At 38.6% G+C, this 144,179-nt stretch overlaps 1 long non-coding RNA gene across 1 annotated transcript; it reads left to right on the top strand.

Annotated features, from left to right (window-relative positions):
* Window positions 1–59,627: 59,627 nt before the first annotated feature.
* Window positions 59,628–133,830, top strand: LOC134429919 (uncharacterized). The gene is made up of 3 exons (XR_010030684.1): window positions 59,628–59,704; window positions 107,721–107,785; window positions 133,803–133,830. It is a non-coding gene; the product is annotated as an uncharacterized LOC134429919 (long non-coding RNA).
* The last annotated feature ends 10,349 nt before the right edge of the window (window positions 133,831–144,179 follow it).

The raw sequence follows: 144,179 nt of genomic DNA, 5'->3' as shown, positions 1-144,179 counted from the left end.
GTATCTTACTACTTAGCCTGCCAAAGTGCACAACCAGAATGGATTATTTCCCTCCTCTTTATTTCTCCCTTAATGTAGAAAATACTTTTCTTTTTGTTTAAATAAATTCTAGGCATTTGATGTAGGTGTTTCTGTTGAACATGTTTGCTACAAAAGCTGCAGTACCTTTGGTTTAGTCATGTTATCCTAAACATTTTGTCTCCTGTATTTCCTGTGGTGCTGCTTTTCCCACTCTCTGCTCAGACTGATCCACAGTCAGTTCCTGCAGTGATTTTGCTCATGGTTCCTTTCTAAACTGCCATAATACCGCATTCCCAAGGCATCAATAAATCTGATGTATTTTGACTATTTATCTTGCAGGCAATAAATATCTGTTTACAAAGTGCGTTTCGTGAATTCACTCAAATTACATTTGGGCTGCTGCAATCTTGGAAAAAAAGAAGAGGCGTTAAAGGTTTGATGTGGGAGAACATTGCATTTAACTTCAGGGGAGAGCTAAACTTGTGATTCTGTCATCAGAGGTGAAACAGCAGAGCCCTATTTCTTGCTAACATTAAACCATTTATTCTTATTTACCTGTCATTTTTATTACAGGCATTCAGTCTGATGCTCATGACAAAAAAGTTCAGACATGCTTCAAAATGAATTTGTTGCATACCGAGTGTAGAAAACTGTACTTTATGGATAGTAGCTGGAGGTGACTTGTGGTTTACAACTGATTATAAATTATTTAAAGGGAAATATATATAATTGATATTCAGAGCTGATAGCATCAATATTTATTGGGACATACTCTCATCTCAGTTTTTTTTGTGGCTATAAGCATGAGGATTAACCCAGGCAGGTGGCACTTTGTACCTTGATGGGCCCAACAGCCCTTTGTTTACACTTGATCTGTCAATTATGCAAATATTTTTAGAAACAGTGTGAAGTTATAATTGGGAGTATACATTTTATAATATTGAGATGGCATGACAAAAAATAAATTCTTGCTTTCTAATGACATAGTATTTCCTCTAAGGAAAAAGGGTAGTTCCTTAAACAGGTAAATAAATATAAATAGGACTTAGTCAAGTGAATGACACATGAATGACAAATATATAAGAAGCCAAATTTCTAAACCTACATGAAGTCTCAGCATAAATTCATCCTTCTCTTGCATTCATCTCTAGCAGACAACATTGATATTCACAAGTATTCCTAAATCTAACCTGTTTTGATGCTTTTGTATCTACACCCTAATATTATTCTGGAAGATACCACAATTACCTTTTTTACTGTCTGCCCATCCTCAGCTGAGCAAGTGCAGCAGCTTGCTAAGGTGTACTTTGTCAAAGCTGTGAAAGGAAAAGTCAGTATTTGCAATGTGGGCCTGAGCTATGGCCCTTGTTCGTGCTCTGGGGGACCAGTGCAGAATGTTCCATTTTCCTGTTTTCCCCTGTTTTTTCTATGGTCATGAGAAGAGATTTTTGTGTTTGTTTTTTTTGGTTTTGCAGAGTACAAATTGCATTACTGCCTAATGTTAGATGTCTACTTTCCCTTAGACTTCATGGCAATAAGTAAATAAAAGCAAATAATTTTACTGCATAGCAACAAAACGAGTGTCCAGTGGCCTTCTGGACACCAAGCTCCCATGCAGCTCTGTTCACCAGGACTAATGAGATGTTCAGCTACTGAGATCAAAGTGGAAAAATGGGCTTTAGCCACTGTTCACAATGTCTCTGTTATCTCAGAAGTAAGAGGAGAGTTGGTATTTTAAGCCTGCAAAGTTTTTTATATTTACAAGTTTAAGGGAATGATATGTGATCAAAGACTGGGTAGTGTTGAAGTTATAGAAATTTGTGTTTAATATATAAAACAACATTCCTTCTGTTTAAACCTGAAATCTGAGCTTCAAGCAGAAACTAAATCAGAACTCGGGTAAGGTGCTGAATAGTTCATGTAGGGTGGTGCATGGTCCAGCTTGTGAACTTCTCTCCTGAGGCTACCTGAGTTAGGCAAATGCTTCCTTCCCTGCTGGATCATTCAGGTCCATGGTGCTGCCTGCATGCTGGCAAGATAAGACTAAGTGTGTCTGGAGGATGAGTGACACACCTCAGGTTACAAAGCAGAACTGGAGTGTTGAGAAAAGTAGGATGCCAAACAGATACTCGAGATACTGCTTAACAAAAAAATATCCTTACGATTCCTTGTTTCTGCCAGAAAACATGCACGATATTTTATCTGCAACTTGGTTGGTTTTTGTGTCTACCTAATGTCCTAACAAAGCAGGAGAATCATTCAGTGTGTGGTGATCCTTTTGCTTACAGTGCTGATTTTAAGTACTTTAGGTTTTGGCACTCCAGTGTGACAGGCATAGGCATCATCTGGCCTTTATAACATGATTATCGGGGTCACTGGAATTGATTTTAATGAACCACTGAGTGTCACTAGTCACTATGGAATGTTTTGAGAACATATGTGCAAGACAGGGATCTGGACAAATAATTTTGGAAGAAATTACCTGTAACCTCTAAATCCACTTAAATGTTGAAATGGAAAAAGCAACTGCTAGGTTGGTTGCTGCATTTCTGGTGCTGACCTCGGGAAGTTTAACATGTAACTACATTTAGGCTGTAATAAATTAGTCTGTTCTGTGTTTTCCAAGTTCCAGCACAATAATGGAATCCCATTATTTCAGAAGTTCTAATGCAGCAGCAATAAAAAGTAATAAATACCATAAGGGAATCTGCTAATTAAATAAAACATAGAACATCTGTGAATATCCAGATAGTGTTTTGGCCATATATATTTTCAAAAATTGATTATTACTGTTGGGGAAAATATATGACATAGAAAAAAAGGAAGGGAAGTAGTTTACAGAAAATGAACATAATACTGAGAACTGTTTGTACCTCTCCTGTGAGTTAGGTTCCAAACATATCAGATGAGATATGTTATTCCCTAGTCAGGTAACTCAGCAGTAACAGACCACAGAACACCCTCTTGGGCATATTTCTGACAAAGTAAATGGACCCTTCTAAACAGGTGCTTCAAGTATCCAGAAATGAGATTTTGGCACTTTTCCCCCATCATCAGACCTTCCTGCTCTGTAAGGTCTATGTGCCTTCCCAGGAGATGCAGATGTAACCAGGTATCACTTGTACCAGAGTGATATCAAGGATTATACCTTGCCCAGATTGACTGATATGTCACTGTCACAGAGAATGCTGTGATACATCATGCCAAGACAGACATGTGCTACATATCATGAAATCCACGAAAACCTGGCATTCAGTCAATATAGCGTCAATATTGCCTTGCCTCATGGTGTGCTTTATTTTTATTTTTTTTTTGAGCAAGAGGAAAAGAAGGGTGAAAGTAATACAAAATTTGAGCAGTCTCCTGTTATTTGGGTGAAGGAGAAATAAGATACTGTCTGAGGGTCTCTGTAAGCTGCCTCTGTTTGGGGGCCTTTCACTGAGGGCATATTCAGGAAAAACTGCCTCATAAAACTCTTAGGCAAATCATAGCTATAAATCATAGGCAGCAAAACAATTTCCCCCAAGCCAATGGCAAATCGTTGCTATATCTTGAGTGTAAATTACTAACAATCAGCAACACACCTAGGAAATGGAGCAAGTCTACAGTATATTTACGATTTATCAGAGCTGAATATACTTTTGACAGAATTTAAGATCTCCAGAAAAACATAAAGAAATAGGTTTGTCCCTTAGGTTGTACTTACCTACCTTTCCTGGGGACCTTCCTGCTAGTGCAGGAGCTGCTCAGTGCTACCTTTTTTATTGCTCATTCCCAAGTCTGAGGCAGTTTGGTTGTGTTTTTTTTTTTTCTTTCATCAAGAGATATAATCTGTTAGACAAGATAATTAAATGTGTATGGGCTAAATTCCGTTCTTATTTACAGAGTCTGCAGTAAATCTGAACTCACTCCAGTGACTGCAAGGGAGTAATTCCAGATTTATGTTATTATAAATGGGATCAGAATTTGACTTGTATAAATGAATATTAAAGAGGGAAAAGAACTGTTCATGTTCACACTCCTAGCCTCTGGCAAAGGCTAACTTAACTTCCTTAGCCTTCTTCATTGAATGTGGAGAGGTTCAGTAACCACTGCTCTTTAGGAAATGTTGAACCTGATTTTAGAGCTTCCAGAGAACCAATCATAATTATTAATTAATATTAGTATTTATTATAAATGTGTTACTGCCAAAAAAAGTCTAAAGTAATTCTGACTTTATCTCTGGTACTGCATTCAACTTTGGTAAAACTAAGGATCACTTCTGTGCTTCAAACACTTTTTCTCCTTCTTAAATTATACTTTCCTGTTAATATTGCTGTGAGAGGCACACTGGCAACCAGGTGATGGAGGTACAATTTATTATGCAAGAAGTCTGTATGTTTTTACAAATTAGAGCAGGAGGCTGCTCAAGGTTTCATGCCACTCTCTTGCCTTGTTGTTTCCATAAAAGTCCTGACTTAATTCTTACAGATTAGGCTTTCACTGGGATTGGGCAATTTTTGGATATACAACATGGCAGAATACTGAATTATTTAATACTTAATGTTATGTCTTCCCAATTTTTTTTCTTTACTGTAGTGGAGAGCAAGAAAATGAGTTTAACATGCATTTTTGGTAAACATTTTTCTGAAAGGTAATTTTTTTTTAAATACTTTGGTAAATCAGTCTCCACTCAACTACAACAAATAGCAAATGATTCATTTTGAGAACTGGGGATTGTGGTTGAAGATTTTTTTTCCTCCATCCTGTGATTGCAGGTGCATAAATCAAAATCACTTTCTCCACCCTATGCCCCCTTCCAGTGAACAAAACCCAGTTATTAGAAAGCAGGGAAGCCAGATTCATCCCAGTTAGCACTAAGTTTCAGAGAAAGATGGGTGTTTTTATAGAACTCAGATAGAAGTGGCTTCGTTATTTTGAAGAATTTTTTTTCTCACCTGAAAAAGAAGGGGTCCTGCAGTAGATACAGTCAGTGCCTTATTTGTTAGTTGTTATGTGCAGTGACTCCAAATTCAAATATTCCACCCCTTTTCAATTTGCAAATATAAAATAAGAAAGTAGGTAATACTGGATATTTTTGTTTTACTGTTTGCCATTATTTTTCTCAGAAGACTGCAGTCTTCTTTTGCGATAGTATGTGAAGATATAAATTAGGTGCCTTCCAAGTAAAACCATATTCTATGCAGTAAATCAGTAGCTGATTTGTTCAAAGGAAAAAAGACCTGAGATGCAACACGAGGAGAAAGGAGGTTCAGGTGTGTAATCCTGGCATTGTTTCAGGTAGGGAGGGGTGAGAACTTACCTTTCTAAGTGGTACTTCCTCCCTTGAGTTTTCATCTGTGAATTCCTTACTATGGGACTTCATGTACCTATGATTATTTTCTAGCACCTGCCCACCTCCCAGGTTTTTCTTCAGCTGTAGGTTTCCACAGTTTTGCCGTCGCAATAGACTTTTACCACTTAAGTGTGAGTAGCCTAAAAGTTAAACGATTTATCTGAACATTTACAAACTTCATTTGATCTTGAATAAAATGGACTTGTGTCAGTAGAAAGCCAAATTAGGGGGTTTTGGGTTTTTTGTTTGTTTGTTTGTTTGTGTTTTTTTTTTTTTTTTTTTTAATGAAGAACAAGCATGGTTTCTGTCTTGGTTTTTCTCTCTTCAAATAGTTTGATTAGTGCATTTTTAATATGGAAGTTTCTGAGAATGGCACAAACCAAACCATGAATAAAACCTGTAGGCTGACAGAATAACTTTCAAAATTAAATGTATTAATTTGTGGAGGAATATGTCCCTATCACATTGAAAGTGTCCTTGCTCACAGCCAAAAATATGTTCTGTAATATTTTTCTGGTAAGAGTAAGAAAGTAATCCTCTTTTTAAATCAAACCAAGATTGGTACTTTGTTGAAAGCTGTTAAGTGATTTAGAATATAAATTCCCCTATCCAAAAAAAAATACCTTATCAGGATCAAATTCCAATGTTTATTCTACTTGTCATTATCCATTAATGTATTCCCTTCTAGAAGCAGAACAGTGAACCCCTGATGTCACATAAGGCAGGAATACAGCCAGTAGTCATCTCAGACCTTTAATGTACTGTGTGAACATTGGAGAAGGTTTAGTGTATTTTTTAAAACCGCCTAATCATTTCCTAGCCAAGTAATAGACAAGGTGTGGTATATCTTATGTATTTTATATGAGCAAATAAATCAAGGAATTGGCAGGGGGGGGAAATTGTCTGTCAGGTCCAATGTACTTCTAAAATGTACCATTTAATTCTTATCTTTACTTGATTCCTCACTCTCCTTGGTAGGAATGTGATTTTTGGATAACCAATGCTAGAGCATCATTTTCAGTTTGTCAGTGCACACAAGAGATGACACTAGATATATTTAATTCTGAAGTTGTGGACTTGAGTCAGTCTGGTGCTATAGTCAGGTACCTCTGTGTTTGTTCTTTATTAATCTTGTTTTCAGTTTGATACGGAGCTTTTTTTGGTGTTTCACACATGTATTGCCAGAGTAGCAGGTATTTCTTTTAAAGCTCCATTTATGTAAAGTGCAACTGATGTAGTTTTCTTCAGATAAAAACTTGGAGTCCTGTAAGTGTGATTCTCTGTCATTTCAGACCATGAAATCAGTGCATCTTTGTGTGTCAGTCTTTTAAGATTTTAAGTCTTGGATATTTCCCATGCTTTATGTTGATTGAAATTCTATTCTCATAAATGTGGAACACCAGCAAATCTAAGTAGTGATGTACTAAACATTTGCATGGCAAATTATATTTGGTGACACCGGAACATTTTCAGAAAAATAAATACTAAAATCATCTATAGCTCCTCAGAAGTCCAGACATTTGCAAAACCCTTTACACAGCTGGCTCAGTGATACTGTACTTGTTTCTTCATAGCAAGAACATTTGGTGCAATAGCATTTCATTTGTTCCCTCTTCGGTAACAAGGCTGCTCTCCTTGAGGATGGCAGACCCCAGAGGAGAGATGAAAGAGGCTCTCAACAAAATAGCATTTTGGAAGTTGCCTTCACAATGCAAACTGTTCATTTGTGAAAAGTCAGGCACAGGTTACAAAATCAAATCGCTCTATAGTCTTCCAGAAATTCCTCAGTATCTAAATCCTGAATATCTGTTGCTGAAATGAGAGGTAGGACAACATTTGGTGTTCTTTTAGGTGCAAGAGCAGGGGCAACAAATGCCTCTCTCAAAGGCAAGGTTTTTTGAGGAGGTTGTTGGGAAGGACACACGCTGACCTCTAACAAACATTTTCGCATCACAAGTTCTTGTATGTTCCCTTGGATGAACAGAGCAGACGGGAGGAGTATTATGCTGAATCAAACATTTCACGTTATCCATCTACTCAAATATACTTACTCCAAGGCTATGCAGCTAGCAAGGCCATTTCTATGGACCCTACAGGAATTTTTCTGCTTTCTTTTTTATCAGGTGCTCATAACCAAGGATAAAAGGTGATGATTCCAGATGACAGTTTGAATTTGCAGCTTTTGGAAAGGAATCAAGTACAAGGAAACCTCCCTCATTTGTCCCTGCCCACTCCCATTTTTAAAAATTTGCTTATTTTTCCTTGGCTTTTTTGGTTGCTTGGGTTCTTTTGCTGATGGCTTACGGCTTATTGTTGGTTTTAGTTTTTGGTGGTTTGTTGCCTTTTTTTGTGGTGGTTCTTGTTTTTGTTGTTGTTTTGGGCTTTTTTGGTGAGTGTTATTTGGAGTTGCCCGTGGGGTTAATTTCTTGGCTGTTCTGTCAAATGCTAGCTTCTAGTACAGATATTTGTGTATATATGAACAACTGTTTTTTAATAACCTGCCAAGAAGCTATAATCTTCCATTGCAATCCCTCGGGATTTAATTAGAATGGTTTTCCACAGCCTGACATGTTTATGGGGCATAGGTAAAGAGACAGTTCATAAAGCTGTCAATTTTCTGAGAAATTAAAGAAAAATTGGGCTGCTTAGTGCCTTGGCAATTCCATGCTGCTGATACTAGCATTGCAAACAATGAAATCAAAGGCAGTGTAACAAGATACTGATGCATTAGAGATGGGGAGGGTTTAAAATTATATACAAAGGCATTTGTCAATTTGAATTTGAATGCATAAGAGGAGAAATATGGAAAACAAAATATGAACTCCAGTAGCTGCACAGGTTTAAACAGTGCAAAGCTGAACAATGGTGTCTTCATTGCTTTAACAGTAGCTGTAACTTTCCTGGGGCAAGGAATGAAAACTGTGAAAGGAAGTAAGTCTGGACTATGAAAACCCTTCCTACAGATTTCTGTGTTCTTTGCTGAATGCAGTCTCAGGAAGCTTGTTCATATAACAAAAGGATCTGAGCAGTTCTTAGAGGTACAGTTCACAGTATGTTCTCATAGCTGATGAGGTCTCTTTGAGACTGTTATGAACTTGGCCATTGAAAACAACCCAACTGCTAAATTCTGTCCTTTTTAGTAACTTTTCAATCAAACTATTAGGGTGTATCTGCATCCAGCCACCCTCTTTAACGTAAAATAGCAACTATTCCCCCTTCTTCATGGCTCTCATATATGATTGTTTGTTAAAAAGGAATTAGAGTTGCCATCTCTGTCTGTCCTGCAAATTCCCTGTAACTTCACCATAGAGTTAAATTGGTATTAAGAGCAGTGAGCAATGGGAGTTTGGAACACGGTTTCAGTGGCAGGATGAGGTGTTGTTGAGGAAGCTCTGTAGTTGAGTTGGCATTTAAACAGAATTTAATTAGGATAGTTCATATCTGTGTTTGGTATCAAGCCTGAACTTCTATAAGACACTTTAATATGACTGAATATAAGGTCTGATACCTGTTTCATCTTTGCTGTTCAATTGGAATAGCTTTGTCTAAGTTCTGGGAATTACATTTTAGGAATAAATATGGACAGGCTGTGGAGTGTTCAAAAGAAGGCTATCAGGTAGAGCACAAAATAAAAGGATCATGGTGTAGAACTCACCAAGTAAAACCTTTTTAAAATGGTGTTTCTCTTGCTTTCCATAAAAAGAAATTTGCAGAGACAGAAAGCAGTTTTCTTATGTATCAAGGACTCATCTCCAGGTCCAGCAAAGTCATGACAGAAAACAGTTTGTTCATTTATCAACAAAAATGACTGACATTAGGAAGGACTTCTAGCTGTAACTAAGCTAATCCCTGGAATGACAGGTTACACAGTCTTTGCCAGTGGAGACTTTTAAAGAGGTTGGACAAAGTCTTGTTTGTATCTTCTACCTGCTGTAGTGCAAAACAGAGACCTGTTCCAATTCTGGTGTTTTGCATTGCACTTTCTGAGGATTGGTGCATGGGCAATGTCCCAAAACAATAAATTGTCACATCTTCAGTAAATCAAGAATCACTGCATAGCAGTTACTGTGCTCTGCTACCACAGATGAAGCACTTGAAAACCCAGGTGTTGCAAAAGAGGTGTTTAAGAGCCAGTAAGGGAATTAAATACATTTGTTTTCTCCAGATCTTGGACTTTGTTTGAAGGTGCTCAGGTATAAAGAGTGCAAAGCTGAATCGTAGTTCTGTTCAGGTCATATGGACTAGGCTCCATATTTCTCCTCAAAGTAAGCAGAGGAGTGTGACATTTCAGACTCGTGGTGCCTTGGCCTACTGTTACCTTGTGTCCTCTCTCTTTATCTCTGTGCACATCTTCATCTGTTACACCCTGGCAAGACAGGTGAGTGCCTTTTGTGTCTGGAGTTTGTTCATACAATGCAATGCAGTGTGTAATGCAATGAGACCCTGCACTGCAGTCTCCAGGCACCATTTCAGTGGCAACCACCATCAATGATGTCAGCATTTACTGTGGATTCATCTGTTTAATTTTACTATGCTATTTCTCAAGCCACGTTGTTTCCTTTTCATTTTGTCCTACTCTGTGTCTCTATGGTTTTGCTCTCATTTACTTCTCTTCATTAATATTCCTATTCCTTTTTTTTAATTTATTTTCCTTCCTGCCCAAGTTTCTTCTCTGTCCAGCTTTTTAATTTATAGTCATTACTCCTATAAAATATATTGTAGGAGCCAGCAGACACAGAGTTTGTGTGATGTGCCTCCTATAACCATAAAACACCTTAGGGAGAATACTTTCTCAGCCCAAAACATCATATTTTTCCTTCTTGCAAGATTATTTAACTTCCTGTCTTTTTCTCATTTCTTTTTAGATTCCTACCATACTTACTAGGCTGGTGGTTTTTTGGTTTTTTTTTTTTTTTTTTTCAAGCAACTATAAAATAAAAGTCACTAAGCCATTGGATCTAGGGTCTTTTTTATATATGTTTCTACAGGTACATGATAAAAAAGGGAAAATAAAACTTTATGAGCAGAGACACTGAAAAAGAAAGGGATGGAAGTCAAGGAGAGTCTGTGCTATAGGTCAGCAAAGAACACAGAGATTGAGTGCAGATCAAAGAAAGTTAAAAATTATTTGACAGCATTTGATTTAGAACAGCCATGCTGAGAAGTCTCCTGTAATAATTTATCCTACCTTTCAGTCACAGATTGCTGAGCTGTCTTGAAAGAATTCAGAGACTGTGGAATGCAGCCACTCTTTTCATTTATGATTTGAGAAGATGGGAAGCAATGTAATGTGTCAATGTGAGATCAAGATGTCACCCTCCATCAGGATGGCTCTCAATGATTTTCTGTAAAAGGCTGTGAACTGAATATTCATGAAAAAGAAGGAGTTTACCCTATGATTTATGAGGCTGGTTGAAGAAAGCTTATAATAATACCTCAGCATGTAGAATTGTACCTCCTCCTGAGTTTATTTCATTTTGTAGAAGCTCTCTCACATCATGACTGCTTTTGCTGTGGTGGGGAGGTACAATAAAAATGGAGTGCAACAGGCTGTGCTTAAGGTTAGTGTGATTCAGGACCTGGTGTGTTCTGTGTGTTAGAGACTTGCTTCTCATCTGAAGTGTATGTTAGAACTCTGACATTCCATTGAGTACAACCCTGTTCCTCCTGGATTGGGTGCCATAATTCATTGCAGAGGCAAAGAATATAAATCATAAATGAATGCATAGAAGAAGACAAGCTAAAATGGCACTCATCAAGATTGAACTCTTCTGTCTCAACTACAAGAATGTTTTAGGAAAATTTTACTGGGATCCTAAAAAATTTTAATGGGAACTTCTGCTTTTAGTTATGCAGGGCTGCCTTGACCTGTAGCATCTACTGCAGTGCAATGTCCCTGCTGGTGCAACCCCTGCTGAATTCATGTGTACATCCTCTAAATTCATGAGGCCGGTTTAAAACTGAGAAAAGTTCATTCAGTGTTCTGAGATTTGGGACTTGCAGAATTACACCCAATGGTACATGTTTATGAGGCAAAGCAATAACAAGGTGTGTCATCAAAAAGAGTAAAGTAGAATACCCAAATGTGCTGGAGCTGTTCCTACTCTCACCACACTTGGTGGTGGCCACCAGCCAAACAACAGTAACTACACAGAGAGTGAACTGGGGAGTGTATTTTTCTGACAGTAAATGCCTAATAATAATAATAATAATAATGTTATTATTAATAATAAATGCTCTGAATTGTTCTATGACAATTCCACTTTGGTTTAGACAACAGTCAAATTAGGGTTGCTGTTTTCACTGATGAACATGGCCTGATTCGCAGTGGAACATAATTCAAGTATAGAGGGTTTCTGCTGCTTATCACAGAAAATCATATAAAATATGCCATGGCACACCTTTAACATTTTCTTCTATTTCTATAATGTTCCTTTATAAGGAAAACTACCTGTAGGAATTTAATTCATGAGCACAAATTAGATGCCAATAATATATTTTAAGGGATGTAATTTAGTTTTTAGCTAGAACTCGCAGAAGCTTCATCTAGAAAAAAACCCATGCATTTAAAACAAGTAAGTAAACAAACACAATAATGCTGACTACTCACGCCTGGCCAACACATTTCTTCTGGGAGAAAGAAGTCTGAGTTATAAGTTTCCAGAAAAGGTTGAATAATGTCAACTTCTGGTCTTACTTTTTTTTCAGTGTGGATGGTGTTTAGCACATCTTCAAGCAGATAAATGAAGGTATGAAAGCAACTTTTAGGTACACACAGTATGCTGGCACTTCTACCATATTGTAAAAGGAAAATAAATTATAGTAAGAACCATGGCAAGAGGTGTTTTCTGTAATTATGCTGCTATTTCATGACTAGATGACCACTATCTGTATAAGAGACTCCTTGAACAGTGAGCTCAAATATACAGGTCTGCGTCATCCACATCTATTTTTATTCAGCTGTATCTCATCCTCAGTCTCTGGTTAAAGCTTTCAAAGGACTTCATTAGCATTTTTCTAATACTTATTCCATTCCATTTTGAGACTATATGTAATTCATTATTACCACATACCACTTGAAATTCTGTCTTGCTTTTTATTAGAGTTTTTTGTCTGTTTACTGCTTACAACATCCTGTGTCTTACTTTTGGGTCTTCTTCCCTTGCAAGTGCCTGTCCGCGTTGTTTCAATGAAGTCCCACTTTAAAACTTTACTGAATTTTGTGAAATTTAAGCAATAAATATGTCTGAGCTGCTCACTCTTTTACTATATGTATGATCCACTCTCACTTACTCTAACTGGATGCCTACTGCACAGGTAAGTTTAATTTCTTACTGCAAGAAGAAATCTGGAATGATTGGGTAGCCTATGACCAGTCATGGTGGTTTTCACTAAGGTCAGCTGGTAAAGAACTTTATTTAAAGAACTTTTTCATGGCAACCAGCAGTAAGGGTCTAAACAATGTGGTTTTAATCATTCTTTGGAAGGAGTGGTAATCTTTAATGATGTCAGACCATGAAAACTGAGATTCCTGTCAGGAAAATGAAGAAACTGAAGCTTATTTTTTAATCTAGGAGCCACAGATTTCAGTGGGACTTAAAGTATGTTAGTTTCAGCAGAAATACAAGATTTTCAATAGGCTTGTATAAGCCTGTCTGAGCTATCCCCACTTTTGTTTCTTTGAATTAAGATTACTTTGATTAAAATGTTCATATTAAATTCAGCACCTCACTGAAATTTTTTCTAGCTTTGTGGAAAAGTCTTTTGAGGCTTTTACTATACGATGTTTCCACTATTTCTATTTGAAATCAGAGTACAGGTAAAGTGTGTATTTCCAAGATTATTAGAGTAAATGCTGTAACACTGCAGCACTAGATCAAAGGATTCACCAGTTACAATGTAAATTTTACCATCCTCGCTTTAAATGTGACTTCAAATGCAATATCAATCACTGATGCTTGTGGCTTTGTGCTTTCTAAATTGCTGTCTTGAAAGATCTACTTAACATCTAATTACCAACAGTTTGCATTAAGGTTTGCAACAAGGAAACAAGGCCTTGCTTTAGCCTGTTAATGCGGGGTTCACTTCAGTTCACTGTCTTCTGTAGACCTGATGTAAGATGATATTCCTTTGACACCTTTAATTGTACAGTGAAGAATGTGGGTGTTTCTTTTTTTTATTCAGAGATAGATTTGAGCAGCACTTCAGGGAAGTTGTTTAAGTTCCTTATGAATACATGTAAATCGTGATTATTTTAGTATGGGTTCAGTCTATGCAGTAAAGACAGAGTTCTGTGTTTCAGTGCAATTTTCCAAATACTGCATTTTGAGGTGTGACTTATGATCCCTGGTTTATGTATTTTTTTTTCCCCACAGATTCTGTGTCCATAGCACAGGCAGCTAGTGAAGTGGGAATTCCAGTTTCCCAGATAAACAGAAATCTTAGAATCATAGAATTACAGAAGGTTTTGGATTGGAAGATCATCTAGGTACAATACCCCCATGCAATGACCTTCTACTAGACCAGGGAGGGGCTCAGAGCCCTGTTCTCCCTGCCTTGATGGGCCCTGAAATATAGGATATGACTGTATTTTTATTTATATCTGTATTTACACACCTGTTTCCAAATTCAGAATGAAGCTATCCTCTTGAATGATACAGATAATTAACTCCCTATAATCTGTATTACTTGTCCTAGAATTGCTAGAACTACAAGTGGACATCTGTGTCTTTTGCATTATGTGAGTTGAGCTCTGCTCTGCTTTTTAGAGAGTATTTTTGAAATGGAAGGTTTTGAAATTACCGATTATTTGCTTATTATTTTTGGTTTCATTTTTCCAAGCCATGGTTGCCTTGACTTTCCCAATTGGTGTTTCTCTGATTTTGCCTCCCCCAAAAATCTGGTTGTGATCTAACTGAAGTGATCTGCAAGTGTGTTTTCTTATGCCAGGCACTACGTGCAAAGTCCAGCAGACATGAAATTCAGAGATCTGCTGTAGTCACTGTCACTGTGGTGTGCTGTCTTGCACAGAATGTTGGCTTCTTGGGCTGCTCCCATAAATCCCAATGAGAAGGAGACATTGAAGGAGAAGTCATAGCCCCAATGGCAGTTACCTATGCCCTCTAAGTGGGCCATAGGAAGCCAGTCCTGGGTGTCACCCTCCCCTTCCTTTGACATCTTTTTCAAATGGGGACTTGATACTCTGACTTCACACAGCATTGACGCTCACCTTTGCTGTGCACCTTCCAATTCCATTACTGTTTAAATAATTTTTGTCACAAACTCTTTCTAATGACGTAATTGCTTCCAGCAAGATACAAATTACCTTGCCACTGTTTTGGCTCGCACTGTCATTGTGGAACCAGTGGAATCTCAGGTTCTGACCCTGTGTGTACTCCTAAAGTTGTCTTTTGATGGTTTTAGACCAATACATCTGTCAGTCTCAGATGCAAAATACAGGCATTTTCCATGTGATTTTTTTTCCTCAGGGTCACCTGCACAATACATGGTTCACACATTCAGCACTTTTAGGGAAAAGCTGGTACTAAGTAAGAAAGGTCAGAAGTGGGACAATTTCTGTTTTCCTAAAAACTGGATCATATTTGCTCTGCAGAAGGTTGCACAAGCTTGTAAGCAGCCACCCAAGGCTCAGAAACTGAGATAATTTGGGGATTTTTAAATGTCCTGTCCAGCTGCATGCAGCAGGGAAGCACCATTTCACCTGCTGCACATACATGTAGCTACCAGGAGCTCAAAGGAGAGAGGGCAATTTTATGCTCAGCACTTGGCTGTGGCTCGAATGGTGGTGGCATGCCAACAGTCACAGCAGGCCATGGGACTCTCAGATGAGGAAAGGATTTCAAGATCTAAAGCTGAAAGTTCGGTGTATTTGTGAAGGGGAATGCAATCAAAGGGTACATTTTTTTCAGTGCATCAGAGGAAGGGGCTCTAAACACCCTCTCCCGAGGAATTCAGCTGCATATCAGTGAAGGTAAAGTGGATATAAGAAAAATGCCATGTGTATGGAGAGCATTAGGAAAGGTCATATATTTCAAGAAAGAATATTGTTTACAAGGAGTGTTAATAGGTTTCAAGGGAAATGTTAATTTTTTTTCCTGGCTGAAATAGCTACTGTAAGTTTTTAATGGTTAATCATTCATTCTTGAATTTTTATATTAAGCATTTCATATTACTTTATTGACTTAACTTTTATGCTCTTCTTCATTTTGACAGTAAAGAATGACCAGGCAATACTCTTTGAAAATTGGAGACCATTTGCAGCTGCTCTCTGCTGAGGAAAGTGAATAATAGGGTGCCCTCAAGGAATTTCAAAGGTATCACTCAACAGAAACTTTTGTGTCTGAAGAAAACTAGATCATTTTATCATGGTAGGCATACTGATATGTTTGCTTTAATAAAATGCCATATTTCTGCCTTTAATCTCTTGTCAACCAGCTATTAAAACCCCAAAGTGTATGCGTGCAGCACATGTAAACACTTGTAGTTTCGAGTTTGTCACACAACATGCAAACAAAGCCTGTAATTTTTGTTTAGTGAGCAATCTGTAATAAACTTACTGAGTAATGGCAGTAAGGCTCTTTTTCTCACCCCTTTCTCAAGCCAACAAATCAATTTGGTTTAATTCAATAATCCACGCAATTTTTAAAAAGCATTATCTAAATCCTGCGGAGTCCTCCGAAGTGGCCAGATGATGAAATAATGACAACTGTTTTCCATGTAAATACTGAGGAGCACCTGAAATAATAGCAGTGTTGGAAGATTACTTATGAGAACTGACATTATGTGCCTCAAGCCCCCGGAATTTTGCACCTGCACTGAACGGTTCCCCTTGTCTTTCAGCATGGCAATTCTGTGCTGTTAACTCACTCATCATTTCTTGCCTGTTAAGGCAAGGCTTGAATCTGTGCCCACAGAAACTTGCTTTGGGAGCAAAAGACGTTGTTTGTGACCCAGGTCTTGTGGTCCTTGCATCATGTTAATTCAGAAATTCCTCAACATTTTTGTGGATAAGGATACCTTAGTGAGTTTGAGAATCATTTCAAATAATAGTAGAAGACTAAAAGATAGTATTTCCTGAACAATAACCAATAAATATCTTGATAACAGTTATACTGTTTATGCAATAGATTAAAAAAATAATTACATTAACAGATATCTATATCCTTTCTGTCAATCCCTGTGTGCTCAAGCATTTCAGAAGGTGGTATACATAAAAGAAGCCTGTTTGTTGATAAAAGACTGATCCAAAAATGCAATTACAAAGATTGATAAAAAACTATGCATTTCAGATTGTCAGCAGTCATATATCACATCAGTGAACCACAGGTATTGGGAAGTATTGGTGGTTTAGAGGGAAGAACAGAACCTCACACGCTGTGGCTGCACGTGCTTGTGTCTGTGGGACAGACCCAGCACCTGTATGGGAACAAATTGGGAGTGAAGATTGCATTTCCTTGAGCTCAGTGGAAAGGAGCCATAGTTGCTCTAAGCCAGTAGCAACACTGTCAATGCCTGTTTGTACCCATCCTTTTCCCCATTACATTAACTCTTGTTGGCGTTTCTTTCAATAGAATGGTGTTAAACTTTCTTATTTCTACTTCTGGGTAAGTGTTTCAGTACCACTGCTAAGTTCCATGCCCTTTCTTTATCTCTTGTGTTTTATTTAAGATAGAGTTTATCATAATGAAGTTAGTGTTAGAAGTAAAGAAATGTAAAAATTTCAAAATTTACTATTTCATTGTTGATATTCCATAAATGGAACTTGTAGTAGTTTTCATGTAGGTATGTGGTCAAGAGAAATATACCTTCATACAGCTGTGCAAATTGCTTTCCTTTTTTTGTTGCAGTGTTCTAGATTTTCCTTTATTTTTCACTGGAGTAGCTACTTATACATGTGTGAAACTAAGAATTTTTTTTTCTTTCAGAGAAAGTAAATATTCCTTTTCTGTATTGAATTTCAAATACATGGTGTCCTAGGTTTTTTGGGTCCTTTTAAACATCCTATTCATCTTTATTTTTGGCTAGCTCGCATAATTTAGCACAGTTTCCAACCTCTCCATTACCTTACTTTATCCTGTCATGTGTTTTCTTTGTTTAGTTTGTTGGACCCATGTTCTGCTTCTTCCTAAACTGTAAACTGGTAACTAGTTTCTAAATCATAGGAAGATGTTCCTGTAATCTATTTTTCTCACTGAACTTTTTCTTTAGGTGTGATACTTCTCCAAACATTTTCTATTTAATAAAAAAAAAAAAAATAAAAATTGACCCTGCTGACCAATCCAATGCATTGAAAACTCATAGGCTTACATCATGGAATTTATGTTCAACTGCCTGTTTTATAGATCTTCCTGGGATTTTTTGTCAACCTGTTAACTGAGTTATTCTCATATCCAGGATTGCCACTAGCACTTTTTCATTCACATTTCATATTAAAAAAATATTGATAAAATGATTAGTATAAGTTAACCGTTGCCCAATAAGGACTAATAAATTATTGAACAGATCAATGCTGTGTATAATCATAGCTTGGTACCTTGCTTATTTTTACTATGCTAACTGCCAAGTATTTTTTAATCTTTTCTAAGGTATTAGTATCTTCTACCACATTCTTGCTAGTTACCTGAACAATTGTAATTCACTTAAGAGCATTTGCTTAGATTTAGAGCTGGGTATGTGGACATCTTGAGACCAATCCTGAAGTTGGAATCTCTCTCTCAACATTTGGTTCAATGTTGGCTATTTCTGATTTATGATTTAAATTATTTTTTTCTCCCCCATTGTTTCCTGTTGTGGCATAACCTTTTACAACATTTCCATACTGATAAATTGTGGATCCCCCACTCCTGTGATGTGTCTGCAAGGGTCCTGGCTCTTGTAGTCTGGTACATCTTTTTAGTCCCTGATTTTTGTGGTCTTCAGCATTAAATGTTTTTGCCTGAGTCTGATGGCCTCTGATGGAAATTTTATGAAGATTGTGTCTGTAAGGTTTGCAGTGTTCTTCAGCTCCCCCAGGAAGTTATAGGATAATCCTTCCGCTAGGATGTTTGCTGGAAAAGGCTTTTTTGTAGTAGTAGAAGGCTCTTGCAATGTCAAAACAAAGAAATGCTACCATTAAATGTTGGAACAGGGTGGGCTGTTTGATCAAGATGTCCTCTTGCTTTCTTGTGTTGTCTTACACTTAGTTTTTATGCTAGTTATTTATCTTAACCAGTAGACTTGGTGGTGTTTCTGGGTCCTGAGACAAGATGTGTGTTTCAGACAATGTTCTGTATCTTTTCAAAGTCTGAATATGATTCAGTATGCAGTCATTAGGTTTCTTTCACTGATATGCCATGAGTGTGAATAGATGGGATTACTGTTTAACATTGAAAAGTGAAAAAGGGAAGCTGTGGTGTACAATTATGAATTAATCAGGAAATTATTATTGTGCTGTAACACAAGTGTAGTCTGTTACAACCATTAAGTTTCTCTACTGAATTTATTGCTGACAATTTTCTTTGTGTAGTCTGGATTTACTACTTACAAAATATGATTGCAGGAAGAAACTGTGCTTCTTTTCTGCATTTTGTAATGGGATTTTTTGTCAATTCATTTGAGTGTGACAGGAGGTCTGACAGACAACTGATGAACCATAGCAGTTCTTGAGAAAGAGTGTAGGATGCTGCCTTAAAAAACTGACTTTTATACATGTGAACATAATTTTTCAACATTCTAAAAGCATGCATCAAATGTGTCTTGAATTACATATTTTTAGGATGGAGCTGTAAGAAAAATTAGTTTCATGGTTATTCTTAGCTTAGACTTTTTTTTTTCTTTACAGATAACAAAACGTAAATTGTTTAAAGCCTTCTTGTGTGCATGTGTCTGGTTCAGAGTACAGTAGCTTAGCCCAGATCAGGCAAAATAGAAAATGGAAATTTTCTTTGCATGAAGTTCTGGCCATGATAACACTGGGCATTTGTTAGCAGTAATTTGAGTCTTGGTCTTCACTGCGGTCCTTCAGAGTATTCAGGGATGTCCAATATCATCTCCCTCACGTGTTTGTCTTGGGGATGTGAAGCTAGGCAGGCATTGTGCACACTTCCTGGGACATGTGGAAGGCCAGCCTCCTATTTCTGCACAAGAGAGCTCCTGTAATAAAGGAGTACCTACAATACTAGATTTGTGTGGGAGTCTTTTTGTTTGAGTTCTTTTTTATCATAATCTTTGGCAAGGCAAATGTGGTTCTTTTCTCAAGAGATGCTCTTACACTAAAGAAAGCACAGTTTGTGTCCTTTGCTTGCTTTGGGTCACCTCAACAGGGCAGGCAAAATTTTATGCAAGTAAAAATGCACAAAGTGTTCTGTGCTAATCTGTATGGCACACTGGAAGAACAGGATCAGCTCCTCAGTCTGCCATCATCTTTTCATGCATATTTGGGAAAAATGCGTGTCTGCTTCCTCTACAATCTGTAAACAGTTTAGGACAAATCTTTATCTAGGACAGAGTGCAATGAAGCCCAGATTTTAGCTTTGTCCTCTGGAAACTATTTTCAAAATGGCTTTGTGGCATCTCTCTAGACCCACATTTCAGTGCCAAGAGTTAAAGATAAAAATGAATGTTGTGGTCTCATTTTAGTCCTGTTTCTATCCAGGCTCATCTAACACATGACTCTATTTGGAAAGCAAGGACTTCTGTGGTCAGAACAGAGCTGGACTGTTTTTGGGAAGTATGTACAGAATTACAAAAGCTAAACCTGCTATTTTCTTCTTGCTCAAACTGAAAACATAAACATAAAAGACTCAAGCTACTTGTGAGGCACCATGGTCATGCTTTTTGATGGAGAATAAATGTCCTTCAATCTGATTAGATAAGGTAGCCTTTGTTCCTCTTGATGAAATAGTAGTGGAATGCAGGAGTCCAGGAAGGGACTGAAATCTTACGGTGTTAGAAGGTGCACAATCTGTAATTAAATTGGGGTTTGTATATGTCAGGTGCCTGCAAACCTGGTGCTCATGGGGTGACAACAAAGCTGAGCTGTTTGGCAGCAAAAGCAGCAATCGTGGCAAATCAACAGTATAAACACTGTTACACCCCATAGCAGGGTTTCCATTTTTCCCCAGTTCAGAGACCTCCTTCTGTAAAAACCTTTCTGGTATTCCTGCAGAGCAGAGATTTACCATGCAGGGTGAAGCAGAGCAGAGAGACAGAGCTGTGTGTGATCAGTGTGCTGAAACTCCTCCCTGTGCACACATGCAGTCGTCCCAAGGAACCCTCAGCACCTGCTCTGCTGAGAGTTGGTTTTTATGGGATCACCTTGAAGCTGCCCTTGAAGAGTAGAGTAATTCTCTCTGCTGGTTTGCATGTCAAATTGGTGGTTTGCATGTCAAGTAACGAAGCGTAAATTCTCATGTAGGTGGAAGTATTCTAGACAGAGTAAGGCTTTGGAAAAACCAAAACATGGGAGGTTTCTGTCTGATGTGAAGTGTTCTGAGTGTTCTAATATGCTCAATGCTTTCAAAGATTCATGAAATCAACAGCCAGACAAAAAATCCACTCTCAGAATGAAAATTCTATGTATGGTAGATGCTAGATGGTTCTGATAGGATCTACCTCCAACTCCTATTTCACTTGGGCTTTTTGTTTGCAGAGACTGGCAGGATGAGTTGACTGGGTTTTTTTCTGATGGCCCTGTTAATACTTTTCACTAACAAGGAAAGGGGAAGGGAATAATTCTCTGCAATAATATTGACTTCTTATGTGATCTTGGGTAAGTCACTGGACTATTGTGTGCTCAGGTTCCTCAAGAAGAGAACAATATTATTTCTGTGGCTTGCACAGGTGTTATGACTGTTGCTGTGAATAAAGGATATTTTGTTTTTCATGGCTTGAACCAGCACAGAATGTTTTCAGTTCTCTCTTAAAAAAAAAAAAAAAGGAAGAATGTTTCTAATCAGTCAAAGTTCATTGGCCAGCATATATTGAATTGTTCCATCATTCTGTATAAATGTGAGGTTTGAGGTTTTTGATTTTTTTCTTTGTTTATTTTTAAATATTTAATTTTTTTTAAGTCATAGGTGAATTTTTAAATGAAAACTGTCCTTCTGGGAAAACCAATTCTCTCTAGAAAATATTGAAGCAGAATGTTTTTTACATTTCAGACAGTGAAGTCTTTAGCATTTCTGAAATAGCTCTGTCAGGAAAAAACCTCCAGCTACTCTTTGACATGTTCAATTACTTCCTGTTCCAACCCCCATATTTTTTTTCAGCCAAACTGTGTGTGAGTTTATTGTAACAGTAAAATTCTTTGAAAGATGAACTTGCAAACCAAGGTGCATAAAAGAAAGCTGAGGTGACTTTAAAGAATCTTTGCAGCCTTGGATTCCAGTCTGATTTACAGATATTTGTGGTTTTGTGTCTTCTCTCCTGGGGCTTCCAAGGAATTAAAAGAGTGACAAAATTTCTTCCTTGTTAAATTCCAGTACTGAAACATTTTTCTAGAGTTCTGGCATTGGCAAAAGTTATTATTCCAGTGTTTATTTAGGGCACCTCAGAAGGCAACTGTTGAGCCCTTTTCTGTAATGTTTGACTGTGGCTTTGCAGAGACTGCCAGTTCTGTCCCATAGTGAATGTCACCATCTGGGCACAGCCCCATTCCCCAGCAGTGTCTGTGCCACCAGCTCTTCTAAATGCTTTGATTTGGAGTCACAGTTAGACTGTAGTCAGCTATTTAAGCAAAATTTCCCCTCTTCTTGATCAAAGCATGAATACTAATAACAGCTAGTAGTTTGCCTGATAAGAATGTCTTAGTGCTTGCATGATTTTCTAGATGCCTTGGAGACAGCTTTTCTAAATTTCAAGTGCAATTTTTTATGTAGAAGTAAGCTCACTTACTTCATCAGGTCCTACAAAATCCAAACACCAAAACCTCATTCAGAAATTCATAGCTTGTCTACCCTTTTTCTTCCCATAAAGGGACTGAAGAAATATTTCTTTTATGTTAACTAGCTATCTGCTGAAACTTGTTATAACAAGACAGAAAGAAAACTTCCCTTGCACTCCTGTGACTGCACATTTATTACCACACTACCGTTTGTAAATAGGAAAAAAAATCCCAGATTGCTTAAAACATAATTATGAATGTAACAAAGCAAGGCAAGAACAGCATCCAAAGAATTCATGTTTGAAGTCACAGATAATCCTGTAATTGCTACTTCTTGGTAAAATTCTGAGTATGTGAGAGGGAGCCTTTATTTTTAAAATGGCACATACACATCAAAGACATTTTCCTTGTCTTTCATACAGCTTTCCTTCAAGTAAAGAAACACCCACACAGAAAAGGAAAAAGAAGTTCTGTTGTGCTCACAAGTGTGTTAGTTTCTGCTCTAAGTAAATGCTGGTTTTTGGCAGCCTACAGATGGAAATGTGTTTAACCCTACGAAGGTGAATTGCTGCTACAGCAAGGACTGGAAGTGGATGTCAGCACAAGGGCATTATTATCTGCTTTTTTTGTGACTGGCTCTTTGCTGAAGGGTTTTGGACTAGCCATTGCCAAGCTTAGAGCATCCTCAGTTGCTGATCTTCATAAAAGCATCGTGCAAGGAAAATTTGCCTTAGTGGGGATGAAAAAATATTGCAGGTTTCAGCATTAAAACTGGAATCCTGACTCCTACATGCACGGAGGCTGCTAGCAGAGCTGTCTGGTCGGCTTTCCTAAGAGTAGTGACCTCACTGTTTTGAGGTAGAAGATGTCAAGAATCTGCTGCAAGGATTTTTCTCCCACTGTGATTAGCTAGGACTTGAACATCACTTGTATCAAAACTAGTGTCTTAGAAATTAAGCACCCCATTTTAATAGAAATCTGTTTACCAACACTCACACATAATAGAAGATAGCCTATATATTTGATTTTTTATCCTCCTATAGTCCTATACTCCTGTATAATGCAGGGTATGCAACTGCATTTTTATCTCCACAAAATTTTACAAAACATTTATAAGTGTTCGGTTTATTGGAATTTCCCTGGGACTTTTATTGAAGGTATTGGCAGGAGAGGGTGGAAATTTGGTGTGTCCTGAGTCATGATTGTGCTTACTTGTACCTTATGTTAACTCCTATGTGATGGGCTAACCCAGGTGGCCATAGAGCTGCTATATCACTCCCCTCCTCAGCTGGACAGGCAGAGAAAATATAGCAAAAGGCTCCTGGATTGAGATAAGGGCAGGGAGAGAGCACTCACCAATTACCATCACAGGCAAAACAAACTCCATCTAGGGAAAATTAGTTTTATTTATTGCCAATCAAGGTGAAAGTTAGTTTAATTTATTGTTAAACAAGTCCTAATAGGATAATGAGAATTAAACACTAAATCTTAAAAACATCTTCCCCTACCCTTCCCTGCTTTCCAGGTTCGGCTTCACTCCAAAATTCTCTACCTCCTCCCCACAGTGGTGTAGAGGGATGTGGAACTGAGGCTGTGATCAGTTTATCACACATCCCTACCACTTCTTCCTCCACAGTGAGAGGGCTCCTCACATTCCTCCCTGGCTCTGGTGTGGGATCCTCCCCATTGGACACAGTTCTCCATGAACTTCTGCAAGGTGAGTCCTTCTCACAGGCTGCAGTTCTTCATCAGCTGCCCCACCCTGGGTCCCTTCTATGGGGTGCAATCCTTCAGGAACAGCCTGCGCCAGTGTGGATCTCTACGAGGTCACAAGCCCTGCCAGCAAACCTGCTCCCCTCTCCACAGGGCTGAAGATCCTGCCAGGAGCCTTCTCCAGCATGTGCTTCCATGGGGTCACAGCCTCCTTTGTGCACATCCAACTGGTCCTCTGTGGACTGCAGGTGGATCTCTGCTCCACCGTGAATCTCTCAGGGCAGCAGCAGGGGAATCTCTGCTCTGGCATCTGGAGCACATCTCCCCTTCCTCCTTCACTGACCTTGGTGTCTGCAGGGCTGTTTCTCTGACATGTTCTCACTCCTCTCTCCAGCTGCAATTGCTCTTGTGTGACAACTTTTTCTCCTCAAACATATTATCCCAAAATTGCAACCACTGTTGCTCAGCCTTGGTCAGCAATGGGTCTGTCTTGGATCTGGCTGGCAATGGCTTCGTCAGACGTGGGGGAAGCTCCTGGCAGCTTCTCTCAGAAATCACTCCTGGAGCTCTGCTGCTACCAAAACCTGGCCCCAAAAATCCAAAGCAAGAAGTCATTGCAGTCTCTGCTAAAGAGCTTTTTCTGAATTCCTGACAAAGGTCCATCAGAACTGTGCTAGTGACCTCCTTTCTTGCAGTTCATGTTGAATATAAATATTTTGAATACTGATATTTTTTTCTTCTACTGACCACTTTCTTTTATCTTGAAACTGTAAGACTGTTTCAGTGAGGGTTGCCTCTTGTTTGGTGTGTGTCATCACATAACTGGCTTGGTGTCCCTTCCTACTACTAAAGTACAGGTGGTTTTAATCCCAAAGGTAGTGCCCATTTAACTTTGAAAGGCATCTGTGTTTTTTGCCTGTGCTGAGCACAGATACCAGCACTTTGTGGCCTTGAAGGAGTTATTCTCCTGTTTTCCAACTGGTGCTAAAAACCACAGAGCTCTTATGGAGCGTTGGGATATAGGTGAAGAGTTTGGTCAGTTGTCTCCCTGACTGGATAAAACATGTTTCCAGACTATCTTTTCATTAATCTTTTTCAGAGAAGAGGGAAAAATAAGTTCCCTATGGGCAGGTTTGGAGATGCCCCTTCTGGTTCTCCTGCAGCACCACCAAGTGATTGGAAGTAAGAGCTGCTCAGACGTGATGGAGACAATGGAGCTGAACCTCTCCTAGAAAAATCACAGGCCACAGGGAACTGCAAAACCTTCAAGGACAGTAAGTAACTAAATAAACCCAGCTGATTTTGTATATCTGATCTGGGTATAAGGACACTATGTTAGGGTACTTAAAGGCAAGCAATATAACTGGCATATCCTGTTAAAATCAAGAGGCATTTTATCATTGGTTTCTAATGGCAGTGGCACTTAGCCAGAGCTGGGGGCTACAGAACAGGATCCTACTAAGCAGTGTATCAGAAGACCAACATTTATTAGTGATAGTTTTCTTGTGCTTATAAACCTTGTTGCCAACAACAAGGTTTGTTGCCTTGTTCCCAAACTGGAGTTCTTTGCACAGCATTTCTGCAACTCTTTTTTCCCAAGCTTTTCAGGCTGTCATGTGTGCCATGAGAGTGCACTGCTGGGTAGACAGCAAAAACCTCTTCCAAGGACAAATGTGTTCTTGTGAAAAATTGAATGTGACCCTGTGCTTCAAACACACAGTCCTGTTGTCATAGATATCATCATGAGGAAAATGCAGGGATTTAGAAAGAGAACAGAGGGAAATATTTATTTTGCTGTAAAAAGTGACCTTGGAAATGTGCATATCAATTAAGCAGCATCTGCCAAGAAGTTTTTCTACAAATAGAAAACTAAAGAGCTTGCATAAAAGTACTTTTGTCTTTCTGAAAGAAATGGCTGGATGCCCACATGAATACTGTATCTTCACCAAAAATGTGTATTTTTAAAAATCTCTTATCAGATATACTGGGATGAAATTAGTCTTGAGAAAAAATGCTATTGAGAGCCAAAGGAAATTGGAAATAAGAAACTCCACAGTCACAAATGCCAGTTTAGTTCTTTTCACATGAGCCTGCTGAGAAAGAACAGAACTCTTGTGCCTCTTAAATGTTTTAGTAACTCTTCCAATATCCAGCTCTGAGAGAAACAGGCTGTGGGCATTCACTGCATGTCAAGTGCAAGAGAGAGACAAAGGGTCTGCAGGATCAGAGCTCATTCTGGATAAACTAACCCAGAGCTTAGGCAACCATAGCCCTGCCTCTTGACAGAATGAGCTTATATGTACTGAATAATTAGGTGCACTTACCTGCAGTGGTTTGGTTTTGCATGCTTTTTTGTCACACCTCTGTTAAGCTTTCTGAGAGAAATAAATTTCAGGAATTTTGTTCTCAAGAGTTATAAAAGGAGGGGAATGGGACAGATAGTCTTGAGACTGGTGGGTGACCCTGGGAAAGGGAAAAGGGAGGGAGAGAGATTGAAGTGAATTGTGATGTTTCAGTTGGATTACGTGATTTTTGGTCTATCCATTTTAAGCAAAGCAAATGATTACTAAAGGCCAAACTGTATTGTAAATTACACAACAAGAAAGTGTTAGCTTTACATACATAGCTTCTTTTTTTAACTTTTTTTTCCCCTTTGAATACGTTGCTCTTAATCTGTTTCTCGGGAAAGGAGGAGGAAATAGGCCCCTTTAATTAAACCTCTACTTGAGCTAACATTGTCTCAATTCTGACAGATGCTAACTACTTATCCTTGAACCTGTGATTGCTGAGCACAGGTTGATGGCTTGTGACCACAGCACACAATTTGATAGATTAAACTCTGTCAATCACACCAGTAACTAGGCCAAAAAATTCCACCTTATTTTCACACACAGAGCTTTGCCTAATTTCTTTTTATGTGAAGGACCTGTGAAAGCTGGAAGACATGTTGGATGGACTCTGTTGATTTTCCTAGTATTTCAGTTTTAGCCTCAATATCCTGGAAAAAACAACTCTATGTCAATAGTTTCAGTCCATTCTTATTTTTAAAACTGAAATCTTCTTTACTGAGCAGAATTAATCATAAGCTGCCTTGTGCTTGTAGTTGATAACTGTTCCTGTAACATTCTCCAAATATGTACCTGATCAGATTAAAGATCTGGCAAAAAATTAGTTCTGCATCTAAATGGTTTTTTGAATGCTTCCAGGGATGGTGATTCCACCACTTCCCTTGGCAGTCTGTCCCAATGCCTGACAACCCTTCCAGTAAAGAAATTTTTCCTAATATTCGAGCTAAACTCCTGCTGATTCAACTTCAGGCCATTTCCTCCCATCCTATCACTTGTAACTTAGGAGAAGACTCTGACTCTCACCTGGCTACACCTTCCTTTCAGGTTGCTGTAGAGACCAATAAGTTTCCCCCTGAGCCTCCTTTTCTCCAGGCTAAACATCCCCAGCTTCTTCAGCCACTCCTCATTGGACTTGCTCTCCAGACCCTTTACCATCTTTGTTGCCCTTCTCTGGACGTGCTCCAGCACTTCAACGTCTTTGTTGTAGAGAGGGGCCCAAAACTGAGTATATGATTTGAAATGCAGCCTTACAAGTGCCAAGTCCAGAGGGAAAATCCCTGCCCTGGCCCTTCTGGCTGCACAGTTTCTGATGGTGGATGGCAGTTTGACTCTCTCCAAGCATACACTTTTAGAGCCATAGGTAATTCCTTGATTCCCTGGAATGCAGATTTGCAAACTCTGGTCTCTTCCCACAGCCTGAGGGAGTCTTTGTTGGTGCAAGCAGTTCTTTGTTGGAGCTGGTAGCATTATGGTGGCATTATAAACCAATGATCAGCAAAGAAAAATTTTATTTGCCTCATTTCCCAAGAGGAAAAACCACAGTTAAAGGCTAAAAATGTGTCAATACTTTATGACACCTAAATCTGCATCATTTTACAAATAACTTATTGCAAATGGAAGAAGGTTTCTTTGCTGTAACAGAAAAGGAGTGGAATGAGATGAAGTTTTCTATGAAGATAACTGAGCCATGAAAGTTAGAGCATTTGCATGGCAATGGCTTACATACAGTGCAGGTACTATTGTGCAGCAAAAATTGGTGCTACCTGGCTTTGTCTGCCAAGTCCAGCAGCTTCCTGGTTTGCAAGTTGCACTGGTTGAAGTACCCAGTTTGTTTGCTACTTGCTTGCTTTTTCAAGTAGAGTTTCAGGTTTGCAAGCAAACAGAAAAACCCTTTTCTTTTTTGCTCCTTTTCTTCATGCTGGGCATTTTTCTGTCAAGGTGTCCTAGCTGGGTGATAAGAAAGCCAGTAGGAATACTATGCATTTAATTGCATTTAATGAGGCATGAGAGAGCATGCAGGAAGAGCTTTAGCTGACCTTTGTGTGTAGGACATAGTTAAATATGGATGTCACCTTCTCAAAAACAAAGGAAGCCAAGACAAAATACTTCTGCCCCTGAGTCCTGGTCATTAGCTCAAAACATGTGAGTTTGGCTGAGAAAACTAAGAGGGGTTTTGGGGATTCTAGATGGATGTCAATGGCCTTTATGAGGAGTGGGAAAAGATCTTTGTGACATTGACACTCATTCCTATCTCACAGGTCTTGTTATGATTAGGCAATTCATTTAATACAAATAAGCTGTGGAATGGCTTACAGAGTAAATTTGACTTGAGTTCCTAAATTCATTGGAAACCAGGTAGCATGAGTTACTTTTCTAACCTCATGTTGTAATTTTCAGCAAATTTTGTTCAAGCAACTAATTTACTAATAAAGCTAGGAAAATGCTTGATTCTGTAAACAGAATTCAGTTTTTGCCTGTAGAACTTCTGCTTTTATTTCAAAATCCATGTTCTTACAAGCCCCTCTTCCTCACTCCTCATTTTAGAATTGTTTGGAAGTGTTTCCATGTGTGGTGTGGTAGAGTGTGTTTGGCAGAAAACTAGATAGCTAAATTCCTGGCCATTCTGTCTATTCATCTTCCAAGACAGGATGATTTCTTACCACAGAATGCTGCTGTGTCTCCTCATGTTTTAGAAAATGACCCATATGATAGCATGAATATCTCCAGTCTAGCTCAACTGACTGGTGCAAGTCCTACTAAAAATTTGATTACACCAGCATAGACTACCTGGTGAGCAGTGCATGTTTACCACTTTCCTGGGATATTTTTCTGCTGCTATTGTTGTACCACAATCCCTCTACAGACATTTAGGTACATTTCCATCATGGTGCTGCAGTCAAAACAGTAACCACAACTTAGTTCAGTGCTTAAATCTGTCTCTATCTCCTGTCTTCCTGTTTCCATTTCGATGTGCTTTAGTATGTGAGGTTAAAATAAAAATCTTTCTGGAATAGATGGCAAATAATTGGCTTCAGCTTTTCTCCTCTTCCCTTTCCCCATTCAACCCACCTGGGCCTATGTTTATTGAACTCCATACATTGTCAAGACAGTATTTGTAAATGGAATTTAACTGTAGGTGAGCAGTACAAATGTAATAATATTACACAACTCTTGTTTAATTTTGAAAGCTCCATCCTCTGCAACAGCGCTTATAATGGACGGTTCAAGCTGAATTATCCATTATTGCTCCCAAAGTTTACAATTAAACTATCGATCAAAGCTGGCAGAAAATTCTCAAGCAGCCTGGGTGTGTACCAGGCTTGTTTTAGATGCAGGCTGAGGGAGAGAAAGCCAGAAGCAGCCTTCAGCTAATCCTCTTAGTGCTAACTGTCCTGGATGCAGCAGTGATTATGTATCGTGCTTATACAGTTTTAATAGTGCAGGTCCTATGCAATTTGCGACCTCTATTTCTGCCTGGAAAGATTGGAGCTTAACAGGTTTGGATCCACAGGGAACCAGCTTCGGCTTTTAGGCTTCTTCAGACACTGCAGAATGCATCTTTTCTGGGGAATTCCACAATAAAATGACTGTTATTTATCATTACAAACCTCTTTATCATTTAGTCAATAAAAGGCCTCTCTCTCTCACTTTTTTTTTTTCCATGGTGTGCTCAGAGTCAGAAATCTGTATTAGTCTCCCCTGGCCTGAAGGCAAGAGATGTCAAATGCTAAATCATGATCTGCCCTGGCTTTCTGGCTAAATTGTGTATGAAGGCCTGAGGCAAAAAGGTGCACATGCTCATTATTTGAAACAGAATGATTTTTTCCCCTTTCTTTCCTTTTTTTAAAAAAACATATTGAGACATATATGGTAACACACATACAGTAAGCTTCTGAAAAGTATCAAACCTGAAACAAACCAGCCAGAGCTAAACAGCTCAAATATATATGCTTGCAGATTGGGAAATAGGAAAGGGATTGTCAAGGAAAATCAGATGATCTTCCCCTTTTGAACTTTTTGTTAGTGGTGAAGAAAAAAGTGTTAGGAGTTGACAGCAAGGTGACAGATGTTGTATATAATGCATCTGGTGAATTCACCCTTCTTTTTTTGGAGGTGGGAGAAGAAGTTTGAAATGAATCTTAGTTTGATATTGGTCAGGAAACCCTTATGGAAACATATTTTAAAACCTATGATTGTTTTGCAAACTGTTTTGTGTGTTTTTTCATCTACTTATTTGTTTGCAGTTTGTGATAGATGACCTTCCTTACAGGGCATTTTTATTACCTCAGGTTGACAAAGAGACTTTTATGAAGAGGTTTTAGGACAGTCATCCCTTGGGCAAATTGTTGTGTGAACATATTTGCATATATTTGCCAAAGTCCTTCAATTCTGTAAGTAGTCTCTGAGGGATGTATATGCATACCAAAATGTAGGTGGAAAACATATTTAAAGGGTCATGCTTGTCTGTGAAGCAAATTTAAATTTGTTATTTATTTATTTTGACACTAGGGAAATGTTCAAAATTGTTGTTTTCCAGTATTTGTTCAGCAGAAGGTGACAAAGAGCTTCTATAAAAGCGTATAAAACTTCACTATTTTCACAATGTGGACTGGAGTGAAACCTGGGGAGCTCCTCTGGAGAACCTAAACAATGTGTGTATTATTGTTAGTGCTCAATATTTTCTGTGTTCAACAAAACATTCTACATATTTATGCTGACCACCTGCTCTCAGTGTGAGCATGAAAGCAACCACACCTTGGAGAAGAAAAAAGGGCTCATATGTAACAGGGATATTCTGTTCAGCCAGCAAAATTTTTGACATTGCAATTTTAATTTATATTCTAAAAGATAATTTATTCAAGTGCTTCATTGCTAGTTACAAATGATGGGAATGAGCTGAGGCTGCTTGAATTCAGATATTCTATTTCTGAAGGGTTCGGGGAAATTATATGATTGGATCAAAGTTTTCAGGGAAGACTCCTCAATGGGATCACATGTCACTAGTTGACACCTCCACCTAAAAAGCAAACTCTGTGAGCTCAATGTCTTTTGAGCCATTCAATTTCCAGTTCTCAGTGGAGGGCTTTAGTTTTAGATATATCTTAAATACAAATTGGTTTGGTTTAAAATGTCACTGATTTATTAGAACTGTTCTAATATGCAATTTTTTAGTTATCACTGAAATGGTCTGCATTGTCAGTGTGATTTTTCCCAATTTAAAATAATGCATTTTGAGAGCCCTTATATCCTGGTCTTTGTAGTCAGATAAAAAATGAGACTGCTCTGTACACATCACTGGTTCTGTATTTCTTCCAGAGAAAATGATGTCCTCTTGAAATTACTTGAGCTCTTCCCCAGCTGTCATAAATATGAAAGTGAAATTAAGAAGAGGACTAACATAGTCCCTGCTAGTTTGTAAAGCTCAATTAAAACCATCTTTAGGAATTTGACATGCAGAAATCATGCCTGACATTGATCAGAACATAAGCAAGTGAAATTAGTTGATGTTTTTATGTTTGTCATATTAAAAACAAAACCAAAATCAACAGACCAATATAAAACAGACATTCCACACATGAACTTTTCAGCAGTTTCACTTTTTCCTTCAGGTCGTGGTAGAGCTTACTAGAAAAGAAAAATCCTTATTAAGCACAACACTTCAGAAAAAATAAGGGTCTCATACAAGTTTTAACAGAATCTGCTTGCTTCTTCTATTTAAGCATGAAACAGTTCTGTGTTCCTTCCTTCTGCATGTGATCTTCCATATTTTGTAAAATTTCCCTTCTCTGCTGCCTTTTTGTTTCCAAGATATCATATGCTCCTTTTCTACACACATCCCAAATTCCTCAGTGGAATTCTTCTGGAACATCATGGAAATGCAGAATTTAAGAATTACACCTAAATTTTATTGCAGAATTCTCATGGTTCTTCACTTTGCTTGATTTATTTGCTTCTATTTTTTTCTGTTATTTTTCTTTAAAACTGAATCCAGTGGGACTATATATTAGTGCAAGATGTCCTAATATGTTTTGCACTGTGGTTGTCTCTCAAAATAACTCCACTGAAAGCATAACAGTTTCACCAAAAAAAAAAGTGGTGAATTAGACCCATAAGTTGTTTATTTGTTACACAGGAGCAGAAAATACTTGGGACTGACAGACTTAATTGTTGCCTCCTTTCAACTTAATCACCGTGCCTAACTTGCTTTAAAAGCATTTTTAAATTTACTAACAGAGGAAAAAATAGTAGTGCACTTCCAAGATGAGACCTTATATTGACACCCTTTGTCACACCTGTGGGATTTTATGCCTAGTTAGAAATCACAAAAATTAGATTTGTAATGTAAAACCTAAACAGCACAGACGTGTATCTGTAAGAAGTGAGAATCACAATTATATAGTCTGAACTCTCTAAGTGATTCTGAAGTCATATATTTCATTAGAAAGTACAATTATAATTGTTTTCTCCTTTTTTTTCCCTTTACCTTGGCAATGTGCAGGAAGATAATCTCACTGTCTGTGTCCTCCAAACTGAAGCTGCTTTCAAGAAAAGGCATACTTCAATGAATGAGACTGTTTACATACTTTTAATGATGTGTTTGTTTTAATTTAGTTGTAAGATCATTCTTCTGTAGGATCCATCTGAATCTTATCCCCCAGCTATATCCAGGCTTCCTGTTTTAAGGTCATTCCTAATACAGAAAATTGTCATTATATTGGATATAAATACAAGAAGGGATTTTAAAATGTTCATGAGCTTAGTATAGGTTTTCTTATTTCAGAAGTTAGCTTCTGTGTACTTCCCATGAGGGATCTGTGGATAAAATTTTATTTAATATCCTTATACAACTCAGAGAAATAGCTGGAGTAAAACAAAATATGTCAACAATTCTTTCTCTTTTCTCATGGATTTTCTTTGCTCATCTGAAAAATAGATTTATTTTAACTTCTTAATTTATAGTTCCTGTAGCATGTGCATGTTAAAGTCCCATATATGAAATGAATAAAGAAACTTCACTCTGTCTTTTAGTTTAGCAAAACTCCATTAGTTGCAAATTGAAGCAGCATTTCTGTGGGAACATTTTGAGATTTTATTTTTTAACCATAGTCTCTGCAACATTTGATACCACCCTGTTAGTTCCATGATTGGGATACTCAGGACTTGAATCAGTCAGGTGCTAAATGTCCATCATGGTTGTCCTGTCAGACATGGCTGTGTTTGCATGGCTGATCACACTCCAGACCCTCGGCATTCTTGATTTGTGGGAGCATGCTGGAATCTAGATGCAAGCTGAGCTTTAGAGCAGTGTGAGCTTGGGAAACGGGACAGACCTGGGTGCACAGCACGTTGCATCACGTTGCACAGATGACAGCCTGAGAACTGTGTACATCACCTTGCAAAATGTCAGTGATCAATCTGGCTTTGCTTATCATTCTCTAACTGTAATTTAAAGCCACTTGCTCTGGTGGAGTTCTGCTTGCCTCCACTTGTGCCATCTACTCTAAACCAGGAATCAAGATAACAAAGCCTTAGCATGTTGTAAGGACAGCAGAAGGCTTGGAGGGTGGGAATCAGGCTTGGTTTGTCCTTCAAAGGGCTGTGGAAACTTCTTTGTCTCAGTCTGAGAAGGGGAGAGGCCTGACTGGTGGGAAGAAGGGAGAAGGAAAAGCTGGTAAGCTGGTTTGGTACCAGGACAGGACGCAACAGGGAGGCTTTATTTATTTTTTTTTTTTTTTGGTAGTGTGGGTGTAGTTTGTCCTTTCAGTTCTTCATGTTCCATCTTTTATTTTCATAATCCTAAATTATATGTTGTCTGAGACTGGTGCTTTTTCTTTCCTTTATTTCTAAAGCACACAGCAAGCATGGCCATTCTCTCTGTTGAAGCCTGCCAGGTACTGCTGGATTACACAGGGCGAGCAGCAGAAAGAAGAATGGACAGTTATTGACACCGTGTTTATAGGGCCACTGGCAGACTTGCATCCTGCCACTTGGGTACTGGAATTGGATTTTAAAATCAAACATTATTTTCTGTAAGGAAACATTTATTTTCAGAGTCCTTGGCACACAATGGCCTGAATACTGCAGTCATAATTCTGGCAAAACTCCCAACAGACGTCTAAGTTACTTATTACTTGATTCAGGTCTGCAGGACTCTGCTTTTCAGTACAAACACGTCATATGTCGGTGGCCTAATTCCTAGAAGTTCTGAGCAGACCCACTGTATGTTGGCAACAAAGGGAATGGAGAGAAAGAGACAGCTTGAAATGTAGTTAATGAAATTATTCATGTTGCTTTTATAATTACATTTATAACTGCATCATCATAATGCGATGTGTTGATTAGTATCCGGAGCAGTTCATATAATTAAACCGAGCATAGGGAATTAGCAGAGTTAGAGAAACACCATGGTGCTCTTTCTGGCACAGTTCTGTTCACAGCTGATTGAGAGGTGACCACAGTGTGAGAACTGATGGAGAGGCAGTGGTTCCCTTCCTTTGCTTGCCTCTTGTGTCTGTAAAGGGAATTTGCCACTGCAGCATTGGTGTGGAGGCTGTTTGGGACTGGCATTACCTGGGTGCCTGATCTCGCAGCCAGAAACCTCCCATACATCTGCTCCTTTTCCACACATGTCTGCAAAGTTTGCCATGAGATGCTGCCAAAGATTTGCATCCAGCAGCAAACTGCATTTGGAATGCACTGTAATATTTGGTCTATCAAAGTTTTACATGTGAGCAACAACCCCGCGTCACTAAAAAGGGGAAAGCAGTGCATTGTCTCTGGTCTAGACTTCAGCGCTTCAGCTCTCTCCGCGAGCAAGTTTTAAGTTTTCTTTTGTCAAGTGCCAAGTTACAGTTGAGTTGGGAAATGCTAGCAGGGCTGTATAGCATGTATAAAGGACTTTGAATGTGGAGCTTAAATAGTTGCAGTCATTGTAGAGTATTGACAAATATTGGGTGGGAACAATATTTATGTTCAATGAAGTTCCATGACAAAGACAAGAATCACAAGAGTCTCTGCTAGTCCTGCCAAAAAAGCAGTTTCTGCTAGGGAAAAGAAGTGGAAATATATCTTTAGGCTGGAGATTAGAAGAGGAGATCTGGTTTTGGAGATTTTCTTGTTTGTATATTCTGAGACCATTGACTCAGTAACTTATCCACTAATGGGTAGTACCAGATGATTCACAGCCATAAGATCCAATGGCATGTTGTTTAGCAAAGAACAAGGAAAAAGACACAATCTAAAGGCTTATTTTTTCTTTCTAATGCTTCCCATCTTGCCATATTATTTACAATCTCCTTTCAGATGTATTGTAAGGTAGTTGCAGTGTACAAAACGTTTTTATGGTGTTGGAGAGAGTTCATAGAATTGGGGCAAACTAATCAAGCATCTAATCTACATTTTATGTGAGTGCTTGAAAATAGTTCACAAATATAATAACTGTCTTGTAATAATCCTCATAGATTTTGATTAAAAAATATGTTTGAAGGCACTTTGTATATGCATGTTAGCTGTTTCCTGGCTGTATTCTGAACCACACTGAGATTGCAGTGTCAAAGTCTTGACACCTCCATGATTTAGGTTCAACTTTTTGAACTCATGGCTGTTTCAATTTTCTGATGTTCACGGTAAATTTGCATTCCTTTTCTGGAATATTCCTTCATATTCTCATTCGGAAAATGTCTGCTATGTAATATTTATAACACAAGCAGAGACACTTGTGCTAGTCTGCCAGCTTTATTACACTGACTTGACCCTCTCATTGCTAGATGTCAGTGTAAAAGTATACTAACTATTACACTTTATTGCATCAACAAAGACAAAGATAATAAATTAATATTTTGACTGAGTTGTCTCTACATTTATGGGAAGATCTACTCTACAGTCTGTATACTTCACTTCAAAAATGCATCTGTATTAATCTGTGGTAATGGCACAGAATAAAATTTATTCTACAATTTTGAGAAACTATGGTTTAATTAAATTGATCTACTGTGTGCTTGAAGGTAGCATGTATGAAATTTATATATAGAGTACACTGTAAGATTCAGTTGTTATCATTAAAAGAATATTATTGCGTAAGATAAATGTGATCCACTTATGTCTTTGATTTCTTCTAGTATCATTTTTCTTTCAAAAATGAAATCTGTTATTTTGAGGGAATCTTTCCTACTGTTTAGCAGATTAATGATCATCATGACATTATCGGTTCTGCATGCAGTATATAACTTTTGTATGGATTCCTGTAGTAATATTGTACATCACTGGTGACTGACAGTAACAAGTCATCCACCTAAATTTGCAGCCTGATTCCAGATATCTTACCTGACAGCATTCTAATTTCTAAGTGCTCATTTTTCATCTAAATTACTTTTTCTCCATACAGATCTTTGCAAAAGACTACGAACAACACAATCTCTGCCACTTACAGGATATCATCTTCTCATACTTTAAGCTTTTTTTTTTTCCTGGGCTACTTGCAACATTGGCAGTTTTTCACATTTAGCTGGAATGCTTTCTAAGAGGATGGTACACACCATCTCAAAAATATGTTTTTGTTTGGGTGTTCTTTTGGGTGGGTTAGGATGGGGATTTTTGGGTTTTTTTTTAGGGGGTGGTGATGAAACTGGATCAGAAGTTTCTTGAAAAGTTTTAAAATGAAGTTTTTAAAAAGTTTTAAAATAAAGTTATGATAAAAAGTTTTTTAGGTGATTTTCCTATAGACTTTAAGAAAAATAAATTGTGTTTAGTACTATAAAAAGCACTTAGTGCTCTGGTAGGTAAGAAAAGATTGTGAGGAAATTAAATATTGTTGAACTTTTATGAGAGATCTCCAGAGTGAAAGCAAATTTTGCATAGTTTGCTTCCTCTGTCTGTAGAAGTTACTTCCAATGTGTCAAATGTGAGATCTGTGGTGGTCCTGCTCACTGAAGTGAATGGAAAGTTTAGTTCAAAGCGTCCCTGGACAATTTTCAGTCTTTTCTGTTTTTGCTGAATTCAAAGACAGCAAGTCCCATGTAGGGCTGTGGTCCAACAGGGTGGGCTGTGCCTGTCTTCTCAGTTGTACTGGCAAATAACACTAATTTGGAATGTTCATATGGAAATTCCAAGTAATTAATTATTACAAATAATTTAAAAATATCAGGAGGCTGAATCAAATTGGTTTTTGAATTATTGTTTTTTTCAAATTATAATAATAAAAAACATTTTAAGTATGGGATTTTTATTGAGTGTCATGGTAACTATGAGTGTGATTTTTCTTCTCTGTGGTTTTATCTCCAGATATCCAGATTTCTTCAAGTCATATTGTTTTTTGCTGCTAACATCCACTCATCACTCACTTCATTAACGTGTTGAATATCTGCCTCTTTTTAAAATCCCTTTATTTTATTTGTGTTAATTTGTGTATTTTTTCCTGTGCCTTCTGAATTTATTTTCCTCCTCTTGTCCTAAACTGGTCCCTTTTTTGCTGTGCAGTTGTCTTACATCTTAATTCTGCTTTGTTACAGTATTCCAGCTTCAGTATTCAGTTCAGCTTTCTTTTATTTTTTTTTTCCCCTCTGTCATTGTTCTGCATCTGTAAAAGTTGGTAGGTATTCCAGGGTTCACTGCTAGAAAATTTTTAGATACCTTTGTGTAATTTAAGTCATAAGATCAGTCAGCTTTTACTGCTTACGCCTTGTTTTCCTGTGTGGCTGTTGCTCATATGTGGCTCTAACTGAGTTTATTCTTATGTCTTGCCTGCAAATCTTCAGGGATTATTTTCTTTTCCTGATTCTATTCTATTTAGATAGACAGTGTACTATATAGTAGCAAATAAGAAAGAAAAAGGGGGAAAAGAAAAGGTATTTCTATTTCTTTCCTATTATCAGAGGTAAATGGAATCAAATCTTAAATCTTAAGGCTTTGCCGTCCACCTACGTCTTGCATACTTTTTATACATGTCTACATTTTCTTCATGCCTAGGAAGGTCTTAAATATGTAGGTTTCTGTAATTTTCCCACTGTCCCATGTAGCTGAGAGCTATATTGCTAAGCTTTCTTCATGGCTGCTAGTTCAGAATTTAAATTTGGATACTGTAACTGTAGCAGTATTTTGTGGCTTTGCCATTAGCTTCTCATTTTTATAGATGGGAATCCTAAATGCTGTGTGTGATGCAAAAAGATATGATTTGCCATTTTGGTTCCTGTCTTAAATCCATTCAGCTTCTAAGTCTTTGTGAACAGCTTCATGGAGGTAAAGATTGGGATTATGAGTCATAAAAATGCCATTTTATTTTCTGTATATATATTGTGGGTGAGGAAGAACCAAAGTAATGTTTATAAAAGAACACCCTGGGAAAAGTTATATTGATTTTATCTAGCCTACCCATGCTTTTTCATTTTTAATCTTAGTACTTTCTCTGCTAGACATGAATTTTTCCTCTTTTAGTGTTTTCAGTAGCTTAAATTTACTCACCTTTGGTCACACCAATGATGGTTGCCACAACTGCTCTCTTAGGTTCCTGGAGCTCCATGAAGATACTCACTGTCATACTTATGAAGGGGAAGAATAGAAAAATCAATTTCACTTAGATGGCAACTGGAAAAAATACATTTTTTACCTGCATTCTACTTTCAGGGTGTTTTATTCAGCCTGCTTTTCTAAAGGTAGTGCTGTTTGAGTTTTGTGATTCTCTTTAGAGTCCACTTCATACTTGCAATATTAGTAATTTCTTTAGAATCCACTTCATGCTTGCAATATTAGTAATTTCTTTCCATTAAGTTTTTTTTTTTCGTTTTTAATATTTTCTGAAAAAAGAAGTAAAAGCAATGTTGGGTATGTGCCATGACAGTAAATGTTTTCTGGGGTGTGGATGTCTTTATTTAAAAGGTCACTTAGAAATCTCATTTAAACAGCACTAAGCTGTAGACTCGATCATGAGGATTCTGGATTTCCATGGCTTCGGGTTTTAAGATTGTTTAAGACTGAAGTGTGAAATGGAGTAAATCCATTCCCAATATGCAAGAGCCATGTCCTGCTTTCCTCTCCCGGTGGGTTCACAGAACAATTATATTCAGGAAAAGTAAAATACAAGAGTGCAAAGGTAGATGAAGCACATGAAGTTAGTCCATCAGTTTCTCAGTGAGAGGCTTTGTCACTGACAGAAGTCAGGCTTCAAGGACTCTGCAGCTGAGATAAGAAACTCTTCCTTTTCCCCCTTATAACCTACTTCCTTTACCTATGTGCAATGTGTGAGTGAGAGAAATAAGAAGGGAGAAGAAAGATTTTTCTAAATGTCAGCTACCAGGAAAGGAAATGAAACATGAGTTATCTATATGTTTTTGGGAAAAGGAATTTTACTGTATATAATGAGTATATATATATTTATATAACTATATTAAAAAGTTAGATGCTAGCAATAATTGATGAGCACATCTAAGACTGTGATTTTTCAACATCAGATCTGTCATGACTGAAACTATCCTTCTGCTTTCTCTGTGAATATAAAAACCTGGAAAATGGAAAAGATTATGTAGTTATAATACATTGCATTCAAAGACATTTTGATTTCTGACTATATTTTCTCTAAATTCTTTTTTTGCCTAGTGTTCAAGGGTGCGTGATTGTCTAAGAAAAGCATAAACATCATCTAAGCTGTTGATTTGAGTATTAAGCACATTTTTTTGTGCTAAGACTTGGATGGGTGTTTTTCAATTATCTTTCTTATGCAAAGGAGTTGCTACTCTTAAGCACTGGGGTTCTCCTTGTAGCAACTCTCCACTCTCAAATTTTGGCTAGTTAGTCCTCCAAAAACATGTGTACATAATGATGTGCAGGGAAAAAAAGGCCAGGGCATTATGGTTTTAGCTGAATGTGCTGTATAAACCAACTTTACCCCAGCAGTCACACATGGTCTGATCCACTAGAATATTACATTTAGAATATTTATTCATTGGGTAGAAGCTCAAATCTCTAATTAGTAGAAAGAGATTTTTGCGCAAAATATTTTTTGTAATTTAAATATAGGCTCTCAAGCTCTTTTTGGGGTTACAAGATTCCAGCCCAACAGTGTTGTGTGGCATCACCCTGGAACATTAAACAAAAGCTGGAGCTAACTAGCACAGCTCCTCAATCTATAGTTGATGTTGTTTTGCTGTTTATACACAGAACACCAGGTCTCTGGATAATGAGGATGTTGGACAGATGATAGCTTGATTATCCTGCTGCTGTGCTTTTGCTGGGAACTGATGAATCCTTCACACTTTTTACTATCTCAGGCCAATGGTACTGGGGAGGATGAGAAAATATCATAAAGATGACATGTTTGCTGTCCTGTTCCCTGATGGGGCTCCAATGTATTACCTGGATCTAATTATCTCATCTCCAGTTGACAGAGAGGCTTCCATGGCATGCTTTCCATCACTGGGAGCCTCCGCCAAGCTTCCAGTGGGCTGTCTAATAGCTTGATATATTTTTGGACCTCCTGCTCATTGGATGAACAAGCTGAAGTAAATCATGTGTTGACCTCAAAGCATTTATAAACTGTAGAACATTATATTCTCATCAGAGCCATAGGGGCAGTAAACTATAGTTTCTCTGCTGTGAAACATGGTTTTGGTTATGCACTGTGTTACTAGGGTTGTACTTAAACAATAATATATCATTTGTGGCACATGTCGCCTTCTTTATTGAAAGGCAAAACAAAGAGTTGAGGACAAAAATCATTACTACTTTAGCAATTTTTCACAAAATGCTTTTGTTTTGTACTTGACACACAGATGGGACATTGTACTGTAGTGTAAATGATGTACAGCAGCATGACAAATTTCATTTCCTTTATAAAACGAGAATAAGAATAGTGGATGAATTTGGGGAAATGGTGTTAACTTTTTTTTGGTTAGTGTTAAAAAATAAATTAAATAGGGGAATAAATAAAAAAAATAATAATAAAAAAAAGAGTTCGATTCCAAGGGAAAATTCCTCTTGGAAACTATTTGAGTCCTTTAATTGTCTTGGCAGATATTGATCAAAGAGCTTAAATGAAAATATTGAAAACAATAAACTCACTTGTTTTGAATCACTGTAATAGTGATAATCCACGAGCAAGGAAGAAATTCACACAAGGTGTTAACGCTATGCCACAGCTGGACTAAGCAAACAACAGCAGATCAGTTCTGAGGAAAGTAAACTGTATTCTCAGTACTGCTTTCAATCATGGACTCTTTGGTGCTTCAGCCATGTTAAGGAAATATAAATGCTGCTTCTCAATCTTCTTGCTTCAATTTAAGTCTGCATCACCGGGGTGTATTACTGTGTGATACATCACACTGTGAAAGGGGTCTAGTTCTGGGGAAGAGTTTTGAATTTGTTTGTGTTCACATGGCATAACTTTGCCTTTTCCTTTTATGGTGGATTTCAGGGAAACATGACCAAAGTCTTTACTATGTTTCCAACCAGCAAATTTTACTTAACATTTCCTTGTTATTAATCTTCAATAAGAAAACAAGAATTGAATGGCTGTAACATGAGAATGTTCCAACCCATGCACAAGCACCAGGATCCCGTATTGTGAAGTGTTGTGCACACATGAAATGGAGCTCAAATTAATGAGAAAATTTCCACTCCTTTCCCAAAACTTTGTGTGAAAGTGTTTTATCTCAGTCCTGTTTCAGGCACAGTTGGAAACCAGTCCCATGGTTCTAAAATACAACACAATTATTTTTCTCTGTTTCAGCAGGTGCTAAGTTTTGCCATTTTCACAATAGCCAAAGCTAAGGAAATTTTAAGCTATTTGGCTTTGTGACCGCCAAAATCCTCAGTCTGGACTGCCATATCTAGATTGTAAACAATTAAAAGTTGGAGGTTTTTCACATCTACCAGTCTGGGGATGGTGTCTTGGAAAGATAATGTCTGTCTGCAAAGTATGGGTCTGAACACGAGCTGTCCTTTGAAGTCCTCTTTCCTTTCTACTACCAAAGTTTAGAAATATTACAAATTTCTTTGAAGCAGGTGAGGAAAAGATATCCATAGTAGATAAGTGGAAAAAAAAAAAAAACACTAGGAAATTTTTCTGTGAGCAATGAGCTTATGAAATCTGTGGTTAGGTCCTGTGTGGACTTTCTCATAGTGAATAGTGAGGTTTGCTAATGATGCCATCTTTTTTTTTATCTTAGTCAAGGCACTGTTTTTGTCTTTTTCCTGACAGATTTGTTTTGGAATTAACGTGCAGTATTCCAAGTCTTAGAGACTCAGACATACACACACAAAGGAAGAATTATATATGTGTGATTTCCCCACTCTAAAAGAATGTATTTTGTTTGTACAACTAGAACCAGAGACTGCAGAGACTTGCTTTATCTTTTCCCCAATGTTGCTGTGTTAGAAACTATGGGCACAAAGCTGGAATAAAATCATGGTGCCTGTCTGCTTTCCCTGTAAATTCCCATCACAAGTCCAGTATGATGCCATTTATTTTGTCTACAATTTTAGGTATGGGCTGTAATGAATTGCACTATTTTTCTTATTTTGTGGTTAAGAGAATTTCTTTCTTTTATCCCCTCCTGTCTGTCTCTACTTATGTCATAAGAACTTCAGCCTTATCCTCAGCTGGTCTAAGTTGACACAGGTTTGCCTATATTTGCATTAACAGTGCTGCAGTTATTTACACAAACTAAGGATATGGCCATGTGTATGGGATCAGCATGAGTCTAGGAAATGAGAGCCAACTTGCAAGGAAGTATCCAGGACAGAGGACTTGTCTTGAAGTAAATAATTGGCCCTGATAATAGAATTGTTTTTCTCCAAATGGTCTCCATTAGAGAGTATGTTCAATAAAGTTGCTGGATTTATTTTTACCAAGGTTTATTGAGGTATTTTGCTAGCATGTGGTCTGCAGGTTCTCCCAGGGCAGCAAGGTATGTAATCACCCCTGCAGCCTGACCTTGGCCTGTGTTTGGTCCCTCAAAGCCTAGGGAAAAGTGGGATATATGAAATGGGAGCACAACAGTCATCACACATCTGGAATTTAGTCATAGTCTAGGCAGACCATGTTCACAACCCTAGTCATAGCTGGATTTGATATTTTAATTGCCCTTGTCTAGGATATACACTTAGAAATCCTTCCTTACATACTGGGCAATTCTACCTTGAATATAGAAGATTGGTTCAGTTGGTTTGTACGAAACATGATTTTTCAGCATTTGCCTAGCTGAACACTGCTTAATATATCCTTTGTCAAAAGCAGCTTCCTGGGTGTCTTATGTGTGTATCCATAGCACCTTCTTCTCTGGCAAGATGGAAGATATCTGCCAAAAAGAAATCTCAGAAAGATGAACTTACCTCTCTGCTGTTGTTGGCAGAAGCTGTGAAAAGACATCCTGAAAATCTAGAGAGACTTTTGGGTTAATTGTTCTGTATTCTGCTAACTTTCTGTGGGTAGAGCCTTTTGGCCAACTTATGTGAACATCTAAACTAAATGGGATCAGTCCTTTCGTTAACTGGGCCTCAGAATTTCTCGCCCAAACTTTCTCTTGTTAATGTGCTGTGTGATTTTGGGTGTTTTTGGTGGTGTTCATCCTTTTCTGACAGAGAATTTCAGTAATGGAAATCTGAGACAAAGAAAAGTTATATTTTCTTTTACTGTACAGTTGACAGCAGTTGGAGTGGCTGTAATCACCTACATTAGCTGCTAAAATGCCTATTGAGGGTTTCATTTAGAAAGGGAATTCTGGCAATAGTGCTGAGAAGGTGAGATCCCAAGGAGCCCAAAGGATAGTGAAGAAGTTAGTAGTAATTATATTTTGGACCTGGAGAAAGAGAAGGCATCAGGTAAAAGAATCTATTTCACATAAGCCATATTTCTTTCTGTAGAGAGATGGAACACACTGAGATCAAGCCCTGTGATAACCATGAACTGCCAGCTGTGGCCAAATCCCTTTGAATTACAACCTGCCATTGCTTGTTGCATGGTGATGCTTGGATAATAATTTAAAGAAAACAAGACTTAATTTGTTTTCTTTTTGACATACAGCTGCAAGTCTAGGACAGGCTCTACTGCATAGGACAGGCTAATAATAATCAACCATGCTCCAGACATGATTACAGAGCAGTGAACTTCAAGCTGGCCTAGCTTCAAAGTGAGCAGTGTGTCAAGAGTGAGGTACATCTTTGCTTTCAATGACCGGAAAATGTGTCTGGAAATTTCATACTCTGGGCCTCTGTGCCATGCCCTACCCCTCTTCCCCACTGATCAATCACCTCAGGTCAGCCATCTGCTACATCTTGACCTGGTGGGTAAAGATGAAAATCAGGTGTGAGCTAATATCATTCTGCAATGAAAAGATGGAGATAACTTGAAAATCAGGTGAACTGAGATTTAGATTTTAAAGGTCAAAGGATTCTGAATGTCTTTTCATTCCCTGTGCTGTATTGCAAATACTCTTGAATAGAGAGGCAAATAATATGTAAAGCTGGGGCTGTGCTCCCTGCTTTCCTATAAAAGCAATAGGTACACTTACAATTTCAGTAATTTAACCTCTGGATTACTTCATCTGTGTTTGTTCATTGCTCTATGAGTACTGATGTTGTCAAAGATAAAGATGTTGTTGCTAAGGAAAGAATCCTTGTCACTACCTGCTGTTCACAGTACAAATATGATGTAGAGGGAAAAGCATATCAGGTTGCCCTGTAGAAAGCTTGGGAGGAGTGCCACTCCTTTCCAGGTGAGAGAATCAGATCATGGACATCTTAAATCCAGTAGCAATTTTACTAAGTTATGTTGTTCTAGGATTGGGGCTGAAGTGATGTGTTCCTCTAGTTCCTGTGAAGCCTGTAACAATGCACAACTCTAATCTATTATGAGAGCTTATTTCAAAAATTAAAGCATAATGAAACATACCCTTACATTTTCCAACTGCGCCTCAGATAAAATTAATTTTAAGTCAAAGTGAGCAGATGTGTATCACGATGTCATGAAAATCATTATGCAATAACTTTTGTTTTTAAACTGCTATTAAGTTTTCTATCATGTGTGAACTTTTTTCCCTCTGTTTCTTGACTTTCATTTGCAATGTCTCTTTAGGCTACCAGCATTTGGAACAATTTATATCTTCTGTAGATATAAAAGGCAGACTGTTATCTACAGGCACACCATAGGTACAACTGTATCTAGAAATGCCTGCTGAGGTGATGACTGGTAAAAATTTGGGTTCATTTAAGTTAAGAATCGCCAACCTCTGCCCTATGGAGCTGGAATTGATGAATCCAGAAGGGAAGGAAGGTAATAAGATAAGAAGAAGGAAGCAGTAGCAGGAGAGTGTCAGCTTGTGCCATGGATCCAGTCCAGCCACATGGATGCATGGGAGTGAACTGCCATGTGTGCCCGCACCTCATATCTCAGCCCTCGGGGTAGACAGCAGGAGGATTCTGGTCAATCTTAACTGCCTAGTCACAGTCCATCAGGTTAGCTGTAAAAACTTCTGTTTCAATTAAATATAAACTCATTGTATTTTCACACAACAGTTAGTAAAATAAAACTCATTAGGAATATAGTGCTTAGACTCAAGCGATTTATATTTTTTTGACTATCACAGTGAAAACCACATTTCCTTTAATCAGCATCTGCTCTGTGTTAGGTTGCCTATAAAATGTGGTACATTGTTGACAATAGGGAAAGATGAAAACAAACAAACAGGAAAACTACAAAAGACATGGTATAAGCATCAAAGTGCACTAATCCCTCCCTTTCCTTGGCATATGAAAAATTATTTTATTCTTGACCCTAAACAATTTAACTTTCTTTCAAATTTTGATTTTGGACAACAAGGGTGAACGAGTAATGGAAACAAAGTAGGGAATTTCATGTAAAGTGAAAAATGAAATACGGAGACAAAAAAGAGGAGATGATAACACACCAGTCTGAATAAATTAAACGTTTTAATTTTTTTTAATGAAATCAGCTCCATCATTTTGGAATTGATTATACAAAACAGTTTACGGGGACGGAAGTACTGATATTTCCGTGTAGTTTCTTCTTGGACAAATATTAGCATTTCTGTAGGAACTTAAGGATTTAATGTGAAGAACTGTATGAGAAAGCTGTGAGTGTACAGTGTGAAAAAGAGGAAATAATAGGCACTGTGTGGGATTTTTTCCTATCTAAATATGTAACTATTGTTTATTATTCAGTAAATATTAAATTTAGAGATGAAAATTGTGTAGATGACTGATTTCGACAATGGGCTAAATGCAAATGACCGTGAGTCTATTGTATTTAGGCAGTAAGCTGCTGAATACCTGGGGTGAATTAAGGGAGGTGACTTCCTTAATCATTAAACTAGTCCTTGAATATGGAGGACAATCACATCATCTCTAATCCCATTCATAAACACCTCATGGTCCAAAGTTAAAATCATTGTGATTTTGTTCCCCTCTATTCCCATTAGGAAATATTTCACTGCTCTGATGGTTAGAAATCCTCCTGTAATTTCCAGCATAACTATGGCTGGTTTATACCTATTTGTTTTGTGTCAGCACTGTCCTTCAATGTAAATAGCTTTCTTCCTCCCTGCTGCTTACCCCCTGATACATTTATAGACAACAATCATGGCACCTCTTAGCCTTTGTTCTGCTCCGTTAAATATGCAGTGCACTGTTGGGCTCCTCTAATAAAATAGGTGTTCCTTTCCTTCAATTGTTTCTATTCAGTACCTACTCTTTAAAGTAATCAATCTTAAACATGTTTGACCCCAATGGGGCTTCGTGGTCTGTCTGAGTCCCCCTGCACAAATCCTTAAACAGGGGCTGTTGATTTTTTTTTCTGCTTCTGGAAATACTGAACCTGAACTGGGACAATACCCACAGTTTTCAAGGACCCGGTGCTGACCAGTGGTCATCCTGGTCACTGCAACTGTTTCTTTCTACTTCTTCATCTCCTCTACCTGATGATCCCATAGTTTATGGGAAGAATCATCATCAGTATTTCTTGAAGGAAGGCAAGCTTGTATTTCCTGTTGTAAGTTCAACATCGAAGTAAGAGGCCCAGCCTGGTGCCCAGGTTCCTCTCTTAGGATGGGGTGACTTGACTCTGCAGATGTCCACTGCATTCCCTTCTGTGTTGGCTGGGCAGCCAAACTTTGAGGTGTCTGTCAGTAAGGCAGGGCACACTGCTGCCATTTGAGATGGTATCACATTTACACTGGTCTCCAGTACCAGACAGGCTTCTCTCTCTTGTGTGGCTGCCTCTTCTGTGACAACCTCTGCCTCCGCACTGTGTTATCAGCAGATTCATTAACATTTTCCTAATTGCTCATCACTAAAGTTATTCCAGCTGCTGAAGGTTTGGCATGAAATACAGATGTAGAATTTCAACCCTAAAGCCTTGAGTTGAAAAAAGTTCCAACTGATAAAAGAAGTGCTGCAAAATAATAGACTTTATGAAAAAGAGCCTTCTATCGGTAGGTCTTTATTTTGACGATGCCTCTGCTAATCCCACAAAAATCCCACAAAAATCTCACACATACCACAGGCAAAAATAATTTTTGAAAATAAGAATTAGGAGCTACTTCATTACTTCATCTATTTTATTTTTCCTATGTTAAATCCAAATGGACTATATCAGACTTTTTGGACTATGCCTATGGGAACAGCGGAGGCCTCAGGATGTGGAAAACCAATCTACTATACTTAGTAAATTTGTTTAAAATGTTTATTAGGGTTTTTTGTAAAGTAAATGTTGTCTATTAAAACTAAGGTATTCAAATTGTATAATGTGAAGTAAGAGACAAGAATAAAAAGTTTCAAGCCGTAGGAGAAAAATGCCCCTTTAATTTACCATTGCTTTATTCTACTGTATTTATTCCAAACTGTTTAAATTATAATTAATTATTGCTGTAATTAAATATTGTACATATTTTCAGGGGCTAAAAATCAGGTAGCAGAGGATGTTTCTTAATTTTGCATGACCACTTGTGGCAGTGTGTGCCAGAGGACTGTATCTGTGTTAGGATCCTACTTCTTCTCACTACAATTTCTGTCTGGGTAGTAATGCTACTTTGATGGGACATTTTATTTTATTTACTATAAGGAACATAGGAAAGTGTTTGGGAGCTCCTAAGAGCAGTCTCAGAAGTGGTTGTAAATGCTGTGCAAATGCTCACCTGTATAGTTCACACCTCCCTGTGTGTATGAGGAGTAGGAATGCTCCCAGGCCTGCCCACAACTCTTGCTCTGGTATGCCTGGTGGCATGCGAGGGCTTGTCCCCTCGTCACATCTCAGGCCCTGCCCTACCTGCATGTTCTCTGTACAAACAGCAAATCCAACCTGAAACAGGGCATTGCTTTGAGTGGAGCTGGGGTCAGATGCCTTCCAGAAGTCCCTCACAGACCAAAGTATATAAATCTATATAATTGATTATTGCTGCATTTCTTTTACCTTCCTCTGAAGCACCTTGGTGCTGTTTACTAAGGCAGAATATTGGACTAAATGGGTTTGAAATATCATCCATCCTGGCAAGTCTTGTATTTTCATGTGCAAACAGGATTTATTAGAAACTCAATACGTATCGAATGTAGGTCTTCAGGGATCTCTTATTTACTTTGGGCAGGTAAATATTGAATTGTTGTGAATGGTATTTGACTCCATTTTGCAACATAAAGCAGAGGAGGTTAATAGAACAAAGAAAAGAAATCAACACCAGCAGTAAATGGTAACACACATTACTGTATATCCCCTTTGGACATTGCATGTTTTGCATAGCTATACAGAGCAAACTTCTTAGTATCACAGGCCTCAGAGAGGTAGCAGGATGGGGAGGGTGCTCTTGTAATCTTGTCAGACTTGTTTGTGAGTTCCTTTCCCATGCCAGTTATTTCAGCTATGTTTCTTGTCTTTTTGGAAAAAGTCAGTTAACATGGCCTATATTTTTTTATAATTGGTTACAGGCCAGATGCCAGATGAAATCCTGGTAGTTGCAACTTTTCATGGCCAATGTAAAATGTCACTGGGAAGCTGAGGCACTTTGCAGGTTTTGCCGCATCCACTCCAACATAAGGAGCAGGGAAGAATGGGAATTTAAGGGGTGTTAAGGATTGCAGCTGTGCCACACCGTGGCGGGAGCCAGGGGACCCAAGGATTTATCCTGGTGCTGCAGTGAGGTGTCTTTTTCACCCACTGGAGATACATTAATGACACTCTCATGGGAACATCAGTGATTCTGTGTAGGAAAGGTTGGCTGAAGCAGGATCCAAAAGATAGATGTTCTCAAAATGTTATGATTTCTTTATGATAGTTTTTCTTAAAAATTTATCCACAACTTTTGGGGATTTCCCAAAGGGAAAGGAAGGCTGAAGTTTCACTCCCCCTTACACAAGTTTTAATAAGTGTCCTAGTGTCCTATGTGAAATAAATATCTTTTTGAGATTGACTGTTATTGTTGGTAATATCATTAAAGGACTAAAACAGCTTCCTGCAAACACTGTTCAATAAATACTTCCATTCTATTTCAATATAATACATGCTTCAGTTGCTGAAGATTTTAAGTTTTTCTTGCATCTAAAGTAGAGAAAATGGAAATACTTGGACACAGTGAGAAGTGTTCTTTCTACAAGTCTGTAAATCAGTAGAAATTGGTATAGGAAGAATTCCAACTCGCATTGTTCTTTCAGACCTTGCGATTTGCAAGCAAGTCCACACAAATATTACTATCCCATGCAATAAGTAAGATTATTTAAGCAGAAACTATTGCTGATGAGATAAATAATGGTCTAAATGAAACTATACGTATCAGTTGACCTGAAGGTTTTTTTATCTAGTCCTTTTTTTTCCTAGAGAACACTACTCATTTAAAAATATCCACAGGAAAGAAATATTTGTTTTTACTGATTAAAATGTGCAGGCTGTCTTTTTAGCCTCCCTGCCAGTGTCATTCTTTGCTCTCTCATCACAACACAAAGAGACTCTGTTATTTACCCTGGGAAACAGGTGACTGAACTTATAAAAATCACTACAGGACAAGATGTATTGAGGCCTGGCACAGAATGACAAATTCTGGCGGGGTTTGCCAAGAAGAGACATATTGATTTTTAAATGATTAATAAGGAGAATATAATTGTATTTCATTAAGATGGATGGGATTTCATTTAGTCTGTCTTCTCCTTTTCCACTTCAGATGCGAAAGGAAATCAAGTTATCATCAGTGGCACCTTGTGTTAGCCTGCCATGGAAACGAGGTCATTGATTGAGTAAAAGAAGTTTCTGAGAGGCTAGCCTGGTCTTTAATGGAGTTACTCGCATAGGTAATGTGGCAAAGATAACAGCACTTTGTTTCTCTCATTATTTTGAGAACAACCAAGACAATATTGATAACATCTCTGTTATGGGTTTTGATGCTTTTCAAGTTGCATATTTTCTCAAGTAAATAGATTTGGATGTACAAATACCCAGGATTTATAATTTTTTTATTTTGAAGTCATTTGAAGACATTCTACTATCTAAGACTGTGAAATTTATAGGCTGAAAAAGGGAGGCAATCAAAATCCTATAATCTGTATGTCTTGTAATTCTTATCAAGACAATTGTGATCTTAATCATAAGTATGCAATTAACTTTTCAGTGGATTTTAATGTATTTTAGGACTGTGGTAAAATCAAACTTTTTCTTCCACTGCCACCTGAAATTGAGGGGTCTGTGAAATTTTTAAGCAATAGCTTAACAAATAGAAGGGAATTTCCTCTCCTGTTATCCAGCACATGTGCCCAGGATGCTAACTCATGTTACTTCTGACTGGCTGTTGATTTTACTTTTCCAGAAGTTTTTATTCTAGTTGTTGGGATTATCCAACTGCTCACATGGCAGTGGCCTTACTGCCTCTGAGGATGGTGTGTTAAGTAAAGTGGTTTTCATTGCATGGCCAGTTTCTGTGTCCAAGCACATCAGTCGTTTTTGGGTCATCAATTACATTGATTACATTGCAGTTTTCACCAGAAGCTCCAGATAAAATATTGAAAATAATTTAGTGATGGGTGAGACCGAATGATAGGTATTAGGTATTAATTAATGAAAGATGAAAGAGTGTAGCAGTTAAGGAATTAATAGGAACTGGAAGGAAGAACACATAAAGGTGATAATCGTGTTCATACAAAGAATGCCTGCTCTTTTAAAGTTACAAATATATTAGAGTGCAACACAAAAATTACATATTATTTTGTATGCAGTTGAAGACATGACAGACGTCAGTCTACTACTGCAGTTAGAGGAAGCTGGGTTTTCAGTTCAACAACATGAAAGTAGGTGAAGATGGAGGGGTGAAAACATGCATGATTAATTAAAAACTGATAAACCAAAAAGCTAGTTTTGTATTGAACAGGTGGAGAACAGATTTTCACGTATCATAGATGAATTAATTACAGTGAAGTCAGAGTGACTACTCATGCATTCAGACACTGTAAATTGTAGTTTAAAACTACAGTTGACAATATACAGCATGTTATCAAGCCCATTTTCCAGGGAAGAATGCTGAGACGATGAAGTGGAGTGGATTATATTCTGAGGCAGGTTAGGAAGGATCCATGAGTTTGTTCCTTGAGCTAGATATTAATTTACTGTAAGAATTTACACAAAATGTTTAGAAGTCGTGATAAGATGGTGATGTTGGTATTTAGTTACATGTTCCTTGTGAGAATTAAACAAGGTTTTCCGTGCAGTTTCCTGTAAGAGTCAGTTACTCCCTGTAATGTGGAGGCACAAAAATATGTATGTATACATAGCTGATAATAGAGCTGGAGGGGCACTTCTTTTTTGTATAAGCTAGGATTCTTGCTTCCATGGAGGCTGAGGAGACCAGTTCTCAGGATATGCAAATAAGGGGAAAAAGTAGGAATGTGGGGTGTAAAAGGCAGACCACAAGTGTTTTCTATACTTATTTTGATATTGGTTTCAAAACAAAGTAGGAAAACCGTTTTAATGGAGTTCTTTGCTACCGTTGGGAGAGATTCCACAGTCATCTTGTTCTACCACTTCAAGTATTTACTGTCTGTGAAACCACAGTTTCAAAGCTTGGCAAAATTACCTTACCCATCTGAGCTTGTGTAGATTCCTCCAGATTGCTTGGTGGGGCTGTGCAGCCCAGGCCTATGCAACAGAAACTGTTTTGGATACGTGCAGCTGTAAAATGACCTCTATTGCATTTTGGAGCACAAACACTCTCAGCCTCCCACCCCTGCACTGCTACCAAAGTACCTAGGAGATCACTTTGCTGATATACAATGCACTATGATTCTCTGATAGGAATTTGCTAACTGATAAGGGAAGATGCATATACATTTTTAGAGTAGTACAGAATATCCTAATTCACTCAGGCATCACTTATCCCGACAGGTTCCTAATGAAACACCAAAAAAGGAACAAATCATGGCAGCCAGGAAAAGGAATGAGAATGTGGTTTTGATCCTGGAGATGGACTGTGGTGACTGCAGCGGAAATTTTCTAACAAGTATGTCCTCCAAAAGTAAAATGTGGGTTAAAAATCCCTTAAATTTGGGGTTATATTTGAAAGTGTCTCATTTAAAGCAGAAATACTACTAACAAAGTGGCGTTTATGATGTGCTGAGGTTTGTATCTGGTTACTGTGTGAATCAGGAAAAGTCCTGGAATCTTTGACTTCTGTCTTTGGGATTAATAGCTATGATGAGGCAGTGAGGATAATTTCTCATTTCTCATTGCATAAATTTGTTGTAGATTTGAAAGACTTTAAATTCAAAGAAAGGATGGAATAATTTTGAAGACTGAAACCTTTCAGTGGTATGGGAAAAAACATGTAAGACCTGGCTTTGCTAAGGACATGCTCTCTGGTTTAGTCTCAGTTTTTGGGATGTTCGGCATTTCATCTTTGACGATATTAATCTTTTTCTCAGAAAGATCTTATACTGTTCTATCTTAAATGTATGGACCCTCTCTGTATAAAAATTGTTTGACTGTGTTTTGAATCCAGAGCAGTGTTGATCATCTCTTAATCTTTTTTCTTATTTGGTTAAATTATTTGTTCTAGCTTTTCTTCTTTTCCTTTCTTCTTATGAAGTCTACAAATATGCATTCAGGTCTTCTCTGTTTTGTTTTGAGAGGCTTTGGAAATGTCTGAGATGATTTCTCATCGACTCTAACATCAAAATCAAAGGGATGAAGAAATTAGATATTTAACAAAGTCTTCATTTGTTCTGTAAAGTTAATTAGTCACTCTTGACCGTCAGATTAGATTAAAATTAAATATGGGTCAATTAACACTTGTTACTTTTGTTAGCTTCATTTCTGACCAGTCACGCTGAAATTATCACTGAAAGCCACAAGTTTATTTAAGTGGAAATTAAGATGCAGGATTAGCTTTCTCATTTTTACTAAAATACTACTGTTTTGTTTTGTTTTGTTTTGTTTTTTTCCTTCAGAGCTTAAATCTGTTAATCTTTTTTATTTTGGTCCAGTGATATATTTAAATATGAGGCAGAAATTTAGTGCCAGAGAAGACTCACACCTTTTAAATATGTATGAATAGATTGTTTCCCAAGAACTTCTTAACTTTAGTGGTTAATAAACTCCCCTGACCAAACTTCACTGTTTACACGAATCACATACATTAGCACTTTAGATTGTACTCCAACAATTTTCAAGTTTTGGAACTAAATCTTGCTCTTGGTCCTTTACCCTGAGTCAACCTTGTGCTGCATCTTAACAGAAGAAGATTGTATCCTTGATTTTTGCTTGTAACCAACAAGTTAGAGCCTTACCTTCTTTCTGGGTGTCCAGCAGATCTGCTCACTTACTGTACAGTGCCTTTACACCAAGCAAACTTCTCAGGACTGCAGTTTTCCTCCCTCATATTTCTGCCAAGCTAAAATTCAGGGTAAGGTCTCCTTTCACTTTATCAGGAAAACAGTGTGCAAAATCAAACATTTGCCAATTTGATTACCACTTTCCCTGTTTTTCCCTTCTGAGCTTGCGGGATGTTGCCATTATTGCCCTGGTTATCATGGATCCCCACTAATTAAAACATGCTTTCGACTTGTTAATATAATTTAAAACCAAACAAACTGAAGACAAACCAAACAAACCCACTGTTTCAGGTTAGAAATTATTTTCAGTGTTGGTATTACATTTTTTTCTTTGAATGTTGCTCTGCTTTCCCCACCATTTTTTCCATTCTTTCCTTTCAGTCCATAATTTATTTTTATTGGTTACAGTAAGACTGCCGGCTTTTCTACAGCTGAGCACAGCTGCTAATGTTTTGCTATTGATTCCACATGTTAGCTCAAAAGTGTATAATAATCTGTTTTAATCGTTGCCTTTGGCTTTTCCTCTTCCCACTCTGAGAAGTGCCCTCTGCCTCCGGCCTGGCATGGCCATAACCAGAAACTGATCCTAATTACATCAAACCACTCTCTGCCAAAATGCCCAAATATCCGTAACGTGTTTGAATAACAACTGTTGGGAGACATAACTCCATCCAGCTCCCTGGAAAATGCTTCAAATTATCAACTGTAGATGTGCTGACAGAAAGAAAATCTTGCGGGCATGGTAGGAGGCTAAGCTACCTCTGGCCCGAAAGGGAATACCTCAGCAGTACAAATGTAATGCTATTTAAGTCCCCCCCTGCTTCAAATCCCTGCAGCTCTGAGGAAGCTCCAAATTATAACAGGGCTCCTAAGGGAACGGCACATAATCAGCCCTACTGAAAACATGTTGAATAGCGCTAAATAAATCCCAGGTCTAATTATGTTACTGAGGCTGCACGGGGACTGCGCATCTGGAAGTGCCCCCACCAAGCCCTGTGGTAGCTGCAGAGTGAAGCACAGCCAGCTCCTCCAGTGAGTGTGGTAGCTCAGCAGCCATCTCCAGGAAGGAGCTGTGAGAGTCCCCTCACAGTGCAGGAGTAGCCCACATTAAATCACTGCTTATTTAACCTGTCAAACTCCTCTTTGTTGGTCTAGGGCCGTCTGCCGGGGCTGGTGTGAGGAGCAGAGCTGTGGCGTTGGGTGGGAATGGCTCATCTGCCTTCTGCTCTTTGCTCCCCAAAACAAAGCCTGTCCTCTCCCAGGCACTTGGTGCACAGAAATCATAGAAGCAACTTGGGGTTTTGTCTGCAAATAAAGAGGGTGGTGTGTTGTTGGTGCAAGCAAGAGCTTTGCCACTGGTTTCTCTGGGGCTATTTCAACTGCATTGGCTCATGCACCAGCAAGCACTGGGAGAATTTGCTCAAAAGGCTCAGCACCTTGCACACTTTTCTGTAGGAAATGACTGCTTTTTTTTTTAACCTCAGGAAATGTGGTTCCTCATCCTAATATGAGTGGCACCTTTCTAAGAAGCCCTTGCAGCTACTGTCATGACTTTAAGTTGCAAACACGTACCTGGAGTAGACCTCACTATTGGTAGCTACAGACTACAGGGCAGGTGTGAAAATAAAGCCTCTTGTTTAGGATCCTGGATTTTCTTATGCTACTCTATTTTTCATCAGTGATTCTGAAGACAAATGTCAGTGTACATGTATCACCAAGAGGTAGAAAAAGCTATTTACAACTATTTTCATTACTCTCTTTATATTTTTCTTATTTTCTGCTTCTGTTATTTGATTAGTTGGCTGTCAGAAAGGAAGATGACATGCTAATTACTTTTGTAATTGTTATACCAGTATAGTGCTGGTAGTCAATATTACTGTGGTCTGCAGTCAGATTTCTGCATTGCTACATATTATTATGCATCAGTGATTCTTGATGATATATGAAGTGAATATTACTAGGCTTTCCAACTTCCTAAGGAGTCCTGGAAGCACCCTGAGAATCTGAGTGCTAATTATAGAGACCACAGAGATGAATTCTTTCCTCTTTGCTGCATTGGAAAACACTAGAAATGTGGAAATTTAGGATGGTCAATAGTAGCTCTGTTTAGTGTTTAGAAGAACTTGTAGAGAATATTTTGTATTGCTAAAACATAGGGAAAAAAAGGAAATTTAAATTTCTCTGTTCTATGGGATACATATAGCTATTCTTTGATAAAATGCTCCTTTAATGTTATGCATATGAAATCAGGTCTTTCCTTTGAAGTCAGAAGGAAAAAGTAAGGAATTAAATTTCCTGTTCTTTGATTCCCGCCAAATTTAGATAATTTATCTTAGAACTTTATTAAAAAGAGGATTTTATTTTCTCAGGTTGTCTCTTTCCACGTGCATGTTTTTTTTTGTGGCTCATTGCATATAAATATATTCTGTTTCTGTTCTCCAATCTGCAATTCTACCCCCAGTATTAAGACTACTTTAATTTTTGTTTCACAACATCAGACCTTAGCAAGACTTCATAGGTAAATTTCTATTAGAAAATAACTCAGATGCCTTTCCTACTTCTCTTGAAGTGACCACAGATTGACAAAAGCTGCAAGATTTGCATTCTGTACTCTCAAAAAAATGTTGCACTGCAGAAAATGCAGATTTTCTTTCATCTGTGGAGGGCTGGTACCATATCATGTTTTTCTCTCCTTGCAGCAGTTTTTGGGCACAAATGGAAAAATCAAGCTGGACCTTTTGAGTCTCACCTCCCTTGAACTTCACTCTAGTCCAGTGATACCTGCAGCACCTTTGGCACCAATATTTTTTGCAGTGCTGTTTGAACTGTGTGCCCAACTAAACAAAAAAACTGCTGAGTCCCCAGAAATGAAATTTCCGAGTGGAAATCTCTGAGGCCTTCAAAATTTCTCCTGTGTCTGCTTTTACTGATGAAAGCTCTGTAGATGACTGTGGCACAGTGGTGCACCGAGACCCCCAAGAAATTCGGAGGTGCTCTGGAATAGTCACTGCTTAAATACCCAGTGAGAAGGAGAGTGGCGCAGGGGGTAACATCCAAATCTTTCACCAGGAAGAGCCACAGTACAAGCAGGTATTGCAATGCTCTTAAGCCTTTCAAACAAGGGGTGGGAAGTGTTTGGGGGCTGTAAGTGCTGGCCTTTCCTGCTCCTTGCTTCTGCCCTGTGTCACAGCTAAATGGAGCCGAGGGAAAACCACAGAACTGCATTGGCAGATTGGCCCCTCAGGAACTCTGAATGAGACAATGAAACTGTTCTCCTCCTTCAGCTCAGTCCTGCATGGGCTCTTTATCTCCCCAGGCTTCTAAAGGGCTGGTGTGTTGGCATGCTGTACTCTCTCTCCCCTGACATTCAAAAAGAGTAAGGGGATGCTGACAAGGCCCAAGGAACCCTGAGGTAAGCCAAGGCACTTGAGCCCAGCATGGAGAGGGGAGAAATGTGGGTAAATCCAGATCTACCTAACTTGTGGAAGAGTTAGGAGGTGTCAGATGAAGCCAGAGTAGCCATTTCAGAAAAAAAAAAAAAAAACAAAAACAGTGTGCACAAAGGACCCAGCAATGCACTGAAACTACCTGCTACCGTGTGATTGGAATCAAATATTAGCACAGGTTCAATAGCTGAATAACTTTATGGATAAAAAAGTGTGGTGGTTATGGCAGACACATTTGTTGAATTCAACATCTCCCAGTTAAAAGCTGGGAAAGCATTTTGTAAAATTACCTTTATATACAGCTTTTCCTGTTACCTGATCCTTTCATCCCCCTTTGGCATTGTCAGACACAGGACACTGGGCTAAACAGACCCATGGTCTGATCCAGTCTGGTTGCTCTTAGGTGTTACTGTGCTTTCCTACAAATATGTCACATCACAGAAGGCCCACAGGGTATCTGTGGAGTTGCTTAGAGGAGAAACCAACATAGTTTCTTTTCAAAACTGATCTGCTTATAGTGTGGCTTGTGCCATAAAGTAGTTTCTTTCCCAGGCTAACAACTTCTTATCATTTGCAATGCTCTTGCCAGGGCCCAGGCTCTCAGGAAGGGCCTCATGCTGCTATCCACTTTGTTAAACAGAAGTTGATTTTATATTTAGTGGTGCATGGAGTGTACAGATGAAACAAATCACTCCTATAGACTCAGCAAGATGAATAGGTCCTGTTCAAAACTAGCAAGGAAGGCTGAATGCAAGATTAATATGTAGTCCCAAGTTATGCTTCCCACAACTTTTATTGATTATTTGGTAAGTAAAAAAAATCACACAATTCCTTATATAATTCAAACTAAAATTCTTGTGTAATCATTCTTAGAAAATAATTTGTCTGTGAGGAGAGCTTTTTTGACTGGTTACTCTTTGAGGGGTAAGAGATTTAAAAGCATCCTGTCATCATTTTAGTATTGTTTGTCAACAAATTCTCAAAATAAGCACAGAATTCACAAATAGAAGAATTGTGCTGCCTAGAGGCTTCTCCATGCTGGAAGGTTGTCCCAGGCAATAGGAAAGGCCTGTGATCTATTGGTTTCTTCTACTTCTAACTTTGATTTGTAACTATGAACTGGTGACTCTTACTGTGAGACAGTAAACATCTCAGTTCTGAGAATGTGGTGGAGAACTGGCATCAAGAAGTGTTCCAAAGTTCAGGGGCTGGACGAGGTATAGACTGCAAGCATGTACTGTGTTGTGTGAAGCTTTGATGTTTGAATGTTGTCCTGTGTTGTTTCCTCAGCTGCTTTGTAAATGACCTTGTTGAAGAAATGTACTTTCTGGGTTAGGGAAGCTTCTTTCTCTTAAAAATCTTGCAGTAGCAGTAAATTGTGCAATTTACACAGAACAGAGAATTGCAATGTCTTCTTTTCATTCCCAGTCAATAGGTAGTGCAATTATCATTCATTTGCTGTCCTAATTATGTTTTTAAATTAATATGAGTGCTTTCAAAATCATCAATGCCTGGCTGCAGAAGGGAAATTCTGACCAAAATATGAATCTATAGCATGTCATCTAGAGGATGTGAAAAATTATATCCTATAAGGTCCAATGCTTTATATTGATCTTACAGAAGAGGCAAATCTCATGGGTCAAAGTTGAAGTGATATGGACAAGAAAAATCAATAATAATTTTAAAAATAGACATTTTTTCCTTTTCTTTTACTAATTCATGAAAAAAAGCACCATAAGACTTGCACATTATTGATGTTTTACAGATTACTACTGTTTTTTTTAAATTAATTATGTTTTGGAGAATATTTTGTGCCAGCATCCCGTTGGCAAAAAAGTATTTTCAAAGCTGAAATCAAATATTCCTATCCTAATAGATCTGGCTTCTGTTGTGGCATGGCTAGTAGAAGAGTTTTTGGTACCTTGAACACATAAAAAATTACAGCTTTCCTTCTTTCTTCAGTAACAGTCAGAATTGCCTGTGACAGGATAAAAGGACCTCTGACATTCTGTGATGAATCTCACTGGCTGTTTTCTGACTCTGATATTCCTGTCTCCCCAGGCCTTTTCCCATGTCCTCTGAAGGGAAAACCAGGAGGTAATGGGTACCTGTGCTCCAGCTGACTCATTTTCAGTCTGATGTAACCATCCACACTGCCATGGTGAGTAAAATTAGCTGATTAAATTGCCCAAATATTTTCTTTTCTGCTGCTGCTCCTGAGACTGCAAGCATAGTGGGCCAGGTAGGCTGTTGGACATGCTAGCCCTTTAAGCAGCAGCCTCCAGAACTTCTCTGAAATTATGTCTGTGCAAAATGATTTTTGGTGCCACAGATCTCTCTATATTTTCTGACTGCTTGTGCTAACTCATATTTGACAAATCTTAGTCTTTTTAGATGCAGAAAGGTCTAGATTTTTATTTGTTTTGTGCAAATAAAATCAGATCCTCTGGGCTGGAATTTTTTGAAAGCTTTCTGTCACTGAACCAATGGTAGCAGATTTAGAGTAAAGCTGATTGCTTGTGAAACCTTGCAGTCACTGAGGCCCTTGATCAGGGGGCTAGCCACAGGGGATGGGAGAGGAGGCATACTGTCCTATCTGCCCTTAAACAGAGTCAAAATCTAGGAGAAATCTCCTTGGTTGAAAGTATTCCAGAGCTTCACTGACTCCTGGAGGCTGGTTTGGATTTGATCTAGCATTATTTCAAGTTTCGACAGGAAAATTTCATGCAGCTTTACCCTCTTACCCACTCTTTGCCAGCACACAGAAATTTACCCGAGAGCTGCTTAGCTGTTTTCTTACTCTCTTAGGAAAATCAAGCTATTGTGGAGTTTAGCCATGTACAAATACTCCACCTCTACCAATAAAGAGGTCCCTCTGTAGTGTTTTCCATGGCACCCACTCATCAGTGTCCACCTTCTTGAATGCCTGTGTGCTGGCATGATCACATTAGTGTTTTTGTTGATGACTAAAATGGAGGCTAGTGTTCTGCAGCACATGCCAGAAATAAATTTATCTTGGCAGGCCCCCTGGTGACAGCTTATCCATTAAAAAAAATAAAATAAAGTTAGAAACCAGATTTGAATTATTTTGTGGAAGTGTTCAGGAAAATGCTTCATATCCATGTTCCTTCTTTCAGTAAATACTCCCAGTATTTTGCTCCTTCCTACGTCTTGCGTTGTGGCCTCTTTGTTAAAGAGAATGAAAATCAACCTTAAGTAATAACAACATTTAACAGCAGTTTAGTTAAAATCCTCAAAATACTGTACTGAATAGACCACTGTGGGGGGTGACAACCATCAGGAGCGGTTTTGGCTCCTCCTATGAGCCTATTGGAAAAATCATGCCTTGTACCTTTGCACAGGAAAACTGGAGACCATGTGCATTGGGGCTGGGAACAGGGTAGGAACATCCCACACACCTAATTGTAGTCTTTAATATTGCACAATGGTTATCAACCATTAAAAAAACAATTGAACATTAATCACACATTCTCCCTTGTCCTTGACTTGCTGTGTTAAAAATCATGATCGTTAAAGTGCTTATTTGAATGATTCCATAATATAGGAGACACTTAGTCCAGGAATGTCCTTTCCCAGGGACAGCAGACATCTCTTTGGGTGAAGGGTTACACCAGTGTATCCAGTGGCAGAATCCAGCTAAGAGTATATGGAATCGTAGAATCCTTCAGTTTGGAAAAGAAATTTGAGTCAACCAATAGCCCAGAACTACCAAGTGCACCACTAGACTGTGTTCCTGAGTGTCACATCCACTCATTTTTTTAACACTTCCAGGAATAATAATTACACCACTTCTCTGAGGAGCCTGTTCCAGTACCTGACAACCCTTTCAGTGAAAAAATTTTTCCTAAAATCCAGTCTAAATCCCACCTCCCCCTCTGCCCCCAGTTCAATTTGAAGCTATTTCCTCTTGTTATCACTTTTAACTTGGGAGAGGAAACCAACCTGGCAACACCCTCCTTTCAGGCACTTTTAGAGAAGAATAAGGTCCCTCTTGAGCCTCCTTTCTCCAGGCTAAACATCCCCAGCTCCCCCAGCTGCTCCTCACAGGACTTGTGCTCCAGATCCTTCACCAGCTTTGTTCCCTTCTCTGGACATGGTCCTCAATGCGTGTCTTGCTGTGAGGGACCCAGAACTGAACAGAGGATTCGAGGTGTGGCCTCACCAGTGCAAGTACAGGGGCAAAACCCCCGTCCTGGTCCTGCTGGGCACACTGCTGGTGATACAGGCCAGGATGTCACTGTCCATTGCCCTGGGCACACGCTGGCTCATGCCCATCCACTGTCAACCTGCACCCCCATGTCTTTTCCTGCTGGGCACTTGCCAGCTGCTCTTCCCCAGGCCTGTAGCATTTAAAAAGTGCAGTGGGAGGTGGATGGAAGGAGTGTAACGGAGCAGATTGAAATGGAGAAAGAAAAACAATAGGTACAAATTTCTACCAGTTTCCTCAGGCATCCATAGCAGCTGCTTAATGATACATGTATCATTATATCTTGGAGTAGTTGGAGGGCAGAAGCAGACTTGATTACACTACAGACAATTGTTTCACAATAATTCTGGACCATTTTTCATTAGCTGTCTCCCCTCACAGCAAAACAAGGGATAATTTTTTTCCTAAAAAATCTTATACCTCTAGAAGGTTGTCCAACAGTTAAAGATTTTTAATAATTCATCATGCGAAACATCTTGAACTAAATACTAAATTTCCCAGCAATAACCACAAAAGATGAATGAAAGGAGCTGAGGTTAACTTGCTCTGATAGAAACAAAAGGGTAAATAAAAAGAACAATGCTATCGCTTTTCCATGATTTATCAGTACATTTTTATTACACCCTCTGCTTTGACAAGTTTTGTCACTCAGTCTGTTGAGGCAAACCAGTTCATTCCAAGGAAGCTGATTAAGTAACTGATTAAAACAAAGCAGCAGATTTGTCTGCCTGTAATCATTTACCATGACACAAGCATTAGGTGGCAGCCCATATTGGTGAGTGCAGCTGCTGACATTACCTTTCACAAAAGCTAAGGGCTTTTGGTTTTGATCACCTGTCCTAGACCAGCAGGCCCCAAGGAGACATGATGTAGTAATGCGACCAACAACTTCTATGGCAATTACTTTGTTCTCTTCCTTTTGAACCACCTTTAAAAATAAATGTTTCATTCATAGTCTCATTCATAGTAACATTTATGTGTGGTACTCCTGACTTCATTAGATGGACTGAATATATCCAGCTAGGAGCAAGGAGCAATTTGTAGGAAGAGAAGCCTTGGTAATTCTTCTAGGTCTGCTTCCCAAGACACACACTCTGATTGCTCCACCTTGGCTTTCCATGGGTAAAGCAGGTGATGGTGGCAGTATGCATAATTTTCAATTTGCTCCTAAAACTTGTTTTGGGAGCCTGAGGATGCAGCTGGATTGCTAGGATTTACCAAAGCATATTGAAGAAGTGAAACTAAAGGAACTGAGAGTGAGAGACTCAAACCAATATCTGTGGTTTTCAATATGAGATAAGGGCTCTATCTGGCTATCTAGCTACCTGCCATGGAGTGTGATTAGCCACAACAGGCTCTTCCTGTGACATGTTTTGAGTATGGCTGTGATTGATTTAGTGCTAGCTGCCTGCCTTTTTAAAATGCCTCAACTCTGGAAGTCAAAGCAAGAGGCCATTGCTGTTCAGGATCTCAGTGTCCTCACAGGCAATGTGTCCAGGAATTCTATTTCCAAAATCTGGTCTTGTGAGCAAAATGATGTGAAGCAGCTATTGCAAATGGCAAAAATTATAAATTTTTATTCTCTGTCTGCAAGAAGAAAATACATTTTTCTTTCCTCAAAGGATCACAAATTTTCAAATTACAGGAAAAAATCTAGTCTTTAGATACTGAGTCCTTAAAATACTGAAATGAAACTATATGTACAAAATGCAATCACATTGCCTACTTCATCTTGGTAATCAACAAAATAAAAACTACTTCTGAATATAAGGCCACTGGAATTTGGATGTGCTTCTTAAAACTGTTGGTTTAGCAATTGATTCTGAGATCAAATGTGTTCTGAAATGCTGGGTCCTGCACTGGTCACTGCATTGAGACCCAGACACTTCTCTAATTTTACTCAATTCATCATTGCCTTGTTTGAAGATTGCAATTTTGGTAGGTTTTCAGAGGAAAAGAGGATAGCAGCTAACTACAGAACACAGCAAACTGCAAAACATCCCACTGTGTTCACTTTTACACTGCCCTAGCAATTGATGCTGTTTCTTCTCTTGCCCTGTGAGTTACAGCTTTAGTAAAGCGTTGCCAGATTCAAGTCAGGAGGCCTCTGCTGGCACTGCAGAATGACAATTCTTATCTGTTTTCTATAGCCTGACATTTTCAGTAAGGCCTAGAAGGTTTGGTTAATAGGGTTTGCCAAAAGGGAGCTACAATATAAAATGTTGAAATATGGAAGGAGAGCATAGCAGAGAACCCGTGTCATGTTAAATGTTACCAAAGCAATTTTTAGGCGACTAATTATTCACAATAGGTAACTAAACTGTAAATCTCTATTACAAGTGGGGGACTGAATGTGAGTTTCCTTGGAAGGCAGATCTGAAGTCTGATCCTTTAATAGCTAATGCATAAGGAAAAGGGTAGATGTGCCAGAGGCTCTGGAAGATGAGAGGTCAAAGGATGAATGGACAATAACTCCTGGATTCATTCCCTCTGCAAGTCCTAAAAAGACATATTTGCATTATAAAATGCCTGATAGACTTTTTTTTAATAGTCTGATATTGAAAGAATTCTGATGTAATAATTCTTTATGACTATTGATAACTAGAAAAAGGATGAAGGGACAGATATCTAAAGAGGAGCTTCTATATATGCTTAGGCATTGCTAAGCTGTATTTTCAAAGAACAGTGATAATCAGGTACTTCCTAAAATTTCATGTCCTGCCTTTTGGGTGCAAAGTCCCTTCTAGGATGGCAATTGCACTTGCTAATGTCCCTGTGAAATGCTGTGCCCTATTACCTGAAATAGCACATAGTGGGTAATCTGTGTCCTGAGGCAGTATTTGTTCTTGTCCTTTCTATTATGAGGCATTTTGTGAGAGGAGTGGAAAGGTAGTGGACAGCACCTGTGACAAGAGGCTTTCTGACATATTCTTCTGTGGTGGTTCATACAACATTTCTGATTTCTCTTCTCTAGATGCTCCTCAGCCTTATGGATCCCTTTGGATGTTTTTATTTATTACTAAGTAGTTTTTAATAAGTAGACAGTGCATGGTGACTGAAACAGTAAGTCTGACTATAGTTTCCTGTATTACCTCTGCTCTGCCTCTTTATTATTGCTTCTGCAATAAATTGCATTTGCCCTGTAAATATATGAAGACTTGCCAACACAAGACAACTGCTGTGCAACTGAAAGCGTGTTCTTAAGTAATAGAGGTGTAACTATACTACAGGTTGTATGAACTCTGCTTTCTGGTTTGAAGGGTATCATCCAGCTCATTATTAAAGCATACTTAAAGATGCTCTTGTTTTTTATGGAAGAGTTAAAAGGCAAAATTGTTCAGGAAGGTAATTTCCTTCTTTGTGTCTTTCTGCAGCTCTAACAGTTCAAAAATGAAGTAAGGTTGTCTCTGGCAAGGCATATGCTCATAAATGGGTCTCTAAATCTTGGAGTTGTTGGGTATTAATGAGGAATGTTGATGTCCCAAGTAACTGCAATAGACATGACTTAAATGTGGACAGGATGAAAGAGAGATGTATTTCTTCTGCTCACAAATAAATATGCAATTTTTTAAGGTCTTACCATGTTGCAGAAAGATTGCAAATTCCATTATTCCTTGCCATAAACATGAAAATGTTCTTTTTGCTTTTTTTCTATTGATAGCCAGCAGTGATCTGTATGACTGGTAAAAAACAAACCCAGCACTTTTGACTAGGCAGTGACCATGGTGACACTCTGTATTATGATGGTGGAAGGTCCTGCTACCTACAAATGCATTTGTCTAGTTGATGAATTCTGTGGACTTCAAGCAATAGAGCACAATTCCAGTTTCCTGGCCCTGGGATTATTCTGTGCCTCAGGACTTCATAGGTTTGGAGTATTTTCAAGTACTCTGCTGTGACAGGCAGGATGATTCTCTCTGTGCTACTCCTGAGTATTTTGGACATAACTGCAGCAGGCTAGTTATAGCTAATGTGCAGTAACTCTGTGCAGAGCAGCCTTTTTCCCTGTCCTCGAAAGCACAGTGATGAACTCTGCATGCATTAGACAGTCATTGCACTTGCACAGCAAAGTGGATATTTCTGGAGCTGACTTGTTTATTATGCACCTCTTATTATGACTTGTGAATCCTAACACATCAAATTTATTGGCTTCACTGTGCATCTAAATTAGGACTATTCATGTCCACAGAGTCATGAACAGAAACACAATAGCTCTGGTTCAGGGGAGTCTGTCTTGTATCTGTATTTAGAGAGCAGCAAGTGGATTGTTACATCAAGGAATGAACTATCAAGGAGCTGCAGAGAGGAAGTGTGAACTGCTTTACTAGTGAAGTAACTCTGTACACAGAAATGCTCCTAATTATTAAGCTGTTTGCACTCTCATGCTGCAGATGATTGTTGGGTTTATTCTAGGAAATCTCTGATCTGGTGAGCCTTTAGATCAGCCTCATAACTTCAATATCTTTTTTTAGTAAGGTTGCTTATTTTTTACCTGCAGCAAAACTACTATGGATATCTGTCATATATGAACAGTTATTATGCATAAGCGTGTGTTTAATTCTTTCTGTGCACTTAATTTTCATTTATTAGAGTGATATAATTTTATGTGTATTAATTTTAATTTAAAAGAGTGGCAGTCAAATTGCACAGGACAGTATAGCAATAGGGAGTACAACAAAATAAGTACAAAAGCAGAAACAAAATTTCTTGAGTTTGAGTAAGACGTGATTTGCTATGCAATGCAGCAGTTCCATCAGAGTTGCAGGACAAGGGAGTGCTTCGTATGTAGTCTGCAATAGGTGGTTGCCACAGCAATAAAATATGAAGAGACGTGTGAGGATCTCACTGAGCACTTGGGAAATCTGTCTGATGCGCTAACACAGCCAGCCATTGATACCTTGATCTGTGTTAGTTCTCATATCTGTATTGCTCCATTTGGGAGGCAAATTCAATTTCACTATTAAAGGATTCATACATATTATTATGCAGAGAGAAACTGGTACTTGATGGGGAGGATGAAAATGGGAGTTCCTAGCTAATTTTTTTCTAATATTTTAAGGCTTTGAGGCCAGACAAAAGGTGTCTTTTACACTGGATTTCAGCCTGTAAATGTGAATGCAGTAAGAATTCTGGTCATACTATGGGCTATGTTATCTGAAAAAAAATTTAAAAATAAATTAAAAATATGAAAATTTCCAGGAATTTATGGATGTAAGGGATATTTTTTTGCCTTTTTTTTTTTTTTTTTTTTTTTTAGAGCTTTGAATTTATAACTGAGTTAAGGCAGCTCTCTTGCACAAGTGATTTTCAAGTGAAAACTATTTTGTTTGAGAGCTTTGGACCAGCTCAATTCTTGAACGTTAATATAAAATTGGTTTCTTTTTACCCAATTGACTTGATTCTATAAGAACTGCTGCAGTTTGATTATCATGTAACTCTTACTAAGTGTTCAAGAAACCGGTGCATCTTCTTTTTAAGATAGTGTATTTTCTGGAAGATTTTTTCAAAAGAAAAGGTGCCTGGTGGTGCAACTTTTTTTATTTGTTTGTTTTATTTGTGCAATCTTTGCATTGACTAATGCTTGCATAAACTCCATCTGTACTATCTTTTTTTTTTTTGTTGAGGAGCCCTCAGTCAAGCACCAGGTCCCAGCAGTGATAAGGTGTTAAATAGGCTGTGGATGAAAAAAACTCAAAATGTTTCCAGTGAATTTCCTTGCTTTCGTTCTAGATACTCATTCAAGAGCCTGTTAGCAATTTACTCAGCAGTCTACACATATGCATTAAAAGTGACTTCCTTCCCTGTAAAAATGTCACAGAATAGTGAAATAAAGTGTCTGAGAAAGCTGTCTGTAGTCATAGAGTTGTGGTGGAGTTGACTCACACCAGAAATGTCACAGGACCTGCACGAGGGAGGTGGAGCCACTGGGGTGCTGCTGAATTCTTTCTGGTATAAAGTACCAACATTAAAATGAGATTTTCCTAAACAGGTGCTTCCTCTTCTTCCTCCAGAAGAGGTTCTAAAGCACACTGTTGGCTTTTGAACCAGGACCTACTAACATGTTTTGGATATGTCCTTTTAATATAGGGAGTTATTAAAATGTAGGATTATAAATTGCTATGCTAGATGTTATTATCTATATTAAATGATTTTTTGTACTTTAGAAAGAAAATTTATGCACAATTGCCGCTGCTATCTCTTGTGCAAACCCTCAGCTACAGCAAATAACTGTTTTACTACAGAATTATGTATTTCAGTGGATAGTTAAAGTTCATTCATTGAAACGTGCTTATGATATAAACATACAGAATGACTGAAATGGAGGGAAGAGCATTCTGGGTTGCTTGGGTTCTTTTTCTTTATTTATGCTCACGCTATAATTTTTAGTGTATTTAGTTGCAGAAACAGTAACCTAGTATTAACATAAACTTTGCCTGACACTAGGAGCAAAGGGCAGAAGATTTTTACAAGCCATTTACATTTCTTTTCCAAAAATGACTCAATAGTTTTCATTCTCTAGGAAGAAATTGGTTTTTTCCCCTAAATAAGCCATCACATTCGAAGTTGATTTGTTCCAAGGAAGGGAGCTGAAATTAGTTACTGACATGCAATAACTCATTTCTTATTTTACCAACAGTAATTAAATTGCCTGGAACTGTTGTCATTTAACAGCTTATTAATTGACTAATGTGCATTACTTGCATGCAGGCTATAGGTAAAATCCAAGGATTAAGAAAGGAAGAAAGAAGGAGAAAAAAAACCTCACTGCTTTTTGTGGTCATCATAGATGAATGATTAATTTATTTCTTAACAGAGTGTCATTTTTGCAAACACTAATAGGTTAGATTTTAAAGATGCAATTTTGTCAACGATAGTCCTAAAGAAGGAAATGGTAGTCAACTAGTAATTCTTTGGAGAGGAGAAAAATTAATAATTGGTTCTGCTTTATGAAGGTTGTATAACACTTTCTTCCTTAAAAACCAATGATTTCTGCTTGGATCAGTATTTACATTATAAAATTCCTTCCTCTAATCCTATGATTGGCCAAATGTTCTGAAATTTTCCTCCTTTTGTTCCACTAACATGCAAAGAAACTTTGTCACATGCATCAGGGAGTCTCAGCCTAATAGAACTACACACAAAAGTGGTTTTAGGCAAGTTCAGCAGCTTTGATTGTGTCCAGTCAAATATGATACATTCCAGTGCTACATTAGTGGCCTATGTGGGGGGAAAAAAATCAATGAGGTCAACATCTAGGTCCCAGCTGAGAATAATCCATTTCATAAAAATAAACTGAAAAGTTCTCAGTCATCCCAGTAAACTCTAATTTATAGTGTTGGAGCCTCCTAACAGAGTCGATGACTGTGTGAATAGACAGGGAAACATAGGTCAAGTTTTTAAAGGAAGAAATGTGAGATGGCCTTTTCTGAATTACCCACCCATCAGGAGACTTATAACAATAGTGTCCTTCTAGGAAACTGGAAATAATCAATTAGTAGATGCGGGGAGGGAAGTGAATTAATTATGTGAGCTGCCTACATGAGAGAGCAACATGGAAATTCAGTCCAATGAAGTAGCAGAGACACTGATGAAAAAAACCCCCAAAATATGGAAGTCATTGTATAGGGCTACTCAGAGGATGAAGGGGAGTGGAATAACTCCAGGACACAAGGCTGAAGAGACAATCCATATTATTCAGCTTATACACCATGGCTGGGGGTTGTTTGCCCAAATGCAGGAATCAATAGTGCCCATATCTCCATCTGCTTGGCTTTGCAGGTCTGTGATAAAAATCAGGCAGTTCTTAGTACTGTTTTTCCTCTTTCAAGGCACAGCAGGTGACCTGTAAGCACTCTGCCAGTGCTTCCTTTTCTGCATTGAGTGGGAAGGGAGTCTGTACCAGCAGGTGGGATGTAGGGACTTCCACTGTGGATCTGTGAAGTGGGAGAAGATTAATCCCATGTGGAAATACTTGCCTGTCACATCTGGGGACTTGGCCACGTTCTTGGTTCTTAATTGTCACTGAACCTGCACCAGACCCAAAATATGGTGCTGGTTTTAGGGTCACCATCATTCCTGTTGTTCAAAAGCAGGCCAGGAGTAAAGTGAAGGCTTTGCATTTCTGTGATCATGGTGCAGAGAGAAGGAAAAAACACTGAGCATGCAGTCAGACCCCCTGGAATTCGTTAGGCTGTCTTTCAAAGTGTAACTTCATGTAAGTCCATAACATGCTTGTTTTTATTTCAATAAAACAGTAATTTTGACAATAACTAAGTATGTCTGGCAGAATAGATGGGAAGGCTATGAAACTATTAATAACATTTGGACACCTCCTGCACTGTTTTAATGCATCACAAGTTAGCACAGTATTGATTCAGTATCAAAGTTCTGAGAAACAAGCCTCTTACCAATATCTAGGATCCGATGTTGTAATTGAACTAGAAAATGTTAGATTTCCAGCATTACTGCTGAGAATTCTTCCCAATAAATGTGTGTTTTCCACTGGGGCTGAAATCACTGCAAGTGTTAGTTTTAATTTTTTTCCTTTTTGTATTTTTTCTCATCATACAGGTTCCCTTTCTCCCCACTGTGTGTAAAATAAACATAATGGGGCCAACTCTTGCATTTTACTACCTTGACTTGTGGGAACATCCTTTCACATACTTAGGCTAGGTAATTAAATCTTTTGTGGAAGGATTAAACTTTGTAGAAAGGAAAATGGATGGAATTAGAAAATACTATGTAGACAAAGAGACACGGTAGGAATCATGGGGAAGAGAAACCTTTGTCACTGTGTGAGGAAAGAGGAGGAAAGAAAAAGAGAGCCATTGTTATGACACTGAAGCACAAGGAAGAATCAAGACTTATTACTTAAAGAAGAAATGAAATAGTGTGAAGGAAGGAAGCGAGAAGAATGTCTGTGTGTGTAATGTCTGTAATGAGTGGGTGCTGCTATATCAAAAATGGATGGTACACCAGTTTCCATTATATGTGCCTCCTTATTTCAGCATGTCCCTCAGATTTGCATATTGCTTTTGTCCAGCATCTTACGTCTACCTCCAGAGTTTGTCAGTAAAACTGAAGAAATGCAGAATACACCTTTTCTATTTCCAAAGCTCATTTTGATTTTTCTTCTTAGGTCTAGGATCACATTGGTCTAGTTTCTTTCAGGATCATAAACGTAAGACAAAATGTTGAATTTTTGTTTACTATCCTTGTCTTTGTTAAATGGCAGTGGTTGTTAATTTTTGCAGTGCACCTGCACCTACAGAAGAGTGTCATTCTTTCTTTCCTGGTAAGTGGCCTCAAGTACAACATCCTGCAAGGTAAAAAGCCTACTTTTGTTGGACAGCAGAAGATAAAGCTATGTAGAAGGGGTAAGAGGAAGGAAATTGAGAGTTAAGAATGTCATTGCCACTGCAGTAACACCTCATGTTAAGTTACATCAGTTAATTTATCCAAAGGATCTAAAAACTACATTTTTTTCTTCTAGTCTGTGAATTACCAATGCTGAGCATGGAATGGAGGCATTTGCCTCCCTGGTGGCTTTTCAAAGTGCCTGGATTTTCCTTATCAGAAGCTATGCTGCTTTTCTTGAGAGTATATTCTGTGTGAAAAGATATGCTGAGTGCAGAAAATCTTATTTCTGGTAGCAAGCCAACAGTTCTTCTTCTTATCCCTATGTGGTTCAGGACATAGTTAATGCCAAGTGGCTGAAAAGCCACAGCTATAAATAACTTGCTGGTTACATGTATTTTGTTCTTAGATCATTTTTCCATAGCTAATTATGTATAACAAAAATAACCTGTCAATTGTAGATAGCCTAGAAGTTATTTATCCTTTTTCTTAATCATCCTAAATGGCTTCTTACCAAGAATAAAGTATACCAGCAAACTACAAGTGGCAAAATCTGAACTGTAAGTACCTGTGCTCTACTTTAGAATACAAGTTTAGCATTTAAAATGGAAGTGACACTGGCTTCACATCATTGCACACATCAAAATTTCAAAATCTGAAGAATTTTTGAACCTCCTATGACTTCTAAACAAGTACAGTCCAAAAAGCATTTAATCTTTCTGACTGATTGGGTTATAGAAGAAAAAAGCAACGTCAGTGGTTCAAGTCTGGTAAAATTTTGTTCTGGACCAAATGTATCAAAAAGATACAGAAATTATGAATTGTCTGGATCAAAAGTAGTTCCCAAGGCCATCTGGCATATCATCAGGCTCTGTGGTTCTCCATAATGCTGTAGAGTTAATCTACTGTCTCATTAGAGTAGCTGACAAATCTCATTGAAAAGTACTGCAAATCTGTATATCTCTCAGCTGTAGGAGCACAAGGGCAAGTACAGACAAATCTTTCAAGAAGATACCTTAGAAAGGATGCCAACCTCCTGACAAAAACATTAAAATAAGATTTATGTTTTGGTGGTTATGGTTAATGTCACAGAAATTTATGCTAAAGCTAACTTCTCATGCTGGTGTATGCACTTTTGCGCTGTCACACCAGTCAGCTTGAGTGTCTGTGCATTCCCATTCCAGATTGAAACAGCTTTTAGATAAATGGAGAAACATAACCTGGAATTTTCTAGTTGCAGATCTGAATGTCTTGCTCTTCCAACTGCAGAAAATCTATTCTAAAATACTTTTGCAATTTTACATTAAATTTGGCCAAACAGCAGTAATTACTTGACTCTAGCTATGCTTGCTTCTCATTTCTCATCTATTTGTGAGACATAATGCCAGTCCAGTTGCAGTATCCTGGTAGAAGTACCTGTGCATGAGAATTTATGCTTGTAGCTGTTGTTCCTGTAGTGACATAGTTCCCTGTGTCCAAATCATCCTTATTACCCCAGACAATGCCAGACATTTGTCTGCATGTGCCATTGTTGCTGGGACAGGGCTCCTGTCATTTCAGGAATGGTCTGATGTGTCGTTGCTCCAATTCAAAATGAGGGTCTGTAGATTATTTAGTGCACAAGTTTTAGTTGCCAGCATGTGAAACTCACATGTTCACAAACCAGCAAAGGGAAGAAAAGAGAGCACATAACATGGGATTCAGAAATAATTCATGATGATTTAGTTTAATTTGAGTTACTATAACCCTAAAGCTCCATTAAAACCTAAAATGAGTGCTATTTCCTCCTGAGAGCAGAAAACAATCTGCTAACTTTTGCCAAGATGAGAGCTATTATGGTGTACAGCATGAATGGATATAAATTACAAAGTTTATATTTGCTGTTTTTCCTAATGTTAACTTTGACTGGCACGTCAAATTAAAAGCAAGAGGGAAAGAAAAGGAAAAACTTGGATCAGATTAAGAAACATGTAAAGAAGTGTAATTTCTAGCTACAAAACACAAGACCTTCACACTTCAAACAACCCAAACAGGTTTTCTTTTAATGATTAGGTTTCACTTTTTTCCCCTTTTTACTAAGGATTCATAGAGAACTACAGTAGTATTTGGAAGCAATTCAGTAAGCTGGGTATCTCCCTTTTTCACAATTCTAGTAACACTGGGGATGTTTTAGGTTTCCTACTGTTATTGTTTGGTGCAAGGAATGCAGGAAAATTAAAAGTAGGTTGAGAATTCCTGATTGAAACCAATGTAAAACATCAAAGAAAATTTTATATCAGAGGACATGGCACTGAAACTGTCATGAACACTCTTTTAATGGCACTTGCAGCCTTTTGCAGGTAAACAAATAGGAAGTTGCTTTCCATTAAGGAAGACAGATGCTGCAGAGAGTTTGCATCTCCCCCGAGCAGCTGCTTTATCTAAGATCCAAATAGGTCATTTAAGCCCTGATCCCAGAATGAGAGCTATTGGGTCAAAATGTGCCTATCCAGGGACTAAGTCATGACCTGATAAAAGTAAAAACTGGGATTTTTATATATACTTAAAGCATGTCTTCAGACCATGAATATTTCAGAAGAATATTTTTCCTGCCTCACTCTTTATATTTGATACAAAGAGCTTCAACTTTCGCTCATTTTAACTCAGCTGATTTTTGCTCCCATAATTCAGTTCTTTTTTTCATTCAGATAGTTTAATTTACCCACTCTTTTATACACAGAGCTACTGTGTTTATGGATAACAAAATGTTTTTCTATATGTCAAATGAGCTTTTAAAAAGTATTATACTCTGCAGGCATGCAGGGGATGATGTTTAAACATAGCTTTCTCTTGCCTAGGCTTCCAGACGATTGAATTTTGAATCTCCTATGCGGTCAAAAAATTGATTATGGACCATTTTGGATAGGATTTGGAACATAACTCTATCGTTATCTATTGATGTGCATTACCAGAAGCATCATAAAGCAACTGGATCCAGGATGTCTTTTTAAGGAGATTATTGGATAGGGAATGGGCTAAAATTTCCAGCTTCCTGTGAATATTTTGAGCAGGGAAGGATATTGCAGCACAAGTCTTCTGGAATATTACCTTCATCCTCTTACAGAAGCTAAACCCCTCACCAACATGCAGTAGTCTTGGGATCTTTTGGTGATTGCTGTGACCCCAAGAAATGTTAAAAGTCTCTTTTCCCAGCCCGAGCACTTGAAGAATGAGTCGGAGCTCTTCAGTTCTTGGTCTCAAGGTTGTTTATTGTATCTTATCTATAAAAAAATTTCTCCTGCCCTGCTGAAGTCCATCCAGCAGGTCAGTTCCAGGCACACTGCCTGCCCCTGGGGTGGTGTTATATCTTTATACTAAAAACTACATTTACAATTACTTTCCAATACCTATCACCTATGTTAGACAGTGAGCTTCTACTCTAAGCCAATCTAAAAGTGCCACCATCACAGCAGAAGATTGAGGCCAAGAAGAAGAAGGAGAAAGGCTGGACATGCCCAGATCCCTCCATCTTGCCTCCTGAACCTCCATTCTAGAAACCCCAAAATTTATTTTTCTACCCCATGATAACTTCACTATTACTCTCTTTAAACTGTTGTGACTTATTATATAAGGTTGGTAATTTGCTCCATGGGTCATAATCAAACCCACAGGTGTTTTGGGCTCCGTGCCAGGGCTTCTGAGCCCCCTGGCAGGGATCTTGGCCGTCCTGGACAGCCAGAGGGATGTCCTGGGTTCCCACACAGTAGGAAAAGCAACAACTGCCCAAGAAGCAAGGGGCAGTCAGGGATGGATGGCAGGGACAGGCTGAAGGATCACCTCCCTCTGCTAGCAGGATGATGTGTGTGGTAAGGAGAGTGGAGAGACTGCCCATCCCACTGCTCTGTATTCCCCCATCCCACATGCCTTCTCTGCCACCGAGACTTGCACCAAAGCTTTTGGCTACAGTTGACAAGCCACAGTTAATGGCATCTCAGATGCCAGCAGGAGTGAAAATATGCTTTCTCCACACAATGAGCTTTTTAAGATGTCTCAGAGTTGTTCAGTAGTGGAATTAAGAAAAGCCTAGATTGAAGTGGTAATTTTTCCTGTTTTCCTTCTCCTGCATTGTCACTTGTATTTTAACCCTTTTCTTATTGAAGAAAGTGTGAATTTATAGTCCTTACAGCTTTGGTCTTTCCCTTTTCATACTTAAAAGAATCAACTTCTAATGTTCTCTGTGAGTCTAAAACATTTCCCAAGTCTGTTAATTTCCTTAGTGTTTTATTTACAGTTACAAAGTCATCAGTCTCAATTCTATCACTGTTTTTGGCTTTCTCACTTTTCCTTTATAGTTTCAAGTTCACTCTTTTATTGCTGAAAAACCCTAGTACTTTTATTCCTGTTCTAAATCTCACTGCTTCCAAATCCCTAGGGTTCCAAGCCAATATGTTTGGTAATGACTTCATAAAAAGGAAAAGGAAACAAAGCCAATTTGTGTTTTCCATTGTTGTGATAAATGCATATCTGAACTTCAGCTGGTCTTGGCTTCAAAAAATGAAGTAACCAACTTTGCTGGGTGCCACTATAGTCTGAAGAACAAACATAGTTTCCTTTGCTCATTTTTTTGTGCTCAGGTGACTTATCCTCCACTAATCCATTTGAAAGCAAAAGTAAGAGATGCAGCCATAAAATTGAAACAGAGGATTACTGTAATAATGAAATTAGAATAAGGTCCAGGCATTTGAACATAAGATTAATGTCATTTTATAGCAGGCACTGCATAAAATCCCACAAAGAAAAGCCATGCCCCTAAAGAGAGCGCAGAGGTACAGATGACTAAAAAGCCTTTGAAAATAACTATCATAAATTCAGGTTTTGAGGAAATCAACATTTTCTCTGGAAGACACCAAATATTATCAGGATTTTCTGTCAAGGGATATTTTGTTCACATGCATTGTGGGGTAAACCCTCAGTAAAAGGTACCAATATCCCTGAATTTTTGTGGGATACTTTTTTCTTTCCAGCAGTCTCTTGAAGTGAATGTATGCTTCATAAGAGAGGTGATTGCAAAGGCTTTCCCAGCTTCCCCTTTCTTCTTATCTTACTTTGGAGTTTAAAAAATGGGATCAGGTTTTGTTTTCTTAAGAGTTCTTGTATATTCATACCCGTGCTAAGGCAAACTGAACAGAATACACATGTGTAACCATGAAACTGAAAAAACCCTCAAGCAAAACAGCTAAACTTCAGCACCACCACCACCCTTACAGCACCTGCTCAGGGCCAAGTTTTCTGTACTAGGATTCTCCAACCCACTGTGAGTAAAACTCCTTATCTGGACGCATTGGTTTTGGGGCAATGCTCCCAGTGACCCCTTTAAAATCAGGGCAAATTTAGTGGTGAGTGTGTGCTGCTGTAGCCCCATGAGCAGTGGGAAATCTGGCTGACACAGAGCAGGGTTCTGTATCTCTGCCTTGCCATGCAGCCACGCAAAAGTGACATTAATACAGATGTGCTTAAGTAATAGTATAATACAAGTGTCCTCAGAGGATGAATTGTACTGAGAACCAGTGCACTGATCCTAAATTGTGCACTAAATTGGAGGCTTAAAAATGAGGAAGCTAGTAAAAAAGATGTTAAGGTGAAAAGTGAGGAAATTAAAGTGTTGCAGCTCAGCATGGGGGCTACTTAAACATCCCATAAAATGAGTAATAAATTACTACCCCTAGGAGGGAAAAAAAAAAAAAAGAGCAAGTCAAAGAGTAGGCTTGCAAATTAATAGGTATAGGTAAAGGAAAAATTCTGGAAAATCGGAGCGTGTCTCTGTACCGGAAGGGAAGATCTCGGCTTATGAAGAGGATTATAATTAATGGCAGGTAAATATGAGACAGAAATATGGGGATACTAAAAGGCATTTTGCAAAGCAAACAGCCGAAAGCATATAAGCAAATAACAAAGAATTGGTTTAAATCTACAAAGAGCAGGAAGCCTTCTAAAGCAGACAGAGCCAGAGTCAGCTAAAGGACAAAGCACTGGGAGAGGGGGCAGAGGAGGAAGCAGCTGTGTGGTAGCTCTCCTGGCTGCTTCTCCTGGCCATGCTCTTTCCTGACCTGCTGTCCCCTGCTCTGAATAGCTCCTTTTCTTGCCACAGGCCTTCTCAAGGTTTAGAATGTCTGTCTTTCCTATTTTTCTTTGGTCTGTGGACTTTGCTCTATCACTGGGCACAGTCTATGTCTTGTGTTTCCAACTGTGCCCTGGAGAAAGGGATATTTCCCCAAGATTATTTAAGTCTAGAAGCATTTTGAAAATGGGATGCCTGTAAAATCCCAGACCCAAAAGATCCTTAGGGAATTTAATCTCTATAAATGTTTTGTCAACAGTTTCTTTTACCTCTTTTGTGGCTTATATCGCAATGATTGAAATGTGGGACCATATGGTATAACATAAGATATTAAAATGATAAAGAATACACAAAGCATCCTTGCAACAGCTTTGTGCATCTGTTTCAGCATCTTGGCTAAATTCCAACATGGGTTATTAGATTCCTAAATTCCCTACTCTTTAATTGTCTCTGTGATGATGTTGAAATGTTTCTATTCTAGTGTCCTGTGCATCTGTGCCTCAGTTTCCCAGCTGTACTGGCCTCTGATTAAAGAGCTGATTTAGGATTAACCCTTGAGCCCAACTGCTAAATCTTGCTGTGCCAAAACAGTCCTTGAGAACAAATTAATGTTTTCAGCTACTCTTCTGGGTTGCTAGTATTCTGCTGGTGTCTTTGGAGGGCTGAAGTGGGTATTTCTCTCACGTTTTTGAAGTGTCATGAACAGGGCACTTGAAGGGTAAGACACTTTGACAGTGCCCCATGTCTTAAGTAATGTGCTGCTAGTACCTCATTCTTCACTAAGCACACTTTTATATGGTGAGCATCCACCAAATTCTAGTATTGGGAATAATCTATGAAATGTAGAGGGGAAACTATTTTAAAATAATGTAATTTTATAGCATGCAGCCTAATATTGTTCTAGTTTGTTCTCTGAATATTTTGGGAGTGTTTTGTTTTTAATAAATAGAATGCTGTCTTTAAGTACTTTTCTTTGCCTTAAGCTCTTAAGATATTATTCAGGCACCGAGAGTAATGGAAAATCACTAGTTGACAAAGAAACCTGATTTTTAGATGAGGTAACCACTTTATTTTGTAGGGTTTTATTCTATATTACACTATATTTAACAATAGACATAGATCTGGGGATGAATGAAGGGAAGTAGTTGGTTAGTAAAAATGATGATAGATTTCCTTGTGTAGTCAAGAAAATGACATAAAGAACCTTTTCCTTTTGTACAGGAGAAAAAATAAGCTGTGGTTTTGAAATGTAGCTTAAGGGAATGGCTGGTAAAAAAAGTGCTGAAAAAAGTTAGGAACATGTGCCAACAGTAACTGCCTGTGTTTGTTTTGGTTTTGGTTAAAAAGTCAGTTTAAATTGGAAAAGTGTAATTGAGGATTTTGATAGTGAATGAAACTGAACCTTCAGAATTTCCACAGGTTTTGAGAAAAGTGGGCTTTTTTATTTTAAAGCATGTGTTTTAATGGTTTGAAATAATATGTCTAATAATGCCTATGTATATATATGTGTGTGTCTGCATACATGGTATCCAGAGAAGGTGAGAGTAGGAGGAAAAGAACTTCCAATAATTTGGTAGTCATATAAAAACAAACATTAATCAGAGTAGGTCAAAACTTCATAACAGGAAATGTAGAGAGCCAAATCATACTCCCTGTGCACCATTCAAATCCGTAACTGCACTGTGCTGTGGGGAGTCCTGGGGGCAAAGGATCTTCCCACCCAGATGTTCCACAGCTGCAGCAGGGCAGGCAGAGTAGGCTGCTTCACTGAGGAAAGCACTGTCATGTGGGGAAAGTGTTTGGCTGAGATCTGTAAAACTGTGGAAGGAAAACACTCAGGTTGGCTAACCAGCCTTCAAACCACGGTGACTTGGAAATTTCCAGGCTTTTTATTTTTACTATTATTTTATTATAGTAATGTTTTTTTGCTCTCTTGTGGGGAAAAGAAATCAGAGCTGTAAGAGGCTAGTCAGGAGATAAGGTCACTAAGCAGGATTTCAGCTCCTTCATTTTTCAGAAGGTAAACTTTTCAGAGTTGGTAATATTATCCCAAATACTTTTACTTTTTTTTCCTAAAGAGACATGACTTACTATAGAACTGGAGGCCAGACATCACATTTTTATTTGTATCTAACCCATCCCTGAATCAGGAGTGCTTGATATTAAGTCACTGTTCCATCAGACAATCATATCAGAGAAAACATTTCGTTGTGGATGCACTATGCACTTTTAATGGAAATGTTTACCTAATGCACACGATGTTGTGCTACTGAATAGTTATGTCTTTTCTCTTATCTCCTGTGTTACTTCTAATGTAGACCAGAAACCAAATATCCACGTTGGAAATGTATCTTTTTAGTTTATACAAACCACATTGGTGTAACAAAGCTTAAAATAACTGCTGTTAAAGGGGAAAAAAAATTATGGGGTGAATTTTATTTCCTTGGCTTCTATTTCTCATGCATTGATGATTATGACTGTTAAAAATCCACAGCAGTATTTCTTCTGTTTATTGAATTTATGGGCTTGAAATCCCTCATAGAGCGGATCAGTTCTGAGCTCTAGGAAACCTTGATGGAGGGGAGAAAAATAATAGTGAAAATATGAGTGACAGAGGAAATAGGTGACAGAAGAGTATCATAGAGAAGAAATCGAATTCTATCAGAATTATGTTTCTGATAGGCATTGGACCTCATGTTTCATCTCTTGTGCTGCTTTTTTGACATGTCTCTCTTGCCCACATAGACGCAAATTTGTTATCTCCTATACGCTGTGTGGACCACAGTGTGCTCAGCCTTTTGGGAGCATCTCAGCCAGCAATACTTGGGTCTGCTCCAACAGAAATTGTCAAATTGCCTCTCTGTTCATAGCCTGAGTACATCCCATGCTCAGTGATGCCAGACTCTGGAAAAACAGTGTCTTGTCTTGGGCAAGTCTGTGCTGAATCAGTGAGGCTTCAGAAACCTTCAGGTATCTAAATTGGGGTTGGACTCCCCAAAATAGAAACCATCCTGCAGGTCATCATCCAGTGGCTGTTATCCATCCTCTGTCCTGTTGGGCCACGGATCCTCAGTGTCTTGAAAACTCACACTGCTTCCACTCGAGTCAAGAGGGTTGGCTGTGAAGCAAATTAAACACTTCAAATAATTTTTCATACTTCTTATCACCTGCTCACTTTGTTCACTAGCTCTTTCACACCATAGCAGCCAGTGAACTTTTCCAAATTATGACCTTCCTTCCTCTTTTCTGTCCCCTCCCCCTGTTATGCTTTTCATGATATACTATGGCTAAGAACAGCCAGACCTATGTGAGGAAGAAGAATGTGAATGAAACCCTGCAGAAGGAGATCCAGGTGATCGTGCACCTTGTTAGAAACAACCATCACTTTTGACACTTTTTGCTGGCATATTACATGATCCACATGGAACACACCAAAAATTGAAAGTTTATGATATTTACCTGCTCTTTCCAAGCTCACAATCTATGGGCACTGTAACTACGAGTATGAGGATCCTTGTGGGAAGCCAGAGTCAAATGGTCAAATATTCATAAATAAGCAGTTTTCTCAATGCTGCTAATGCTTTTCTGCTGATCTCAAAACCATTTTTCAACCTTATACTGAAAAAAAAAAGAAGTTCTGATAATTTATGTTACCCAGATGTTTTAAAATTCAACAGCTTTCACTACCCATAAATTTAATAGCATTAAACACCTGCTGGCTCAGAGAAGCAGTTCTTGCCAAGAAGAAAAGCAGGAGCAGAGAGATACACTACTAATGTGCTCTCTTTCTTATTGTCAGAGTAAGGCTCTGGGCTGGAACCCAGCACAGCATTACCCCATGCAGAGAAAGTTTTTCTGCCTCTGTGCTTCAGAGTAGAGGATTCATAACATTTCTAGCCTGCCAAATAATTAAAAAAAAATAGGGGAAAAGAAAGGTAAGTTCAGAAAGTTTTGTAAGGAGACTTGTGTTAGGCACTGGTTGAAACTCAAAAAAAGGCTGATTATTGAAAACTGTGGAGAAAACTATAATGAAACATTAAAGCCTGGTGGCTCTTGGGACTAGGAAAGGAGCACAGGTCTGTGACAGTCAATGGCACTTCCATCAGTATGGGACCCACACCTGGAATATCAGAGGAATGTGATGCATCAGACTGCAACAAACAGGCATCGTGGTGGTGGATAAGCTTCAAAGGACAGGTTTTAAAATCTGTGGAGAAACTCATGAAGGGAAGGCTGAAAAGAAACAGGAAATACTTGAACAATTGAATGAGGTGGGAAGTCATTTAAGAGTACAGTTTTGGAAGGAATGCCAATGCACTAAAAGCAGAGCAGAGGAAAACAATGAGGAGAGAGAGCTTTAACAGGCTTGGCTGAATGTAGCACATAGAAGTTGTCAGTATTGTTCTTGCAAATATAATCTTTAGCATCATATCACCAGGTTAACAAGCCTTGTAATTCTTTATTAACAAGCATTTGAATGGATTCTTTATTTATAGAATAGTTGCTGAAAGAGAAGAGCATAAACAATGTTTCAGAGAGAAACGAGTGTTACCAGATTGCTGTGGGTGAGTTGCTAATAAAGAAGTGGAGGAGAAGGACTCTGCTTTATATGATGGACTTTGGATGCTGGCAGCAGGGAAGTGGAGCATAAAAAAATTTTCTAGGTGTTCCTGTGGTATTTTGGAATAATTGGCTAGGAATCAGGCCACGTTTGCAAGATGGCATTAGTAAATAAATGGAATGGAAATGTCCAAAGTTGGAGTTCTGACAGAACAATGAACTGTGTCCTGTTTGACTTCCATGAGACTGCACCAGTGAAAAAAACCTATGTGTTTCAGGCACTGTGAGCACCTTGGAATGTGGACTATGAGCACCACGTTCTCTCAGTGGAGAGCAGTGTACAGATCCAAGTGACTGCTTGGCTCACACCTCAGTCCTTGCAGGAGGACTGAACTGAAGCAGCGCTGCTTTTAGGAGCAGCTGATTGACAAATCAGTGAGACCCACACACTTCAAAACAAGTAATTTGTGTGAATTAATTTTTCCAGTGTAGCTTATGATGGACCTGTGCCTGTATGTGGTATCATAGTTTGATTTTTGAGAAGGAATAGACTTAAGGCTTTTGTTCAAGAAACATCTCCAGATGGAATCTACAATAATAATGTTTCACAAATAGGAGGCAGTTTATGTTTCACTTTTGGAGCAAACCAATAATGTACCTCTGACTCCAAAGGGAAATATATTGTTAATCAAAAAATTGTCTTCATCCTCTCTTTCTATTTAAGGCAGTCTTTGCTGCCAGTTTATCATGAACACATAAAGGTCTAATGCAGTACAGATTAGACTGAATAAAACTGAGAGAGCAGCAACAACTCCAGATGTTCATTAGTGGAGTGGCTATTGTAAAAAGCCACAGAGGAACTTCATCCTTTCTGTTCCCTCAAAGATTTCCAGCCATTAAATAATTATCAAGAGAGTCATATCAGCAGATTCTGTTGTGTTTTATAAAACCTTTCCTTTTGAACACTGCATGCTTAGTTCACCACTGGCATCAGATAAAGAGTTCCATTGCAGGTGTCCCTACTCATGTTGGAGCTGAATTCAGCCCTCCCTACTTGTGCATACCTACTGCAAAGGGCACTCAGGTGCAATGACAGATGGGGTCTTAAAACTTTATTGCCCTGTGTCTAGAAGCATAAGTAATAGTCAGTTTTGCATTGCTCTAACATTTTTTAAAGTAAATTGGACTTTTTTATTATATTTCATTCTTGCCTTTTTAATAAAGTGCAGCAGGCATACTTACAGGGTTAGATTTTCAATATAAAGAAAGGTATTTTTTTACTCCAATCAAGATGCTTAATTTCTGCTATTGCAGTGAGCTGCCTCCTACCATCCAGTGTTGTGCCCTATGCAATAGAGAAATGCCTCATCTACTAAGAGGGAAACAAAGTGTTGAGCTTGTTCTGAATTTCAGAATAGCTTTAGATAGAGCTAAATAAGAGGCTGAACACTTTTATTTAATTTGTTTCCATTTTGTTTCTTTTTTTTATTTGTGTGTGAATGGTGGGATGTTTAGAATGTTTTTACCACCTTAAAAAGAGGAATGGTCCTCTGAGTCACCTAAAGACCCCTACTTGTTCCCTTTTTCCAGGTCTGTTGCACTTTTTCTCTTCCTGCACCACTATCTGTTTTTTGCTTTAAAGTACTAACCTTGCCCTTATTTTTTGCATAATTTCTTACATTTCATTTGTACAAAGAAAAGGTCTTTTTTTTTACTGTAAGAAATTTAGACACAGTTTCTTACAGAGAACCAAGATGTGCTCTGTTGTCTTGATCAACAGAGCATTTAACTTTAAGGATACAAATAATAACATTAACCTTAGTACCAAGCACATGAAAGTAGATTAGCTGCTATGAAAGTTCACTCACTTTGGTTGTCATTTCCTTTCCATTTTCAAAATTGCCATTTTCTGTTTAAAGTCAGTGAAGCTGTTAGTTGTAAAGCCATGACACAAAAAAATCTTCTTACTAGTTGAATATACAGTCCTGAAATAGGATATCTTCTAGAAATGGAAAGAATTAGTGTTTTATTCTCATTCCTTTAAAGCAATAGCTTCTCAAAGCAGCCTTAAATATATATATATATATATATATACACACATATACATATAGGTAGAGAGAGAAATCCCTAGAAAAAAATACAGCATTTTCATAACTTTCCATGTCCAAATGAAATAATGCTCCATATTGTTAGAGCTGTTCCTAAATACTCTTTTCTAAAACAAAGACCAGTCAGGTAGTGAGAGAACAGAATGCTATTTTCAACTTTTATGACTTCATGAATCTATGCCTCTTATTGGCTTAAAATTGAACTAAATACCACAAAACCGTCCCCTGCCTTTCCTTTTCAATCCGAAGACCCACAGTTTCTTGCCAGACTACTTTTTAGGAACTATGCATGATGCTTTCTAATGTTTGATTCAGAAGGGTTTTGAACACAGTCTAAAACTTGATCTTCTGTTACAAAACCCCCAACTGTTACTTTTTTTGTTCATTGTGTTAAAAATACGTGGTACAGAGGGCACAACCTTTCCTCAGTCTTTGTTGTCACAGGTGATGACAACAAATGATGATTTGGTCGTTTGAGGCCAAATTCAGTCCTTGATTACAATGAGAGATGGGAGAATGTGCCCTTAGGGAGAAAAGTGTTTTGGATCTCTCAAAAGTTGTTGATTAGCCTTCTCTTTCTTTGGGTATATTAAAACCCAAGACTTTTCAGCTAAGATAGGAAGCCAGACAAAATGCATTGAGCCATATCCTTACATGATTTCACTCAAAACAGTTGTACAGAAGCATATTTGTGATGGTGGAAGAGTGAGCCATACAAGTGCTATTCTTGACAAGTTCCTGGATCTGTCAGGGCAGATCAATTCCATACTTCCCACAGTGTAGTGAAATTAGAGTCCTCACAACAAAATATATACCTGTGAATGTACAGACATGAAGCTTAATCAATAACTGCATTATTGTAAATAATTTCCTAATTAGGTATATACATTTAGGCCCACATGTAGTTGGGAACTTCATGGAACTGATCCCTGGTTTCAAGACTTGTGGCACCAAAACATAATTTAATGCCAAGTAGAATTCTCAAATTAGTTGTTATTTTTATACTTTCACTTCCTTTGTTTTGCAGCCTGAAAACCACAGATTATTTGCACTTAACCCAATGTTAAGCCCATTTAGTTCTAGGCCCATCATTAAGCTTTTGGGCAGCACCAGCTCCAGTGGAATCCAAAACCTCAAGTTAACTGTTTTCTCTGTACAGTTCCTGGCAAAAGGAGGGCTCATACAAAGGGCAGAATAATTGCAAAAGGAGGGAGAACTGCAGCTAACCAGGACAAAATTCTCAATGAAGAAGTGGCTTTAACTCCTATTACTTCTCAGAGCTGAGCTTTCAGCATTGTCTCCATGGGACCCATGGACTGGCACTCTTTCCTTAGGGCAGGGGCCCAAAAGAGTTTCTTTTAAAGGGCTGGGCCAGGTTAACTTTCATAAAGCATTCCCAGCAGGTGGAATGTGCCTTTTGTAAATTAGCCTTGTGATTAATGTTCTCATCCAGGTACAAAGGCTCTTTAATCTGCTATTCTCAAAGGAGGTCTGAAAGCACATCTCCCATGTGGACACCTTAAATCCCAGGCTGTGAGGTAAAACAGCTTGACCATTCAGGTGGAGGAGTGGCACACTGCAACTGGACAAAAATCAGGGGTCTGGCTCATGAATAATAAGCTATGAGACACATGCTCATTTATCTTGCATCTTTGTTTGCCAGAATGTTGATGTGTGTCCTTGATATCTGCTCTCAGAGCCGCTTACATGTATTATATTAAACTATAACCAAATAAATAGCAAAAATAATTTTGAGAGTGACATATACCTTGTTTCAGTGACTCCACAGAGGAAAATCCGGTAGGTCTTTTCAGAGTTTGGGAATGCTGATAATCATGACTGACTTTAGAGGAAACTGTGGGCACGTTACACTTTCAGAACCAGAAAACTGTGTTTCATGTTGCCATAGTAAAGGTACAATACTGGCATATTTGCAAAAATACTTGATCCAAGGAGCTGATGTGTCCTTCCTGGTGGAAGGCAGGGTCTCCAAATAAAAGGATTTGGAATTAACAAGAGAAAGTCAGAGTATTTCCAGGCTTGGTGCCCCTAAGTAAAGGTTCTTGCCTTTTGAGCTAAAGCCAAAACTTTAATGACAGAAATCTGGAGAGATCACATGCACTTTTGTCCAGTCCACAGGATTTGTGAAGCTGACTAAGTGATTATTTAGAAAAGATTATTTTCCCCTTTTTTTTGATCATCTTGTTTGTCTGGATGATTTATCCTCCTGTCCTCCTTACACTGTCTACACTTTAATCTGTTTCTAGTTTATGGGAACTATAAAAAGTCTTTTATACTGAGAGATTTACTTTATTTGAATGCAAATTAAAACTATTATCTTTCAGTTACAGGCCAAAGATTGCAAAATAATGCTTGTTTATATCTTGAAAAACTAATCTCCCCCCCTGTAATGCCATGTAAATTGTTCAGTTAAAGTAGAAATGTACAGTTAATTTTTGCCAATCATTTATATGTTTTATATGCTAATTTGCTGAAGTAGATAACAAGATGTAGAGGAGTTAGATTAGAATGATATGAAACTACAATATACTTTGTTGCTGCTGACTCTCTATAATTGCAGTCTTAGGCTCAACCTCCTCATGGAGATCCCACTGAAAGCAAAGAAACCATGGCAGTATATGTCTGGTTCATATTTTTAAAGTTATTGGTTAGGAAAATGTGAAATGCAATTCACAAAAGGTCTACAAAGAGAGGGAGAAGAGGAAGAACACATTATCTTTAGACAAATATGATAACACAAATGATATTTTGAGATTAAATAAAGAAATAAATGCATTTCCCACACACTGACCCTGCTCTCTCTATGAGAAACGTTGGGTAGCACAATCAGGTCCTTTTGTATGGCGAGAATCAAATGACCCAGCAGCTGAGCATGAAGTGTGCTCGTGTAAGGGGAGTGTTTGCTCATTCACACATTCAGAAATTAATGGAGGCTCAAGGCCATGCCAGTAACTCTGGCTTGATTTAATTCTTAAAGGCTGATCAGACCAATCAGTGCTGGAAGAAAAGACATCCTTAAAGGTCAGACACCTCCAAATCACATCCCTTTTCTGTTTTACCAGTATTGTTACTAGCTGAAATGGAACATTTTTGAAGCTGTGAGAGCAGCTCTCTTTAGGCAGTGAAAGCCACTTTTGATTGCCAGCATTCCGGTTGTGGCTTTGGTGCTGTCTGCTTGCCAAGAGAGTAGTTAGGTCAGCTGGGGAAGAAAGAATTGTCACACTGATAACTGATAACACAGCCAATATTCACTGCCTTCTGTCTAAGAGATTTTCCTTCAGCTGCAATTCTTCATTTCTATTAAAGGGTGACGTTTCATAATCCTGAAATCCTTCCAGAAACCAGAGTAAAAACCACTACTGGTTTCTTTTCAAAAACTCTCAGTCACAATATGAAGCCTGGGATCTTCAGTTAGCACAGAACGTGTCAGTTTCTGCAACATAAAAATCAGTTCACGGTTTTGTCTGCATTTGGTAAATATATTTGTGGGATATTATGTTGTTGCTGAAGAACACAAATCACAGTCTTTGGAACTAAAAGAGAAATTATTATTAAGTCTTATTATTAATTTATATTATTAAGTCTTATTATTAAGTCTCTGGTTTTCTTTTCTCCTGGTCCCAACCAGTTTTCCTTAAGTCAATCAAAAATATTTTACATGAAAGTATGTGTGATTTTCCTCTGTAGAAAAAAAGCAATGAAAATATACATAATACAGTTGTAGTTTCTCAATGCCAATTGCAAGACAGGGAAATCTCTTTCAGGTAATTATTTTTTTTAGTTGGAAGTTTTTTGTTAAAAAAAAAAAGTTTTCAAAACCAAAATTTACAAGAAAAGAAAAGTCAGTCTCCCTGAGAGTTTTAGAAAATTCTAGCAAGAAATTCAAACTTCCATTTGGAAATAAAGTGTATAGACTTGAAGTGTTTCTTAAATAAATTATTTGAACTTTAAAATACCTGTATTTATGTTCAGTATAAATGTTGATTCTGGATTAATAAAAAATATTACAACTTGGAAGGAATCTTCTGCATGTGAACTGATTGACTCTCTGGAAAAAAGTTCTAGGATGCATCCAGTAAAATTTCTCTTAAAAGAATTGTGATTTGTAGACTGTTTCTGCTGGAGCTTTTCTTGATCATTGCTTTATATAAACTGACTTGATTCCTAAATAACTTGAATAGATAAGAAGGGGACCAGGGAATACAGATACCATCTTTAAATACTGTTTCTACTAGTGTTATAAGAAGTGGCTTGGTTAATTTTGACTGATATACTTTTATGCTCTGTTTTGAAATATTTTAATTTGAAGCTTGAACTGTGAAATAACAGGGCCAGAGGAATTTCCCTTTTGGTTTTTACTGCTTCCAAAATTAAATCATGTGGGTAAAGATCTTAAACCCTGGCGCCAATATGTGGCTTTACTAATAGTGTCTATGTGATCGTGTCATTCCTGAGAAAGCCATGTTTCCAATAAAAAGGAAATGTCAACCTTGAGTATGTTTTATTAAATCTCTTTTTGTCTTCTCTTCAAGTTCAGCTTAAGCTGGCCACTTCCTTTGTCTGGTTTATTTTTATTAGAAATGGGCAGATTCATTAACTGTGCAACTTGGTGGTCACGCAGTGACTGGATATGTCCAATAATGGGTAATAGCTGTATTTTTCATTGGGAGACCAATGTTTGCTTTGGAGATCGCCTGGGGAGCAGATGTAATCTGAGACGGCACCATGTTTACCTCTTGTTGCACTGATAAGCCGAGCATGTTTGAAACCAGTGAGAAAGAAAAACAAACCTTTGAGGAGAAGGAACCTGCAAGCACTCTCTGCACCCCAGCCGGTGTCCCTGGGCTCCAGTCAGAAGCTGCAGCAGCAGGGCTGCACACGTGCATGTGAAATGCAAGCACACGCATGCACATGCACGTTTGTGTGTCATGGCACAGTCACGTCCTGAGCCTGCCTCTCCAGCTGATCCCGTCAGTCACTTTTGTGCTGGGAGGGTGACCAAACACTGGCACAGGTTGCCCAGAGAAGCTCCATGCTTGGAGTTACTCAAAAGCAATTTGGACGTGGTCCTGAGGAACCAGCTCCAGAAGGCTCTGCTTTGAGCAGGTGGCTTGGACTGTGTGACCTCCAGAGGTCCCTTCCAACCTCAGCCAGTCTGAGATTCTGTGATTTTATGTGTATCTGAGCTATTTGATGAACTGCTTGTCAACTGATGCAAGTCAGCACCAAAGCTACTGATCAATGTCTTTCTGCTCATCAGAAAATTTTCTTGATTTACAAAGTTTCATGCAATGGGTTTAATTTTATTTCTTTTTCTCCTGTTAGTGCCATATTTCTTGTCTTTCCAACAGTTTCCACTTTCTATATGGATATTAACAGGTAATCAAGGCCATTTTAAGAAGTAGTTGCGTAATTAACTCAGAAAACAATCTGAGGAACATAACAGAAGTATTTGAGTATTACACACAGTAATAACATTAATATTAAAATAATAAGATTCTTGTCTCCTCATGGTGTTTTCAGCATTATTTTTCTTGTCAAAATGACTTAATTTCACATTGCAGTTTGCATGTATGCAATAAGGTAAACGAGGAAGTGGAACAAACAACATTTCATATTGCCCATTTTCCAAAGCTGTCTCGTTACTCTTTATTTCTTTTGCCAAGCACTTTTGCCATGGCAGCAGAATAAAACATTTATCCAAGATTTACACAGTTGCCAACATGTGTACTCCAGTTCAGTCTTACTTGGTAGAAATTGCTGTGGATGTGGACTCTGGGAGGCATTGCCCTCTTCTGTGGGTTACTTTATGGCTCCCAATGATTATTCAGTGGCCAGTGTACTTCTTTGACATGGTTCTAGCAGGCACTGGTCTTATTTAACATGTCATGGGTGGACTGGGAAGGAGTGCCTTGTCACTAGGGCTGTTCGAAGTCTACAGGGTTGGCTTGTGTAATGGCTTGTGAAATGAAATGTGCTTTCGGTAATTGGTAAAAAGACACATTTTCCAGGAGGTAAACTCTTCCCAACAATTACCAGCTTCTACCTCTGCAAGGTAGAGTGGGGAGAAAGGGGAAAGGCCAGGTCTAAGGACAGACTGAATGATCCTCAGTTACAGACAGGTAAAGAAAACTCTGTGAAGGACGAGCCTGTCACTGATCCCCCTGTGGCACTGTGTGTGTTTTCAGATTGTCCCCAGGAACAGAGATCCCCAGCTGGGCAGGAGATAGCTGAGGGCTTTCTTGAGCAAATAGAAGCTTTTACTGAATAAACACCATGTCACTTGTCACAGTAATTAGCAGATGTTGAGGCTACTCTGCAATAAATCGAGTGTGTACTGCATTCAGGTGGAGAGCATGTCACAAACCTGAGCTTTTAAACTAGCATTGCCTGCAAGTGGGATCTGGATTTGCTATAGGAATTGTGCTCTACTGGATGCTGGATTGGCTGTCTTGTGGCAAAATCTCTGCTGCTAAGGAACTGGATACCCCTGTACTGTTTTCCAGTGGCAAGCCCCCTCCTTTTTGACAGTTTTTTACAGCTAAAAATAAAGGCTGCAATTGGGTGAAAAATGGATATTGTAACTCAAGCTGCTTCTTAGGAATTTTTTCAGAGCTGATGCTTTTAGATTGGCCAATTTCCCAGACACAACATGAGGATTCAGGCTGGACCACCAGATGGAAGAGAGAGGTGGGAGAGGAAAGATATTTCTACAGTGGGGACATTATTTTCACTATAGGAAACAAAGATGTGATCTAGTTACAAGCACAGTGTGTTTGTATGGCTGTTCCTACCCTGCCTGCCTAAAGTGGGGGAAACACTTCTCTGCTTAAAAGCAAGGAAACAGAGTTCCTCCTGTCATCTTCAGCGACAGAGCTGGTGTCAAGTGCCATGGTTCTCACTAGCTGGGTCTATTCTATTCTGTGCAGGCTCTGGGGATGAGCTCCTGAATGATCAATTTTCTAGCCAGTAATATTGCATTGCTGTCTATAATGTCCTGGTCTTTTGGCTGGAAGTCAGGAGCTGGCAGATAGGGCTCCTACCTGACTTCCCAGCTGGTGACTCCACTATTGCCTGCAGTTTTGTCAGAGGAGAGAGGTCTTGTACTGGCAGTGAACGGGGAGAGTTGTTTAAAAGAGGAAAGGGCCTGGCAGAGGCATTGGTGTTACCAGTCATGCTGTTTTCAGGAAGACTTTGCCCATTTTGGCACAGCTAGCTTTACTCATGGAATCTGTTACATAAAGGGGGGCCTCACCATCATGACAGCAAACCAGCACGCTCCAAATTGTCATGGGAAATGATGGGAAAGGATGGAGAGCTTTGGGAGTGTGTCTGCTAGACTAGCAGTGAACAAGCAACTCCTACACAATATGATGTATCATGCATATGCTTGTCTTCTCACCATCCTCTGGTGCGGGAATTGCCTGGGAAAAGTTTTACAGGAAGGATGTGGTGGATTGCTTTCATGTGTCACAGTACTTACCCTTTCACACCTCCAATCTGTGGGACTGCAGACTGTTGAGTAATGGGATTCCTCTTCCCATTTCTTTAGAGTAAAAGATGAATGTTTAAGGCAATGTTCAGATAAAGGTTTTATTCTGAAGTCACCTGAATCCCTCTGTCTACTCTGTTGCTCTTGGGAGCACACTGTACACTCTTGCTGGGATCTAGATGCTGTTTAATAATTTTGTAGCTTTTCTTTTCTAAGGACACTCTTTAGACAAGGAATGAATCACTTCATGTTGAATGAAGTGATTCATATTGAATGTTGAATCACTTCATGTCATTGAAAATGAAATCATTGCCACATTTAGGTTTGGAAACAACAGATGAAATAATTTCAGAAAAAAAAAAAAAGACTGAGATGAAGCAGAGCAGGTGATGATTGTAATAATTATGGTATTTGATTAAATGCACAGTACATCACACTATTAAAAAGCAAATGTGCTTTTTTACAGCTAAATTTTTGTCAGTTTCAAATTAAAGCCAAGGTAGATTTCTGGCCTGACTTACACCCCATGTAATTTCATTAAATGTGGAATGATTCCATGGCATGTAACTTGGCACTGAAGTTAGTTTTCAGTGTGTGGTTTTATAGTTCAGGTGCAAAATGCTGCTCTGGCTCACTTGTATCTAAAGGTTATTACACCTTGGACTGTACTTCTTTGTTTCAAAATTTAGTAGATCAGCTGAACTCTTAATTTTCTCAATTCCCCTCTGCTCTCTCCCCTTTATTGAAAACTGGTTTGTTAAAAAAGTACTGATTGTTTACCCAGAATGTGGGCTAAGATCAGTTGAATATTTTAGAATATTAAATCAGACAAATGAATCATATTTGAAAATTGGCTCTTTGACCATATTTGACCAGCCTTCTTTTTCCAATATGCAGATCAATAATCAGAATGTAGTAGCTACCATTTGTGCAATGACAGTAGGAGGGCAAGAGAAAGAAAATTCTTTTTTTGTTTTGTTGTTCTTTCTCTGTGCAAAACACAGTGACAAAATACTCTAAATAAAACTGATAAATTTTCTGGCTCTGCAGGTATCCTATAATTAGGAAATGTAATTTCTTAGTGAATTTCTTGGTGTCTAACAAAACACACTTAGCAATGAATTCTTACACATGAGAATGTTTTGTTCCAAAGCACCATCACTGCACTTCATACACACATTGAATCAAGTACTGCTAGATCTGCAGTGTATCTCAGTGTAACAGGTTATTTTGGGCTGTTATGGTATTTGTTATTAAGATTGTTCTTGCCTCTGAGGTTTGGAGTCAGGAGAACCTTCAAGGCTCCTACTGTGCTACGAATGATTCTCTATTATGCTCTCCTCTTGTGTTTCTCTAAAAGGTTGCTGATACATTACTAGAAGAGATGCCCACCTTGTACATCTCTTGCGGTACATAATGCTTAGCAGTCAGTTTTGAGATGTACAGTTAAAGTAATAAAGCAGTTGCCTGTTTTCAATTAGTTTTTAAATATCAGGTGACCTCAACCAGCTTTCTGTCCTAACAATCTGCCAAATATAATTTTAAGCTTAACTAAACAATTAAGAAGTTTTTACAGGGCTGTATGAAGAACTGGCACCTTTGGATTTCAAAATTCTCTCTGAGGAAAAAGGATGAACAGGTGAGCACAGCAGGGCAGATTGTGACCTGACTGTTGTGTTGTACTCTTCAAATCAGTATATAAACATGGAAGAAATATCTGCAAAAAATGGTCAATCACTTGCCCATGAAATTTTTTCAATGCTGCTTTCCGGAACTTGGTCCCTCAACAGCTAAAGTCTTTGGGAATGTTTATTAGTTTTTGCAGGGAGAAGATCAGGATGATGAAATAAAGCTTTAGGATAAGCAGCCTTCTTTAACTTCTAAGAAGGTCTAGGAGTGCTAGTTTCACTTTTAAGTTGTTATGCAGAAAGAAAGAAAATCTGAAGGCCTGAGATGGTCCTCAAATAGATGGCCCCATTGACAGCACCTCAAATTGTCTACCTATCCTGCAGATGGCCGAAAATTCCCTTTCTTATGGAATTTCCATTACTTTGGACTTCTAGTTACATTGGAAGTGTTAAGTGCTTGCCTCTTCTGAGCCTGCCACTCTGTTTTCCAGCTGCAACTAGGGAAGAGATGGGCTACCTAAAAGGAAGCAATATGAGCCCTGCTTTTCAAGTTTGATATTTAGTTAATTCTGGCTCTACTAAGGTAAAATTTTTGTTTGAAGCTTTTTCTATAGCTAGGCTTCTCATAAAACCACTGTTCCTCTTTGTAAGCCTTCACACCTCTAAACCTTCAGCTAACAGGGACGGAATGGGCCAACACCTGATAATTACTATGAAAGAGTGTCATAACATTAATTTCCTTAAAAAGCCAGGATTCACTCATAAAACTTTTTAATACCTATAATTTATATATATATATATATATATATATATATATATATGTTATTTTATATATATTTGTTATTTTAGCTGAACTAGTTTATGTATATGCTGTCACAAAAGAATGAATGAAGTTGACCCAGCTTTGAGCAGGAGGTTGGATTCGATCTCCTTTGACCTGACCTGAACTAACCTATGATCCTATGGTCTAACAGCTTATTTCTGTCCCTATATCCTGCTGCCCTACTTTTCTGCCCATGCAGAGGGATGTGAACTGGCAAATAACAGGATATTTGACTGGTATGCCTCTCTGAGCCATGAAAAAGTCTCTCTATCTCATGCACTTGGAAGTTATTCTCACTGTAATAATAATGCTTCCTTGTCACTTAATTGTATCTGTCTTTCCACTAGAGCTACATGCTGTGGATGACACCTGTCCCCTAGGTGCCCTCAGCTCATTGTTTATATGACTTGTATTATGAAAATTGCATTTCTGATTATGTTAATGACAAAAAGCCTGGCCTTTGAGATATGATGTGTAATACACTGAGGGAACAGCTAAGCATAAAAAGTACAAAATTAAGTCGCTTGCAATTTTTTTTTTCTTTTTTTCATTTGGCTGAGTTCATGCTGAAGTCCATGTGTTTGTTTTAGCCCTTATGGGACATAGTTCAGCACATTATTTGTACAAAGTTACTTCAGTGGCTGATTGTTATTAATTACCACCCTGAGTTCTTTGCAAGTCAAGCTGGACTCCAAATGAAGTTTGCTTTCCAAAGTAATTAGGAGTTAATGTTGCAAAGTGTGTTGCTTATTGTATTGTACTGTTGTAATAGCATATTTACAAAATTGTTCATTTGCTTCAGAACCCTCTAATCTTTCCCTGAAATGTAGAAACAACTTGAAAAATATTAGAAAAGACAGACTTTCTTCAACTCTAGGCATGTTTGACTGGGTGCAAAGAATTCATGCATTCCTGTATTCTTTTACTTTATGGGTTTAAGACCCCTCACTGAAGGTGGGATGCAAGTTTGAACAGAACTTATATTGTATTAGGTAGCTTAGACCATGGAGTCACTGTCTTTACACCCACAGCATGGATTCCTTTCAGACCACCTTACAGAGATGCTCTTTGGTTTACCACTGATCTGAGAGTTTGGTTTCAGTGTCTTGAAATGTAACTTGAAATGTTTTTTAGCCAGCATCTTTCAATCTTATTTCTATGTATAAGGAAAGCTGATGAGTTGAAAACAAAAGAAAGTGATGTTTTTTGGCTAAAAAATAAGAAAGGGAATAACTGCCTGATAATGGATTTTCATGATCTAAATTTTTCTGAAAATTTATGATTTTTCCAGAGGTTGGTTTGTTTTTTGGTTTTTTAAAATTAAATCAACCTAAAAATTGTACCCATGGTTAAAGACTGCATGCCAGCATGGGGAGTTTTCATGGGAAAAATGAGGGTCACGATGTAGAGTGAGTTTTTATCAAGATACCATGTTTTCCAAAAATATTCTGTTGTTGTATTTTTGTATACACTCAGACAGAGAGCCATCATACGTTCTCTTTGCACATTTACAGTTTAATTGTACATTTTTCTTCTCACTAGAAAATACATGAATATCTGGCCTACTCTTTTTCATGTTTTTATAAATTCTGCTAGAAATGGTGGCTGGCAAAGAAAGTTCAATGTTTGTAACATGTGCTTCTTGATGCATTGCTTATTTACATGCCTGGCTACAACTCTGCAGCTGAGTACTGGGTCAAAGGTTGAAGAAAAAAATGCAGTGACCTTCTGGCCCTTCCTTACCTATTTCCTGTAGGAGAGAGACATTTCAGCCAGCCATAAGTCTCTTCAAAAATTTCATTGTCATGCAGTGGCTGATATTCAACTATCATGGTCTTTAGATGAGAGAATTTTGAGGTGGCAAGTCTGCTTAGAATGTTTCAGAAGACATTTATGATTCCCTGAAGATCTCACTTTAAATGAGTGCTCTTTATCAAATCTCACAGCTCTTGGTTTCCCAAAGTGTAAGGCAACCTGTACACATTGTTGAAAAAAATAAAGTGCAGAGGGCACTTTATTTAGAGGGCAGAAAGCAGAGACCTTTGCAGAAATCCAAGCTATCACAGAGTGATCCACTTTGGTAAGAACATACTCGTAGTGACTGTGAGCACACCACACACACCCTTGAATATCATTTGTTTCATGCAGCAGTCGATAAAGGTGCTGCCAAATATTCAGGGAGAGAATGTGGTTTTTTTTTTGTTTTCTTTCACCCTGAGATCTTTTGCAGCCACCTGAAGCCAGCAGCTCTCTGCAGGTACTTTTCCAGACTGGCTTCCCTGTTCCCTCTGCTAATAAAGTGGTGGCTCTTGAGGTGAGGCTGAGTGGCGATAGAGGCGACGGAAAGAGGGCCCTGACAGGCATTTAACACGTAATCTATTCCTCACACCATGGGGCTCCGAGCTCTGCACACCAGGAGAGCTTATTCCTGGTGTCCCTGTTGTGTTATTTACCTCTGCTCTGAGCAGTTAAGTCCACCACAGCTATTTAGTAAATTATCAGTTTTCTTATTGGCCCTAAATCGCGCCTAATTAAAAATCTGACCTCCACGAAATAGTCGTCTTCCTAAAGACACAGAACATAAACAGGAAAAATCAGCTAATTGCTGCAAAAACTGCTTTTGTGGCAATGTAATTGGACCTCAGTGAAATGAATGAACCCACTGGGGATTCCCTAATGAATGTTTAACTGCAAACAGTAGTTGGGCACTTAAGCAGCAAGGCTGATGGTCCCTAATGAAATCAAATGAAATCAAATAAAATCAAATAAAAGAATCTGGTACTTTACTAACCAGATTTCTTGGCATCAAGACATAAAAATAATATAATTCTGAGTAAATAAAATGTAAAGAGAAGTTATTTATAAAGCAATGAAAACTTAGCGAGTCTTGCTTGGATTTTCTTTCTTTTTCCATTGAAAAAACCCACCACAGAATACTCTATATAATGTCTCTAAGCTTTCTAAAGAGCTTTTATTTATTTTTCTCTTTTCCTAAAAACACTAAAACATTTTGTGTTTCCTGTTAATCACAGTCTATGACTTTATTTGGCAATGTTTTCCAGAGGCTGGCTGTGGAACTGCATGATGTTGTCAATTGATTAAGATCTTTTTCATTTTTCCAAACCTTAACAAGGAGACAAATTCTGATGACCTCAGTAACGTCAGCTGTGCTTTGCCTCCAAATATCTCTTTAACATGATGTGTAAGAATCTGACCTTCATGTTTCATGTGACATAGGACCTCAAGACTGCATTAATGCATGAAACAAGCTTAAAGAATCCAGGCTGTCGCACCACTACATAACTTTGTGTATTATTATTATTGTTGTTATTATTAATAGTAGTAGTAGCACATTTTAACATGAGTTGCAGAAAGATGGGACCTTGTAAATCAGTGAGAGTGTGGGTTACATCAGTTAACAACTTGCAAAAATGATCTTGAGTGTTTGGTTTTTTTTAAAATACAATTAAAAATGCTTCATGATATTCCACTGTGGAGTTGCAGCATTGATGACATGAAAACCTGGTGAGCTGCATTTTCTTTTGTGTCTCACATGTTTTAAATCTTTGCTGAAATTTGCTGAGGTTATATGTTATTTTGCAAGTATTGCAATTTATCCAAGTAAGAACTGGAGAAAATTCAATCTAATAATGTACTGCCAGATTTATTTAAATGGAGAAAAAGTGCTACTTATCAATGTGTCTAGTATTCAAATACATATAGTTTGTTTACATATTATAAATAAAAAGTCTGTTGCAATATGTTTTCAGAAGTATGAGTTAGAATATCTGCTGGCTGTTTCTTGATGTGTGTGATAAATGCACATTCAACCTTCTTATTAACAACAGGTAGCATTGCAATTACTTATTGTTGCCAGGGAAAATATTTTTCACAAATAATTAACACAAAGAGAGTGAAGTTTGCAGTATGATTTAGCTTATAAACTGCACAGTTAGAGCAGAGTATTCCTCCATTCTGAAGTATTTTGTGTAACTTGATGGGCTTATGAAAAAAGTGAAATATAAAACATTAATATATATATATTTATATATACATGGCAGAGGGGCAGGAGGTTTGAATAACAGCTTTGCATATTGAATGATGAATTGTGGTATAGACAGGAACCAGCAGTAAATCTCACTATGGCATCAGTTGCAAAGTAGCTATTCTCAGAAGAATCACAGAATATTCTGAGTTGGAAGGGACCCACAAGGATCATCAAGTCCAGCTCTTAAGTGAACAGCCCAAATGGAGTCCAAACCCACACACTTTGCATTATTTGCCTTGTTTCAGATACTGTAATGAAGAGAAAAAGGGATTGAGAATTGGTAGCATCAATTATTACAAATCACCTCCTGGTTGTTTCCCAGTCTGGTTAGCATGGCTAATAAACAATCCCATCTAAGCCCCATTCCACTTGCAGTTGCGAACCCAGACACAAAAAAAATCCATCCCTTAAGAATCTCTGAGTGAAGAAATAGTTACCAACCCGACTTGTTTGGAAGGTATGGTGAGGAGAAAGAGCATGTCTGTATCTACATCTGAGAGCCTTGTTCAGTACACTGGTGCTGAGCTCAAAGGACCTCCTACATGGACTTCACACATTGGCACAGCTGTTTGGGCCATTACAGTCCTATGCAGAATGACAGTATTTGAACTGAGTGTAGAAGAATAAACATTCAACATGGAAGAACACCTCTCAAGTGGCAGCTCTCTGCAACCACTGCAAGGACAAATGGCATTATCTTTCCATATCTGGTTTTCAGTTGCCAGATCACAGTTAAAAAAGGCACAGTTTGGCAGTATTATCATTATTTGTAGTGTCACATAGCATTGCACATTTACCCAAATAGCTTCTTGCAAATTTTTGTCTTAAGTAAAGAGACTTTAAAAATTTATTCTGATGATTTGTGAAAGATTTTGGAGAACAATTCACAAGTTTGCAATTTTATTCCAATACTTGTATCATGAGGACACAGATACTGGAGGAATACCTAACTCATTGCTTTTAGTTATGTTTTGAGGCTTCATTAATAGATGGGTACTTTTTAAATTAAAAATTTCAGCTCCCTTTTGGTAAGCATAGATTTGTAGAATTAAAGTACTGTTATTAAAGAAAAGTTGGTGAGTATTAACTGACAAAAAATTTAATTTCCTTTGAGAATAGACAGCAAGACCAAATGGTGGTAAAAAAAATTAGGGGTGTAATGGGATGAGAGACTATCAGTGCCATTTTGAATACACGCATTCAGATATTGTCACTAGATCAATGTCCATTTCAGGATGGAAGCCCAGCAGGTGATTGTGCAGAGTCACCAGAACTTCCCCATCAGGGCTGTGTTTATTTCTCATCTATGAATCAGGAGCTTCAAAGGTAAATCTGCAGGTTTTTGATATTCAAATGTAAAAATGTATAATATAAATATTAAAAACTTTCCAAGAACATTTCTCTAAACATAAAACTCTTAAATGATTACTGAAGGTTTATTAGCCAGATTAAGAAATTTATGAAATGAGAATCATGAAGACTCACAAGTTCGTATGGATAATATAAAATTAATTCTTTTATTCAGGGCTCAAGATGAAAAACTTGAGCATATCTCCCAAGTGTGCTACACTGCTTCCAGTTACCTCTCTGTACCTGGCCATTTGCACAACTTTCCAGTTCACTTCCTTCAGTGAATAGCAAGACATTCTTCATGCACAAATAAAATTTTTGAGGTTTTTATTTTATTGTAATTTTGTGTGTCACCAGTTGTAATTTTACTCCTTTAATCCAGTGTCAGAAGATGAATCTGTCCATAATTACAACCCATGGCAGAACCAATGGCCACTGAGGGTGCCACGCTGGGTGTTTCACAGAGCAGCCACCTTCCGTGCCATAGCCAAGGCCCTTGGCTGTCCCAAGGCAGTGCCAGCAGGACCCCATCTCCTCAAGAATATTATAGTGCTTATAAACAAAGCAGAAGGCATTTTCATTTTGCAAAGTAAGTTTAATTTTATTGAGATTTTCGGCTGATATTTTTGTATTTACTAATTGTTAGAGTGTGAAATTTCCTAATTTTCTACATACAAAAGCAGTGAGAAAAGGTGAACTTTAGTCTTCTGTGTAAATTAATGAATCAGATATGAATGTGCATCAAACAAAAAAATCACCTTTTTAGTGAATACAAATGTCAATGCTTCTTACCTAGAGTGGAAAAAAAAATTACTACTTCAGTTATTAATCTTTTATTCCTTCTCCTTCCCCTTTGTCCAGTTTTCAAATAATGACATAGTTTTAAGTCATGCCAGTTAAGAATCACAGAATATTCTGAGCTGGAAGGGACCCACAAAAATCATCAATTTGATGACCAGTTGGCATTTTTTCCATTTATTTATTTTAAAGAAAAGGATTTGCATTATTTACTTGCAAATAGGCAAATTCAAGAATGCTGGAGAAGCACATTAGGCACAGAAGTTTTCCTGCCAGAATTAATAACTCCTTTTTTGTCATTGAATTCTGAAATTTTAGACTCACGTGTCATTCTGTGCCAAATGATTTCTTTGTGTTATCATAGATACTTTGTGTGTTTCACTTTTTCACTCTGTTTTTCAGGAAAAAGGATTTATTTTTTTTTTTTTAAATCAGCTGATACAGGTTAGAGCTATTTGCCCAAAATTATATCTGCTTAAGAAAATACCTATTTATAAAATTGATCTATCTAATCTGCCCCTGTGTCTACCCCCAAAAACTTCCACAATAAAGTTACTGATTATGCCAGAGGAAACAGTATATGTCTTTATATGGAAGGTATTTTACATAAGAAAAATAGGAAACAGAAATGTTTTCCTACAGCTGGAAAATAAGAGGAACATACTGTTAACAGTAGTCTCTCTCCTTCTTTTAGCTTTTACAAAAATGGCCCTCATTTTTTAACCTTCAGTTCTTCTGCATTTGCAACAAAGCCAAAATATTTCATCGTCTCCCACTACAGTTAAGGAAAAAGGACTGATTTTTCTTTCTTTAAAGATCCTTAATAGGTATAAAGGTATAATAGGTATAAAGACATATGATAGAAAAGATATTTTTTAAAATCACTTCACAGCAGTAGGCATAATTTAGTAGTCTTCTATTAATCATTTTGTATTTATAGACATGTAGTTGTCTACAAAGATGTACTTGTCTGGACGGTGTGGCATCAACTGGTCTGACACCTGGTGTGTGGGTATCCTTTACCAGGACTGTGACCCTCTGCTCTGGTGGTGCTTGCAGATACCCATGTGTGACCTGTTCTCTAGGAAAGCTGGACATTAGGCTCCTGTGTATGCATGGCATGAAAGGTCTCTCTGGAAAATAAAGGCTTAGAGGGGCGGGAATCTCAAACTGATATTCTCTGAGGGGGTTGCAGAGGAATGCCTGTGTGTGGTAATGGCAAGACCAGTGTGTTTGACATGGGCTCTGGAGTAAGCTGAGTTGAAGTGGTGGCACTCAACCTTGGGGGCTGAAGCATGGCTCTGCGGCTCGAACATTTGCTGCTCTCAGCCCTGATCATGAGCAGAAGGGAAAAGTAATTTTCCCCAATAATATGTTACATGTTTCATTGACTGAAATGATGCATTTCTCAGGCAGGTCTTTATTACAATTCCAGCTGCGAATCACTGCTCTAGATTTCCTCTAGCACAACTGAGATCAGAGTCCCTTCCACTCAATGTGTCACTATCAGAATGCTGAAAATCAATCAATGATTACAATTTGTGATTATTTGTGTATCTACAGGAGTAGCATGTATTGATTTCCAATCTCTACATTGCCCTTTATGCTGACAGCCATATAATGAAGAAAAACAATAAGAAAAAAAAAAGAGATCAAATAAAACAACTCCTGTATAGTCTATGTTTTTACAACTGAAATAAAGCAGTTGCAAGCATGTTCAACTCCAGCCTTACCACTTTTATATTAATTCTTTATAGAACCAGAAAATTAAAAAATTACATAAAATATAAAATAATAATGCATTTATGCGTCACCTAGAAATTAAAAACAAAAAAGTTAATTTCTTGGTCTGACACCATTGTAAGTGCAATGGGAGTGAATTATTCAAGAAAGAATGAAAACTACCTGCAATGTGAGGAGATTACATGAGGGAGCTGAAAAGCATACGCCCACAAACAACAAAGAAAAAAATTCTTTTTTTCTTCTTCATTTTAGGCTTCTGGGATTAATAAGCAAAGGGGAACTTGAGTGCTAAATTTTTTTATGTTAAAAGGCTCATTTACAAAAAGACAAAGTAAATGGAAGAAAAATAATTTATGCAGTGAACTGCTAATCCAGCTGTTTTGCTTCTGGGCTTAATTGGATTTACCTAGAATTGATATTTGGTGTCAGCATGTGTTATATCTTCAGCACAAGCAATAGTTACCAAACATAAAGAATCCTATCCAAGGCAAAATATTAATTTATTTGGCTCATACTTATTGCAATCACTTTTTTATTCACGTATGTTACTACTTAGTATTCCTGCTTGATGCCATTTCATATATGTGATCTAGTCTTAGTTATTCTATCTTAATATCTGAAGCAGTTCAGCAATGCAGAAGACTCACAGCTGAAGAAAATGGGCTAGGAAATGGTTATTCATATCTTGTTCTGCCTTCCAGGCAACTGTGCTGGCTATAAAAGTGTGCATTGTACCTAATGGCAGGTGGGTGACATCTGAATTCTTGAGTAAGACGTATCCTGTCGGGTACAGTACCTTCAGCAGCAAGAACCTTACTGGTTCATTCTGGCAATGTGGAGTTACCCTCAGTGACTGAGTGAGATTTGTCAGCCAAGAAACTTCACTCACATATAAATGCAAACCTGAATCTGTGCAGTGAAGCAGGGAGATTGGAGTCTTTCTGCAGAACAGGGGAAATAGGCTGTGGGAAGGATGTATTTCAGTAAAAGCATGCATTACAAACTCTTCAGAATGTCCAAATTATCTTTCACCTGAATTAGATGATAAATATGGCATTTTTCTCTGAGGTGAGATGATAGCAATTCATGATTCACTCTATACAGGGATTCAACAGATATTTGGATGATCTCTCCCAGCCTGCAAGGTTTTGGTGATCTGTTCACTTTGCCTCATTTTTGGTGGTTGGTTTCCTCAGTAGCAGTTTGTCCTGACTCCTCTTGTGACAGAAAATATTGGAAAAGCCAAATGATTAATGTGACAAGTGACAAATAGGCATGAATTGTGCACGTTCTTTTTCATGAATGGATATCCTTATTTTCTGGTGAGTGCAATGGAGCCTGTTCCCCCTTCCCCAGGCCTCACTCCCAATATTATTTAAACAAATTATCAGTGGTGATGCTCCATCTCAGGGCTGTGAGTGATTCTGCATCTACATGGCAATATATGGTGGGCAAATGATCCACCCTGCTCTGCACAGGGGATTGTTTTTTAACAGTGAAGAATAATGGAATAGGCAACTACATCTGAGTATTCACAATCAGAGTCTTGGCTGCATTTGATCAGCTGTGCTTATGAACTGAGCCCTAAACCTGAACAGCTGCTACACCTCAGCAAAGGAGACCACTGCCTCACTTCCCATCTCCTTCTAGTGCTTGCAACCCATCCTGTCCACCCGTTTGCTGTTATTTCTGCATGAGCTAGATGAGAGAGCAATTGGAGACTGTGTCATTTGCTGTGGCCCTCAGTCCAATGGCCACTAAGCCCCAGGGATTGTGGTTCTCCCTCAAAGCACATGCAGAGCCTGACAGCCCTACCCTCTGTCCTTGTGCCACGGCCATAGCCTGGCATGCTGGCATTGCCTCTGCACTGGGGTGCAGTGAGAAAGAAGTTCTTTCAGTCATGTGCAACAAACTGGGGCCCTTCCAAGCCTTCTGATAAAACACCAACTGCAACACCAGCAGTGTTATCTGAGGCAGCGTCATTCAGATGGGTTTGATGTAAATGCAAGCTAGATCACTCCGAAAGCAGTAAATTGTTATTATCACATCTTTTATTTGTCCTGGACTGGCAAATATTTTCACACCTCATATGACCTTGCTGAGCTGGCAAATAGGAAAATCCAGAAAAGCCATCTTAGAATTTTTGTCACCAAGAGCCAGACAAGTAGAGCTGCCACACCTTTTTAAGCACCTTAGGCAGATCTAGCTGTCTCACCAGCTGAGCAATAAAGGAAGAATTTAGCAGCTTAGTGTGGCTGTGGCTGCTGCTAATGGACATTTGGCTACTGCCTCCTCTCTAAAGCACAGGGATAGGGTTTGTGTTTGGGAGCTGGAAGTGAAACAGGGGAGGATGAACTTCTTAAAACAATCTCTGCCTCTGGGAATTCTCTAGGAGTGTCTCATCTTTAATCCCTGCAGGGTTTTTCTCTAGGAGGTAAAATAACTTCATTTAGAATATTATTTTGCTTATAATACAATTAATTGTTAATTGTTAACGATTCCAACATTTTCCTATTGAATGACCTGCAAAGGGAGAGAAGTTTAGTAACTTGGTCTACTGATACTTATGCTCAAGAGGTGATTAATCCATCACAGTTTGCTAGACAAGTTCCTCCCTCCAAAGTCAATGCATTACATAAAAATGGTAAACATTTGAAAAAGCCACTGTGGGGAGTCAAAGTGGAAGAGACAACCTTTTGCCTGCAGATAGTTAAACTCATGGTTGGGATAATAAAGATTTTCTGGCACTGAGTAATTTGGATAGAGTAAGAGAATGTGAAAGTAAGTATTTTGCAAGGTATTTTGTCAGGGAATGTAGGGCTAATATTAGTTTTCATTCCACTAATGTTCTTCTCTTTGATATAGCTGACTCCCATATGGATGAGAGCTGAACTGTCCCTGTCTTTCTGAGCAGGCATGAATGAGGGTTATTCCTACCATACCTTTCCAGCCATGGGAAATATCTCAGCTGGTGACATTTACAAGTGGGAATGGGTGGCAAGGGAAGACTGTGGTAAGCAAGAGACAATTTCCAGATTTTAGGAGGAATTCCTTCACAAGAGGCATGGTTAGACATTGGAATTGACTGCCCAGGGAGGTGGTGGAGTCACTGTCCCTGGAGGCGTTTAAGGAAAGGCCAGATGTGGCATTTTGTGCCATGATCTAGTTGGCATGGTGGTGTTTGGGCTTGACGACCTCAGAGGTTGGGCTTGATGATCTCAGAGGTCTTTGCAACCTAATTGATTCTATGATTCTGTGATTCTGTAAAACAGGCCTGAGCAGCACTGTCTCAAAGAGGCATCTTTCAGAATTCCTGTGTACTATTTTTTTCTCCATCTTTACATCACAGCCTCTGGATACAAGATAGCTTTGGGGGTCCAGATTTTCATCAGCCCTAGAATTACTGCTATTTATGCTTATGCTTACCTTAATGATTAACGTCACTTAATCACAATTTAAGCAAGGAAAATGACCCCTGCATTTCATTTGTACCTAGTCCTCTGGTGAGTGTGATAAAGAGTACTCAGATCTTTGCAGTACTGAATGAGGACCATTTTTTCCTGAAGATCTGAGTAGCTTTCAAACTGGAATTTTTGATATGGTTATTATTTGTTACAGCTGAAAAATAGTCCTAATACTTCCATCTCTTCAAAGTTATCATCTTTCTGTCTGCTTTTCTTACCCATGGGTGCAGCTGCTGCCTTACCATTAGCAGAAGTGTTAAGGAAAAAGGAGTGATGTGTGTGTTTTTAAAGTGTCAAGCACCTTAATTTTTAGGTATAATAGAGATAATGTGAGAAAATTATAATTATAAAAATTATAATTAGCTGCTTATTTATTTGGCCATTTTGAGAATGCAGGCAATAGTATACTTGGGGATATGTACATGGGGAACAACAGGAAAGATTTCTGCTTGTATGCCTTGAAATCTGGGAAACCAGTGTAAATAAAAACTGGACAACACAATGTGCTGATATTAATATATGCCCCCAGCAAATCACAGGAAAATCTTGCAGTAGATAACTAAAAATGCTGCTTATACATTCAAGAAATAGTTGTGGTAGAAACTACTGCCAACTTAGTGTTAGAGCCAAAGCTATAATTTATATTATCGTTTGTTGATTAAAAAACTGTGCCATTTACTGGACTAACCACGTTGTGAGGTAACCTGTCTGTGGTTTTCCTTGACATCTCCACAGAAAGCAGTGTCGACTGGAACTCCATAGATGGCAGCATTTCACAAAGAACTCGAACTCCTTTCTTCCTTTCCTTATTTTCGTTCCTTTCCTTTCCCCCCCCCCTTTTTTTTTCTTCTCATTCTCTCTTCTCTTCTCTTCTCTTCTCTTCTCTTCTCTTCTCTTCTCTTCTCTTCTCTTCTCTTCTCTTCTCTTCTCTTCTCTTCTCTTCTCTTCTCTTCTCTTCTCTTCTCTTCTCTTCTCTTCTCTTCTCTTCTCTTCTCTTCTCTTCTCTTCTCTTCTCTTCTCTTCTCTTCTCTTCTCTTCTCTTCTTCTCTCTTCTCTTCCTCTTCCTCTTCCTCTTCCTCTTCCTCTTCCCAGCCATTTCCCTGATCGATCCAGAACTAAGAATTCCTCTTGTTTTACAAGAACTATATAAATTCTTTTAGTATTTTGAAAACCTCTGAACTATATCAGAGTAGTTAGAAAATATTTTAGTATGGGAAACATATCAAATGGATATTTATAGCATTTAAACCATTGCCTCAGATTGGTGTGAATGGGGTTCTGAGAGCACACTGTTTGCAGTACTCACTTTTGAATTATTTTGTCAGATCCTAGTGTGATGGGACTAAGACTCAGAGAGCAATTCTGAATGTTTGTGTGTTGAGGGTTTGGTTTTGAGGTTTTTTTTTTGAGGACTGAGCAAGTGCCCGGGTAGAAAGCATCTCAAAATAAAGTAGAAAAATATCAAAAGGGCAAAGTCTCTGCTAAAGTATGAGAGTGAATGATTCCAAGTTCTGTAATATTCCTGCTTTATTAATATGTCGTATAAAACCTGCACTGCTTCAAGACAAAGTTCCTGAAATTTGTTTTGCATATCAGAAAGAACTTTCTTTCTGCAAAGATTTATTTTGAGGGGGTTCTAAGTTTTCTCCCAAATTAGCTTTTAGACTGATGTAAATCTCCTTATCCTCAGTGGTTTTTGCATCTCTGTGAACCTGAAAAGAGAGCAATGAACCTAATTTTGAGTTACACATGCACAAAAAAGATGATATATAAGAAGTAATAATGTTGTTGAGCCATAAATGAATACTGGAATTACAAATTGAACCATTTTATCACATAATTATGTCTCTGAGAGGACAACATATTTTGATCAAATGGGAAAAATAACTGAGAAGTAAAATTAAGAAATGTAGAAAATACAATATATGCAGCTGGTGTAAAATATATAATTCCTCGGTGTCACAAGCATTTGACAAATACAACTATTCAATTGTTCTTACAGAGGATTCAGTCTTATGTGAACAAATCTGGCCATTTGCCCACAATCCAGTTGGGTTTAGAGTCTGGATGATTGTATTTATACTAATCCCTGCAGCTTCTACTGAATTCTTCAAACTGTAGGAATTAAGTCTAAGCATGTTAGATAAATGTGTCCATCTCTCCATTTGGTCTGGGTTTCTCAGGGTAATATTTTGCATCCTCCATTTGCCAGAAATGTGAGAAATCTGGGTGGAGTACTAAATATATGTGAAGAGGTTCCTTCTGAAGTATCTGGATATTGCTGAGCTTGTTTAATCTGAAAAGGCAGCGTTTAGGTGGGAAGACTTTTTGATTACCAAGAACTCTGGCATGTTCCATGTGATTCTTCCTTAACAAATTGTTATCACTGTTTTTATGTGTGTTGATGTAACTGTCTCCTTCCATCTTCATAAATAGAAAATTACTGTAACTATTTTGCAGAATTCTCAGAAGATCCCTGAGAATCTGTGCGGTCAGGACACTTATTGGGAAGGTGCAGACCACAGGTAAAACTTCTCATCGGCTATTTTAGACATTTAAAATAGGTGTTTCATACGCTAAGGTGTGTGAGTTTGGTGACTAATGACCAATTTATTAGACTTTTTGATATGTGTGTGTGTGTGTGTGTGTCTTGTCTAACAGCCTATTGTGGACACACAAAACCTTTGTAACACAAGCACTGGATTTGACTGAATGATTTGTTACCAGTGCCGTGTGGAACACGTGGGTTCAAACCCTGGTTCTGCCACAGATTTCTCATGTAACCTCGGGCAAGAAAATTTATCTGCCTAAAAATTAGGCACCTAATCTCAGCTAGTCATCTAGGCTCCCACTATAGTCAACCTGAGAGATAGGCACCTCCAGAAGGCAGCTGTAAGCCCTGGTTCAGACCCCTATCTTTGAAGAAGATGAATCACCCCCTGCAGGTGCCTGTATCTGCACCCATTGATACTGAGGGAGCCTGGATGTCTGGTCTAAACAAGTTGCTTAAGTATTAAGTAGCTAAATAAAAATAAAAAGCATTTTACTGTGGGTATCCCTGTGCCTCATCTGCCTGTGTGCACTGAGAGGAATTCAGCCTGTTTGTGAGGGATGATAAAACAGACACATACGGGCATGAGGGCTGTGGGTGGTTTGCAAAACTTGGTTTGTCGACATCACAAGCCTTACAGTCTCAACATGTAGGAACCAAGGGGATGATTTTGTCTTCAGATATCAAAGTATATTCCATGTTTGCGAGGGGAGGCACTCTCACTTTCTGTTAGCCCTATGGATAGAGATATAGAGCAGAAGGAAACAGACACTCATTTAATCTAAAAGTGTACTTTTTAGCTGTGAATGTTTTTAAGGAAATCTGCGATCTACACAGATTTTGTATCATCTTTGACCTAGACGTCAAGTGACACTAAATGTGAACGTAGCCATTTGTGTTCAACTCCTTTCTCCTAATGAACTGATCCTGAATCATTTGATCATCCTTCTGCAAGAATGATAAGAATTTAAACAGAAAGGAAGGTCTGTGTTGGTCTGTGAAGTTTTTACTTCATCCTCCAGTTTTATATTTATTGCTAGCTGTCTTGGGAGTGTTTGCTCCTCTTCTCTCTATTAGTCAGCCCTTTCAGAGTCTTGCATTGTCATTTATAAGGGAGTTGTTCCCAGTGGAAGGGACATGTTTATAAAAGAAAGACCACGAGCTATTAAGCCTTGTGCTACAGTCTGCTACCATCATCTGAGGCTATCCTATACAAAGGTCAAAAAGACAATGTTAACCACAAGGCCAAGGATGACTGCAGGAAGAGGCACAAGCTTTTATTCTTCTCTTTGTCCAAATGCACGAGATAGATAGAGTATTTTGGATAGGGGAGCTAGAATCAAAATGGAACAATGGAAGGAATGTTTTTCTCTTTTCATTTTTCCTTGGGGCTGCTGTGTTTCCATCCTGCTGTGTTTAAATTTCTCTTACAAAGTACAGAGGGGTAGGGAAGTGGGTACATACATGTGCATTGGAAAATGCAAGCAGTATTGACATAGAAAAACATATTAATAGATCAAATTTGGATTAGATATGTTTGAAAATGCCTTTTTAAAAAATAAATGCTATATCACGTTAATCTGCAATATGATTTAAGAACAAAGTATATGGAAACAGAGAACTTTTATGTATTCATACTTTCCATTAATCTCTGAAATGGACAGTTAAAAAGGAAAGACACACAGGGTTACATGCTGAAATATATATTTCTTTTCAAAAAGAAAGATGTAGCTGAATCTCATATACTTTGAAATCAGGCCTAGGGTGTCTAATAAAAACTTATGGCTTCTCGACTTTTAGGCAGGGAACTTTGATCACATACTTGACAATGAAGATGGTTCTGTGGAGGTAAAGTGCAACTTGCTGATTTAAGCATATTCATTTTTCTCACACTATTAAGTGAAAGCTTATGATCATAAAGAGTGAATTTCTAGGTGTCCTTTTGTCTGTTCTGCTCTTCTTTTTCATCTGCAGTAAAACAATATGAAAAAAAAGAGAAAATACTAAGAAAAGGCAGTATATGGACTGAACTAAAGGAAAACAAATTTTTTTTCTTTCCCTAGAAAACAAGGCTGCTGTTTTAGATGACATTTTTGGTTTTGACAAAATTGTCAAAAGAGATTTAACTCCTCTCTTTCCAGATCATAAGATTTCTGTAAAAGCAAGAGTGCCAAGCAAAGGATTTCCTCTGTCTATTATTGAAGACAGATTGGCTTTAGCAAACTCAGTGTTATTTTGAGATAAGAAAATTGCACAGAAATAAACAACTTGACATTTTACTTCCTCTTTACACTCTGCCAGAGGAGGAAACCACGTGTATGCATACTGGCTGAGAAATATGAAACATGACAAATCTTTGTTTTGCTTTGTTTTCAAACTCTAAGCTGAAGAAATTGCAAGCTTCTCTGTGAATTGCATTAAGATTTCCCTGGGTAACCTATGATTCTTCAGAACCTTTTTTTGTGTTTTTGAAAACTGTTAAGCCAAGCTAGTAATTGTTTATTAGTCCTCAGTGTACAGTTCAAGCCAAATAATTGCAAACATACCCATTCTTATATCATCTTACAACTACTGATACTGAAGGGAAGCTGTTTCCTCTTAGAGGAAAAGGCATATTTTTTTATTAAATGGGGCTGTGGGTCATATGAAGTGTGGCCCTGCTGCAGTCAGTGGAAGGCTTGCCCTTGAGTTAGTGGGACGCAGTTCCATCCCCCTGGTGTTACATCCCTTTATTTGCTGTGCCAGTGCACCGTGGTGCTTGCTGGAAGAGAACATCAGAGCTACATACACTGACTGCCCCAGTCCTGAAGTGTGCCTCGTGCTCCCTTTTGAAGTTAGATTGTGAAGGATGAGAAGAAGGAAATTATGATGGAAAGATTAAAAACCCCTTACTATTGAGGCACACTTTTTTTATGATTTAACAATTGTGTACCCTCCATTAGATTATTTTTGCCAGGTTAAATCAAGCTATTCCATTGGCATGATTTTCTAGCATGGAAAAACACTTCTGGAAACTAATGAGTAGATTAGATGTTAATTTGTCATGTGATGTTTATCTGGAAAAATAGGTGTACATTTTATTTTGAGGAAGTTCCTAACCTTTCTTTAATTTGTAATTGCTTGATGTGTTGCTCAGTTATTGTAAGAAGTTATGAAGGATTTTGTATGGTTGTGTTACCAAGTACTCTGCTTATTTCCAAGAGGAGGTAAATAGTCTCTGAGGGGCTATGAGAGAGTACAAATGAGTTGGACTGAAGACCTGAAAATGCAGTAGATAAGCCAGGTCTATAGGAGAAAATACATATGTCATACTGACTGCCATGAGATTGTTTTAGTGACAGAGCTGACCACTAGTAAATAAGTCAGACTTGGGTTTTACTGCCACTGTGGGTAAAACTCAGGGACTTGTACTGAAAGGTCCAAAGCTTGAGCTTTGGAATCACTTTTAAGTTGACATAACCTATGTTCTTTATCTAATTCATTACACCAAGCCCCTGTGAATTTCATTTAGCATTCCCCATTTCTGATATTAGTCCTTTTGTATTTTTTCCACATATGAAAAACTGAGATAAGGCAAATTAATTCCCAGCCAGAGGATGGATTAGTTATTATTCAGATTGCATTTCCAAATATTATATGTAATACCATAGAAAACTATGGATAAATATAATTTAAGATTCTGAAAACCATCTCCAAGATATGGAGAGCTATTCTTTTTAAAAACAGGCCTGTTGATACTCTGGGGAGACACACTGTACTAACAAGACATATAGGAAAAAACGAAAGTATTTTGTGTAAGGTAAAATTTAACTTTATGAGTGACTTAAGACAATAATTCTGAGGCTAGAAAAATCAGTGTCTTCAATGAAGAGGGAGGAATTAGTGCTTGTAGAGGATGTTACCAGCCATAATATTGGTGGAAAGAATGTGGCTTGTGAAATTCCAGACACATTGATGGAAAAAAGCTTTCAGGTAAACCGGTCATTTTGAAACATATGAAAAAGAAATTATTTTGGCTATTGTAATTTTAAAATATATTTCTTATTTTTACAATCATTATTATCCATATTGCAATGAATCTTCACTTCTGTGACAGCCAATCACTATTTTGTAAAGGCAAGAGGAAAGAACATTCCTTGTATTAAAAGCCTGCCTAGAAATGCCAAACAATGTGCTTTTCTGATGGACAGTCTACTGTCTTGCACACTTTAAGTTTCATTTAGGAAACTTTGACAAAACTTTTCCTTATGGCAGAATATTTTTAATTGTAACATTTGACCTGAATTAATTTAAGTCACAAGGTAAATTAAGCCATGATCTTGTTAGAAATTATAACTCAGGTTTACAGTTTGTGGTGTCTTGGAGATTTCCCTACTCTTCCTGTGGTTCAGAGATGATTCTTCTTGTCTTAATCCAGTCATTATGTTATGACTGTCACAACTCTCTGAATGCCATAAGGAATACATGGCCTGACCAAGAAGCCAGGTCTATAGGAGAAAATACATATGGTCATATGTTTATTTCTGACTGCCATGAGATAGTTTTAGTGACAGAGCTGACCACCAAGCAATTCTGACTGAATTATTGAAGTACATGAAACATTTAGGTAGGATAAAGTCCAAAGTTTTGCTCTAAGTTAAAGAGAATTGTTGAAAGGAATGGTACTCTTCTTTCCAAATAGTTGTCTTGATTTATAGTCTTTGGTTTGTATTTCTTTGTTTTGGACAGTTTGGCAGTCCCTCCTAAAATTAGAAGAGTGATACAGAAATGGCAGTTTCTTCATGCTGGAAATGCTATATTCTGTACATTTCTCCTAAGGTAACATATTTAGTCGTCTGCATACTGCTTTACTTATGCAAGCAGCCCTCAGTGATCCCTGTGACAGTGGACTGGGTGATAAATACTCTGTCCACAATCCAGCCAGGCCTCCAGATCAGTGAGTGATAATGTTCAATTGTGACATTCACCCATGTGAATTGCTAGAGTGGACTGGAAGCTGCATATAGTTGGGAAGAGTGGTCTTTTATGGTCTTTTCTGGTTGATATCAAACTTTGTTATTTTGTTTCAGGCTGCCAATAGATGGGGGCCAGGCTACAACTCTCAGCTGTCCCAAGTGAACACTTTCCTCACTGAAGTGTACCTTTTGTAGATGGCCTTCACTTGTCCCTTCATCTGCTACCGGGGATAGTAATGCTTTCTTTCTCATTGCTCCAAAGGTACACCCAGAGTCCTGGTGTTTGACATCATTTTTTGTGGATCACAGTGCAATAACAACAACAACATAACAATCTGGTTTTTGTAATCAGGGCATCTCAGACAGGTGTTGTGCTGTGTAAAGGAAATGATGACTGTGTTAGTAAACCCAGACCTCTGAGCAGGCACAAGCTGTCTGCTGTAATATGCACAGCAGGCACAGGACCCAACTCTACATTCTGATTAAGAAATGAATTTTGACATTTACTGTGATGCAAACAGAGTGTTTCTTCCTGGTTCTGTGGGAAGGGTGGAAAATGTCTTCTAGTGTTAATGGACCAAGACACAATGAATTATCTATAGTAAGCAATCACTGCTGGGTCTAGTTGGTATCTCCTGCATCCTAATCATGTGCTCAAGAGAGAAAAAGAGAGACAAGCTCACATGATAATCATTTATTGTGCTGATGGTAAAAACAAGTGGAAAGTAATGGCAATACTGTTCCTTGTTTCTTTCAGAATTGTATTTTACTTATATTGCTTTAAATTTTTAATGTATGATGTTCTTCCATGTTTCCCTTATTTTCTGTCCTCATTTACGAATTCAGGAGAAGAAAACTGACTCTTTTAAAAACTCTGTGAAGCTGACCAATTTTTGTTTGGTAAAAATACATAGTGCAACTTATATTATTCTGGAAGTCTGGTTTTTCCCATGCATTCCAATGATGATCTCCATTTCCTCTGCTCTAATCAACACCATCAGCACAAGAAAAAAAAAAATCTGCTTCCCATTTGATTTTAAAGTCCCCTACATTTTTATATATCTAAGACACTTTGAAAAAGTTTTTAAATGCCTAGCCATCAAAAAACCCCATTGGTTCAGTACCTTTAGAACCAGTTCAGTACCAATAGAACTCTTTCCACAGAAATAGTTCTATTGCCTTCAGTTTTACTCTGAGACAGGAATAACTGTGATGGGAGGAAGGCTGTTCCACAAGAAAGAGTGGGATTGGATCCAAGAGTAAATGTTGCTGATCTGGTGCAGCACATCAGGATTAAGGCTGCCCTGTCTGTTTCAGACAGGCTTTAGAGTATCTTTCCAGCTTCTCCTAATTAGCAGCCTTCTCATCATTTATTTTCATGAGACTGAATCTCTAGACCTGGCATCCTGAATCTGAGTCCTTTTTATCTGGGGAGGTTGTCCTCTGAAGTCCCTGACCCCAAGTGCCAGATTAAAGCGTGACTGGAAGCTCTCATGAATTGTGGCTTTTCTGAGTACCCTAAACTAGGGTGATATTCTGCTAGAAATACACACATAAATAAGGATTACTTATGTGAGTAGCGTGAACTCGTCCTTCCTTATTCTTTTGTCATGAATTGATCTTATTCAATTGCTTAGTGTACTGTGGTAGAACTGAAATAGAATAGAGTGCCATATTGCAGAACCATAGCGAGTTATTATGGTCATGGTCTCTCCTCTGACTATTTGCAAATTTGCATTTTACTAACAGGAGAAGCATGTGCTAGATTAAAACAAGGAAGGTCTCTTTCTCTTTCTTTCTTTCTTTCTTTCTTTCTTTCTTTCTTTCTTTCTTTCTTTCTTTCTTTCTTTCTTTCTTTCTTTCTTTCTTTCTTTCTTTCTTTCTTTCTTTCTTTCTTTCTTTCTTTCTTTCTTTCTTTCTTTCTTTCTTTCTTTCTTTCTTTCTTTCTTTCTTTCTTTCTTTCTTTCTTATGCTTTCAAGTTTTTTTGTGAAGTAACTCTTATTTTCAGGGAAATATGTTTTCTAGATGGATTGCCACCTGCAGAGTATACTATATATCTTTGTTAAATCATTTTCTGTCTCTGCAGAAATAGCAGTTTAGTCTTGCAGTATTTTTTAAACAAAATGACTGAGCATTTAGCACAATTATGCTCAGCACTATAATCTTTTTTTTTCTTCTTTTGTTGAGCCATCCTTTAACAGGGAATAAAAAATGAGATACACTGTAAGCTATTTTGCATAAATGAATAATTATGATCGCCACATATTGCCAATTGTAATTAGAGATAATAATGCTAGGGTTTTGGAGCTTTTACTCATACATTGCTTTTCCAAGCAAAACAGAACTTTTGTAACATTCATCCAGTTAAGTGAACAGATTGGGTTTTCTACACACACACATATGCACAAGAAAAGTGTGTGCTTTTCTTTTGCATTTTTTTTAAATGATAGCTTTAATTAGTTGAAGGTAAATAAGTAAATAAATGGCACACTATAAATAGTAGGCTCTTAGCAAAATTAGAGGCACATTAAAGATAACACACTTTTGGGACTTGCAGATCAGTTAGCAAGTCGTCTGAGCATTAGAGGGAAATTGGCAGCTGCTTACAGTTAGCAACCAGAAATGCTGTAGGTAGAGTGTGCATGTGCAGATCATTTAAGGGCTCAGTTTCCCTTATTTACATTCCATCACCGCTGGGATTTGAGAAAGGGTTGTTGGGTCTTTTTTTGTTGGGGGTTTTTGGTTTTTGTTTTATTTTTACTTTTTTTGTGCGTTTGTGTGTGTGTGTGTGTGTGTGTGGAGGGGTTTGATTCCTGAAAACTGCTGAATTTAGAGACAGGGTTAGGCATACCTGCTTGCAGAGCAAGTTACTCACTGCTGCTGTGATGAAAGCTTCACTTTAAGCAGCTCTTGGATACTGCGCATCCACATTGACACGAGACCTTGGCATGGTGCTAGACTAAAAACAATGCTGTTTAATCAGGTGTGGAGTGCTGGCTTATTACTTTTGCCAGTAGCTTTGTTTTACTTGGACTGCATAGCCTTGTAAGAATTCAAAGCCATTGCAATATTGCTGAAGAAGCTTTCTGAGATGTGTAACTAACCATAATGCTCTATCTCCAGGGTACTGAATGAATGCGGCAAACGAACTGTACTTTGCAACTGTCTCATTTTCCAAGGAAAAATGGACCAACTTTGGGAATTGTTGTTCAGCTCCCAGTCTCAGTGGGAGTTCTGTCTGAGCACAGACAGACTACAGCCTAAACAATGAGCATTAAATTTGGGCCCTTCATCTCAGGATCTCACAATTCTTTTGGAAATGTTAGCAAATTAAGGTTCACATCCCCCTCCCTGTAAAATAACCCTGTTCCTTTTTCTCAGATGGGTAAAGAGCATCATGAATCAGGGACAACAACAAGGCTACAGATCAGAAATCTGACTCTAGAGTAGGCTGCTTTATAGTCATTGTTCATTATTTTCCATAGCCCTGTTGATCCCCGTCTCTCATTATGCTTCTCAGAGTTTTCACAACTGGAGTTGAGGGCGTTTGGACGTGATTTTCCACACGGATTATTTGATGCATTTTCCTCATTCTGCATATCCTGACTTGACTTTGTCACTTAAACCCTATTTGGAAGGGTGCTGTAGCCATTTCAGGTTACAAATCCTGCTGTTTTGCCTACCACAGAATGATTAAAATGCTAACATAATCTCTGTTCCTTGCCCTGCAGAAGCTTTCATGTGGCAGCACATCTCACAATTAGGCCACACCTAGCTGAAATCTCCCAAAGGAGTGCTCTAGAAACTATTATACTCTTTAGGGATTGGTAACCTGGCATAGATAAAAATAGGAAAAAAAGGAGACCCAATACTCTCTTAAAATACATTTTAAAGGGAATTTGAAAATTATTTGACTATTGCTTCTTTCTTTCTTGGACAAGAGATGTATCAAAATGCTCTCCAAGTAATTTGTGCTTATCAAATAGGGTAATTTTCTTCTCTCAGAGCAGAATCTATATGATATATTTGTATCTTAGGCAGAATTTTAACAGAGTTTTACTAATAGAACTTCAGAGACTTACCTTCTCACATTCAAGATCTCTCAGCAATGTTGTTGTAACAGACACAGTTTTTGAAAAGAGTAGTATTGGAAAAATGCTTTCTGGATTTAACTTGCTTTAATATAATGCATTTACTACTTAGATGAATTCCTAGTTGCTCTTTCTCTTTTCCTCTTATCTGCTGTTCTCTATTCCCTACTTCCTTATCCTCTTCTTCCCTGGGTACACACTTCCTGGAACTTTGTTCCCTTTCTTTTCTCTTAGGTGAATATTCTGTATAATTTCTTTCTTTTGCTTACTCCTTGTAAGCAGATTGACAAATGGTCACCCTCTTTCACTTGATCTTTTCTCTACAATGACCTTCTCAAGGTTGTAAGTTTGCTGATTTTCTCAGAGTAACAGCTCAAAGTCATGGGCTTATTTTCAATTTGAAAAGCTGTTTGCTGTTGTCTGGGCTTTTATCATGTGGTGGTTCAGTATTTTCTTCTCTCTTTCTCTAGACAAATACAGTTCTGTGCTGTTACAGGTAATGCTGCAGATATGAATTTTCTATTCTTTTAATTAAACCCTGGCACCCCTTCTATTTGCATTGCTTGGACAAGCATGCTGGCTTTTAAGGATTTTTAGTTTATGTTTCACTGCTTTTAGGTCAATTTTCAAACTATTCCTATGATTTCTTTTATTCTGCCCTTTATTTTTAGGAGAAATTCAACAGAAAGTTTCAGGGCCACTCCATTGCCTACATTTCAAAGCCTTCTTTGAAATTCTCCTTGCCTTCCTATATTTCTCCAAATGTCTTAAACTTCAGTCAATTGTCCACTGCTTACCCTTCTTATCAATATTTTTTCCATGTTTCTTTTTACTCCCTGGATATCCATTTGTTAAGCATGAATAACTTTATATTGCAGTTGTAATCTGTTGCAGCTCTAATCATCATATTAATCTTTGTAGAATGCTGATTGCCATAGAGATATCAGTCTAGGACTGGGTCTCTTAAGAATTGTGGAAACACAAGTAAAAAGTTACTGCCACTTCAGTCTCTTGTCCTGTGTTACACTTATCATCATCTGGAATCAAACACCTGCAGATGCACCTATCCTGCAACCTCATTATAGAGTTTGCTCAACAACTTGTTTCTTCTCACGTGTCACGAGACAAAATCCTGCAAAGTTGTCCAAATAAACTTCAGTCTTAACTAGTCAAAAAAACCACTTTTTTTATTTGCCTTTTTTTCTTTGGTTTTATTTTGGTTTTTTGTTTGTTTGTTTTTTTGTTTGTTTGTTTGTATTGTTACACACAATGATCCCTGGCTAGTGATTCCTAATGAGCTTGAGGACTACATGGTGCAAGGAGCACAGGGATCGCTGGTTCCTCTTGTTCATTTTAGGCCACTCTGTGCTGCCACCTTCACGTATATTCAAGCTAGGCATACAAGCTCAGGTAAATTAATTGCCCTCAGTATACACTCAAGGCCAAAGACATGGAAGTACAGGAAAAAAGGAGGAGAATGGGTCTAATGGGGGGGTTTGCTAGTGCCAATTATTTTAGGGAGTCTTTTTGAGATGAAAACTGAGTAAGGAATCACACCAGATTCCAATGACGATGAGAGAAGGCCCAGTTTAATCTTTCAGTTTGTTGAATAAACGGAGGAGAGAGGGTAAATTAATTTCACAGTATCACAGAATATGCTGAGTTGGAATTTTTCTGCTGACACCCACCTAGGAGCCATGCATTGACCTGATGGATCTGCCTATTCCTATCAATATCATTCCTTGTTACCAGAAGAATTGAGGAAATTACTACCTGTGCTCTTGATCCCTTCTGCCAATCATCCCAGGGCCCTGCAGACTCTTTTGATTGCCCTTGGACTTCTCTTTTTTATTTTGTCACTGCCAGTTTGAACAACCTGTAGTGGATAGTGATCACAGAACCTTACCAGACTGGAGAGTTTTCCAGTAGTGTCCCTTATGTCCCTTGGGAGAGAGCAGACTTCCCTGTGAATTGTGTCTGGTCTGCACATTGGGCGCTCTGTTCCCCTTAGGAGGGAGTGTCCTATTTAAGTTCTCCTTCTTTTCCTCTTAACAGAGGAGGTTGTGATGAAAGGTAGAGGAGGTGCTGTCTTAAGACACCCCACTATCCATGTAGGACCTTTGCCCACCCCATCAGTTGTCTGGCCTTCTGATTCTGGAGCCTCATACCTGTTACGGAAAGTACCATTCCTACTCTGCAGATTCTGAGAAGGAGGAGGAACATTCCTCCTGGCACGTCGTAACCTGCTTCCAGCCTTCATCTTCATCAGACCCTTCAGTAACAGTCCTTTAACTCCCCTGCAGGGTTCTGAGGCCGCCTGCGTCTTTGCAGCAACGGAGGCCCCACACTCCCAGGAGTCTTGAGGCTGCAACATCTCCGAAAGTAACTGGTCAATGTCTTGCTCATTTGCTTGAGTTCTGGGTAGCCTGAACACTGCTTCCCGTAGCTCCTTCCCCTGGCCATGCAGCTCCTCAGCCACAGCACAGTTTCTGCAAAAGAACTTTTGTCAACCCAACCTTGCTAAGAGGCCTCAGGCACTCTGGGCAACCTCTGGCCTGGAGAGCTGCACCTCCCATCAGGTCTGTGTGTCTGTCTGTCTGGAGGCCTCTGACACAGCTGGGGCAGTGACCTTCACAGCTACACAGCTACAGGAGATTGAACTTTATGATGTGTCAGCACCATAACTGAGGAAGCTTAAACCAGTACGCTAAGTCTGGGGCTAAAAGGATCTCTTTGCTCTTCCTTACCCCTATCCTCACCCAAACAAAAATGTCTCATTTCAGTTGAATGACATCTTTCAGAGACAAAAAAACCCCAAAAAACCAAAACCAAAACCAAAAACCAAAAAAAAAAAAAAAAAAACCCAACAAAAAAAACCAACAAAAAAACCAAAAAATCCAACAAAAAAACCCAAAACAAAACAAAACCAGAAAACCCAAAAAACAAACAAAAAAAGAACAGAAAAACCTGAGATTATCTTGGTTAGAGCATGGTGTTGACAACCCCAAGGTTGTGGGTTGAGTCCCCCTATGGAGAATTCACTTAAGAGCTGGACTTGGTGATCCTTGTGAGTCCCTTCCAACTCTGAATATTCTGTGATGCTGTGAAATGATGAATCACAGAATCACAGACTAGATGGGGTTGGAAGGGACCTCTGAAGGTCATCTAGTCCAGCTCTCTGCTTAAACAAGGTCCCTTAGAACAAGCTCCAGGACCATTTCTAGACAGCTTTTGAATGTTTTCAGGGGTGGAAAACCCTCCACCTCTCTGGGCGAACTGTGCCAGTGCTCAGTCATCCTCATTTTTTCCTCAGTGAAAAAGTGTTTCCTGATGTTCAGAGAGAATCTCCTGTGTTTCAGTTTATACTTTTGTCTTTTGTAGTTACTGGCCACTACTGGAAAGAACCTGGGTCCTTCACAAAACCTCCCTTCGGGTATTTACATAAGTTACTAAGACCCCCCTGAGTGGTCTGTCCTCTGAGAGAGCAGTCCTTTCTGTCTCAGCCTTTCCAGCCTTTCCTCATGGGAGACATGCTCCAGTCCCTTCATCATCTTAGTGGCCCGTTGCTGAACTATCTCTTGTGGCTCCATATTTCTGTTGTCTTGCAGGTGTTGTGAAACTCTTAGCCCTACCCTTTTAAAAAATGCATTTTCAGATGAAAATATCCAACTACTTAATCATAAATGTGTGAATAGCTTTTATTAGCCCAAATAATTTTCCAAAGGACAAAATATTAAACTTTTTTCTTTAGATCAACTTGCATCAATGGATTTCTTGTGTGGTTTTATTATAGACTACATATTTCACAGGTCAGCCTTTCTGTGCTATATTGGTACAATCCCTAGATACCTTCAATAAATTAATACATTCACTTCTGGTTTACAAAAGTGCAACTCTATTGAGATTTTAAAATTTATTATAATATTGTGCAAATAGATTGTGTCTCTCCTTTTCACGAACTGAATCTAAGCATTCATACTAATTTGTTTTCCTTGGTGTTGTTAATGAATTTGAGGCTGTTAGTATTTATAACATTAGCAATTATTCTTAATGATTATCATTGTTCAGGGAATTTTCAAAGTATGAAAAATGCAAGTAAGCACCCAAGTGAGAGAAAAAAAACTTTTGCCTAATAATGTTAGTGAATCCTTTATTTAAAAGCTATAATCCATCCTCATTTTCTGACTGTCTTGATAAACATATGAGTAAGAGATAGTGTTTGACTGGGAGCTCATGTTTGCCTTGTCTTTTTAAATTAAATTTTAAAATCTCTCAAAAAAATAATGATTCAGTCGCCCCCTTTTTTCTTATTTTTTGGTTAGCTGTATTTTTTTGCGTGCAATAACAAAGCCATGGAAAAAGACAGCAATCCCCTCGCTCATGTGATATAATTCCACACTCTGAGTGTGAATACTGGCAGATCAGCAGAATGAGCCATCTGCAAGCTATAAGCTGTGTCTTTGCATGAGTAGATTTAGGATAAAAAAAAATTGTCTGACCTGGAAACCAAACATTACTTGGCATCTTTACCAGAGATCCCTGCAAGGCCAGCCACTGCTTGTGCTGAATTTGTGTCCTTTCTAAAATATACATCCTCCCTCTTGCCATCGTATTTTATAGTGCACGTACATAAGTGCACACACAGAAGTGCACACACACAGGGCTGCACCATGGCCACCTCAGAGATGCTGTACTGCAGTTTAATGAATATCAGACTTCATAGTCAGTCTCTGTTGAATTGCCATGCTTGTGAATAATGAATATCATACTGCAAGGTTAATCCCAAGTGGCCAGTTTCCTGGTTTTAACAGGCCGGGTGTTAGTCTGAAATGCTTGTAAATGTCTACAGTTCATGCATTGTGCTGTGTAGGAACATGCACCTCTAAATCCTCACCTTACTCAGTCCAATAACTCTTGCAGAAGTCAAAGGAATTAGTCAAGGATGTAACACAAGATGGATTTGTTCCTGCAGTCTTCCCTCTCCACCTCTCATCCCAGTTATTATCTCCCAAGCTGCTGAAGTCCACCTCAAACAGAAGGGTTATGCATTCTGCCAGTTTTTCCTTTTCATTTGTTGCTGTCACCCTTCTAAGCTTGTTCTGCTGGCTCTGACATCCTGGTCCTCTGAATTATAGCTTGTGCCTTCAACTAAGGAAGTCATTGGCAAAATTCCCACTGACTTCACTCAGAGAATGATCCAGCTGAAATAGTGCTGACTCCTGAGAGCTCCTGAGCCCTTGTGGCATAAATGTGAGCTGCAGAGCCACAGGATTTGTAAAGATTTGTCCCTAGATTACAGAACATTTGGGACAGAAATTTTCAAATTGTTTGCAAAGTTTCAAGTGGAAATTTCAAGTTGTTTGCAAAGTGCTATTTTCACCTAATGCATTCTAGAAATTATTAAGTGACAGTAACCCTGGTCAAATGACACAAAATTTCAAATTCATGGTAGGAACAAGGAGCAGGAAGCCATTTTCTTTTATTGCCCTTGTGGAGATGCATGTGGGAAGGAACTAGAGCTACACCTTCAAAAAGAAGTCTTTTTTCCCCTCTAGTTTGTCTTTTTGGCCTCCTTCTCTATTCACCCCATTGGGAGAACTAGAATCTGATCAAACCTTCCCAGCTGTTCTAGCTAAAAGTTATTGCCAGCATAGGGTAGGTTTTTTGATCTCCTGTGCCTGCTTCAAAAAAGACCCGCTTTGAATTGCATTGAATTCAATGTCAGCAAAACCAGATTAAAACAAAAAGAAATGAAAAACAATTCCTTTCTCTGGCATTAAAAGACATAGAGGTTTATTTAACATGAAATAATGTATTGCATGATCCTTCTTCTGCAATTACAGAGATTAGTGCTGCTTAACTGCTCTTTTAATATAAACTATAATAACCTGGAGACATTCTCAGGTATTGGGAGTGTAGGTGGTGACAACCTTGCACTACAAAGAGAAAAAGCAAGTGGCTGTCATGCTATCAAGGTGTGATATAGGCATGACAGACACTGAGAGGAAATATTTGGTATATAAATGTATGAACATATTGGCTGTGGAGAACAGACCTACCAAAGGAGCTTTCAGCATCCCAAAGCAGGAGGTAACAGTGACTCTGTGATGGGGAAAGGGTAGCTCTTTGCAGGCTGTTACTGCTCTGCTTGGCACCTGCTTGTGCGAGCCTGGGAAACACTGGCAGTGTTTTGGAGGGTAAAGTTGGCCTTCTTCATGCTTTTCACCTCCATACATCATAGTGACTTAGGGCACTTCCCCTTAAACTGTGTGCACTGCTGGCCACCTATAGAATGGGGCCTTTGTTCTGCCCACACTGATATTTATGCAACATCCATCTTTGTGCTTCATGACATTTAAATGACAGAGTGCTGGGCTGTGGCTCACTGTAATAACATGGTCTCTGTTCTACCTGCCCTCTAGAGACTGAGGCCATGTTTTGAGCAAACTGGCCAATTATTCTGTTTAGGGACCCACAGCAGAAATGCTACAACAGAAGCAGGAATGACTTTATAAAGCATGTGTTGGTACAAATACAGCTCTAATGTTGAGCAAGCTGACAGCTTCATATGAGCACCTTGCTTCCAGTCCGTGGAGTACCTCGCTCAGTTTTTCCCTTCCATGAGAAGTTAAGGATGCAGAACAACATTTAATGCCAGCAATAACCGCATCCTGCCTTACAGCAGAGAGAACAGCAGGCATGTTCTCAGAAACAGGAGCTAGAAATTGGATATCCAAGTAGGTACTTAACTATATGTCTACTGTGCTAATTTCCTAAAGAGCTTAATGCTTGTAGTCCTGGAGTTTGAGGTCAGGCATGACAGCAGGAGAGGCAGCCACGTTAAGGGTCAAGGGCCCCAGGAGGCAGAAACTTCTGCCCATTCCCTGACTCATTTAGGTCAGACAGAGCTTACCAAGAGTTGAGAAAGCTCATTAAGATGAGGAATAAAAGGAGAGATGTTGGCTCTAGAGCAAGGAGAGCTACAGCATGGGGAAATGGCCCCTGCAGCTTACGTTTTGTGAGAGATGGTTTCTTTTTCTTTTCTTCTTCTTTTTTTTTTCCTCCTGAATTAATAAAGTCAGCCTGAGGGAAAAGCCTGAAAAAGATTTTGGCAGGATGTTAGTCCTTCCTGGGTTAGGGAAACAAGCCAATAGCCTTACAGGCAGCTGACTCTTTAATCACATATTTAGTATCTGGGAGAAAAATATTCTGAGGTAGCTAAGTGACCTCTAGAACCAAAGACTATTTCAAATATTACTCAGAGATTTAGGAACCAGGGCACCATGCAGCCCATCTATCATCTTAGCCCTTCTGAGGGCTCAGAATTTTATCATTCCCTAAAGTCTGAATTTTTTGTTCTGTTGATTTGTTTTGTTTGTTTGTTTTTGTTTTGTTTTTTTTTTAATTTATGGCCCTGTGACATTTTGTAACTGAGACTTTGGATTCTGTATGACATTGTCATGTTTGAGAATATTAACTTTGATTTTCTGTTCCCAAAGTTCCAGCTGAGATCAGTTGGTTTCATGTGTATTCAGACCCTTTAACTACCTTTCAAAGCATGGAGCCATGGATATAAGTAGTTGAATATTGACTTCTCTCTCCAAGCATAAGTCAAAGTATGAACACAATGAGTGAAAACAAAATGTGGTATTTCTCTATCCAGTGAATTGTCTTGAAGCGCAAAACCAGACTGGGTCCACAGAAAACACCATGTTCCCTTCTCCTTTATTGCACCATTGCTGAGAAAATCTTTCTCAGATTGAAGGGATTACCCAATCATCCAGACATCTCTGAAAACACTTCAGAGGGCTTCAGAACATGGGCTATGTGTTCACCAGAAAAAGAGGAAAAGTTGGGAACCAAAAGGTGGGTAGGCATACATGGAACCGAGTGCTGTAGTTCCTAACTGGATGCCCCTACTACCTGCAATCACTTTGCTTTTGCAAAGCATGCTCTCACAAGAAAATGGGAAATTATTGAGCACAGTTATCCAGCTTAGCCCAGAAGGATGTTTGAATCCCACAAGAGAAAGTTGGCTCAGACTACGCCTAGGAAGTTTGTTCTCCCTCTAGCTCTGGAAGCAGGGACTCTTTTGAGGTTGTGGGGTGGTGGTTGCAATTGACTGTTTAATTTGATGAAAACATGGCCATATTTTGACTTTTCTCTTTGTTCAGATGGATTTAAGAGTCTGAAAAACTCAAAAAGTTAATAGTGTTCATATATGCAGATGGGACTTGAAATAGTGATGCTAATGTAGCCATATGTACCACTTCAAAACATGTAAAGGGCCCTGTGGTCAGAAACCAGCTAGGTTATAGAAAATGTAAAAGGAAAAACTCTTTGTAGTCTTATTAAATCCAGAGTCCAGCAGTTTTAAGTTCTGACCTAAAGGAGAAATACAATCACTCATTTGTTGCTTTTGGTTCCTAATTTAAAAACTTTCCCAATTACCAGAAAGTGCTGAAAATTAAAAATCACTTTTTTTTTAATTAATAAAAACACTGGGAAAATGGAAAATTATGTGAAATCTCTTACTAGAGACCTTGTTGGAGAGTTTCCTTTCAGCAAAAGTAATAAAGCAATCTGCTAGAGGAATTCTCTGATGAGACAAAAGGAAACTGAAATGACAGAGCATGCAGTAGGACCATAGAAATTTGGAGCATATATTTTAAAAAGGGAATTTTTCTGGACTTCATTTATGCTTTGGAAGCCAGGGATCAATTTAATCACAGGAGCAGAAAATCCAATGCACTGGTAGCTGTCTGTTTTTCAGATTTCTCTATTTTCTGTATGCATCTGAAACTGTTGGAAAGTGGGAAACAGAAAATCACTTTTCAAAAACCGTGCCTTTGGTGACTGGTACCCTTGAGAAAACTAGGCAGGTTCTGACCACAGATCCAAGCTGCTAATGCATGTGTGGAAAGAAGAGGGGAGGAGGAAGAAGGCAGTCAGCTACTGATTCAAACAGAGCACAGAATTCCAGCACAATGAAGCGTGAACAGGAGTGGTCGCAAAGAAAGCTGACTGCACCGCGTGAGCTGAGATGGGGCAATATCAGGTTATCACATCCTAGTTAAGCCAGGAGCAGCTGCTGCCAGCAATACCAAACCTAGTTTGCTCCTTGGCTGAAAACTTAAATATCAACACCCTTTAATTATGCATAAAAAGATAAACAAAGCTAGCAGCTTTAAAGTACTGTTATTAATTGCACCAAATGTTAGTGAAAGGTTGAATTATTCATAATTATAGTTCTCAGGGGTTTCTTGATTAGAGGGAAATAAGGAGAATTTGTTGTGAGTATCTCATTCCACACAGCTTTCTCAGTTTGCCTAATCCAAGAAACAGGGATATATTTTACATGTCAGATCTGCAAAAAATGCATATATCTGCTAGTTCCTTAGCAACCTTCTGGGATATGCCTGCATCTACTCCCATAAACCCTGCATATCAGAAATTGTCTCCAGTGGGTTTCCAGGGATCAGTGGATTTTGCCACAATAATAGTACCATTCATGTGCAGTTAGAGTAAATAATTTTATTTACTTAAAGGATCATTGCTGTGTTTTGGGGTTTATTGAAATGTTTCTCTAGGAAAATAATATGTAAACACTTCATTGAAAGCCCTCTGTATGAATGAAGAAGGCTGTAAGCTGTACTATCTGTATACGATTTTTTAATAACTGAAAATTAATACTGCTCCTTCAGAAGCCAAGTTGTTCTTGTCATAGCCCTGGCTCTCTTTTCTCTCTGCATTTTAGCTGGAGGTAGTAGCCAAAATCATTATAAACTTCCGGAAAGGAAGATTTTAAAAGAACAATATGTCTCTATAGTTTACACAATTTCCTCTTCAAAAAGTTATCAGCATAGCATACATGCCTTAAATTTATCATTCTGGTATAATTCGTGGGTGATCTAAACCTTATCAAACAACCTCATACTTTGGTAACTTGTATATGGTAACAGACTGAGGGACAGTTCAGCTGGGTAATTTTTAGTCATGTGAGTAGTGAGATCTAGCTGAAGACAGCGTTCTCTGGATTCAAAGTTAAAATGTTCACTGCAATCAGGAGTGTGTGTGTGGGTCTCCTCCAGCAGCTTATTCAGTGCATGTCAAAGCGTTCACTGAGTGCAGCTGAAGAGCTTCTGTTTAGCTGCTCATTCTTCTGCCTTTTGTCGGTGGTTCTTTGACATGAATGCATGCAGGTATTGTTACTCAATGTAGCCAACACTCTTCCACAAAGAGGAGCTTCAAGACTGCACCTCCTTACTTCTGGTGAAATTGATGGAGGTTTTACAAGGATAGTAGCCACAGGACAAGGGACTATGACTTTAAACTGACAGGGGGTAGTTTTAGACTAGGAAGAAATTCTTTACTTTGAGGGTGATGAGGCACTTGGACAGGTTGGCCACAGGAGCAGTGGATGTCCCATCCCTGGAAGTGTTCAAGGCCAGGGGCCCTGGGCAACCTGATCTCATCCAGGATATTTTTGCCCAACCCAAACAATTCTATTATTCTATTTGTGGCATGTGAAAATGTAATCTATTAATGTTAATAAATAGCTGGAAAAATCCTGTCTTTTTAAAAAAGTCACTGAAGGTTTTGTTGTTCTCTTCACAGAATCAAATTCACACTATTTTTTTATTTAGGATGAGAGGCTCATATTTATTTACAACTTCTTCTTACAAGGAAATGGCAGGTCATAGTAATTTAAGTCATATTTGAGCATGTTAAGGCCTAAAAAGACTGAGCAAAAATCACATGTCAGATATAGAAATAACTTTCTATATCTATATTTAAACTTTGTTTAAATAAATATGGAGGCTATCTGTATAGGTAGATATAATTTATCTATGATACATTATCTATGACATATATTCAAGACACAGAATGCCTATATAGTCATACAAGTTTGCACATCCGTTTAAATAACTTTTACATGGAAATACATGAGAGTTATTTTTGGTGTGATGAATGCTCTAGCTGTCCTTTCACACATTTATGTAATAAGGGTGAAATTGTATTCACACTTGCCTTATCCAAATTAATAACATGTTTGACAGCATGTGAATATGATCTTTAAGTAGCTTTTAAATATAATAAAAATTACAGTTTACTGTTCATGTGTCAGTTTCCATCCAAAACAAAGAAGGATTTAGTCCAGGGTTGCCTACTTTCTCAACCCATTAGATGGCATTTCTGTGGCTACAATCACAAGACATGTGCTTGAGAGATAGGAAATCTCCTGATGTGGTTAGTAAGAAAGAGATAACAAATTTCCAGCAGAGTTACCATTTCCTCCAATGATGATGCTGGGCTGGGCATGAAGCTGAGTCCCCAGGCAACCTAATTATTGCAGCTTCTGATAGCTTAGTTTAACCAGATCTGTAATCCTGTTGATCCTATTTCCCACCTGAGCAGTTGTTTAGTCACCTTGCTTTAGCACCTGGTTCAGAGGATGACTCTTTTTAAAATAAATGAAGTCCAAAATAACTGCTATAGATAGCTTGGGCAGAGAAGGATAAATAGGAGGCATGTAAGAGTTTTCATGTGATTTGATATTGAGTTTGACTGTGCTTGTGGTGGGGGCCAGTGTCCCTTGTGTCATCATTTTCCCTTACACTGCCTCTGAGGGCTTGTCAGCCAGGTAAGAGAGTCTGTGCCAGCTGCCGTGCCAGCTGGCCCCATGTTGACTTCTTTGGCAGGTCTGTGCTGTGCAATGATGTGGTGCAGAGGTGTTGGGATTAAACTTGCCCTGAGCTGTTCCGTCCACGCTGTGTGTTGCAGCATCGTGAGGAGATGTTGGCTTGAGTCCCATCAACGGCGTATTGCAATAGTATTGTTCCACCGGCTCTGAGAACTCTTCCCTACATTTCCTGTGGTAGGTTTGGTCATGGTTACTCACACATTTCTCTTTTTTGATCATTTCAGCACACTATTCCATTTTAGTTGTGACACAGTCAGACAAAGACAAAGTCAAGCCAGCAAATAGTTACTGAGACAATTACTGTCAAAACTTGAGCTCCACACCAGTACTCAGAAAAGCATAAAAGTTACTGTGTGGTTGGCAAACCTAATACTATTAAGTTTGTTGTGTGGGTTAGAGTTTCTCCTGACTGCGTGTTTTCTCATTTTGTAATGTTGCATCCAGACCAGAAAAGCATCTTATTATGGAATTACCCTTTCTAGTAAGTCGCTGGAGCTCATTGCCTCCAAGGATCATGTGGTTTCAGGATAGATACACTCAGAAGTGGGTTTCAGCTAACTGGAGGTGTCCCATGTGCTCTCTGGGAAGTCAACCACAATCTTGTGTTGCTGTGTCGAGGGAATTGATAAAGGATTGATTGACCAGCTTTGCCCTAAATAGGGATAACCATTTTCTTCCTAAACTTCCACCCAGTGCTTTGGCAAGCAGAAAGCCTGTAGCAGTGCCAAATGTGTAATTACTTCACTAACAGTGATGACATGTATGCTTGTGCTGCATGATCCTATTTTGTTGCTTCTTCTGTTGGCTATGAACAACTCAGATAATAGGAACCTCATCCCTGCATCTGTCTCTCAGCAAGGGGAGCTTTAACCTAACATTTGAGCAGGTTTTGAAAACGAAGAGAAAAAATACATCAAAATAACAAAAAGCAAAAGTACATGAACAGGTACTGACTTGGTAAAGAAAGAACAGCATGTGCTGTTTCAAGGGCAATAAAAGCCACATTGCTGTACTGGGCTTTGCACATACATGAGAACCATTGCAAGGTGGAGACCACCTTTACTACAAAAAGCTGCCACAGTGTCTTAGGACATTCTCAAAATATATGGATTGTGCCACATGGTGTAGTACTCATCAGTCCATGAGGGTCTGGCTTCTGCCACTCCATTCTCTAGTCTGTTCTCTTCTTGTCTTCACCAAAGGAACGTTTAGTAAATAGCTAAAATAAATAACATTTAGCAACAGATTATTCTTTCTTGGTGTCTCATAGAGAAATAATCATGCACGCAATATGTAATTTTATTTTAAGCAGCTTTCATCTATTTCTTTTGTGACCTCAATTTATAAATGTGAATGGAATTAATTCATCATCTCCAGACAGGCTCCTCAGATGAGGACTTCTACCTTTTTTTATATGTTTGAGTATAATGTTACTGCAATTAACAGAACTCTTTCATAATCCAGTTCAGCTCACTGCTTTATTCTAATTTCTTGACAGGTTTTCTTCATTGCTTGTGCCTGTGTGTATACATGTATACAGACACACACAAATGCATGATGTATCAAGGTAGCAAAATTATTCATTGTCATGCAGAAAAGGGATCAGTGTCCTGTAGGTGCCATGCGCAAGTTACTTTAAATTCACTCTCTCTTTATCTCCAATGCTTTCTCACCTGCTGTGTTCAGTAGAATACACATTTTTAAATGACCAAGCAGGAAATATATGTCCTTTTTACTAAAACTTTTTTCCCTTCTGTGTAGCAGCAGCTGCCTGCCATGTTATTGTTTTTTGTCGCTAGCAGGCTTTTTGGGTGTGTGCCAAGGATTTCATGTGGGGAGCAGGACGATTTGCATCTGAATGGTGAATGGCAAGGCTGGGCGTGGGTACACGCAGCCACACCAGGTGAGGTAGAACAGCCGCTTCCAGCTCACCTGGAGTAATTAATTCAATAAAAAGTTAATTACAAGGAAAGGGAAAAACAAACTTCCATATAACAGATGGTAAATTTTTAGTGTGATGAAAACTAAAAAGATTTTCTTTTTAAACACTAGTATGGTGTGCCCTAAGTGGTATACAGAATTCTCTTGGTATATACTCAAGTAATTGCAGATGTTATTTCTGTATACTGGCTCTGCTGTGCTTTTTGATATGTATTTCCTTCTGTTTCAGATATGTGTGAGCTCTTCTTCATAGAAGTTTTCATCAACACACAGTATTCCTGGCAGAGTATGTTTGTGGCTTGGTTGCTGGAGGAGTTGCCAGACTTCCGTATCAATCAGTCACTCCTCTTCTAGAAACTTTTGAACCTGAGAGTTGGGACATCACCCAAATTGCAGAGAGGAGTGGATGCCTTATAAAAACTGAGGCTGGGTCGCAAAGCAAAGCTTTGTCCACTCCTTTATACAGAAAAAGCCATGATGTAAAGTTTAGCCCTTTCCCAAAGCATTTGGCTGACCCAGCAGCTGAGGAACTGGCTGGCCAGTCGAGTATGTACTGGGCAGTTGACACAGAGGGCAATCCACATGCATCCTCTGCTTAGCTGACAAAATTGAGTGAAAACATGGAAGGAAAGAAAGAAAAATATGCTGAGTTGGACACAAAACCATTCCTTACTAGAAATGGGACACGAGTTGATGGTAGGGGTCATAAAACTTAAGGAGGCAGAGCTGGGATTTTAGCTGAAATAACCTTGAGAAACTGTGTTTAATGAATGTCAGTGCTTGCAGAAAAAACTCTATTTTGACAAAGAGAAACTTAGTGTACAGAACAGAATTTAATTGTGCTAGAACATTGTTGAAAAGACTGAACACAAAGCTCCTTGCTGTTTTGCAAGCTAGCAACATGTTTATAATGATTACTGGCTCAAATTTTCAGAAATAAGAGATACATATGAATACATATGACTTTTGGAAGAATCCTGATTTTTAAAAATTACTGAGCCTCCACATGAGAAAGCTGAGGCATTGACCTCAGTTCCTTCTAAGTGTTTAAAAATGAGAATATTGTGCAGGCTTAATATTTTTTTGAAAACTTACCTAGTCCTTCCCAGTGCATTTTGCATTTCTTCCCTTGCACTGACTCCAGTAGGAGGTTAGCTTCTTTTCAAAAAGCCTGATGGCATCAGACAAAAATATATAATTGAGCAGGCAGAAGAAGAAAACCATTGCTGTTCTCAATGATGGGTCTGATCCTACACCAGTTTAATGCTTTCCATCAAGCCAACACATACAGAGCATTTTTCAAAATTGAAGGCTTCCAGCTGCAAGAGATCTATTCAAAATACTGCCAAAATTTTCCATCATTTTCAGAACTAGATCCCCAAAAGTAGGCTTAGGAAATCCTGGTCCTGTTGCTGTCAGTAGGCACACTCAGTGTTCTCTATTGCACAAGGGATAAAAGAAAGGGAGGCGATGATTTATTCTACAAGATAGCGATTTCCCCACATGCTCCCACCCCATCTGCAGGTAATTAAAAGTTGCTGGAGTAGTTAATCACGCTGATAGTGTAGACAGACTTCAACCACAGACCTGGGTGGCACTGCTGGCAGTGCTGATGCACAGCCCAGGTGTATTTAGCACCCTCCCGGGGATCCTTCTTGCCCTTGCCTTGCTGTGGCTCCAGGCACCTCTGACAGCACGGGGACTCTGCACCAGCTATCAGATTAGATGTTGTGCTGTCTAAGAAATAGCAAATATAGGGACATGCCATAGCAAAAACACACACTGTGGTTTTGCTGCAAAATACATGCTGAATGATTTTGACATGAATGTTTTACTGGTACATACAATGAGAAGACTGGGGACACTGTGTTTGCTCTCTCTGATGCAGATCTTCTGTTCTCCACAGCAGATGGGCAACAAGGAAACCTCACACTGATGAGGAAGCCTCATCAAGTGAGGCTTGATGTGTGCTCTTACTGTTTGCTACTATCACACCCTAAATTCATTGAATGTTGTTTGGTTTTTCAACTGGAACAAATAAATCTGTCAGTATTTTAACTTAAGCTTGTTCTGCGTGCAGCAGTTAACATTCCTTAAGCCTTCGTGTTTGATATTGTATTTGGAAGTTCACTTCATAATTATAGGTGGGGCTGTTGGGCTCCTTGTTGTTCAGGCTGTTCTGGACCTGAACCAAGGTTTTGTAATCAAGGAGACAGTTGTCTCAGGGACCCTTGCTTGATTGTTTGTCTGATAGACCTACAAGATGTAGGTGCACAGGGCAGGGATTGCATGTGAAAGAGATTTCTTTCATAGTAATGACACTTAGGAATCACCCACACCAGTAGGATTCCTTTTCTGCTTTTTCCACCAGGTTCTCACAGTTGTTTTCAAGAAAAATTTCTTATTGTGGTATCTTACTTCTTTCGTCTAACCAAGATGAGAGGTTAGAACAAGGTCAAGAGAAATACATCATGCTTAGAGATGTAAATGGTTGCAGTCTGCACTTGAAAGATCTATAAAATCAGTGTCATCTCAGATTGGGTAGCCACAATGTGGTTTCACATAAGTTCTCAACCTTTCTGTGTCCCACTTCCTGATTTGTAAAACACAGATAATCATTTGTTACCTCAGGAGGATAATTTTTTTCTAAAAAAAGAAAAAAGGCAAACCAAGCACTGATACCCATAGAGCACACAAGAATTGTGAAGGCGCAGAAAAGATTGTGAAAAAATTATTTTAAGATCTAAATAGAGTTTCAGCTGCAGAGCTGGGGACCTCACACTGAGAAGGAAAAAGTGTTATTGCAAAGTCACTCATTAAATGTGCCCCATCCAGTCTGCTCTGGATAAGGTGAAATTCACTTGATAATAATAGACTTTAATTACTCACATGCTGTTGTAACACACATAGTGTGGCTGAATTAGATATGTAGATAAAATCTGAACTTCCAAACTTTTGGATGCCTGATTTTGCAACCCAAGTAATACTACTCTGGCACAGGAAGATGGAGGGAGATAGGGTTGTTTGTGACAAACTGTAAATTCTTATGATTACATGTATGATTTCTAGTCCCTCTTTGTTCCCCCTGCAATAGCCATAAGCTTATAAGTGGATGAAAAAGGGAGAAAAAAGGCCTTTTGGTATCTAAAATACTGTAGAATGTAATGAAATTATACCAAGATCTTGTATTTTTAATATGATTCAAAAAAACATTTTAGAAATACCTCTAGGAAGTCTTGAACATTAGGCATTTGATGTGAGATATATTAATTTTCTTATGAAAATTATTTGTGTTACAGGATTACCATGAGGCGTTGATCAGAAGCCTGTCCCTGTTCAACAGGCCACCATGCAGGTATTTAGCAGAGGAAAATCCCTGCTCCAAAGGACCTTCAAACCAAATTATACCTATTCTGAGTTGGTCAAAAGGCTCAAATGGGTGACACAGGCCTGTGCTGTGCAGAAAATGAGATTATTAACTCAGGGCATATAGCTATACAGCACAGTAATGTGCAGCCCTTTTGGGTTATCTTGAACTCTAGAACATTCACGTTCAGCCAATATCTTCAGCATTCTTTATCCAGCTCAGCTGTGTTGGATAAACTGAGCAGGAGGCAACAGAGATGGGAAAGGGAAAGTAGAAGAGCCAGGATGGAGAAGCCTAGTGAACCAGGCTTGCTGCTTCTATATCAGCCTATGGGATGTGGGATAGGTTGAAAAGAGTGAAGAAAATACAGTTACTACTGGGATGTTCATATCGGTGTCCTGGACATCCCGTGCATCCTGACTGTCTTCACTGGTGGTGGCAGCTGCAGCCATTTGAGTTTCCAGGGACTGGGAGAACAGGCAAAATAGACAGGTACTGTGCTGGCTACAGCAGCCTGCTACCATAGGCAGTGGCAGGGTTTGCTGTGGCAGCAGGGCAGGGAGGAAGCAGCCCAAGCAGAGAGCTGGTTGCTCATACTTGTGGTGAGCTCCTCAGCACTTTCTCTCTAAGTGGCCCTGCAGAGCTGTGCGTTGTGCCACAGCTGAGATAGCAGCACCTCTAGTCCAGCTCCTTTCACCTGTATAGCTCAAATATCTGCCCACAAAAACATGCCTTTTGGCCCTTTTTGCTCAAAAAGAGCAGTTCTTGGTTGAGTTTTTCCTACAGTGTGGATTTTGTAAACTGAAGTTGCCTCCCACGGCCCTGACTGAGGTATATGGCCCTTTGTTTCTGTTTTGTTTTTACTAAGCTGCTTTAGTCTGCAATCTTATCAGTGTTCATGAAACTTTAACTGTAATGCATTTGTTTCTGCTTAAATGCTTTTTTGCAAAATGGTATTTTGTTTCTGCTGCTTGAAATTATATTTAACAGTATCCAAGCTAAATTTATGCATGCACATTTAAAGAAGGAGCCTAGATATAATGCATTTTTAACCATGTGAAATATATTAGTAATGGTACTTACAGAAAGAAAAGAAAAATTATTTTGGCTTGCATTAGTTCCATCTTTGCAGTATGCAGATAAGTACCATACCTTTGACAGTGTAACTATATTAGGTTTGCCTCAAAGCTAGCAGTCAGCAAGCCTTGTGCACAACAGCCATAACAGGTGTCTGGTGTAAGGGGTGCCGCGGTAGCAGGAGCTCCACACTCTTTTCAGTGTGTTGTCTCCCATAGCTCATAATGGACCACATAAAAGTAGGAAAGACAGAACATGATAAGTATCACCCTGACTGAACACTTGAGGAGTGAGGTATTTTTACAATTAGCAGAAATCACAAGGGTAGAGAGGAATATTAAAATACAGACATGACCTTGCCCTGTTCCACCTTCCTCCAGAAGGGGGAACATCCAAGGAAAGAAGAAATGTCTAAGGAAAGCAGAAGTGTCCTCAATAGTTCTTTTATTTTTTTCCCCTTAACATGTGTTTTCTGTGTTAGAATGGAAGCAGCTAAAGGCAGAAATCCATCTAAAGGTGGCTGAAAAAAAGGTTAAGAAAACAAAGACTTCTTACACTGTCATAACTGTAATGAGAAAGGATGTGGTAACAGAAGTCTTCAAACAGAAGACTATTATTAAGTGAAAACCAACCAGCAATCAGATGTGGGGCTGGCAGACTTCTTTACTCAGCTAAAAATAAGCAAGCTGTTGTTTTTAGTTTTTCCAACTGCGTTCAAACAGTTTGGTAGCACAGATCAGAACATGAGGCATTGTTCTGGCAGAATGGATGATGCTCTGCACGGCACTTGACTGCTGGTGTTCAGGATGCCTGGCTGCCAGGCTGGTTGTCAGCCCGGGAAGGATCCAGCCAAGCAGGGACCTTTCCAGCTGCTGTATCCTTGTATCTCACCAGCATGTGCAGCCCTTCCAGCGCTCAGCTGCTTTGGCAGTTTAGGAGAGACTGGGGAAAGCTGGAGTGACAGCAGAGGGTTTTGGGGGCTGTGGGGGAAGTTGGGGGCTGTTGTCTGCTTCTTTGGAGGCCTCAAGAACATTGCCCTAGGCCTGGCCAAAGTCTGAGCTCTCTGCTCATACAGCCTCCAGCCTCCAAAGGTGCTTTACATTTTCCTGTCTCCAGTGACTGACAGATCACACTTCATTCATGGATAGAAATGCCTCAGCCTTCCTGGCAAAGCCTTCCTACCTAACCCCACTGGGAAGTCAGGAATTATACATTTTGCAGGTGAAAACCCCTCAGGGGCCAGCCCAGTAGCTGTCTGTGAAACAGGTACAGGATGTGATGCTGTGAGCAGGGTCAGCAGCTGAAAGCAGTTCTTCCCCAGCCAGGGCCCTGAGAAATTGTCTTTGTCCCAAGGGTCCTCAAGAATATTTCTGTGGAACAATATGTGCTTGGAAGGAGGGAGGCAAGTCCCCTTGTCCTCCAGTGCCTACCATCATTGCCATCAGCCTGCTGACTTGGACTTTCAGGATTAGGGTGTGCAAGCTTGCATTCCATCAGGCAGCAGGAGGAAATGGAGCAAGCACTCCTGCATCCTGGATGAGTGTTTTAAGGACTGCGTGAGTGCAAAAAGCCTCCATGAGGGCAACTGCACGCCACAAAAAGAAATCTTGGATCCTGCACTCAGAAAGAGTGAAGTGTGAGCTGTGTGTGGCTCTGCAGGAAGAGCCACATGCTGGGAGAGAATGAAGCCACAGAAGAGGGGACACTGCTGTGGAGAGCCTGAGAAAGAGGAAAGATTTAAATCCCAACTCTCAGCATCTTTTTTTGGACAATCTCTTGAGTGCAGGTATCTCCCCTTCCATGGGTTCTTGTTTTCAGTGCCATTCTGGGGCACCTGGAGTAAGGGAAAAGGTGGAAGGATGGCTTGCACTGTCTAATTGCAGGCATTGCAGGTAGGTCTGAATGGCACAATGACACCTGCTAGATACCTGAACCTACCTAAGGAAACTCTCCTGAGCACTGCCAAGCACCTCATAGGCAGCACAGTGACTCATGAGGACTGGACTTGTTCCTGGGTTCAGCCTTTCACATATTAATAGCAGATAGAACACACCTTTGTGCATCTTGGTTCTTTTTCTTTGATCTAATTTTTTTTTTCTTAAAGCTATTTCAGTTCACAGTTTATACAATGTGGGGAACTGTGTCTGCTGCTGTCCGAGGACAGATCTCAGTAAAATAAGTACAATAAGGGTTGTGAGGCACATGAGTCCTGTGAAAAGAGGAGGCAGAATGCAGAGATATTGCTGACAGAGGCACACATTTCTGGCTCTTTCTCTGAGAAGATACTTCCACTTCTTATCACACAATATAGTTCACCAGGCAGATACATTCCCCATGAGAAAATGTAAAGCTATAAAAATAGCTGTCAAGAATATAAGGTCCAGGTTGAGGCAAAACACTTGCCAGTGTCAGACAGGAGCAACTTTTCATGCCTGCATAGATTGAGCTGGGATCCAGACCTTACTATGGGAGAGCATTTTTAAAATCCACTGAGTCCATTTCATCACTGTTTCAAAGAGAAGAAACTGGATTCCAGCACATTTTATCTATGAAAGATCATATGTAGTCAGCAGTGTGATTTTTTTTATTGCTTTACATCATCTCTGAGGAAAGTATTTACCTCAAGAACTATTTTGCCAGATGATGAGTAGTACTTGTGCTTCTTTTCATTGTGTCCAAGCCATAACTTTGCCTCATTTGCATCTACTGACTAAATGGTTTAATTAATTTTGCGTTGTGCTTACTGACTAGTTTTAATTAGCAGTTAAATCAGTTCAGTTAACGAAAAAATGTAGGTGTTTACATGAATGCAAATCATGATGGGCTCTCAGGGCTTGATTCGAAAAACGGTTCCACACCATTGGTGATGAATTCCTGCAGGCTTTATACAGGAGCTTCACACTCCTCCTCCAACAACAACAAAGAGTAGGGTTTTATGATTCATTAACTGGCCCAGGCTTTCTTTTTCTCTTTCCTTCCTTGCTGATGTGGAGAATGAGGACTCAAGGCAGATCAGCTAGGGTTCCAATGCGTCATTCTTAGGGCATGCACTCAATACTCGTGCAAGAAAGGACAAGAGTGTCTTTGGGTTAGCCTATGCAACGGTCTCTCCCTCCAGTGTCCAATTCCAGCCATTAGGGCTGCTGGCACTATTTTTAGCCACTTATTTCTCTCCTGGCTGGGTGTTTGCTTGCATCTAGCCAGAGTGGAAGTTGTGAAAAATGGATTGTATGACAAGCAGCTTCTGTATTCTGCTGTCAGCTAGACTTTGAAAACATAAGCACGCTATAAGGTCTTATTCCATTATCATCAGTCTTTTATCTGCTCAAAGGAATTTCTCTTGGAGAAGCTCTCCTTCTGGAGATGTTGGAACAAGCACCAATGGGTACTTTATTGGCTTATTTTGAATTAGAGATGCAGAACAATTCAGGATCAGTATGATGGTATACCAGACCAAACTCACACATAATTTGAAAGAAAATCTCCTGATCGTTTGTATAAGAGCTATGATTTTCCTGTACATAAATACCTATGTTTGCTCCATCTCCTGTCTGTCATTGTGTTGAGCACTTCCCCATAGGGTGTAATAAAGTCTGTTCTGCATCAACTCTTAAAGGCAAGATACACAAATAGAGGAGGATGAATTTGTCCTGAGACTACAGTTACCTTACTCAGCTTTCCCAATAACCTTACCCAAAAGGGAAGATCAGAGACAAGAAGATAATTAGTGAGATCATCAAGAAATGACTTCATAAATCCAGGCCTTTCATTTGGAGGAAGCTGGCAACCTGCCCCCCCTAGAAGAAGGTGTTATTTCACTAGAAACTGTAGATCAAAGTGATCAGGGATAATTATTTGAGGAGTTAAGTAGGTACTCAGTTTAGGAAACAAAAAAGAAAACCAAAAAACCCAACCCCTCAGTCCTTGGAGCCTGAAGAAAAATTAACTGGAATTCACGCTGTCTGTAGTTTTGTTCTAAAATTAAATTTAATTTCATAAATGTAATTTCATAAGCTATTCATAAGATGTCTTGTTGAGGGACCCTGTGCCAAACTCATGCGACACAACTCTCTTCCCAAGCCTCAAAAGAAGAATAACTCTTTCTTGGTTTTCCCTGTGCTTTACCTATCCCATGGAAATAGAGCCAAGTCTCATCCTCATTCATAGGCACTCTGCCTGTAAATCCCAAAACAAAATTAAACTCCTTTTGTTAGCAATTCCAGTCTCCAGTGCTGCCTGCCTGACACTGTTTAGTGGTGCTTACACTCACCATGAAGAGAAAATGAGGTCATAGAAAAGAAACCTGTTTCTCTGCAATTTTGAGAGAACATGTCCTGCTCATCCCATAAATTTGACAATACAGTTGTGTTTGGGACGCAGGTGAGTGCTCCACAAGCCAGTGGGCTCGCTATCTTGTATGTCCTCCCATGGTAACTTCTTCCTTTAATGCCATCCTGTGTGTTCCCCCACATCAGGCATTTACATTAATCAACAAGGGTTGGGAGGCAGCAGTGCCTACTCGGTGCAGAGCACACTGCTCTCTCAGCCCCCTTCACAATGGTCTTGAAATGTCAGGAGTGTTGAGCCATTAAAAAAGCAAATTCATCTTTCAGCCAAAAATTACAGAGCAGTACTTAGCGGACCTAATTCTTGTCTTTGTTGGCTTCAGTAGTGTGAGAGAAGAAATATCATGTGCTGACTCTTGGCTTTTTACTGATTATCTATTTTTTTATCAAATTATTGATTCAGAAGTGATGTGGATATATGAGGGAAGTGTTGTTTCTTTATCTCCCCAGAATATAAATGGATGCTTTTTGGAGCTGCTGCTTTTTAAATTTGTGATGTCATACAGAGATTTGTGAAGACTCTTGTTCCACATAGTTGCATCTCCAATCAGAAATGCATCACCTGGTACTTGGATTCTTTTGGTGTTACAAAGCAAACTTGTTGTCTAGAATAGATCACATGAGGGCACTGCATAGCATCATTTACAACAGTGCAGGAAGTTGAAAAGAAAGGCTCAATCAACTTCCAAAGCTAGCAGAGCTTAATAGGCCAGTCTTTCATTAAGTGAATTCCTAAATGTTGAGCAAATTCTTTCAGATGTAGGCAGCTAATGGTTCAGGATGCATGTGATGAGCTAGTCATTACACAGACACTGATAAAAATCCTTGAAGCTACTTTTTTTTTTTCTCAGAAAGTTCACATGAGTAGAAGGGAAGAATTAAAAAGAGACTTTTCTTCAGTGGTTTCTTTCATGTCACAAGAAGGAGGGTCATGGGTTTTAGTTTAACAGATACATTCCAATAAAATGATTTTCAAAGGGACAGGACAAATAGTCACCAAGTTACACATGCTGACTGCTGCACATCAGATGGAGCTACTTTTCCCATATACAATGTACTTGTTATTTTGCAAGCTGGTTATAATTAATTTAAAGTATCTTTTTCTTTAATTTTATCTAATAAACTAATATCATGACCCAGTGAAGCCTTTATGGCTGCTAAAATTGTGATGAATTATTTTAGTCTCCACTTTCATTAAAAAATCAAAAATGCATGTCATTCTCCCACACAGTTCCTATTAAACTAAAAAAAAAATATCACAAAAGCAAGTCTTTTAATCTAGGCCACGTCATTTTTTTGTAAATCTAGATGCCAGGATATGACCTTGAAGAGACTTGTAACTCATGTATTTTATGGATGACACTTAAACTTGCTTACATAGTTACTTGCAAACGACTCCCTATAACGCCTAGCCTTTTGTTCCTGACAGAAAAATATGCTCCTCCATTAAACCAGTGTACTTTAGACTTGACATTTGCATAAGCTGAAAAAGTTTTCTTCTTTTACAGAGTCTCTTAAAATGAGGTTTTCCTTGCTGTCTAGTCACTAGAGATTTTCATTAGCGTCCTGACACTTTGCCTCTCAAGTTAATGCATTTATCATCTTCCTCGTCTCTTGAAAGGTGATATGATGTCTTCGCCCCTCAACAGTGAAACAAAATGACAAAGCATTCAACTGGCCTTTGTATAGCAGGGAATTGGGGAGGAGGAGGAGGAGGGAAGAAGGATGCAAAAATAACCACCCCAAAACAACAGCAACAAAAAAGAGTTTGGCATTCTGCTGCTTAATTACCAGACAGAGCAGAGAAGCTTAATAGTCCAGCAATGGGTGGAAGGAGCTTCACAGCATCACAGGAAACTGTGTGCAATTAGTCAGGGTCAGGATGCCCAAGATCAGATTTGCTTAAGGCTAAAGAGAGACAGAGCAAGGCTATGGCAGTGTCACAATCTGCAGCCCGGTTGTCTCCCTGAGGCAGGATGCCTTTTGCTTCAGTTTCTAATTAAACAACCAGGCAACCAAGCGTGTCCACTCCTGGCTTACTTGTGTATAGCTTGTTTTGCATTCAAAGACGTGGAGTGCTTGGGAGGATATTTACTAAAGCAGAGGATTAAACTACAAATATAATTATTGAAAGTGGTGAATGCAACAAATATATGTAAATACAATGAGAAATCTCAAGTTGATCTCCTAAAAAAAAAAAAAAAAAAAAGAAAATCCAGCATTTTAGTTTCACTTTAGAATGATTCTAAGCTCCTCAGGGGCATGTTAATGCAGACTTTCCCCTCTGTTGCAGTATAAGCCCAAGGGTCTCTGGCTGTGGTCAGTAAGAGGAGCCTGGGGAGCAAGGGTGTCAGCGGGGCAAACACAGAGTGATGCTGCTTCTGGCAAGGCCTTCCATGCCTGAAAACCTGACCTTCCTGAGCTGGGTGTTGTGTTTCTGTCTTTGAGATGTCCCAATGGAGCTTTCCTTCATGAGTATGTCTAAGGTTGTTTTGAACTCATTTATGCGTTTGACATCCAAGCATCCCATTGATAAAATTTTGTCTCCGGAGAGCAAGAACTTTCATTTGTTCTAAACCTTATTCCTGTTGCTACCTGTTGTGATCCCTAGGTTGTGGAAAATAATATGCACACACACATATATATATATACATAACTTGAAAGGAAAATAATCTTTGATAATTTTCTTCATGAAATTCATGATTTTATGACCTTTAACATTTTAGGTATCTCTTTCACATGTCCCAGATTATTCAGTCTCTACTCATAAGGAAGCAACCTCATACTTCTGATCATCTGTACTGCTTTTGTCCCTGCTGTTCCAGCTCTCCCACATACCTCCTGAGATGTTGGTTATCCAGAAGCAGATGCAGTATTGGACACAGCACAGTTATATACAGTGGCATATGTTTTTCCCATATGCGTTATTTGGGACTTATCAACAAAGCATTCCATCTGCCATTTTTCTACCCAGGCACCCAGTGCCATGGTATCCTTCTGCAGCTGTTCACAGTCAGTTTGATGACCACAGATCACTTTGTATCAACCCCAATCTTAGTCACCTCATTGTTGACCCTGTCTTCCAAATCATCCATGAGTAGGTTGAACAACAGATGTTGCAGAATAGGTTCAGTGGAATCCCAGTGTGTACCACTCCTGCTTGCCCTACATAATGTGTCCATACTACTGAAGTCCAGTGCCTTTTGTCTATCAATAAAGCAAAATTAAATAATTCACTATAGAATATGTGAATTCCTCATCATTGCTATAATTTTCAAGTTGCTAGTCTTTGAATGATTCTGCTGTTAAGCTATTTAGCAATATTTCTTGTGGTCAGTTTCTTCCATGCCAAAATGCAGTGTGCTATTTTTTATTCATGCAGAAAATAAATCAGGATCAGAAGACTTTGGGCTTCAGGTTAATTCAAGACAAATTCCACCTACATGTCACAACATGCAAAACTGAATGAAAATTAGTTGATTTGGAGCAGGAGGTGATGAAAGTATTGGAAAGAAACTAATTGAAAGTAATTAAAGGAAATAACTGCATTCAGGAGTATCCTATGACTTCAGTAGAAAAATACTATGCTATCTGGATATATCCTGGAGACGAGTTTGTAGCATAGATACTCAAGTGTATTGCCCTTCCATTAGATCTATAGATAGTTAATAGGTGGAAAAGCAAACCTGAATTTCCTGAATACAAGCAGAGGGGACAAAATCTCTTCAGGTCATAGGTAGACTAGTGTGTCTAAGCCTTTGAGCTGGTTTGTGTTTCTGTTCACCCCTGATACGTTGCTCTGGTGCTTAGAATGTATTTGGTTATCTGGTAATATTTTCCTCTGTACAAGAACAGTGATCATCTTCCTAATGGGCAGCATAATAATTTAAGCATATTTATATTTGTACTAAAAGACCACAGTCTCAAAGTATAATCTAAAAGATGGCTATGTGACAGATTATCCCTGACAGGATTTAGGAAAGTGTCACGTATCAGACATACAGGCCAACAGTATGTAACGGGACTGCTGCCTCTGGCAACTTAGTTCTAGCAGATTTCTAATCACATGTATTTCAGGATGATAAGAGGCTTGCACAAATTATTTATAGCTTTTGAGGGCTCCTCTAGACTTGAATGAAAGGCACAGTTACTTGTATTCCTTATTTGAGGAAGTTTTTGTACCAGCAATCCTAAAACTGGCTGTGTTGCCCTTTTACTCTCTGGAGATTACAAGGCAGATGTAACAGAACTGTTTCCAAAGCAAGATTTTCACAGATTTAACAAATTAGGTGACACCGTGTCTTTACTCTTCTTCCCCCCACCCCCTGCCCTGTTAACATACTGGTTTGTGACCACATTTAACCAACCAGCTCATTTGTTCTCCTCATGTTTATTATTCTTACTTTCATATCATATTGGCAGAAAATATGGTTCTTGGGATACATTGGAGTTTTGACTGCCTTCCCTTCAAGATATTGCAAGGAAAAACAAATATATGAGAAAAACTTCTTTTCTTAAAACTGATGCTTCATGCTGCTGTTTCTTCTAATTTTCTTTGCTTTGTCTTTTGGCATCAAACACTGACTAGACTCCTGAAAAAAGAGTGTGGTGAAGAAATCCCTTTCTACCTCACCTCCTAAAGACAATGGTACAACTCAACAGCTCCTTGCCCTGCCAACATTATGAATGCTTCCAAAACCCTGCCAGGAGAGTGCTAACTTATCTTTCTTTTCTCCTTTTTTTTTTTTTTTTTTTTTTTTTTTTTTTTTTTTTTTTTTTAATTTTAATGCAGCTTCTAGACAAGCTTGGGGTTGCAGAACTGTTTGTAAGCTCTTAGGTCTTAGCCTGTGAGCAATCTCTTTGCCCAAACTTGCTAGTGAGCTGAA

The sequence above is a fragment of the Melospiza melodia genome, chromosome 1 (assembly GCF_035770615.1).
Source record: "Melospiza melodia melodia isolate bMelMel2 chromosome 1, bMelMel2.pri, whole genome shotgun sequence".
In the NCBI taxonomy this organism is placed as follows: Eukaryota; Metazoa; Chordata; class Aves; order Passeriformes; family Passerellidae; genus Melospiza; species Melospiza melodia.
Note: the sequence above shows the minus strand (reverse complement) of the source record. Positions and strands in the feature narration are given on the sequence as shown.